Genomic DNA, 143,682 nt, shown 5'->3' on the forward strand with positions numbered 1-143,682 from the left:
GATTTCTGCTTGTTTGGTTTGGCAGTAATAAGATCAACAGTAGGATCATGTTTCAATGGCATACTACCTTGAACCCCAGGCAAATGATTTGTCCAAACTTAATAATGGAAATACTTAGGATGTATTGGGAGATGTAAACAGTAGTTGTAATAAAAAAGTGCCGGAAGGTAAGGGCTCCTTTAAGTTGCAAAGCCCTTCCACTTATGTTGGCCGTACACACCTCGGGCTCTCCCCAAACACCGCGAATAAAATGTATCCCCATTTAGCCTGGCGAAAAGTCACCCAATAAAAGCTATTTAACTAGAGTGCGGTCTGGAGCGTGGCATGTTTAGCCCACTGCAAAGTTTGACCGCCAATGACAAAGCTGTCAGCAGAACAGGAAACAGCTAATGCTTCACTACACAGACAATTAGTTTAAGCCACAGCTCAAGTCGCACACACATAGACACTGGTTAAGTCCCACTTTACACTTTCATAACGTTACATACAACACTGTTTGTCCGCTGCAAACACGGATAAACAAGAAATCCCCAAAGAAAATCACATATGCCTAAACTGTTTGCAATCAGGGTTGAGTTTTTTTCTTTTGAAAGTTTCAAAGGGGATTTTTCCCTTCCTACTAACACAGGGTGCTACTCTCAAGCCAGCTTTTGTCCTTCTCCACATTGTAAACCCTCACGACTACATACAAGTACAGACATTTCTGAAGCAATTTAACACAGTGCATTTAAGGGGACTTGTTTGGGATTTGGGGATATATTGTCTTCTTAAAACCTGTCTACACAGACATTACAATAAAACCTCAGCAATTTGCTAAAGTCACAGAAGTACCAATTTTAGGTTATATTTAGGCCTTCAAAAGCTATATTGTCTGCGTGTCAGTTTCTAATTAAAGCCTTCAAGAGTTTTGTTTACAGGCTGCTGCCTCACACCTTGTATGCATTGGCCCACGTACATTCCTCAAAGTGAATTAGATTAGTTTCACTTCATGCAGGATGGCAGAGTTGCTCTCTGTCTTGCGCCATAATGTGAAAATGTATCCATTCAGGAAATGCTTCACATCCTCCCTCCTTCTTTCCCACAGAATTAAAAAAATAGATACTTTACCAAAGCTTCTACACCTAATAGTACATAACAAGGTTCAGGATGCTGGGATTTCTCTAGCGTATTTTCTATAAACTTACATTTGTTCTTCTCATCCTCTGCTTCATTCGGTCACTGGATAAGATATAAATCTTGAAAACATTTCTGCAGCTGCACTCTGTGGAGCTATTGCCCCAAAATAGACAGATTCACGGCGTATTTAGTTCTGTATCACACCCAGTGTTGTCTGCCTCATGCAGTCCTTGTGACCAAGCCACAGAATCAAGATTTAAAAAAAAAAAAAAAACCTTTATGACTGAAAGACAAAAGCTTGCACTTTGTAAGGCAGATGTTTCAGTATAGATACTTTAAATATCTATAAAGCAACTGCTAAATGCTATATTAATGCATTTATGAACACAGACTCAAAGCAAATGCAAGCCAGGAAAAAAAAAAGACATAGGAGTTCAAATGCTTGCTCATGCTCAGCTAAAAGTGTATTACCCCAAAAGTTCTTCTTTGACCGCTGTCCCTGCACAAAGACTCCATTGAACCAACAGCAACATGTCTCTCCTGCCTATAAAAAATTGAAGCATGTTAAACAAATTGAATTTCATTTTGTCCAGATTCAATTTGTTATTGCGATGCATTTATTTCTTTCTCCAACACAAATGATAAGATAACAGAAAAAGCCCTCTTGGACATTGGGCGGCTTTGTTGCTGGTGAAACTGGGGAACTGATCATTCTTACTCTGACATGTTTACACATAAATCAGTTTGCAGTGTTACAAGTGAGTCAGTGTTAAACCTCCACTGCTGCTCTTGCAGGCTAATTCTTAGGTTCTCTCCTTACCATGGAAAGAAACCACTAAAAAGAGGCTTAGCTGGTGATCGGTCATAATACAGAAAATGTTCACCAATTAACTGCCAAGGGCCCAGTGTTTCTCCTCAGGACTTGCTTTTTCTGGAACACAGGCAAATATAAAACCAAACAGGAAAATAAAGTATAAACGATGTGATTTGATGCTGTCATCTACTGCGTGGTTTCATTTTTTTAACCCTTAGCCGAGGGTAGAAATGGAAACCCTGGAAGTTGGTCGAAATAAACAGCGGTGTCAGCGTGGGGGGCGGATTCGTAAAACACCTGTTTGCAGTATGGGGCCTGAAAGCAGAAGTTGTTAATAGCTGGCCATAAATCGCTCACTCCATTGTTCTGTCACCAACTCGCAGGCCTGGATTTCTCAGCGGGATTCATGAGGTAAAACTTTGTTGAGAGCGCAACACCGGCCGCCGCCCACCTCCTCTGCTATGGCATCAAACATTTAAAGCATCAATCGCCAGGCACTCCTTGTGAACCTGTGAAACTGGAAAATGAACTTCTGAGCCGTAACCATGCACCGTGGTGCAAACTGGCCTTTGAATTTCGACTTCTCTCCAAGTCACTCGGCTCCCTTCTAATAATCTGCGTAAAAAACATTTCACAAATTTGAATAAAAAATGAACGTCTCCTTTTGTGGCATATGATTTAACTACATTGTAAATTAGTCGCGGCCCTTTAGCAGACGCTTTTTGGTGGGATGCTGATATTAAGATTAATGTTTGCAGAAAAACACACTAATTTATCATAATTTAGCTGCTGTTGACCTTTTCAGGAGGGCTCGGGAGAGCCAGCTGAGAGGGGTCTTTTTCCTAATCGGTCTTTTGACAACAAACACAAGCTGTTTGGACCACAGAAAACATTGAAGTTGTATGAAAATTCCATTCATGTCTGCGCTTACGTCACCTGGACAGCCCTCTTTTCTAAAATAGAGCTGCCAGACAAAAAAAGGAAAGAAAAGAAAAAGAAAAAAGGAGGCAGAGAAATTGCTCTTGGGGAGGGGAACCAAAAAAAAAAAAAAAGAGCAGTTGCTGCAGACAAGTCTGTGCGGGACAGGAAGGTGACCTCTGGCCTTCTACCAGCCGTCCCTCAGAGTCGCCTCAGAGTAAGGGATCAGCTCACTGTAACAAGCTGCACAAAGACAGAAGGAAGAGCAGAGGGAGGAGGGCTGAACACCTGAGATCAGATCTGCTGATCACTTGACTGCATTAAAGAGTCATCTCAACATTCCTCCTTTAAAGAGCCAAGTCTCTGATATGAGACAAGGATACGCTGTTTCACTCATTTAAAACATGAATTATGTTTGTTTTTTTTACTACATTGTTGCCAGTTCTAAACTGCAGAAGTTTCTGTTTTCCATGAACAGCTTCAACTTAATTTAAATGTTAATTTTAGTGATTATAGATTGTTATTTTAAAGAGTTTAAGTGCACTATAAGTCTTTCAAAATGTGGAATTCTAAGTATGGAAGCCTGTGTGCTCTTGTTGTAAATAGAAGGAGTTAAAAAAAAGATAAGGGTTACACCAGCTTTTCTACATTCTCTGTCTAGTTAATGTTGGGAGGCTCTAATAAAAAGCCACCATGTGCCAATTGAGCGCCTACAATTAACAGATTAGAGTGATAAAGAGGTTGCATGGCTGTGAGGCAAGGGGGCCGCCTCCCCGGGCCCTCAGGGCTCCACCATGGGCAGGACCGTGAGGGGGAGGTGGAGGAGGAGGGAGGCTGAACCACTGATGAAGGGCCCAGATAATCTCCTCCTCCCTCCTTCTATCCCTTTCCCTCCACCCTTCCCTCTCACTTCACCTCCCCTCTCCCAGCCACCCCACCCAATCCCTTGCACTCTGTGCCCTGGAGCACCTTTTTGCAAATACCTGCTCAATATTCTAGTTGGGGGTGCAGCGGCGGCGGCGGTGGTGGTGGGGCATGTGGTGTGTCTGCAAAGGGGAGATACAACACACAGAAAAGCTGCTTGAAACAAAAAGCGGAACATCTGCTAAAGCGATTGTGGGGTAAATATGTTTGACAATTATTGTTTACAGTGACAGTGGTAACAGTTTCAACAGCAAAATCAAAACCCCACCATTTCTCTATTTGGAGTGAAACAGATGGGCCTAAAGCGATCCATTAGCAACCTGTCAAAGGCTTCATTCTCAACTTACTTTTATGTCTTTGCTTCTTTTGCTGTGTGACTGAGGAGAGGCGCTATTTGGGCGTGATGATTATTATCAGCCCGGCATAAATCAGATACCTACTGCTCATTGTGTATATGTTTTTCTTTTTTCTCCTTGTCTCTCTGTTTCTTTACTTTCTTCTCATGCCAGTGTTTGCTGTTCAAGGAGAGCTGCTTGAATCCACATTTGTTTCTCCCTCTTCTTATATTATTGTATTATTGACGGCGAAACGCTCCACATTGCGCTTGAAAGAACCTGCGAAAGAGATAACGATTTTTCACTTTCTCTTGTTTTGTTTTTTGTTGTTGTTTGTTTGCTTCGGCACCGAGCTCCGTCTAATACTTTGGGGGCATTTCTGATTTTGTGCGAGCAGGATTATTCAACAATAGAAATTATTAACAAGCCGCTTCTTTTATCAGGCACTCTCAATATTCTCACATTACCTTGAGAGATCAACAAATGTAGTTGTGAGTGAGTATTCAAAGCAAGGACTTTTACTATGATGTTTGGACCTCAATCAAATCAGCTGGCCAAAAGTTAGGAAACAAGGAAGCCTTGACAGATTAAAATTAAGAATGCTGTCTTATAAATTTCATTAGCTAAGGCTACGTCTAGGTCTAGATGAAGATCAGGGTTAAATGGGTTAGGGTAAGTCTCTAGGAAAGCCAATGCATGAAAACAGTGCTGTGTCTGCATCTCTTTGTGTGTATGTGTGTGCACATCGGCATGCACGTGTCTGTCACTCTCTTCCTGTGACTGTGGAGTGCTCATCAATAAAGACTAAGGTGCTATCCACCACCACCACTGTCCCCGTTCTTCCCACCACTGTGTTGTGCTCTAAATATGCTCAATCAAATAATGTGTTGGGAATAATTAACCCCAGAGCCCCCATTGGTTCTAATTGGCACCTATTAGAGGGCTGTATGATTTCTTGATAAACAGAGGAGGGAGAGAGCAAATGGCAGCAGTGGTGGGCGGAGATTTGATTGGTAAGCAAAGTGCGGGAGCGATGCATACCAGGGGTAACCAACATTTAATTATCAATGAGGTTTTCGCAACACTTTAGAGAGGCCCCGGGCACCGTTTCCTTCAGTAGTAGTAATGGGCTCTTTTTAATGGAACTTGTGTTAAACACGGTGCTGCCACTGCAAAGCTTTGGCGCTCAGCACCAGCCCCCTTAGTTGTGGCTGCTTTAATTTAGGTGAAAGAAGACAGAGCTCATTTGGGTTACACGCTCACTGAAAGCGTGCGGCAGAGCCATGGAGGGGAGATAAAGGGGGATGCCCACAGTGAGTTCACATAGTCTGCTTTAACATTTTCTCATTTGCATCCGATTTGCCACTTCTTTAGGAAATGATTCATTCATTCAGGTTGCATCTAAGAGGTTAGGACTAATCTACACTTAACTAAACTGTTTTTTTTATCAAAGGAAGTAAAAGTACCTCCGAATTGACTTTTAACTATATGCACATTTTAATCTGTTGAGCCACCGCAGTGGAGCCCCAGTGTTTTAAATGACTTGTGGTTGAATGTCACTCTAATGTCAAACTCCACCAGCTGTCACCACAGTCATTAAAGTGGTTTGCCAGTAAGACCAGTGTGAACTTTATACATGTCATATGATTTCTTCACCAAACAAACTGGTCTCTGTATTCTGTATTTGAAGCATTTGTTTATCCTAAAGCATTAAAATATGTTTTTAGTCCTTTCTGCTTTACATGTGCTGTCTAATAATACTCTGGCAGGTCAAAAACAAGTTACCATGAGGCCTTAATATGTTCCACTATGTATGAATATTGGATTCAAAGCAGTTGAACATCTGTTATTATTTCTGTCTCTTTTCCTTTTATATTTACCATTCGCAATCAATTTAATTTGTGTTCTGTCACCAGATTGGAGCCATGGCTGCCAAACCAATAAACATAAAGGCTTCTTAGTCTGCTTGTTAGAAAAAAAGGATAAACACTTAAAAATATATATCTTTGAAAAGGCCGAGGAAAGATGTGAAGTCGGTCCGTGCTGGACATGACAAAAACAAAGTGTTTTTAGTGATCATTTAAGCATAAATATATAAATGTATTTTTAGTTACAAATAAGAAGAAAGAATGGTTCTGATTTTAAATCTATGTTGGGAGAGGGCTTGAGCTTTGGCCTTCATCCGAGGCCTGGGGCTTGATCCTTCTCTTCCACTCTTTCATTGGGACCGGCGTTGGGGCAAAGGGGCTCGAGGCAGAGCCAAGCCCAAGAATGACCCAGTTTTCAGGGGTTCCTGATAGCAGGCGACCGGGAGTCTCAGGGTAACCCTCCATCAGCACCAGCTCCTGTAATCTGGCCTAGCATGTGCCAATCAAGCCGACCACGATGACAAGCTCATGATGACACGGCCATCGTCCACTCTCCTCTCCTTTGGTGCCTGGACATCTCAAAAGCACGAAAGCATCCCAGTGATTATGGCATTTCAGTGTCAACTGGCATGTTGAGTTTGGCCAGAACCTTGAGATTGACAGTGTGGAGACAACATGTTTGTGAGCTTTGCAAAGTTTATTGGGAAAGGTTGAGGTTTTTGGCACACAAGTGTTCAACAGTATTACATAAAACTTGTTTGTGAAAGCAAACTATCAGTTCACATTTAAATCTGTAAATCTGTGAAGATAAAAAAAAACTTGAAAAATAACTTTTAAAAAAACATTTTTTCAACCATATTTTCTTTATATGCTTCTTCCATTTGGTTCGTACATTTAACAGCTGTCAGGGGGGGAATCCTTTTTCTGGACACTGACATATAAGCATAATGGAGGAGAGTAGGGGAGAGAGAGCGAGAGAGAGAGATACTTAGTGGGAGAAAGGGAGAGAGAGCAGCACATCTGACAATCCACTGGCATGAAAGTGAGCCCCTCAAGCTAACAAATTCAGAGAGAAAATTACAGTTTTGTGCGTTTGTGTCAATATGCATGTCAAAAGGTAATTGGGAAATTGTTCTGCAATGTCAAGTCCTGTTGGCAGTGTTTAGCCTGTGGTGAGATCAAAACCATTTCTTCACAGGCTCTGAGAGGCCAGACCAAGCTCTCTTACTCTCACAGCCACACAAGGCTCTCCTTTAAGCTAATAACGTGGCTGTTTATCTCTAAGTTATTACATTACTATCAGCTGCTCTACTGAAAATGACAGAGAAATGTAATTGCGCTTCTGACGTGCCACGTGCTATTTTTATGTAAATCTATTTTTGTGTCCATGAGATCACTAACATTGAGACAATCAGCGAAGATGAACTCGGTGCGAGAAATAAAAAGCATTTGTCCTTCAAAACCATTAGAAAGGAGGAGATCGTAAAGTAAGTCAGCAAACCAATTTTTTGCACACAAGTTTTTAAAGATTGTTAAAAATACAGTCGCATCTAAATTTCAGAGTATTTAATGTTCACTTCCCGGTGTCGTCTAGGAAAATCAAAACAAAATGAAACTGTAACTGCATGAAAAGCTACTCACACAGTGATGATAAATGATCACAAATTCCCTGAGATGACTTGAAGTGTAGTGTTTTAGTAAGGAATTATATTTTGTTAGATGCTACATCAAAAATCTTTTCCCCTACAAAACAACTGTGATTTTAGCAAATACTCAAACAAAGAATACACTGTAACAGAACTCTATAAAGCATACCCTCGTCACGTCTGTGTGAATTCATTTGATTTTCTTTAAATCCTAATTTGTTGTAAATAATTTAAATGGTGTCCTCTGAGACTAAATACTGTATACCCACAAGGACCAGCATGCCTTAAGGTGCTGTCAAGGCAGTAGTTTCACACTTTTACTCTAACATGTTCTATTATGCCCGGTCGTTCTCAGCTATGTGCGGTATTCTGAACTAAACAGTGAAACTTTGCAGTATTAAAAACACCTAAGTCATGTTTAATAAGGGCAATGAGCAGAAAAATTGTCAAAATGAAAAAAATGGCTACCTCAAAGTGGCTTTTTTTCTTCTTATTCTCCTTTATACTGCTTTTTACAGATAGTGGCTATTCTGTTAGGGCAAGAGTAATAATTTAAGCATATTTAAGCCTGGTTCAAAAATATTTGCTACTTCTTGTCATAAAAATAAATAACGCTATAGAAAACACCCACAAGACTCTCGTGAGACATTCAAACTCCCACATCTCACTGCTGGAAGGAGTCTTGGCTTGGAACTGGCTCATGACCTTTGTCACGTGTCACAGACATTTTTTTTTCTCCATCTCTTTATTCCTTCCCCTTGATACTTTTTGTTAATGTATCAGTGATTAAAACACACAAAAAAAATTAAAACGATGATGATGTTGGTGGTTGAGGTAACGAAACAACACCAAAAAATACAAAATAATAATAGTAGCATTATTTGAGTTTCTCCCACGCTTTCTCATATCAAGAAACACTGTAGTCAGTGCATCAGAATTTATTTGTTTGTTTGCAACCCCATTTGAGGAAAATAGACCCATTTACCTAGCATCACCTACTTTTAAGTCAGTACCATTCAAAGAAAGGAAACTATATTGTGCCTCATTCATGTAACGGGTTCAGGCAAATTTCAGAAGCAAACTGTGTGGTTGTTGAACAGGTGTAAACAAATTATATAAAAACTATAAAAGAAATATACTTTGGCTTTATCTTATAGAGCATATAACTGTCTGTATTATTATTATTATTATTATTATTATTATTATTATTATTATTATTATTATTATTATTATTATTATTATTATTATTATTATTATTATCTAAATGCAGTTAATATATGTTCATGAATACGTGCAGAACACACAGAAGGAAACAGAGAGAAAATGGGAAAAAGAGAGATTGAGGGTGTGTGGGGGCGGGGGCGGGGGCGGGGGGTATACCAATCGTTAAAGGGCCAAGCCAGTGAGTTGATTAGGTTCGGGAGAGAGAGAAGCTGCTGCAGCTTTCTTTGCGCACAGACACAGTATAAGTCCTTTATCATGGGGAGGCACCGGCGTGGCCTCGAGCTATTGCTGGCCTGAAGCGAAGTACCAGGGAGAAGGAAAAAAGAGAGAGAGCGAAAAAAAGAAAAAAGAGGGGAGGGGGGGGGGGGTCTATCATCAAACTTCATAATAACGCTTGGGGTTTGCCACAGCTGCGCAGTGACCCTTTTATTTTGCTGTGATGGAACAGATAGCTCACTATGAAATAGTGTGAAATTATCATGTCTATTAATTCAGTCAGACATCCACGGCTCTCCGTCGCTACCCATCCCACCCCACCTCTCCCTCTGTCTTATTTCATTTCTTATCCGTGGAAATATGTGATTTCCTAGCAAATGTTCCATTTTACTAGAGTGATTTTTCATCGTCGATTCACTGGGGGGAAAACAGAAAAGGCAAACGATGACATGGGGTGTTTAAACTCTGCGTGTTTGTATACAAGGCATAACAGAGGTCCGTGTGCATTTTGATTTACTTTCTCCACTCACAGGGGTAAAAAAAAAAAAAAAAAAGTGCATGTCTGTGATTTCAGCACAGGAAATAATGAATTTCAGTGTCCTTATCGAATCATATTTTGCTGTTAATCCCACAATAAAGTCAGAACGAAAAACTTGGCACACTGGGATGGTTTGCTGCTGCCCTGGATAGTATTTTTAGATTTATTTTGAAATAATATCAAATTATTATTATTATTATTATTATTATTATTATTATTATTATTATTATTATTATTATTATTATTATTATTATTATTATTTCTACGCTAAGCTTTTTTTTATTGGTTTCAGTCATCCACAAATCACATTAACTTATAATCAGCCTTGTCAACTTTCTGGTTGAAAGGCCGAGATGATTTCCTCTAGTTGACTGGATAATGCTTGTTGCTTAGAAACTGTAAAAAATAATAATAATTATAATAAATGACTAAAATCATGTGAGATGCTGACAGAATTCACCAAAACGTCATTTGTAGTCATGCGACCGTTTTTGCCAATAAAGCCTGCCAACAGGGTGCACTGTCAATATTAATGAAGACGATGCTCCAAATATGATGACCTGACAGCAACAACAACATGAAGGCAAGGCAACAAGGCGTTTTAAAGGATGTGGCTCTGTGCTTGAGAAGCGTGAGGGTCTGGTTTGATAAAAGATCTGGAGGTTGATGCAGAGAGAAAGAGAGAGAGAGAGAGAGAGAGAGAGAGAGAGAGAGAGGGAGCGGGAAAGAGAGAGAGGGCGAGAGAGAGTTGATTGAAATGGCGTGTGCCTGGCTGACGGGAGCCAGTGAGGGACAAAGCCCCTGCGAAGCCACGGCCACTCGAGCAATTATTCCTCCACGCTGCATTTGGATTAGTGCAATGGAAAGAAGCATATGTTTGGCCCGGGGCGACACTCCCCCCCGGCTGACTGCAGAGGATTCAGGGAGAGACACGGAGAGAGGCAGAGGGAGAGAAGGAGAATGACTAAAACTAGAAAATAAACTGCGTTAACCGAATGGGGAAATATTAATACAATTTTAATCCGCTCATCTTCCATATATTTGGAGATATACAAGCTCGGTTTCATCTCAATGTTTTGATAGAAGAAGACTATATATATATATATTCCAGAAAAAAACTGTGGGCGCTGTTTATGTTCACACACCTCTCATTTTCATTTTTGTGAATGAGCCATATTGAGGTGGATCTATTGAGCTCTAATGCCTATCAGGAGTGCCTCTGTTTATTCAAAGTCACTTAATGTTTTCTAATCGATTACCTAATGTCTCAAGTAATCAAGGGCGATTTGGTGAAGTCATTGACCTTTCTTGGCTTCTGAGCCCTGGCTTGCTGAATGGGCAAGGGGGCCCAAAGGGGGTCAGAGCCAGGCGGTGGGGGGGATAAGCTGCAAATGACGGCTGATGTCAGAGTTGACGACAATTAGCCATTTTGCGCTTCATTGCAAACTTCGAAAATCACATAATTCAATTGCGCCAATAGCCGTATCAAATGTCTTTTAGGGGAACCTTTTGCGCCTTGTCCGCTCTACTTATTATTAAGTCGGCAGTTTGAAATGCGCCGATAGTAAAAATAAGATACAAGTCGTTCTACATAGCAGACTCCAGTGGATAAAATGACCATCTGTTTGCTATTATTTGAGACTTTGCCCTCTCTTACTACTTCTAAAACATCAACATGTTTAGTCCATCAAAAGCCTTTATCAAAACACCTCTGCTCCATCAATCAACAAAAACTTTCCCGCATTGTGTGGGTACTAAAAGAAATTTGGGTGAGGAGGACCCGTGTCTTATATATATATATATATATATATATATATATATATATATATATATATATATATATATATATATATATATATATATAAAGTAGTGCGAAATAATAAATTAATGAATTAATAAAAACATTAAACTATGTATTCCAACTCCATCAATACTCAGATCCCCCTGTTTAAATGTCAGGAACACAGCTGGACTTGAATCAAATTCCAGTCATACCTATATAATATTTCTGTCAGTGCAGAGAGAAAATCTGGGCCTCATAGACTGTTGCCCTATATCTTCCCATGCAGGCAAGCAAGCTCCAAAGCATTGCCTCCAAGCGTTACAGTGCAGACTGCTGTAGTGATGCCGCTACGGGGTAATTAGGCCATAGACAGTCCCTTCATCCAGCAATGATCTCAGCAGTATCAACTAAATACTTTCTGACCACAAAATAATAACAATAATAATAATAATAAAGAATGCTCCCAGCGTGCAGAGTGGATGGGACACATTTATACAGGAGTGATGAGCGCAGCAGTGATGTGCAGCTGGTTGGAGATGAAAAGTTATAACACCGAAAGACGGCGATCAATCGAAGGCGACTAGCGTGGAAAAAAAAATATGTTTGGAGTATCAGCGCACAAGCATTAATTTCTCCTCTAAATGAAACCTCCGTATAAGTGTCATTTGCTTAAATTTTGCTGCTTTGCCTTTAAACTTAGATTTGAGTGGCTAAAGTGCGCGCGCACACACACAGAGGCGGTTTGACTGGCTGTCTGTGTTTGTCCTTCATTACATCTCTGCTGCAAACTATAAATACCAGCCCTGCACTGAGCCACATAGACACATACTGTATGATTTTTTGTTGTTGTTGTTTCTCGCCCCTGAACGCCATCACGCTCAGGGGCGCACAAATTTATCAGTGTAACCCCTGGAATATATTTTTTTTTCACATATTCTCCCAGAATATATTTGATAACAACAGGCCTCACACTTATTAATTACTATACGGGAATCAGCTGTAATTGGTTTAGTTGAGACAACCAGCAGTTAGGGATTGAATTATCCAAATTCAGCTGCTGACTGGCTCTTCAAATTTCACCCCCCCTTTATTTTGTGTGTGTGTGTTGTAAATGACTTTTGCTGTGAGGCATTTGAGAAACTAGTTCTACCTGTTTAAGATCAAATTAGGGTAAAATTCCAATTTTGTATTTTTAAGGTATCCATGCAAATTGCAGGCCCGGTATCGGTGTAAACAAAGGCAAACAATGGGATTTCGAGTTTCTTTAACACCCCGATTCTATTTAAAACACGCTCTAATTACGGGCCTTTCGATCCTCCTCATCTCCTGCTAATAACGAGCACAAATTTCCACCATTGTCACCGATATGACTATTTCTAATGCGTTTGTCTCACCGTCAAAAAACCTGTTTTCATTCAGCCCGGCCCCGATAAATTTATTAAATAACATTAGCATTAATGACACACGCGAGGGGCTTCCTTTTCGCTAATGCCAATGAATGCCGTTTTAATACGATTGTTTTCCCCTTAAAGTGACTATTTATGCTAGTCCCCCCCCCCCCCTCACCACCACCACCTCACATCCACCATAGCAGGAGCAGCCGGGTAGTCTCTCTCCTTTATGAGTGAGCTATTGTGCCTGAGGACAGGATCCCACACACAATCTGAGGACTGAGCCAACAAAAACAGGGCCTGACAGACAATGCCTCGCTTCACCTGCTCCAGCACTGTGCATCGCAATTATGCCAAGGACATGTACAGTTAGGCTTCATTCACCCTCCTGCAAAACAACTGCCTCAGAATTAAACTGAGGCCCGAAAATCATGCAGATAATAAATACGACTGCCGAGGAGACCGGGGAGAAGAGAAAGAGGGGAAGGAGGGGAAGGGTGGGGTGGGCGGGAGAACGGTGGGGTGTGGGGTGCCATATCTCCCAGTGTTACAATATTTTAAACTGCATGGTTACCAGACAGTGAAATGGGGAAACGCAAGAAACAATACGAGAATGCATATATCACCAGACTGATTCACGCCGCAGACGAGATTGATTCGGAACTATAGGTGCCAGGCCATCAGCACACAATCAAACGCAGCTTAAATGTTATGCAATGGGCCGCTCTGCGCAGCTCATGCAACAACAACACAAAAAAAAGAAAGAAAAGGGGGGGGGGGGGGGAAGCCTAGCGCCAGATTTGCCATCACAAAGTACGAAAATAAATACATAAATAAATAAATACAAATTTAAAAATGGCCACATTTTCAGAACCACAGTCACAAAATCAGGCGAAATTGTAGTTTAGAGCTGGACACTCGTTGTTAAAAAGTGAAAAAAGTGTTACGGTTATGCCACGGAATAGACACATGTGAAAAAAAATAAATACAAATCCACCACACTGAGCTCTCTGATTGTTCATTGATTACACTGAGAGGCGAAACAACATAACAAATATTTGATGCGTGTCTTTGAATAAAGATCCGGCACAGAATCAACGAAGAAGAGCCAAATATAGCCTATAACAACAAAACATTGCACACCAGGCCTATATACATCTCAGAGGGTTTTAGCTGGAGGGGTGGCGCTGCACACTTCAAACGCGAATATATCCATTGTTGTGAGCCATTTGGCCTGCATAAGATCCTGTGCTCTGAACTAGGGCGTTTAAAGTAAGAATTTTTTTTATTATACTTGAGGGAAACAGTGAGTTCAGCTGCTTATTGCAAGGAGCAATCGTCAGGGGAGACTTAAACTCAATTACTGTAGCCGTTCAGAATAGGGGGGAAAATACCAAGACAAAAAAATCGTGAAGAGGAAAAAAAAACACCCGGGTATATCAAGCAGTGAATAAAAAATTAAAAGATATTAATAAAATCGAGATGAAGCGTATCAAATATTTATTTTTTTCTGGGCAACAAAGGACTATAATACATTGACAGGCATAGGAACTATTGCCAGCACAGGTCTATACAATACAGCTAAAACCGCCTCCAATTTTCGGACATTATCGGACATAACAAGATATCAGGTGGTCCCCAAAAAAAATGTTTTTGAATGTCTTCGAACATTGAAAAAAAGACAATATTCCATTTATTGCTTTTATGCTGCTTCAAGGAGAGAACAAGAGGTGGGAACGTATTTCTGATTGGCACAACACATAAAAGCTCGTATAAAAACGAAAAATAGAAACACACACGCACACACACACAAGAACATTTCTCCTCGGGGGGTGGGGTGGGGGCTCACTTATGCTCTGTCTGAAATAAAATTTAAAGAAAAAAACTGAATAAGGATGATATATAGAGAGAAAATTGGAAGTTTATTTCTATTAAATTTGTTCACTTGCTTCAATGTCGCCTCAACATGCTACAAGAGGGCTGAGTTGAAATATCCCAGAGAAATGAAAAATTACCCCAAACTTCTGTTTTTCTAAGAACCATAAAATCACATGAAGAACTAACCGAATATTCAAACCCACTAAAACAGGAGGCACCAGATAAATAAAAAAAAAAGAAGTTTCAACAGACGCACCATATTTACAATTCCCATTAAATTACACATAAATAAATATATACATACATGAACACTGATTCCCTTATATAACCGTGAATCGTGTTGAAATTCAAAAAAGTTCAAGTTGGTCGCTTGGACAGAGAGAGAGAGAGAGTGAGAGAGAGAGAGACAGAGTCTACAACTGAAGTCATGGCATGGAGATCTGTGGGATTTCTCGTTGTTTTTCAAGTTTACTATTCACAATACTGATAAGAATTCGTCCTCTTTTAGCTTCTTCTTCTTTTTTTCTTTGTCACAATCGTAAAATTGAGATATAGAGGGGTCGCTGGATTTCAGTCCATCCGTTGCAGCTCATAAAAAATAAGGGGAGTACATAAAAAGTCCTCTGGGTGAGGCAATACAGCTTTTCCTCGCCCTGGAGCTGTTCCTCTGCAGCTTTTTTCTCCTCTTTTCTTTCTTTTTTTATTTTTTAAATAACATTTCATATGGTTCAGGTGATGGAAGAAGATTCTTGCGACTTTTCTTTTTTTTTCCCTCCCCCTGCTCCTGAATCCAAAGTGGGATGTAAAAACAAAACAAAACAAAAACAAAAAACATGTAAAACCGCGCAAGATCAGGAAGTGGCACGTTTAACTTTATCAATAATATTTATAAGGTATTTATAATATTTATATTGGATGGTTGGGGGCAGAGGGGCGCCGGGGCGGAAGGGTGTGGGGTCGGTGCAGAAGAAGGGCCCCTGCGTGGGGGGGCCGGTTTGGCCCTCGGTGAAGATGGGATGGAGAGAGAGAGAGAAAAAAGATCACTTTCTGTGCTTCTCGTCTTTGTCTCCGCCTTTAGTGCCGTTATCTGAGTGACTGTTGGGGTTGTTGTTGAGGTACATTTTGTCCATGGCTTTGATAGCCTCGGTCAAATAGTTCTGCAGGGCCGTGATGGCCGCGCACAGTGCAGGGGTTCCGAAACCGTGCGAAATTAGACTGAAGTGGGTCAAACAGCTTTGAATTCCCGGTTCAAGAATGGGCTGTGGCCGCGAGTTTCCCAACGGCGAGCGGTCCTGGGACAGCAGGTCTGTGAACTCTTTGCAGACTTGCCTAAAATCAGAGAGACAGGAGGTGTTAATAACCGAGACAGAAAATCCCTGCATGCAAATTTAATGTTTCAATAATACAAGAAAAAGAGGCTAAATTCAAATGGACACAGTGCAAAACGAAATGCCCCCGCGGGAGTGCTGGGTTGTAAATCCTAAACTTGCTTAAAGCGAGTCAAAAGTATCCGGCTGGAGCTTAAAAGAGAAACTTATTTCATCACATTCTCATATCTGCGTGGAAAAATTTGTTGTGTGAGCCCGTGTTTCCTTCGCTTCGTTTCCAAAAATAACATTTGGAGAAAGAAAATGTCCTGGAGCTACAAACAGGTGACAGTTAATCTCTTAGCTGCAATATTTTACTTTAAAATATAAATAATCATTTTTAAAAATCATAATACACGAGCCAACTACACAAGGAAAGATCTGCTAATATAATGAACTTCTTCTTTTTTTCTTTTTTCTTTTTTTGCAGCGTCAACTCTGAACTTTAGTCGCTGATTATCAAACAGGAAAGACAAAGAAAGAAGAAATGAAAAAAAAAATTCCTGCTTTCCTCCTTTTATTTTCATCATTTAAAACCAACGATTTAGCAATATATGACATTAAAGTATTAAATACATATATTCCTTTTAGGGGGGCACCAGCATTAAGGGTGGATTAACACAGATACACACACCATATCATGCCACTTGTATATTAACATTAAAAAAAAAAAGCCTATAATAAGCAGTTATGGCTAACAGCTGTTTGATTATAGCAGCCTATCATCAATATTAAATGCTGCCTCTGCTTTTCTTTGCCCTGTAAGGACTTCCCATGTTTTAGTTAATGCATAAACACCAACAGTGTGCTGGATGAAAACCAGCTATGTGTCAGTGTCACTGAAATCTCACAGTAAACAAAATGCTGCTGCGCGAGTGGATGAGGCGAAAGGCCCATATTGAACAGCGGTATATTTAGCAAGCCTTGTAATTATAATTTATGATATCATATAGAGGCACCTGCTTAAATAATAATAATAAAGGAAAACAAGGAAGTGAATTAAGTCTATAATTAAAACAGGTGAGAAGCGTGAGAAGTTTATTAATTAATTAATTATTAATTAATTGTTACTCGGTAACACTAGCCCGATATGTATGAGGCAAACGCGTTGTTTATTTATTTTATTTTTTTTATCATGGTCACGTGTCTGACGTAGCGTACTCTAATTAAAAAATAGAAAATAAAATAATGCAAAATAAATTATTCAGCCTGTGAAAACTGCGTAAAAAAGCAGCACTTTGATCAAATTCTGTGCTGGCACAGAGCGGCATGCATTTGGTGTGACATGGTGAAATGTGATAATAGCACTTACTTCGTGGCCAACAGCATGTTTTTTCTTTGGACTTGTTCGTTTGGGTCGGAATGCTGACGGTTTACATATTCAGCTACTGCCTTGGCTGGAAACTCGGTCTCGCATACATAACCGAAATCCCTGGCAAGATGCACCGCTTCGCCTGAGAACGAAAAGAAATGAGGTTGAATATGTTTGCCCATAAAGCATGGTTACATCAAGCATAGACAAGTTCACACTCTCTGCCCGAACACAGCGTCCAGTCTGTGCGTTCAGACGGCAGGGTTAAGGCACCTGTGCGTTCCCAACAGCGTCAGTGATGATGATGATGCTGATGACGACATAATAATAATAATAATAATAATATTCATAATGATAATGAAGCTGGCCCTGCGAGCAGTCAGTGCACCCCGTCTTTCCGTCACACCGTGGGAACACTTAAGAGATGGAGGAGAACCTTTAAGTGGAGGTGAAGTATAGACGGAGCGTCATGCTCGACACCATGTCATTGATTACCAATGCCTGCGCATTATTGAAAGTCCAGCACATCACAGCAATTTTAAAAGGCTACACCTAAATCTCACTTTGCCTTTGCAAACTTCACTTATGAGACTTTCTGCTTTAATTCCGTCCCAAGCTCGCCTCTCTTGTTGGTGGATTTTTTTTCCAAGTCTTTGGTTTTAATTTCCTGAAGCAGTTGAGTTTTTACTGCGGGGCTTCCTGCCCATAAGCCTCTGCTCCGGAAGAACGCATGCGCCAATTAGCATCAAAGCTCAAGTCCGGTAAGCTATTTTCCATAAAATGGAGCGGATCGTAAACAATGACAGCACAGAAAACCCACTGTCCCTTCAATAAATAACCGGCTGTCTCAGTCCCCCCCACCCTTCTCTGTCATCCACCACCCCAACCCCCCACGTGCCACCACCCTCTTATTACCCACAATCAAACATTTCTCCAGGCTCATTACAATACAGCACCAAATTTCTACGAAACACAATGAATATTGCATTCGGTGCTCCTCTGCAATAATGATTAACGGGGACCAATGAAGCATCGCAGGCTTTCACCTTTGGAAACCAGCAGCACACCAAATACCACTGCACTGAATAATAAGGTTCAACTCTGCTAGCAGAATGGATTTATCCAGTCGCGCAAAAGGCATCTTTTCTGCGCACAATAATTGACTAATTTATTTTGTAATAGGCCCAAAACATATAGCTCCCAATAGGTCAGCGCCACGCCATTTGCATGCAATAAAAATCCCACCGAAAGCCAAAGCATGGCAAGCTATTAACGAAAGAATTAAGTCACCATTAAAAATCAGCTCTGTACTGTTATATCCAGACTATATTAACGTTTGAAACAATGCAGGGTTAATAAATCAATCGACTTCTCATCCATGAGGTGAAACAGCTCAGCGGTGCCCAATAAACAAGCAGCACTCAATAATTAACTGGACTTCAACACAAATTAATCCAGTGTATAAACTAGGCCAGCCGTGGACCTGCAAGTGTGCTCCTGAAAGCGAAGGCCAACGCTGCAAAGCCACTAGAATTACCAGCACCATTCTCACTATATATACATATGTGTGTGTGTGTGTGTGTGTGTGTGTGTGTGTGTGTGTGTGTGTGTGTGTGTGTGTGTGTGTGTGTGTGTGTGTGTGTGTGTGTTTCTCTTCTCACACACACTCGCAGACATACACACACACATCCTTCATGCTTTATTACTTGCGAGGCAAAGTCGGTCCACATTACACGGATGAGCGCATATGCTGATCTCCAACACAGAGAAAGAAAGAAAGAGAGAAAGGAGAGAAAAAACCTAGTTTGCAAGCACCTGGTATCGCGGGAGCAACAAGAGTGGGAACGTAATTTACGGTATCCGACTTACCTTCGACTAGTGACGTCAACAAGGTTACGTTGGCTGCCTTGCGTCTGCCCGCAGGTAGATTCAAACCGATTTTATCCAGCTTCTCCCTTAAGCTTCTTCCTCCGTTCTTAGACTTGGCCCTGTGACAGTAACACAAAGCAGAAAAACTCATTGTAGTGTTGCTCATGTGAAGGAATTTGTATAAGGGAGGCTAATATATGAGCAAGAATATTTTCTTTGAATATATATATATATATATATATATATATATATATATATATATATATATATATATATATATATATATATATATATATATATATATATAATTAACAGTGGTTGTGATTTAAAGTCGGACGTGAACTTCCCCCTCCTCCACATATCATAGTCGGAGAGGCGGATGCTGTCCAAGATAAAGACAATGTTGGATAACACCTCCCACCCACTCCATGACATGTTGGTCAGTCACAGGAGCTCGTTCAGTGAGAGACTGAGATTACCGAAAAGCACCACTGAACGACACAGGAAATCATTCCTGCCTGTGGCCATCTCCCTGTACAACGCATCCACTTAACACACTGTTTGCTGCTACAACTACACATGTTTCTTTTCCAAATATTTATTTATAAGTGACTTATGTATGTATGTATGTATATATATGTATATATTGTACTATTCTTAGTTAGCGTATTGTCTGTCTTGTCTTAATGTTGGTTTAAAATGGAGCACTGTAACAAAAAATAATTTCCCCCAGGGATCAATAAAGTATTCTGATTCTGATTCTGATTCTGATTCTGATATCTGATAGCTACAAACAATAAATAATACTAAAGGAGCCCCCTCCGCCTTTTTTTCTACCAGCAAATACTGTACAAACTGAATAAATAAAGTCCTACTTAATAGGCAGCGCTATTACTGGCTGTGTGTCTGCAGCACTTCTGTAGACAGTTCACTGGAGACCAATGTTTTCATGTGTAATGCCTTCAGTGGGCCTATAGAGCGGAGCTTGAAACAGACTAGGCCTACATTAATTTGGGAGAGAGAGAAAGAGAGAGAGATACCCAGTACGCTTGGGAAGTTGATATGGAATTTAACAGACCCCCCTGCTTTAAATGCAGGAGCTAGGTGTCATGGTTGGTCGATTTTAATTATTCTTGGTACAGAGGAGAGAGAGAGAGAGAGAATGGGAAAGCAAGAGCGAAAGGGAGAGATGCACGCTCGCTGAAAGAAATGATTGGAGTAGAGCGAGTTTCATACGCACGCGCACAAACCCACAGGTAAAGAGGGAGTAGAGAGAGGAGATTTTTTTTCAGCCTCCCAGTCAAACTCACCTCCTCAGCACCCCGCCCAGCAGAGAGGCGTTGAGGCACTCGGGCGGCGAGAGGCGTCTCTGCACCTCTGCCACCGTGACCTTGTACTTTGATGTGGAGCTGAGAAGGGACAGGCGACCCGGAACTGAGCAGAACACCTCGTTGGGGTTAACCACCCCTCCGAAAAGACCGTCCTTATTTACTGGGATTGCGGAGACGTTGTTGTTCTTGGATAAAGACACTGGACCTATAGCCAGGGAGGAAGAGAGGGAGAGAGAGGGGGATGGCGGGATGGAGAGAAGGAAGGAGGGAGGGATTGCGGGGTGAGAGAGAAAGAGAGAGAGAGACCGTGCTCAGTGAATTTCATGCAATGCAGAGCCTTAACTAAATGAGAAGGGGGGTGGAGGTTAGGCCCCGGAATTGGAGTTTAGCACAACATGTGTACATGTTCGGTAAGACTGGCAAATGATAATAATAATAATAATAATAATAATAATAATAATAATAATAATAATAATAATAATAATAATAATAATAATAATATATTGCAGAATCAGTAAAATCAGCACTATGAGACCTGATTTCCGTTCAAATATACCTGCCTGAAAGCCAGAATACTTCCGCTCGTCTGTGCTCTTTTGTTTTTTTTATTTTTTTTATTATTATTATCACTTAAAAAAAACCACTCAATGACATTATGTAGACAACTATGCAGCAGACAATGAGAAATAAAAGGATGTGTGCGCCCTACACAGCATCTCCGCACAAAGCAACCATACCAACCGAGAGATTCTGTAAAGTCTACCTATTTTGACATATCCTGGGTATCCAGCAAAACACCGTACCCCGTGTGTGATTTCACACTGGGTGGGGGGGATAGTGGGGTAGGGGTGTGTGTGTGTATGTGGAGGGGGGGCTCAGCAGTGCTGGGCTTTACACCGTTTTGGTGTGCAGTAACCGGAGACAAAGGGGACTGTGCGCCTTTGGATAGATCACTTGTGACATTAATGGCTCAAGGGAGCCTAATAGAGACAATAGGAGTTAAACGAACTCTTGAGATTACTAATATAAGAAGCCAATTATCATGTTGATGTGCAGATAGACAGACTAAAAAAGAAAGAATGGTTAAAAAGATTTTAAAAAAAGAAAGAAAGAAAGAAAGAAGTAAAAAACGAAAAAAGGAAGGGAAGAAATGGGGAAGCAAAATCACTCCATATCTTATCCAGCGAGTTCTAATTTGACCTGACAAAACCTTTTTTAACATGGCCACGAAAAGAATGGGACTTCCTCGTGTTGTGTCAAGTAATACAATTCACTGAATTTTAACAGCAAATAAACACGACGGACTGAAGCAGCAGCAGCACAATCCAACAACCTTCACCAAAGTAGCCTAAATATATATTTAAACAATTGCATTTCACCATATTAAACATCCAGCCAAGTGATTTTATTTTTTTCCCAAGCCTAGTTTTGATTCCCCTCACTGAATGACAGACTATCATCCTACACACAGCAGGCCTGTGCTCCATCCAGCGGTACCAACTCCCATTTTAGATTTGACCACGCTACGTGATTGCAGCTATTGGCTTCCTGAAGTGCCAGGATCGTCTATGAGGCCTGTATCTTTGACCATCAATAGCACGCGGGCCTACAAAGCCCACCAGCTCTACTCATCTCCCCGCTGCGCTGAAACGCTGACAGTAAATTCCATCAGCGAGGAAAAAAAAAAGGTGCAGCCAGTTTGACGCACTTGGAAACCATGTAATGAAAAATAGGCTACTGCGTATTAGGATCAGTCAGGCATTACCGCATTGCATCGAGCTCTCTCGAGCAGAATAGTGAATGGCGTTTGTGCGTGTATGCGAGTGTGTGTGTGTTGCTTAGTGGTGTGCAGCTTGAAGAAACATGCATGGTACTGTATCTCGGAGGAAATTGCTTACCTTTTTTAATTACAGTCTGGTCGGGGATGTGAATTCCTTGATCCTCAACAGGCTATGACACAAATGCAAAAAAAAGTATACGTTTAAGCACAAAGGCAGGAAAGAGAAGGAAAAACCTAATCATGTCAGCCTCGGTCCTGCGTACGTAAACGCACCTCAGGATGCGGTGCAGGAACAAAGCCTGACACAATTAGCAGCCAGAATCACCCAACATGGAGGCTCCCGAGGCCCCATACCTGTTATTATTGTCCATGGTGTTTTCGACCGGTTACACTGATTAGATGAAAAACGCAGACTTAAATAACGAAGCTGTGTCGCCCCATAATCCTGACCTAATTTCGCCTTCAGATTGGCTGTACTCACAAGGAAACTTCTAATCTAGATTGGATAGTAATTACGGCGGCGCTGCCTATTAAAGGCCTATGAACTAATTAGCGAATTATTGGTGTTTGTTTCTGATTTTTTTTTTTGTGTAATGTTCTTATTATAAATGGAGTTTATTGACAAATGTAAAAGCTCGTCCATCACAGACCTTCAGTAAAACGTCTGTCTGAGCTCCGTGCAGCAAAGTAAAATTCTCCTTAATGTGCATGCAGTACACTCTCATGTCATTGTTCTCAAATAAGCGTCGGCTTCGTTTTTTTTATTTTGTTTTAAACAGAGAAATTAAATAAAAAGCAAACGACACGAAAGAAAATGAATCGTGAAAATAGAGATATCTATTATTTTCATGTATTTCATGCCTTTTTACTTTCAGATGTCGAACAAAAGCCATGTGTCGACGAGCAGCATTATGAATGGTTTTTAAAATATATTTCATAACAGAAATAAATTGCAAATCAGTGCTGCTTTGTCTTAAAACACCTTGACGATACTGAAAAAAAATCCACGCATTTATTTGTTTTGTATATTTTAAGAGCTATAATGAGCTCCCCGAACCTAATTTACTGCGTGTCAGTCGTGTTTGTATCAGCGAATATTAATACGATAAACATGATACAGTCACAGCACTGCTATGACTAGTACCTGATTTCTTAAAGGCGGGGTGACAGAACAAATTTCATTATTTATTTAAATAAAAAATACACACACACCCTCACTCTTACAGATAATAGCGGGTTGGCACCCGTGGTGCTCGAACTCTTAATGACAGCATTATTCCTTTTCTTTCTTTCATTTTTTTTCTTTCTATTTTCATTTCTTAAATGGAGTAATTCCACAGAAAGAGAAAGCCAGGTAAACGCTGCCTCACCTGCACGTCTTCTAAAGATTGGTGTATTCCATGGATAGGGATAGAGTCCGACAATCCCGTATCGATGCCGTGGCCGGATGGCAGGAGCACTTCCCTGCGATACTCCCGGCACAACTGGTGGGGCAGGCTGCGGTGCTGATGCAGCAGGCCGCTCTCCTGACCCTGCCTCTGGCCCGGCCAGCCCGGGTGCTGTGGCTGCGGTTGGGCGTGCAGGGAGTTGAGGGAGTATGGGTCGTTGACGTGCGAGTAAGGGTCCTGAGACTGCGGGTAGATGGGCTGGTAGGGTGGGGGAAAGTACGGAGGCTGGAAGTCCGAGTTCGGTGTGTGGGAGAGCGGAGGGGCGCTCGTGTAGGGACTCTGGCCCACGCTGCCCAGCTGAGGTAGCCTGGCTGTCCCATTGCTGGTGCCGTCGTGACGATCCTGGCAGGTAAGGAAAGAAGGAAAAGAGCGTTTTAGCCTGAATACGTTCAAAATAAAAATAAAAAGAAAGGACGCGGTCATAAATTAGCGAAACGTCCGTCTATATTTTTACACGTGAATGCTCTGCGGGCATTATCAAATATGCCCCTGAGTGGATGACACGATTAGCTCAAGTGTGGAATCTGTGTTGAATTATTCCAGTTAATTGAGGGAAAGGGATTTTTTAAACAACAAAAAAACAACAACACCCACAACACATCCGCAAAGTTTTGGGAATTGAAAATAACCTGACAGCACATGAGCAAAATAAATAATAATTTTTAAAAAATCCAGAAAATGAAACGGCATTAAATAGGAAAGTCCTGACATTTTTTTAAATTGTTATTTGCAGGACGCTCAGCTGATTTTTCAAGCATGCACGCTTTGGAAAAAAAACTTAAAGTATAAAAAAAAAGAAGAAGAAAATCTCGTAGGCAAACAAGCAAAGAAAGAAAGTATCTGATAGTGGGAGACTCCAGCAACTTACCATCGGGGAAAAACTGTGCACTAACATCTGTAAGGATTTATGGTGCGACTCAATAATAATAAAAAATGATTATTATAGTAATCAGTTCACAAAAACACGGAGTCTTTGGGGGGCGGGGGGAAGAGCAAAAGGAATTAACCAGCAAAACCCAAAAAAGAAAAAAGAAAAAAAAAGAACAAGGCCCCCGAAAAAACTCTTCTCTCCTGCAAAGATCACGATGGCCCCGGCGATCAGATATGTGCCTCGGTAGCAGGACGATAATCCATCAGAAATAAACGGTTAGATCCCAGCTGCCCTTCATTTGCTTCTAACAATGCAGATATTCGGCGGTGCTGGCCGATCGAGGTTGAAAAGTTTCTCTTGGTAAACCCTCTTTTCCCCCCTGTTCTCCGGGCTTCTATCACAGTGCTACCGTCCCTTCGCTCGAGCTCATATTAGCCCCAAAAAAGAGCCGCTTCTTCGTCTCCCTCTCGGACTCCTACCAGAACGCATTCATTACAATTAATACCACAGGAATACTTAATAACAAGGAAAGAATAGACGGAAATCTGGCGTGAAGCGGAGGACGCAACTCAAGGCAGGAGTCTGCGCTTAAATGACGTCCATTGAAAGGAGGAATCAGTATATCTAATCAGAGATGGGGAGAGAGAGAGGGGGAGTGAGAGAGAAAGAGGGAGTGAGAGAGTGTGCGGAGAGAGGCACACACAAAAAGAGGGACATTCACCTCGTCTGACGAATCAGAGAGAGAGGGAGGAGGAGGAGGGGGGCATTTTAAAAGAGTCCCAGGCCAAAGCGCAAAAGTGAAAGAAAGACAGGAATGGGAAGGGAGGTGGACCACAGACAGGAATGAAGAAGCCAGGGAAGGAAACAATGTGCACCTCTGAACTGGGTGAAAATCCAGCAGACGACGCTATGGGCATTCCAGCCGGCTCATTTCTACCGCTTGTCCCTTTGTTTTCCACCTCAGACTCCGACAGCGAGCTGTCCTCCATGGTTCTCTCTCACTCTCTCTCTCTCTCTCTCTGCCTCTCCCGTTTCCGTCGAATTAATCCACCGATCCGTCCTCGACTCCAAAAAACCCAGAGTCACGCCGACTTTAACTTTAACGTTGACCCGGAAAGATGGAGCAAAATAAAATTCCCACAGTGTGAGACAGGGCCGCTGGATCCTGCGCTCTGTAACTTTTGCGCGCGGCTTGAAATAGCTCCACTCCCCTTCCTGCCTAATCATGCACTTTAAAATTACGAAACAGCACTTACTGGGGCCTCGGCTGGACCGCGACTGCAAATGTTATTTATCTGTTTATGTATTTCTTGTTTTTGCCTCGATACCAGCGGAGGAAACGAACCGTTTGTCTGTAAATTAAAAGAATCCATTTAACACGACCGCGGAGGTGCCACTTTCTTTCTTTCTGCTTTTTTGCTTTCTTGCTCCCGTCCTTCTCTATCCTCACAGGACGCGGGCGAAAACACGTCCGACTGGCTTCTCCACTCCTTAAACAAGCCACCGGTATTACTGCCAAACTTCGTCTGTGTCCACAACAACAACAATCACTCAGTGTATGCACTTCACACATACACGCACACGCAGAATTTAACGGCTTCTGCAGTGATAGAAAAACCTGAAGAGTCCAAGAGCTTGTAACTGAAGCGCAAAATGAACCAGGCAGTGCCAGCACTCACACTGCTTTAAAATACTATTTTTTTTATTTAATGCATGGTAAGTGTATATTAATGCTTTAATGTTTTCACGTGCAATATAATTTTTTTGTCATATTTATTTTATTTTTAATGTAAGTTTTAAATTGGAAAATGTTGTGATTTTTATGCAGCCAGACGATATTAAAAGCAGCTTTCTATTATTATTATTATTATTATTATTATTATTATTATTATTATTACATTACTTAACAAAAGCCATAAGATGCAGTCTATTCATCTTGCAGTTAAATATGTTCTCTAACAGCTGTCAAAAGAATCTCACAGCTGGATCAAAACAATTTTAAAAAGCAGCCATAAAATAATTACTGAATGTTTAAAAATAATAATAATATAACAACAACAAATTTAGTAAATTAAAAACGAGCCTCTTACCTCGCAGTCTTCATATTTAATGTTATCAGTTAATTTCCAGAGCATTTTCATGGGTTGTTGAGGTGGATATTGAGTATAGGTATCGCCTTAGCCTTGTTTTCACTCAGTGAATTGTGCTCCCCGCTCAGAAAAACTACTTTTATTGAAGCTGTGGGTTGGTTGTCTGTCTTGCGCTCTGAGGTCTCCCTCTAATGGTGGAAGTGAAGGGCTGGATCAGCTCTGTAATAACACTGGCACCGGGCCTCATTAGCATATCAACAGCCGTTTGATTCCCCCCATCTGCTCACACAACACCAATGGACAGCATTACAGGTGAAGACTAAAAAAGCAACAAGATGCTACACACGGTTATTATTTCTACTGTTCAATGAGGTATGTGTGTGTGTGTGTGTGTGTTTTTTTTTTTTATTGAGAGGAAGGGAGGGTACGGTCATGCATGGGGACCTGCTTGCACCTGGGACACTTTCTACAATCATTTTGATTTCATATTTGGGAGGATGGAAAAGTGCACATCCTAAAGAATCCTTCAGAAATTGTGTATTTTTAACAAATTGTCAAATATATTTTTCTGTGACTTTTTTTTGTCTAAACTGAACTCCCTTCTATCCACCTCTTGATAACTTTAAATTTGATGTAAAAACAGCCCATCACACACACCGTGGGGCCAACCCTGATTTTTTTTTGTCTGCAAAAAAAACCAAACCAAAAAAAAAAACCCTCCCAAAGTGTTATTTTAATCCTATTGAGACCTCGAGAGGCCATTCTTTCAGTGTGATGTTAAAAAGGGTGAGTTATTCAAAGCCGCTCTACAGGTCCACTGGCTACCTGTAAGGTTGGCAGGGCTTGTGAGGGAGTTGAGGAAGGGGGAGGGAGGTGGGGTTGGTGTCAATAATTAACACAACAACGTGGCCTTGTTTCATTTGAATGAGCGGCTGGGGGAGCCTGGCTCTGTCCTGTCGCCGGTTGAGCCTTCACCTCACCAGGTCGTGGGTCAGCAGACAGGTCCACGGCGCTTCAAGGCGTTGTCCCCCTTTTAAAAGCCTGTTTGGTATTTTTGGTGGGACGGAGACCCCTCCACCCCACCCCCCACTTCTTTTTTTTTTTTTTGTAACAAACAGTTGTTATTAATGAACGTGGAGCGGCTGTCAACGACAGCAATGCATCCGTGTAAAAGAGACCTGGCCTGCTCGCCTGAAACTGGAGTGTTTCTCTTCCACCAAACATCTCAGGTCTTCTCTTAAATCCCCAACGCATCCACAAGTCGAGGCCATACTTTTGAGTCAAGCCCAGATCGTTTTTTTAAAATGAGACTGTACAGAAAGTCCACTGTGACATGCTCACGCCATGCAAAATTGGAACAGCTGCAAAGCACATGAAAAGTTTATCATTGTTATTCTTTGTTTTTGTTTTTTCTACTTGAAAGCCTAACTACATCGAGCACGGGCTGTGTTTTCTAATCGCTCCACCTCTAACAAAGCACCTCAAGTCTGTTTCCATACATGTCTAACTTATGATGAAACAAATGTGGATTTCACAGTGTGTCTGAAACGCGCACGATGTCCTTGAAACAAACGATCCATACCTTCAGACATTCAGAATAAAAACAACAACAAAAAAATATGGTTAATTCCACATTTCAGGCTATAGCTCCCCGCAAAAGACTCCAAAATATCTCCAGTGTGATCAAATCCAGGAGCCTCTACAGAACTGTGCTGCCTCTCTTTACTACAGGATTTCATAGCGTCCGTGCAGCCTCATCCAACAAGTCGATACTTTGACTGTTTTTATGTATTTTCCCACCCTTTTTGCAGCCGTTTTCTTTTTCTTAAGGTAAACAATACATACCTGCCATTCCATCATTTTGCCCATAATTGACATTCTTTATCCTCTGCTTCCTTTGGCGGTTTGTTTTGGTCCGATCCGACGGCGCGTCTATTTCATTAAGCCTTCGTTCGCAAAAGTAAACCTTTACCTGGGCCGGAATCGCTTCACCTGGCCATATGTGGAGCCACCTGGCGACGCATGCGCACTGCTCCGGGTGTGGACCGGAGAGTGGCGAGCACCTGGGAAGAAAAAAGAAACAGCTTGTCTGTGTCTGTGTGTCGAATAGGTCTGAGCTGTCACAGTTAATTAGTTTTTAAAACAACAGCGTTCACAAGTGACGAGCTGAAAGTATGGATATTATTTAGGCTATTTAACGTGATTGATGCAGACACAACACACCCCAACAAATACATACATCTGTAATAATATATTTTTAAAGATCAAGACCATTTCATGTTTTGACAACAAAAAGAGGATTTTATATGATTTTTCATCAAATAATAATTTGGTTTATTGTGCGTGCAAACAGTGTGATTAACTAAGATGTGCTTTTTAAAATAATAATAGTAATAAAGGTTCCATATGAGAAAATATGGGAAACTGCTTGGGACAAAGCGAATGTAAATATATATATATATATAATTATAAAGGTTATATTTGTCTTCACCTGGCATAAAACTAAAAAGGACATATCTGTTAACCTTTCCGTTCCTTTTCTTCTCTGATTTGTCTTGCTTGGTAGAAAACATGAATTGTCAGTGCAAATGAAACTGTGTCAAGTTAAAAAAAACTTGAAGGTTAACTGCCAACATCATTACACAGAAAGCTACCATACTATTGTGAGAGTCATTATTTATTTATCCACTGTTTATTTCTAATACATACTTATGTAGACCCCTCGGGCCAAGAGCGAATGAGCAACCCCCCTCCCCCTCCCCGTGGTACACACGCACACATGAGAAACGCGCACACACGCACACAGAAAGCAGAGCAACACGTGCGCTGACGTGGGTGACAATGGCCAAATCTTTTGTCCAAAACCCCTTTCTCCTCTTTGAAGTAATACGCATCACACACACATACACACACACGTAGGCAAACTGGCTGCTATGGACGTAGTCGCGGGGGCACTTCGCTGGCAGATAGCGTCATTGATCTACCTTTCACTATATCATATCACACATATAAAGACAGCGTGTTATAAGCGTTAAGTGTAACACTGGTGCTGGTGGACAAACTTTTAACGGGGGAAGAAAAATACAATTAATTTTGCTTTAACCCCATTTTTGTTTTTTGTTTTTTGTATTTTTCTAAATTGCAAAATTCCACACGGAGACTATAGATTTTTGTGGCGTTAATATTTTAAACGAGCCTTCATGTTTGACTTCAAAGGCGAACACATTTTAACTGCACACACAATACCTGCAGCTATATAGACCTTACCAGGCCTGGACAAAGGAGAGGAAGGTGGGGAGGGGGAATCAGAAATATTGTTTGGGGCTCTGCGCAAGGGAGGAGTGAAGTTTTAAAGCAGAGCTGTCTGAGAGTAGGTTACTCTTGTTCTGCAGCGGGGTCCCTTTTGAATATCTAGCCGGTCTAGGGCTTAGTTTCAACCAGCAGCACACAGCACCGGGCCTCCGGCAATGTTCCCCAACCGCCAGCTGTGTTTAAAAGGCGATAGCCACGACTGCGCCTCAGGCATCTTGTACATTTTATTATTATCATTATTGTTATTACTATTATTATTAGTTGTAGTAGTAGTAGTGGTGGTAGTAGTATTGCTATAATCATTATTGTTATTATCAAGTGTACCTAAATACACAGACAGATCTTGGTGCGTATTTTACGCGTCCTTCTCTCATTGCTAGAAATGGCAGAAAGACTTCCTCCTTCTTCTTCTTCTTCTCCGTCTTCTTCTTCTTTAAAAAAGGCTGATCAAAGACAGGAGCACTTTTTCCTATCCCCCAAACGTTATGAAGTTATGAAGTTGGTAAATAATTTCGTAGAAATGCTGAGTTTGCAACAAATATTCTTTTCCCACAGCCACGCTCTAGCTCCTGCTGGATGTGTCCTACTGGCGAAGATCTCCAAGCTTGGTTATATTCATAAAAATTCGTGATTTATTTATCTATTTATATTTTTCAATTGAGACGGTTTCGGGCCCAACGTTAGAAAGGCTGCTCTCTAAACAAGATAACTTGTGTTATAGCGCCACCTTGCTTTTGGATAAGAGCGAGGAAGCGCGGCTGGTGGATTGAAGTCAATATGCAGGTAATTGAAACCAAATGAGAATGTGTGAGCAGGGAGCATTCCAGGAAGTAAATCTGCAGAGCCGATGCCAGTCAGAAACACAGGTGCTTTAAAGGAAAGGCTACATGAAATTGCACGAATTGTGAGGAATACAAACGTTTGCAAATATTACAAATGCATTTCTAACAAGCAATACGCTGAGTGCCTGTGTTCACCTGTGTTTCTTCTTTTAATTTCGTTGTACCTGTGACAATGACAATAAAGTTTCTGATTCTGATTCCGATTAACCTTAATCAGTCTGTCAAGCTTAAACTTGATCATTTTAGTCACCCAACAGAAGACACCATTTTTTTTCTGGATGCATGCAAATCAAAGTACATGCCTATTTGAAAAAAAAGCTCTTGTTGTGAGGGGTGTAGTTTGAACTTGAAACACAACCTAATATAATCCTGTGGCGCCATCTAGTGGCCGTCAATTATCATAAAATAGCTCCGAGTGGCGTTGGGGTTACTCAATTGAGCGCATTCAGTGGTTGACATGATACGACGACGTTAATTAAGCAGGACTCGGTTTATTATGGAGAGTACAGGACAATAAATCGTCAGTAGTGATTCCGCAGAGAAAATAGTTAAATAGCTTTTAAGTGTCATCGGTCGTGTTTGTTTGCAACGATAAACGATAAAAAAAAAAACAGAATAATAATAATAATAATAATAATAATAATAATTATTATTATTATTATTATTATTATTATTATTATTATTATTATTATTATGCGCAGCCGTATGTGTTTCACAACATAAAGAGATCTGCTCAGAACTGTAAGCCTACGTATGCGGCATCCGCCAGCGCATAACGTACAGTGCAGCAATAAATTGTGCTCGGTGGAGAACAAGCTGCAGTTGGTAGGTACCACACTGTTTATGTCAGTGGCAGACAGAGGACAAACTGAACGACTAAGGTTGTAAGTCGGATTGTTATTTTAATTCAGCTTCCACAGTCGACAGTGTCAGTGTTTTAGAGTGCTGCTTAAGATTTAATCTACTTTCAAAGTTTACGGGGTGACTGTTAACAGTGGTTTCGGCGATATTGTGTAACTTCTGAGTGTGTGGTGCAGCAGTGATGCTAGTTTGTGCTAAGGCTCAGTACAGCAGTCTGGCTTATCTACTAAGCCAGACACACACACGCCCCTTTTTTCTTTAACGACTTCTGATCAAAAGCTGACAAACTACGGCTGCGGTGTGTGACAGCGGGAACATTCCTACAATGTTTTCACTTTTTCTGTTGGTTCCGTTAATGCTCAGTGACAGCTCTGTGTTGCAGGACTCGGACAGCTCCTTAAGTATTTTTACACCAGTAGGTCAAATTAGATTCACACCAGGAGGAGGTTTTAATTGAATAATCGATGTGCAACGCCAATAATGTGTTTGTTGACTCTCATAACTTCACGCTGTGGTCCTGACAGGTGTCCAACATGACTGTGGATTGGGTAGGATATGGATACGCCACGCTTGTAGCATCTGGAGGAGTCATTGGTTACGTGAAAGCAGGTATGTGTTACCTAAAATACTTAAGTTAAATAATCACATTTCTGTAACAGCAAGTGTTACTATTGGTGCTGTTGTCTCGTTGGTTTATATTTTCCTAGGTTCTGACCTCCTGTATGTTTGTTCTGTCAGGCAGTGTTCCCTCCCTAGCTGCTGGGCTGCTGTTTGGGGGCTTTGCAGGTTTTGGAGCTTACCAGGTCTCAAATGATCCTAAAAATGTTTGGGTGTCACTAGGTTAGTAAACTTTTTTTTTTTCTTTCTTCAGCTTATGAAAAACATCATGTCAGAAAAAGCTGTAAAGTTTGAACACTGCTGTGCCATTTAAGCCGCAGTCTTGAATGTTAATTGAATAACTCTATTATGCCTTATGACCAAAAAAATACACTCAAAATGTTTAGTATGTGGACCCACATACTAAACTGCACACAGCAGCTGTATGTTCTGCATGTAAGTAAATGGTTTCTGAATATCTAATGTCTTCATTGCAAGTGCCTTCACTAACCTTTTCCGTCTCCTGCTGTCTGCCAGCTGCATCAGGAGCACTGACTGGTATCATGGGGAAGCGGTTTTATGGATCGAGGAAGTTCATGCCAGCTGGTCTGATGGCTGTAGCAAGGTCTGGTACAAGTCCAATCAGCCATTACTTGTTATCAAGTACCACAGATGAGGACAGTATTATTCCAAATATCTTAGTTTGATTTTGGGATATTATTTTACTTACTTTGCACACAGAAACAAAATTATTTCACAAAAAACAAAAACTACCATGGCCAAACGATTATTATTTCTATTTTTATATTATTATTTATAATATTTTGATTATTATAAATATTTCTTAGTCCGAAACCAGGGTTCTACCGATTGTCCTCTTTAAGACCATAATTTCAGACTTGTTTGAGTCATTCACTTGTGTCTCAGCAGTTGTTCTGGGGGTCTTTAGATACAGCTTGCTAGTTTTCTTCCCAGAGTCTTTGAAATCGTTCGCTTCCTACCTCTGCCAGGCTTGTTCTGCCTTGTGTGGCTCTTTCTGAATTTCTTGATGAGATTTCTCATGCCAGTTCTTGACATTTGATAACTTTGTGTATCCGTCGCCTACTTTTTGAGCATTAACAACTTTTTTTTTTTCTTTTCTTTTTTTTTTTTTGCAAGTTTAAACTGATTTCTTTTGTTTTTGGTACGATGCTCTCTCAAGTGACAGCTCAAACCGTTGGAAGTTTTTATACTGTGTAAATAAAAAGACAACCTTCAGTTTTAACTTGATATTTTTCCAGTCTTTGAGCATTACAGAGTTAAAGCATGTCATTGCACATGTCAGTTGTCAGGGGGAGCATTAATATTGACCTGGTAACTTTTATTTTTTTCTGAAATAATTCTGTTATTGTGTGCTAATAGAAATAATTTATGGTTTCTAAAGAAGGCTAGTATATTTAGAAATGCTATGTTAATAAATCCCTTGCTCCATTTACAAAAAAAATTATCACAAAAACGTTTAATATCATCGAGGCACTAATAATTTTGTCCTCACTTCTATTTATATATTACATTGTAGCCAAGAAAGCCACATTTTACAGAGGATTTTATTCCCCCCCTTCCAGTAATCTGTATTCTTTTTTACTGTATACTTTGGCTCTTTGAATGAGGTCTAATGTAATCCTTTTGTTTCAGTGCTCTGATGGTGGGGAAGCTTAGCTTGGCGTTGCTCCAGAAACCTGTACAGTCCTGATGAAGTTAATATGTTGAAATATCAGTTCCCATCAGCTCCTGTGGCTCTTTTCAGAAGCACCCTCTCAGCATTTGCCATTTATGCCCAGAATCATGTCCTTTTGTTTAAAAAAAAAAAAAGTGTAGATTTATGCAATAAATGTACCCTCTTGTTTATATAGTAAATAGTTGTCTTTTTTCAGTGAATGCACCTTTGAACTTGTTTATTTGTTAAAAAAAAAGTTTAAAAAAAAATTCAGCTTACTCATTGATATATTACAAAGAGGTTTGCAGTTCCCTTACAGTTTTCAGAGTCTGCTGTGTTTTTATGACACTCTGGATTTTTTGTGTCACCTACTACATGCTGAATAAAAGAAGAGAGGATACAACATTACAGGAACCATTCATTAAAGACATTTTGTAATATGAAACTAGAGAAAAATAAATCTAAAGTTAAATAAAAGTTGAATTGCTGTGCTGGAGTCCTACTTTAAAAAAAGAAAGAAGGAAAAAATCCAAACAATGAAATTGGCTCCCACTGTATCTGAAGGATGCAGTGGGATTGTCTTGAGGACAATACCGGTCCTGGTTAAGCATCATGGCAACCATCATCTCCAGAACACAGAGATTCAATGCACATACAGTTCGGTGCTACTTGTATAAACATAACAAAGAACGTGGGATGTCGACCTTGATATCTGAGCCTAAGCATAGTTAAGCAGCCTGCTCAGGATTCAATTGCTCGCCAAAGACTAACAAGCGGTAGTAGTTTGTAGCATGTGCTCCCCCAAACTACCGGTTTCCGCCATATTTGGATGTCCAGTCGACCCTCCCATGGACGGGCTGCACAGCAGGAGCTCTGGTCAGGAGGTTTCCGGAGTTTTTTCCCAGTGCTGATGAATAACTGCTGCCCTTCATCTGAGAGCTGTCTGTCCTCCTCTTCCAGGCTTCATATTCTAGAGAAAACAAATGTCTCTCTTAATCACCAGCGTCTTTATAGGTGATGCTTTAAAAAAAAAAAAAACACAGCAACTATTTGAAAATGGCAATACCTTCACCAGTTTCTTTTAATGATGAGTTGGATATGGGCTTGAGTTTTGCAGATTTTGGGTTGTCTTTTATGTTATCAGGAGAAGAAGAAAGATTTACTAAAAGTGAAGAAAAGGGAGAAAGAAAGGAAACATACTCCCAGTAAATGTGATGCAGGTTTAAACAGAGGAAATTAGAAAAGAGTACAGGACGATCATACAACAGAATAGTTCAACTATAATACCAGAATTAATGTTTATGATTAGAGAAACAGAGCAACCTCTCAGACACGTGGGAAAGAGTGATTTTTTGTTCTCTCAGAGCAACATAAATGATTAAAAGTACCTGGCTAAAGGTCTCACAAGTTATTTTGTTGGGTTTATATAGAAAAAAAAGAGTTATTTACTTGCATGCTGGCCAGCCAAGGGGGCAAGCTGGATTCTCTGTCCCACTGAGCCAACCTCTTTCTTTTGAAATGAAGAGATGTAACCACCAGAGAGGTTGTACTTGGTGCTCACAAAGTTCCCTTTAAGAAAATAAATACAGAATTCAACCAAAGGTCTGAAATTTCTTATTATTGCACACCCTAGATGTCCAACCAGCATTTATTAAACCAGTATTTATTTGCTAAAATGCAACATTTTTAAAAAAAACACAAAAAACTGATCTTGAAAACACAGATCTTCTCACAGGTGGCTTTACGACCACTAACTTTATGTGTGAACACCCGTGACATACTGGAACCACCGCATACCCACGAGGGGCACAAGCGGAGGAATAGGGTCGATTGATTGTCATTCAACATTTCAAAGAACACCATCGAGTCTCTCCACCACCAGTCAGAGATTTTTATCTCCATAATTACTCAAAAGCTTCATTGTTCCCTTAAGATGTTGTGGTTGTAGTATCATTTATCTTCTGTTAAGCAACTGGAGTTCTTCGTTCTCATGTTAACCTGCATGTTTACACCCTAGTTTCACGCAGAGCTTTAAGAGGCCGGTTTCTTTCACATGCAAAGTGGCTGTTTGAATATCTGAAACTTGCTACAGCATCAGCCACCACCCTGGTTGTTGGTTTATTTGATTTTATCCTCAAGCTATTCTATATACCGCCTTCAGAAAGGTTGCACTCCAAATAACTAATAAAGCTGCGAAATACAGCAAAAAAAAAAATCAAATGAAAACAAAACAACAACAAAAAACCCAGTCTCACTTAAATACCTTTGGAGAGATCAATTTTCTGCAGTATTCTTTCTTTGACCACAGTTTTGTCTGGTGGGCTATCCAAACACTTTGCAGCAGTATCTTCTAATCACATGGCCCAAAAAAAGTAGAGTTGGAGGAGATGCATGGGATCAGAGAGAAAGGAGAAAAGACAAACAATAAAGTAAAGGCGAAGAAGGGAAACTGAAAGCATTTTTGCTTTTTCAAAAGAAAAAAAAAGAAAAAAAACTTTTCATGCTAAATAACACATTTTCATGCAGAACAGGCGAGCAGCACTAAAACAAACAGTGCTGGGAGAATGGATGAGGGAGGGGTCTACAGCTGCAGGCCATTTAGGGAACACTTGATCTTATACCTACAGTCTTAATCTCATGAATAAGCAATGGAGAGGTAGAGACGAGGTAACAGGAAGAGACAGCAGCAGAGAGAGAAGACGAGGGACGCATACTGTGTGCCTGCCTACATGACAATTGATTTATGGTGTCCTAGGTCTCCAAAGTCGCACATGCCTAGGCTCACTAACTCTTTATCATAACTAATGACCAGGTGATATTAGCTTCATCAGCAGCACTTAGAACCTTAGTATAAGAAAGAGGACACCGTCGTATTATGTAACACAAGGTGAATTTGACAGCCGCCAGGTTTCCAGAGCAAGTCATGGTGTAGTCATTATTTAATCCACTGAGTGAGCAGGTTTGTTGTCTGTTGTCAAACCCAATGCTTGAATATTATATTTTTTGTATGTGTTTGTATTTTTCTGCCTTCGTACATTACAAAAAAATTTACACGCTGTCGGGCTGCTTCAATGTGTTACTGAAATCTGGAAACTTGAGTCCCGTCCACTGTGCACTATGCCAAACCTCTTAACACTGCTGCATTAGACATCATCAGTCTTTACCTGCATTGGCTCTGGTGACAGATAATCCTCCCCCAATAGGACCAAGTGGTTTATTTACAGTGTTTGAGGAGTTCTCCCACAGGTCCCGCAGTGTCATGCCAGTCAGCTCCTTTTCTCCAGAGGAGGTCTGATTCTTGCTGATCAAGCCTTAAAGCCAACAAAATTACAAGATTAAAAATTTAGCCCTCAGAAAGTGCTATTTTCACAAAACTGATTAAAATGCAAGCAATTGGATTTTATAATAATAATTCAAACCACGATAAAAAAAATGAAAACTTTTATTTATTTATTTGTAACCAGAGAAGCAATGACCTATTTTAAACAATACAGATAAGACTACATATTAGTCTTACCAGGCAAGTATCTAGACTGGCTGAGATAGTGTTGGCGGGCCGCAGATCCTGGAAGATTAGAGTCCATTTGGCCAGTCTTTACATTGTTTGGTAGCTTGGTAACGGTACTGAAGGAGTATAGAGGTTTCTGCTCCTGGTGTCTGAAAACAAGGCATTACAGTAAGTTCTGAATATAAATGTGGATGTTGTGGAATGTATGATAAATATGAAATGTATTCAATATTGCATATTTATTTACATATATACTGTAATTTATAAACTGAAGCACATAGTATAGCAGCACATAGCATAGCAAATGCTTCACCAAGCAAAGTTTCCACTCTTCTTAAGCTTACGGTGGACATTGGTCCTTGGGGCTCTTCTCCTCCTCTGTATTCACCAGGCTGGGTTTCTTGGAGTTGGAGGCGGATGTTTCTGAACGATCAGATTCCTCCCAGCTGTCTGAGGTCTTGGCCACTGTCTGGCCCCAGCGACGGCGACCGCTCTTCAGCACACCCATCCCGACGCCACCAGCATTGTTCTCACTGCCCAGCGCCTTCTGCACAACATAGTAATGTCACGTTTGGGCAATGAGTCTTGCTGAATTAAGTTCTACTTTCAACCTCTGCATCTGCACCAGAACTTCTGCTCTTTCAGAGTACTCACTTATTCCAAACTGACTACTTTATTTTAAAAACTTTTTTTTGCAAGTATTTAATCTGACTTAATAAAGCTACTCACTGCATGGCTGAGGCCTCCAGGTTTACTCTCAGCCTGGGGTAAGGGGATCTGCTGCAGAGGCTGTTGATGGTTTCTGGAGGAGGTTGTGGAGGCTTTAGACTCAGAGGAAGACTGCTGCAGTTCAACTTTGTACTCAGAGGCCTGTTTTTGAGCAAGCGGCCTGTTCTGGACTTTCTTGACCTCCTGGCTCTGAGGGCGTGGCCCCAAGACCTGACCCACCTGGAAGTAAGGATAGCGCAAGGCCTAGCAAAGGAGAGGAAGGAACACAGATTATTATTCTGAATAATCTGAGGATATTCAATTACACTGAAAGAATATCCCTAGAAACAAGAATAATACACAGTCTGTACTTAAAAAAACAACAAAATAAAGCACATCATTGTGTAACTTGAGTCATTTAAACTTGCAGGGATGGTTTTCATGCACAATACAGAAAACATGCACACCAAACCTAAATCCCAGGGCATTTTAGAAACACCCCTGTGTACCATAGGGTGTATTTTATTCAGCAATTACAGTTTTCCACCATCTGAATCAGACAAGAGCTGAATGAGCTAAAATTAGATGTGCATCTGTGCATCTGAACAGAACCACCCACCTGGGAGCTGTTTAGGTAGAAATGGAAAAGCTTTGTCACTCCCTCTAACGGTGTTAGGCCTAACTTTCTCTCTGGAGTGTAAATTACAGTCAACAATATGATGGGCATATAATGTTCATAATGTGTATGCACATATGCAGAGAGGAAAAATGTTTTGCAGCAGAACTGAGAATGAAGTATGGCTTAGAGACTATTTAAAATGTTTAGGATTAACAGTGAAATCCCTGCAGTGAAAATACAGATAATCTGCATGAAGTGATGAGTGTTGACTGCAATGGAAACTGCTTCTTTGAGAACAGGTTACAGATTAATTTTAAACAACAGGCTAAAAAGGGTCTTTGTTAAAGAGAACAAATTAAGCCTGGAGTAAGACTTTACATGCCTACCTGTGCAGCAGTGGGCCTTTTTTTGGGGTCCCAGTGCAGCAGGTCCTTCATCAGGGTAATAGCCTCATTGCTGGCATTTGGAATAAGGGTCTTCAGGTGGGTCGGCACACATTGAGGAAATCGAAAGTTCATGGCAGTTGCTAGCTGGTGACCTTCTGGCCAGTCGGTCTAATGGAGGACACAATCAGTTGATTACATATTATCATTATTCAGCTGTGTAAAGGTTGTTCTGGACATTTTTATTTTGTCTTTTTAAATGTTAATAGTTTAAAATAGCAAAAGTCTGAGGCAAGGTTTTTACCTCGTCAGATACCTAGAGGTGGCGGCTGTTATGAGCCAACACCACGTAAATAAAACTGAACCGTATTGTGAATTGTGGCTGATGTCACAGACTAATCTCCTGGCCAGGTTATAGCAGGTTGCAAACAGAGTTAATAGTGATGGTGTTGGAAAGCCTTTTTAATCAAGTGTCAATTTGTTCAGCATGAACCACACTTAAAACTCTTTAGACCTTAGAGAACTAAGTAGGCTTGCATATTATTTATTCTAATGTGATTTAACTACACTAAGTATAGATATTTCATCTTTAGGAATAATGTTTCAGTTAAATTCAGCACTTGATAAGTTTAGAGTATTAATGATTGAACACATGAAATAAGCTCACCGACTGAGCTCAAGCATTCTCACCTCTCTCCTTTCACCTTGGTCTCACCTTTTTGACGGTGCCCAGGACTTGGCAGATCTTAAATATCTCGTCTACTTCACTGTTCCCAGGGAAAAGAGGTCTGAGTGTGTACAATTCGGCCATGATGCAGCCCACAGCCCACAAGTCAATGGGAGAGCTGTAGGTAGATGACCTGAGCAGGACCTCCGGAGCTCGGTACCTTGACAGACAGTCAAGAGCAGTTAGATAAACAGCTTGTAAAAGTCAGTGTAAAAATACATGGCCATATGGTCCAATGAAAAAAGCATAAAAACCATCATGTTAACTTTAGCTTAGCTCACTCTAACCAGTGCTTTCTTTTCTATCTTAAAAGTGTACCACTGTGTGGAAATTCCTCTCACCATCTCGTTGATACATAGTCTGTGTAGGGAGGTTTGGAGCGGATCTCTCTGGCCAGTCCAAAATCTGCTATTTTGACCAGTTCTGGACCCATGCACAACAAATTCTCTGGCTTCATGTCTCGATGGAAGAAACCTGTACAAAGGTTTATATCAAACTTTTAGCTACATTAATAGACTCCACTCAAATCATGACAACAGACTGGCACTATTTCCTGGTATTCTAAATCTAATACATAAAAATGTTATTCATAATTCAGACAGAACTACTTGTGAATGGGTGAATGTTTGCCTCACCTGTAACATTAACAGGCATTTGTATTCAGAGCTCAATGTATTTCAACATCATCATTTTAAATATACAAGTACCAGGGCTACAGTGCTTCAGTACGGCAGCTGTCACACAATAACAGTGTAATTTGGAGTAACATTAAATATTAAAATTACTCGTGCAGATGTTGAAAAAAAAGGCAGTCCATGTCATGTTACTAAAAATGTACTCCGCTGATGCAAAATATTTTCCTATGATGGAAGATTTTAAATGCAGTAGCAACAATGGCATATAATCCAAATGTGATTTACACTGACACCCATTTAAGTAAAACAAAACCAAATGACTCTTGATTAATCGAGTGTAGCTGAAGGAGTTATAAAGTTTGATGTCATAATAAAATACATTTTGGACTGCGCTGCTACAGAAAACAACTAAGAAAATACAAGGACATACCTTTTAGCAATAGAGAACATAGCACACACACATGCATGTGCAATATAATACTTTTGGTCTACCCAAGGGCCACAAGACTTTTTAAATATCACATACACCCAAACTGACAAACTACAGGTTAATCTACTGTTGAATGAGTAAAAGGATGACCAAGGAAAGCTTCTTACCATGTTTATGTACAAAAGCCAACCCAGACAGCACTTGAAACATGATGTTTCTAATTTCATTCTCTGAGAACATTTTATTCTCTCTAACAGCAAACAGATAGAAAAGGAAGGAAAGATGGAAGAGAAGAGAAATCAAAGTGTTAAGAGAAAGAAAAGTGGAAAAGTCTGCATTTTGGATATATGGAAGCACATGTGCACATTAAAACATGCAAAGGTTTGTATGACCAGGGTCTTTTTCTTTTGTTTAGCTGATCACACCATGCCTGATTAAAAAAAATCAGAGTCAAATGTTTAGAGTGCTTTTTAGTGTGCATGCATAGAATAAGTCATCCATACATCCATTCTTTACACAGCAGTGATACAGACCAGTAAGTAAAACAAGTGTTGAAGCAAGGCATTTATGGAGGGTTCACATACTACAAGAGTTTTTGATCGTTGATTGAAATAATTTAATGTATGATGGCCTTGTTTGCTTGCGAGATTCTTAAATATTGACATGCCTTTGACAGTTGAAATGGTCAGTGAATCTTGCAGTATGAACCCACACTCTCGTACGCTTTCAGGTCATGAAGAAAACACAGTACACCTACCATGTTTGTGAATAAACGACAGGCCTTGCAAAATCTGAAAGCTTATGTTTCTTATCACTGACTCAGGGAACAATTTTTTTCTGTAAACATAAAATCGATATACCTCCCATGAGCCAGTTAATGAAAGCAACATAACATTAACACCATTCTTTCTTACATTATACAGTAATCGGTAAAATAAATATATTTGACCACAAATCTGAGCAGCTTTAAAACATTAAATGTCTTTTTGACTTATTTGCTTTTGCAAATAAAAAACCTCAAGTTTGCACTGTAGGAGGTTTTCACACTAGCAAAAACATCAGGGCATCTCCCAGAGAAGGTGGCAGCTGTTTGCAAGAGAGAGCCTGATATAGAGGACTTACAAAGCTTTTAGAGGATGATATTGACAGACTTAAATAACAACCATTAGAGCCTATCAGATCAATCTGGTGTTAATCAGTGTGTGGGCCAATTGGCAATGACACTACACAACTGTGTTAAACAAATTCTTCAAACATTTGTATTGTGAAACATGATTTTTCTTTTCTTACCTGTCCTTCATAAGCTGGTACAAGTTCTCCTTCATGTACTCAAAGACAAAGTAGAGATGGTCATTCTCTCTAATAACCTCTTTTAGTTTCACCACGTTCGCGTGGTTCAGCTTCTTCAGCGACTGGGGTGACGCATGTTTGGAAAGATAAGAAAAACTGTCTCATGTAATGCGAAAATTTTCGTATATAACAAGAACACTTTTAATACAGATATCAAAATAATTAATGTACTAATTGATGAAGTGTAGCAACTTCCACTGGTGCATGGTTATAACAAGAATTGCTCTTCCTTGGCTTCATTTAAGTGTGTAAACCCTGGCTTCTATTAGCTGTTGATTTATACTCAACACAGCTCACTTTATAAGGTAAACTTGTTCAGCCTATAGTTAACACAAATACCTAATCAGCCAGTCCCATAGCAGGAACTCAATGCTGAAGTTCAGACTGAGCATCAGAATGGGGAAGAAAGGTGATTTAAGTGACTTTGAACGTGGCATGGTTGTTGGTGCCAGATGGATTGATCTGAGTATTTCAGAAAGTGTTCATCTCCGGGGGGTTTCCCATATAGCCATCTACAGAGTTTACAGAGAAAGGTCAGAAAGAGGAAATATTTGGCAGTTCTCTGGGAATTATTGGTCATATGTGAAAAGCCAGACTGCATGATCTGTGACACTATCATGTCAATATGGACCAAAATCTCTGAGGAATGCTTCTAGCACTTTTTTGAAGGCGCTATACCTCAAGTGGCCAGTGAGTGCATTCAATCAATGATTTTCTTAATGCATTAACAATGTAGTAGTGGAATGCCACCTTTTAATTTTCCATTGTACTCTTATACATTTTGACAATTTACATTTGCGTGAACATATCTATCTATTGGTCAATCTATGCAACAGTGGTCTGCGAGTAATGCTGTTATAAGGTGCTTCAAACAGGTGTATTAATATTACCATGCTTACCTTTACTTCTCTTAGGTTCATACATTCCTCCCATGAATAAAACTTCCTCTTCATTCTATGGAAGACCATTAAGGAATGTATACATCTTATTATCAGATCATCATATATGTAATCTTTTAAGGCCATATCTATTAATAAACATTATTATTACGATCGTGGCTCAAGAGTTAGGAGTTCGCCTTGTAATCGGAAGGTTGCCGGTTTGAGCCCCGGCTCGGACAGTCTCGGTCGTTGTGTCCTTGGGCAAGACACTTCACCTGTTGCCTACTGGTGGTGGTCAGAGGGCCCGGTGGCGCCAGTGTCCGGCAGCCTCGCCTCTGTCAGTGCGCCCCAGGGTGGCTGTGGCTACAATGTAGCTTGCCATCACCAGTGTGCGAATGGGTGGATGACTGGATGTGTAAAGCGCTTTGGGGTCCTTAGGGACTAGTAAAGCGCTATATAAATACAGGCCATTTACCATTTTATTACAGCATTTACAAGACTCCTCTGTGCATCTCCATCAGTAACTTGGAAAAGTGATGAATGTAATGTGATAAATATTCTAATCAAGATTTTTCTGTACTTAAATTAAAATGAAAACATATTCTGATTCTGATGACCTACTCTGCTTTTTCACTGTTATCCAATGTGTGTTTGTTTAAAACAACACACCTCCTGTTATACGCTTGGGTTCTCTGATCAACATTACTTGTCCTTTCTTCTGGAATTACATAAGAGTTACAGAATGAGCCGATATCTATCCACAATGTCAGCAACCTGACACACCCCTCTACTTTCACTCTCTTTCACCGTCACCACATGTATTGTCTTGCATGGTAACCAAATGATCAACCAGTGGACGCACGTCCCCAGTTTCGCATCTATTATTGAACACTGCTGCTATGTTGCTGAAACAAAGCAATGTAGTTTGTTTGTCCTGGTGATGGCAGGTCAGGGGTTTCTAACTTTACAGCACATCTGTTTCGTAGTGTCACAACAAACATTAAAGAGAACAACAAAGAAAAAGGCTGTGATGTAAAATGAAAACAGTCATATTTTGATTTCAAAGGGAACAATTTCTTTCTGCATCACAAATTTGAAAAAAAATGTAATAAAAAATCAACATCTACATGTAAAAACTTTAACAGATACACAAACACTTGATAGAAATGTGATTTTTCACTATGTTTTGTGAGTATAAAGGCTCTTTGGTAGCAATAGGGGATCTACGTTAGCATTAGTTATATATCTACTATAGTGCAAACAAGATTGTGATTTTATTTTGACATTATTAAGACTCATTGCTGATCAAATATGTACATAATATAGGGCTGCATGACACCACAACAATAAATCTCATAATATTAATATGTTATAAAGGCTGAATAGGGAGAGACAACCAAAAAATTAAAGAATGAGCAACATCCTCACCTTTTGATGGCTACAAGCTCTCCAGACTCATTGCTTCTTCCCATCATCACACTGCCATAGGTGCCATCACCCAGCTGCTTCAGGGTGGCGTAGCGATTCATCATTACTCAAAACAGTTTCATCAGCCTCTTTATCAGCTAACTTTATTATTGTGTGAGATGGGCTGTAGAAAAACACAGCCGATTCATCAATCAAATATCCTCCTTCTTCCTTCAAGTATTGTTCAGTCTTTGTTTCATCAGCCAGAATTCACTTCTTTTTTCCCAAAAGAAAAGATCGTAGTTTGGCCAATGTTTGTCTTTGTCAGCCAATCCTGGGAGTTTAATAAAGCTCATTTTGCAGTAACTGATCCATGTAAAAAGGTAGGGATCTCGGTCACGCAGTTGAACTAACAGCCAAGAGACAGAAAAACATGAAAAATTGTCAGCAATAAATACAACCGCAAACACAAAAGATCACATAAATCCAATAGCATGCCAAAAAACTCTTGTCGGCCAGGATTTTTAAACAATGCGAAAACAAAGACATGCTAAGACCACTTCTTGTTTTTCCCTCAGTGGTAGGATTAGGTGTGTGTCACACTAGAGGCTTCAACATGACCACCCAAGGGAGATGACAAAGCCAACCCTAGTCAGATTAGGCCAACAGGGATGTAAATAGGATGTTACATCACCATCATGCTTATCGGTATCCACTACCTTGCCCAAGCACCCTGCCTGGCAAGAGGATTTGAATGACGCCACAGGCCATCGTAATCACTGGCCTGATGTACATTCAGCCATATAGACCTCCCATAAAACTTACAATTACAACTAATATACAGTGCCTAACAAATTTATTAGACGACCTGTCATTTCATCAAGAAAACAAAGTAAACACAAAAATATTTTAGAAATCTGTCCAAAACCTAAAAATAAAATTGTTATTTATTAGGCAAATAACATATAACATATTTTAGCTGCATACTGGACTTCTCTGAGAAGTCAGAGATTAATCATACATAACACAAAAGCTAAAAACAAATTTTTCTCTTCATGAATGCAAGTAAATAACTGTAATTGTAAATGGCATCTTACTCAAAAAATAATAATGTGCTTTGCTATTTCACCCTGTTTTTCTGTAAAACAGTAAATTGAAAATGAATGAATAATGACAATCATTATAATTTAGAATTAAAATGATCATTTTAATTAAAGTGTGTGTGCTTTAATGATGTTTCTGTAATAGTGGATTAACCATTATAGAAACATAAAAAACCATTTTAGAAATTAGCAGGTGGTGGTCTAATAGGTGTGCTAAGCAGCGTACTTTAATGAAACTAACAAACTGCGTGTTCTTCTCGGAAATAACGCACAGCTATCTTCTTTTGTAGGTTGCAAGTTTGCGCAGCTGGATCATAATCACACATGTTTTCTGTAGAATGTGGCTTGAATGTTTAAAATAAGCTGTGAGATAAGCACACAGAGTTTTATATAGCTAGTGCGATAGGGACTCCCTAATTAATTACACTGGAAAACAATTGCTCTGGCCATTTGACTTTTCCTCAAGGAGTCATTATGCAACCAGTGTAACATATTAATCATTACAAAAAATATTAATATATGATACAACTAAGACCTTCAAAATGTGACACTGTAATGTCACATTTTGTCACTGAGTAAAAATAAGCAACAAAACAAGGGGAGGGTTCAGTCGCATATGGCGATCTGTTGTGAAGGGATTTAAAGGGAATTAAGATGTATCCAGGCCACGTGACATTAGAAAGCTAATCAAGGTCGACGATATTAAAAACTCACGTCTACAGGCAGTGTTAAAGAAACCAATACTTCTACTCACATAATTCTTAACTTTTGGTTAACTAACAGCTATCACACGCATTCAACCCCAGCAGTCTTTCCATGAAACGAATCAACTACCTTTACTCTAAAGCTAAAGCTATAAGCTAAGACTGCTTAATGTAAAAATATTAAGCAGGCTATTTTATCGGGAAAAGAAGGTGAGTTGGCATTTGTTGCTGACATATCAGACTTAACAGTACAGTTCCTCGACCATTTAGTGCAGACTCTTTCTTGTGTGTCCCTTCTTCTTTTTTCCCCTCACTTTTAAACTCACCATGTAGGGTCGTTAGTCCCTTCCTCGGCTGCTGTCCTGCTGATAGCTTCAGATAAAACGAACGAAGCTCTTACAAGGTGAGCGCGTGCGTGTGAGCGTGATTTCTCCCCATGGAAACGTACACACAACCGCGACGCTTCTTGTAGCTACCAAGTGTGGAGACGGCGCCCGCAATGCTTTATGGTCTTTGTTGTCCTTTGAGAGGTATGGCGTTAATAGCCTGTATTCAAATAGGCTAACATTTCTAGCGTAACTTAGGGATGTCTGTTCAATGTGGACTCTTTTTAATGTAAAATATTTTGAATTACAAATAGATAACTAAAGTGAGAGCTATACGCAAGATTTTTATTATTTATTTCTTTATTTTATTCTACTTTTTCAAAACACGAATGTTCTTTCGAATAAGGAGAAAAAAAACACGACTTGGTCGCAATTCGAGGACTGCACCAGTAGATGACGCTGTATGATTGTAGAGTGACATAGATACATAGTGTACATAGATAGTACAAATCTACTTCGTATGGCATGTACATAGCCTACAGCTCACATTAGCGGAACAAAAATGTCACCGGTTGTTTAAAAATGTTTATTCAGTGTTTATTGTGTAGGAAATAATATTCTAATAATAAAAAACAAATTACATAACTAACAAGTTCATCCGTACAAAAAAATTAATAAAATGGTTTTTAATATTGAAGTAGACTACAAGTGTTACTTATGTAATTTGTCACCTGGTCAGTCACGTGATCAGTGAGCTAATTAGTGCCTTAGTGGCATTCTACCCGTCCTAAATGTCATGGTTTGCCTAGTGCGGTAGTGTGTTCAACCTGCCGGGAGGGGAGGAGGGATTTCACCCTAAGAGGATTGCGGCGATCGTTAGCTGCCCGCTGGCTTTGTCAAGGCATGCCGGTTTGCCGGTTGGAGTCCAACCGACAACAACGAGGTACAGTTTTCCTCCCAGATACTTGGCAACGAAACCGGTTGGACTTGAAATCATGCGTATCGAAGCAGCGCAAAATCGATCGTGACAGTCCAAGATGACCTATGGTAGATTTTACATGGTGGGAGCGCATGGAAATCCTTCACCAGGAGTGCATCAGTACCAGAGAGCAGTCTCTTGAGGGAGTTATTGCTGACAGGCGGCTCCCGATATGAAGACCAGACCTGCGGGGATCGGCAATGTCCATGCCGACTGGATGGGTTCGCTCCCCTCCAAGCTCAGTGCCATGCCCCTCAAACATCTAGCGGTGCCAGGTGAGTCCACAAAGCGTAAAGATATTTAGTCAACGGAAGAAGGAAAATGTACTGTGGTAATGTTGACTAAAAATAGACCTAACCCCACCCTCACGCCCAGCATAACAGGGGGGAAAACACTGCTGATTCCTTCATCACCTACTGATGCAGACGGAATCCTCTCTTTTTTCACCTTGATTTCTTGTTTGATTTCGATTTCAATTTTTAATTTTCCATCACCAGCAGCAGCTCTCCCTCTTTTTTCCAGGCTCTCACGACTCTTTCACTTTTTGGGTGGATGTGCATGCTCCCGTGGGCCCCGATCAAAAGGTTTATGTTAAGTATCTGGCTACCATGTTCAGTGTCTTAGCCAAGAAAGTCATGGTGAGGTGGTCCATGACACAGGTACTGGACTCAAAATCACTGCAATACACACACACACACACACACACACACACACACACACACACACACACACACACAAATTAGCCTAAATGGTACATTTTTCAGATCTGTGTTTTACAGTCTAGTGTCTGTGTTTCTCAGCTTCTTATTATGTATAATGTGATGTGGTCTGTGTCGCCAGAACCTGACTTTTAAGGAGCAGCTGGATGCAGGAATTCGCTACTTTGACCTCAGGGTGTCTGCAAAACCAGGCGAGCCTGGAAATGAAATCTACTTCATTCATGGCCTCTTTGGACACAAGGTGAGCGGAGGAGTAAACTTTTACTGCCGTTTTGGGTTGTTATTGTGACTGTTGAGCTGGTCTCCCTCATTTACTTTTATGTGTTACATTTTTCATTTTAATCTGTCACAATCTGATATTTTCCTTCTGTGCTGAATGCTTTTGTGCCAGCTCCAGTCCTAGAATGCTAAAATGACATTTGAATACAAGCTTTCATTTTCTCCCAGTATGAACAGTAACTGTTTTCTTCTAGTACTGTGTTGCAGTTGATGTTGCTAATAGTGGGCAGAGATGACCTTAAGCAAGGATCAGAGGGTAACGTTTAGCTATAAAGATGGGTGATTCTTTTCCCTACACGAGGAACTCTTTGATTACAAAGATTCTGTCATAACTTGACCATGTGACTGAAGAATATTTAATAAAGAAATGCATATTCAAGATTTTCTGATGTCAGTGGCATTAGCAGCTGTAACTGTATACAGGTTGATATTTGACTCTATTAACCTTTATTTTGTGAAATATTTTGGTGGAGTTTTGCAGTGCCGCACTCACTAAAATATTTAAGCTGCTCTTTGGCGTTCTAATATGCTGACTTTTAAAAAAACCAGTAGCCTTTCTGCATCAGTTCATGACTGAGAGACTTTAAGATTTGTAAATTTGTATCCTGATCTCTGGCTCTTCACCCTGTTTTCTCACAAAGGTGAGGGATGGCCTGTTAGAAATCAGCTCCTTCCTGGGCAGACACAGGAAAGAGGTGAGAAGCACATTTTAAAAATTTCTAAACATAAAACATGTAAATAAATGAGCTACATTTACACTACTAACTGATTATGTTTGATGTTTAATTTATGTAGGTGGTGTTCCTGGACTTTAACCATTACTATGCAATGGAGGCAGAGCACCACGTTTACCTCATCAGTATGCTCCAAGAAGTATTTGGCAGCAAACTGTGCAATAACTGTGCGGTGGAGAACGTCACTCTGGACTATCTCTGGGAGAAGAAATACCAGGTGCGATCAGACTGCATCAGTACTGACGGCCTTTATTGCAAAAATGTTTGTGTGCTTGTTGTATGTAGCAACAGGTAAATGTACAGTGGGGCAAAAAAGTATTTAGTCAGCCACCGATTGTGCAAGTTCCCCCACTTAAAATGATGACAGAGGTCAGTAATTTGCACCAGAGGTACACTTCAACTGTGAGAGACAGAATGTGAAAAAAAAATCCATGAATCCACATGGTAGGATTTGTAAAGAATTTATTCGTAAATTAGGGTGGAAAATAAGTATTTGGTCACCTCAAACAAGGAAAATCTCTGGCTCTCACAGACCTGTAACGTCTTCTGTAAGACGCTTTTCTGTCCCCCACTCGTTACCTGTATGAATGGCACCTGTTTGAACTCATCATCTGTATAAAAGACACCTGTCCACAGCCTCAAACAGTCAGACTCCAAACGCCGCCATGGCCAAGACCAAAGAGCTTTCGAAGGACACCAGGAAAAGTATTGTAGACCTGCACCAGACTGGGAAGAGTGAATCTACAATAGGCAAGCAGCTTGGTGTGAAAAAATCAACTGTGGGAGCAATCATCAGAAAATGGAAGACATACAAGACCACTGATAATCTCCCTCGATCTGGGGCTCCACGCAAGATCTCATCCCGTGGGGTCACAATGATCATGAGAACGGTGAGCAAAGATCCCAGAACCACACGGGGGGACCTGGTGAATGACCTGCAGAGAGCTGGGACCAAAGTAACAAAGGTCACCATCAGTAACACACTACAACGGCAGGGAATCAAATCCCGCAGTGCCAGACGTGTTCCGCTGCTGAAGCCAGTGCATGTCCAGGCCCGTCTGAAGTTTGCCAGAGAGCACATGGATGATACAGCAGAGGATTGGGAGAATGTCATGTGGTCAGATGAAACCAAAGTAGAACTTTTTGGTATAAACTCAACTCGTCGTGTTTGGAGGAAGAAGAATACTGAGTTGCATCCCAAGAACACCATACCTACTGTGAAGCATGGGGGTGGAAACATCATGCTATGGGGCTGTTTTTCTGCCAAGGGGACAGGACGACTGATCCGTGTTAAGGACAGAATGAATGGGGCCATGTATGGTGAGATTTTGAGCCAAAACCTCCTTCCATCAGTGAGAACTTTGAAGATGAAACGAGGCTGGGTCTTCCAACATGACAATGATCCAAAACACACCGCCCGGGCAACAAAGGAGTGGCTCCGTAAGAAGCATTTGAAAGTCCTGGAGTGGCCTAGCCAGTCTCCAGACCTCAACCCCATAGAAAATCTGTGGCGGGAGTTGAAAGTCCGTGTTGCTCGGCGACAGCCCCAAAACATCACTGCTCTCGAGAAGATCTGCATGGAGGAATGGGCCAAAATACCAGCTACTGTGTGTGCAAACCTGGTAAAGACCTATAGTAAACGTTTGACCTCTGTTATTGCCAACAAAGGTTATGTTACAAAGTATTGACTTGTATTTTTGTTATTGACCAAATACTTATTTTCCACCCTGATTTACGAATAAATTCTTTACAAATCCTACCATGTGAATTCATGGATTTTTTTTTTCACATTCTGTCTCTCACAGTTGAAGTGTACCTCTGGTGCAAATTACTGACCTCTGTCATCATTTTAGGTGGGGGAACTTGCACAATCGGTGGCTGACTAAATACTTTTTTGCCCCACTGTATCTGTCAAATGTTTTCATGAAATATCATACTTGTATTCATTATATGAGTGGCAGAGTGAACAGAAATAAGTCACAACAATTTAAAAAACAAAAAACTCAGCTTTGCTTTTTCCAATAATCTCCCATCTTTAGAAATCATAGCCTTGCAGGCTTTTGGCCTTCACAGAAGTCATCTGGGAACATTTCAGCCTACACCTTATTAGGGCGCTGCCACTAGTGGGACTGATTTCATGTACTTTTCTTTTGGCTATAGTGTTAAGCTGCACCCATGACAGCTCAGCAGGGCTGAGATTCATTCACTGTGCAGACAGTCAGCTAACTTATTCCTTAAATAGTTCTTGCAATTTGGAGTTATGTCTGGGTCATTGGCCTTTTGGAGGAGGAAAGTGGTTCCAAGTACGTGGTGTCACAGGCTATGGCAAGGTATTGCAAAATGGAGTGATAGTTTTTCTTTTTTCATGATCTCCTTAAGTCACGTGACTCCAAGCAGTCCTCCAGCACCTTCACTTTTACCACATTTCACAGATTTTCATCTTTTTGATCCATTTCCTCAAAACTTGGACTCATGGTGAGATGCTCCAAGTAATAAGCACACATGTTGTTCTGACTCCAACAGGGGTACACCCTGGTTGGAACTGTTGCATAACTATCACAGAGAGGTGGGTATGTGTAATTTAGAGTTACCAATTAACCTAAACCCACTAACTGGAGAGAACCCACTCAGACATGGTGAGAGCATAAAAACTCCAAAGTTTGTGACCAGATGCTGGATTTGAACAGGAGCTTCTTGGTGTGAGGCAACAGTGCTAACCACCAGGGTCCCCTATCTCTAATCAGTTTGATATTTATAAAAAGCACATATTAAGTGACTTCCACAAACCTTTGAAATGTGGTGTACACCTACAAGTAAAAGGAGTAGACAGGTGTTCGTGTAGCGGTGTGTTAGCGTGACCTCTGTGCACAGGTAATCCCTTCCAACTGTGATTTTCCAGGGCAAGAATTAGTGGCAAGTATCATCCTATTAGCACTTGTTTCATAAACTAACCTACATTTATCCTTCCAGATTTTTGTAGCTAAAAACGTTTCAATTTTTCTTTGTCTTTTGGTGTCTCCGATATTACTCTTTCATATTCTTACCTCCAGCTAAGGTGTGAGTACTTCTGCGTCTGCATTACATTACTACAGTCAGTGCATGTTTATGTTCAGATACTATCATTCCTGTTCCCATGACCCTAATCTGTAACTGGCTTAGTTGGCAAAGAACAAGGAGATGAAGTGCAGGGCAGACAGTGAGAGTAGAGCACAAAGTGCACAGTTTGTAGGTGAAAAGGGCAGCTTTCCTCCTCACTCTTTTTTGGCATTATGAGAAACCCACAACTCAAACTTCTTCTGACTTTTCTTCTGTCACTGTGGATGAAGACTGTTCTGGTCAGATATTTTTCCAGTTACACATAAGCCCAGATTTAGACTTCTGCGAGGACTCTTTGTAGACACATCAGTGGCGCACATCGTTGCTGGTGTTTGTGCTTGTGTTTGGTGAATTGTGTTACCTTGTGGTCCTGTCCCAGTGTTTTGAATACGGCTGATAGAAACAAAACCCCCAAAATGCTGGGACTTTTTTACCTGCTCACTCCCAGCTCATTGTTGTGGTCGTAGTTGTGGACTGTGTTGACCCAACGTGTACTTATGTTTCTAGGGAGGTGCAGAGGTTACCTCGTAGGCCATGGCATAGGGCTTCAGAGGGGTTTGTGGTTATGACGTAGCTACAACATAGATTTCCTGCTGAATATTAAATCTCCAGTAAGGGTGAAACATGCAGATACCACCATGAATGCTCAGTTATCTGTAATCATTCACTAACTTTGAGGTCAGGTGTTTCACCATGCTAGGGTCATTGGTTTGGGGGGGGGGGGTATATTTTTGGGTACTTTATGTTTTGCACTGCAAAATGGATCACAGAACTCGCCTGAAGTCTTTTTGTCTGCAGACATCTGATCACCAACTTTTATTTATTTTTTCTCTTGACAGGTGATTGTGTTCTACCATCATCCTTCAGCCCAAGGCGTTCCTGTCATGTGGCCTGGCAACAAGATCCCTGCTCCCTGGGCAAACACCACTGAGCCCATCAAGCTCATAGAGGTTAGAAAATAATAATCATGTTTTATCTCTTGCGGTCTCCATTTTGTTCTTTTTCTAACTAAAGATATTTAAATGCATTCTCTTCACATGAGATTTATTCATTCAAATTTCTGCCTTCTAGTTCCTGGAAACTACGCTGAAGGAAAGAGACAAGCAGGGTTCCTTCCATGTATCCCAGGCCATCCTCACTCCCACTGTCAACACTGTGGCTAAGGGGTTGCTCTGGGGCCTGCGCAGCTACCTGGTGGAGAGGTCCGTGACTGCGATTGGATGGTGTAGAGGGAATCATGGATCATATTTGTATGACAGTTTTAACCTAACAACTCTGAAAAAAATCTCAAGAATAACTGCTTCCTCTACTGCTCATCTTCATTCATTTATTATAGTTTGTGGCCAGTAGAGGTCAGTAGATAGATAGATAGATAGATAGATAGATAGAACTTTATTAATCCCTCGGGTGGGTTCCTCTGGGAAATTCGATTTCCAAAAAAGCACAGCACCGACAGAAATTACAGAGTTACAGAATAATATATATATATATATATATATATATATATATATATATATATATATATATATATACACACACAGAGACAATATAAATAAAATATACGAAGGGGATAAATAGAATAAATAGGAATAAAAATAAAAATACAAGTGAATTGCACATTTCAAGTATTGAGTCTATTGCACCGTTGACTATTTACAAAAGTATTGCACAAAAGGTATTGCACAGTAAGGTGAAGAGGCACTACAGCTTAGTTGTTCCCCCCTCCTTTGTCCTCCTGTTTCCCCTCCCTCTCCCCTCCAGGGAGGAGTTAAACAGTCTGATGGCGTGTGGGACAAAGGAGTTTTTAAGTCTGTTAGTTCTTGTCTTTGGGAGAAGCAACCTGTCACTGAACAGACTCTTCTGGTTGTTAATGGCCGTGTGCAGAGGATGTCTGGCATTGTCCATAATGTCCATCAGTTTCTTTAATGTCCTTTTCTCTGCCACTGTCACCAGAGTGTCCAGCTTCATGCCGACCACAGAGCTAGCCCTCCTGATCAGTTTCTCCAGCCTGCATGAGTCCTTCTTTGCTGTGCTGCTCCCCCAGCACACCACAGCATAGAGTTAATGGTGCTAATGAAATGCATGGAACAAAGTCAAACGCTGGCTTTGCACATGCCTTAAAAGGCCAGAAAAAGAAGAAATTCTAAAAATATTGAAAAACTACATTGCAAGAAACACTGCAGATCTTAGAGCACATCCTGTAACACAGTAAGTTATAAGAACATGTTTTGCATCTATCATTATATTGACTGAATCGGGGGGAAAAAACAGTGCACAAAGCATAAATCAAAACTTTTCATAACTCTTAAGAGATTGTATTCTTCGTAAGCAAAGGCATATGATTTTCACTATTTGTTTGCTGTCATCTGGCTTTTTTATCATCAGTGGAAGTCTTGACTTGATGTACGGGTATTATACTCTCTATGCCCTTACATCTGCCACTGGGCACCAATATCAGGGTATAAAACTTCTGAACAGACACTACGGCGAGACAGGAGGTAGCCTAATTTTGCACTTCCGAGGAAATGGGATTGTTTATCACTGCTGGATAAACAATGTGACTTCCTGGTTTTGTTCTGCTGGTGACTGAAACATAGTGAAGAATCAGAGGGTGTTAGAAGTGATACGGTTACAGCATCGCTGTGTATGTGTCTATGCCAGGAACTAAAATATATAAAGCATTGATTCTGAATGGGGGCAAAGCACTGTCTCCCTGACAGATGGACAAAAATGTCCGTCCCTTTAATTTTCTTTCTCCAATATGTCCACTTTCTCCCACATTGTGACATATCTCAAAAGTCAGTCAACAGCTCTTAATGAAATCTGGCAGAAAGAGAAACAGTTAAGTAAGGAACTACTGATTAGATTTTTGACAGTGATGTAGACATAACTATAAAACTAAAAGACAAAACCTTGGCAGTGGATATTTTTTGTGTGTATTTGCAAGGTCATGATTTTGGTTTTGATTCAAATTTAAATAGCAGGATGTTCGGTGCAACAATAATTGCCGTAATGCTTTGCTTGCTGATACAGACTTTCTTCCTTTTTGGCTCTAGAAACCTGCCAACCATCATGTCCTGGGTTGAGGCTCAGAAGCCAGGGGTGGACGGAGTCAACATCATCACCTCGGACTTTGTGGACCTCACTGATTTTGCCAACATTGTAATCAAGCTAAATAACCTGCTGTTGTCTGAACAGAACCGCAAACCAAGATGACACACGTTTTCATACCAGGAAGACTGACATGGTGGCTTTGAGTCTAGTGGCAAATTTTCCCTGCCTCTCTTTTTATATTGTTCACAAACGGCTCTGGTGCTGCTGGTAGAGCTTCAGTGTATTTGCTAAGGACACTCAGCATTAAGCTGTGCAGGGATGGACTCTGTATGAGCTTGGGTCCTTTAAAGTAAAGCCTTTCCATTTTTAAGGAGCTCGTCAGCTAACTTTCAGTCTGATTTTAAGTTGTAGATGACTTTCTTAGCCTCAGTTCTATGAAGACAGTCCAAAAGAGGGAAAGAAGTGAGAGCTCAGATGAGAGAAAACCAGGCATGCCCAGCTGCATTTTTTTACCATCTTCATAAGGCAGACTGAGTTGTGTCATGCTGGAGTTCTGGCTGCATCTGCAGATTCCTTTTTCTGCTTTCCCTTTTGAGGGAAAGCTAGAAATACATCTCATATTTGCTACTAAATGGGACTGCCAGGCAGGTCACCAGATTGGTAGCTGCTGTACATTTTCCCTTGCATGATTATATGACTTTTAACCTCTCAGGTGCTTATGTGGAAGTTCATTTGGATGGTTTATCAATATTACAGATGTGAATTTGGTTTATTTGTATTTTTAAATGGTCTTATGAAATTACTGACTTTGTAAGTTAAGATAAGAGACAGAATTGCATGTTAAAATGCTGTCTGTAGGCATTTTAGCCACTATTGTATGAACTGCACGCAAGGGATTAGGATAGCTTCTTTGTTTGTTTACAAGATAAACTCTGTGTGAAAAGAAATTCTTGATATGATTGCAATGGAACTCATTTGTATTTCCAACATACTAATGATTGTTGAAACTGGACCAGTGAGTTAGGGTTGGCTTGTTAAATGTAGACTTGGTCTTTTTCCAGTAATTAAATGAACTTGAGGGAAAAAAAGACATACTTAAATTTTTTTCTTGGTATTTTTATTTATATGTTAAGCAATGCCTTTTTTTTTTCTTTTTTTTTTAATGAAAGAGAAGCCAGCTGCTCTCTCATTACTTACTGAATTTAACAAGCAATGCAGACTATGGCACCTTTAGGAGGACTGCATAGGAAAAGCCCAGTTATGGGTGGAAATTGCGCCGCAGTTCCCACAAAACACATACAAATACACACAAATAGCTATATATATCTTTATGTTTATCGTATTTTTCCCCCTTGGTCTGTTTCCTCTTACAGTGCTTAAATGTGCAGAAATAGAACTAGTCTCCCAATAAATGTATGTTGGAAAGGAAGTGAAGAGTATATGGTTGTGTACAGTATATGCAAACATGTGGATGAGGGTTCATTTAAAAACTGTTATGCTTAAAATGAAACCAAATGCCAACTGTTGAGGTCTTAAATGTTTTTGCTTGTTTGATAGTGTGCATGTGCATCAGTGTGATTTACAGTCTGTGTGTGTGCCTGTCAGGGCCAGTGATTATTATGCATGCGTGGACTAGAGCAACGACAGTCACCCTGCATTCTTGTGGTCAAACTAGAGTAAGCGAAGAAAATGAGACAGCACAGGAAATGTCATATAAAGAGAAAGGAAGGAGTAACAAAAATAGACTTTTAAATGAAGGTAGATGACATGAAAGATCTGAAACAAAAGGGAAGAATTTAGTTCAAATAGAGCTGAAGTTGTAAAATTGTAGCAGGTGGACCTGTTGCAAGAGAGCGATCAGAACAGCTGCCTTTTCCTGCAGCGGCATCATCATCTAAAAGGGAAATGTTGTTTTACTTTTTAACCCTGTCCTCATTTTGTCACTCACCGACTCACTTATGTCAAATAGCCTGGTGTGTCCAGGCCACATTGTTGACAAGGTTGAGTGTGGTCACCAGGCACTGCGAGGTCCACACACAGACGAGCAAAGGCACTTTAATTGTGGAGTAATTACACATACCATTGTAGACAAGTGGGAGAGCAGGGAGCAGCAGTTCGAGCAGCAGCTCGAGCTGAGAGCATTCCTCTGTTGTTTAGATTGGTTCTGTCTTTTGCTCTCCCCTTAGTCTCTCACTTAACTGTATCCCTGTTGGCTTCCCAGGTTTCAAAGGAGAAGACAATCTAAGCGTAATCACTCAGATGTTAATAAAATCCTGCAGTATTAACTTTTTCTGTCCAGCCGTTTATAAAGACTGCTGTTCTGAAGCTGCTCTCTACCCAGTAAGGTGACAATACTGACACAGAGCTCCCCTAAACTGGTTGGGCACCATAGCTGAGATAGTTCTACAACTGTGCCACTTTAAGCAGTGGTATTTCTGCCACTTCACATGTTCTCATGTCATTTCTCTCTTACCAGGTTCAGAACTTCCTTCATCTACCTCAGTTGCCAAAATATTTTCTCTGGTTACAAGGCACGTGTGTTAAACTGGTGCAAGGCAGTGGTTTCACATATGAGTAATCAGGGTTTCCATTCATTAAATCTCTGGTACATCTGTGGTGTGAAGTGTTTTAACCAAAACCAGCCTTATACACTCCTGTTTGCTAATTTTCTCCTTAAAACCGCTATGACTAGTGCAGGGATGTCAAACTAATTTCACATCGTAGGACACTTACAGCCAACTTTGATCTCCAGTGGGCCAGACCAGTGAAACACCCCCTTTCTGTCAGTGCACAGAGGTTCAACTACAAATTTAATCTCTGACATATCTTAATATAACATAAATTGCTTCAATTAAGACAGCTAAAGATAAAGAAATCTGTCAGCATCACTCTTTGGGCTTAACTGTGAGAAATATTACCAAAGAAATTCTGGTATTTCATTGCCCATCCTGTCCTGTAATTATAACAAAGAAAGTTCTTATTAATTCACAGATTGTTTTTTTTGTTTTTTTTGTTTTTTTAATTGTGAAACCACTGTTAAAAACCAAATCCCCAAACTGACATTTCTATAGTAAATGGTGAAAAACCTGGTACTTTTCTGTCATTTAATTGCTTATCTTTTACCTTGGTGTTACTCCTAAATATACAGTTACAAATCCAAAAGTTTAGGCCCTCTTTTGCGTTTTCCAAAGACATCCAGTAAGCCGGATCAGAGTCTTTGCCAGGTGGATTCAGGCCTCTGGACACCCCTGGACTAGAGTGCTAAAACACACGTAAAATGCATCTGACACTGTATCTAATGCCTATAGAAGTTCGGGTTGAATGACAGCTGACAGCTCGGACTTTTAAAAAAAAAAAAAGTCAGATTCAGGTTTTGTCAAAATTTGGAGAGTGTGATCACTTTCCAAAGAGCTCCAGTGCTCCTGGTACACCTCCTGGGGTCACATGAGAATTGTGGAATCCATTCGGGAATGCCGTCTAACATTTGGTGGCCTTCTGAAACCCACTGTCACGGAGGAGCAGGGAGGACTCGGCGCAGACTGAAATCTCAGAAAAACAGGTTTATTTACACACTCCAGGTGCACTATATACAGGTGAAGGAGAAGGGGGCCAGGGTTCCCAGGGGTGCAGAGCGGGGTCGGGAAAAGCGTCCAGAGTCTCCAAACCAAACACGAGAAATCTGCATACAGAGAACAAGGGTTAGCACGGAACTTTCACGGACAGAGCTCAAAACTGGCTGAGGCTAAAGTAGCACTGACGAGCGTTATTCAATAGTCCAGCGGCGAGGTGCTCTCAGTCACTGCCTTAAGTAGCGGGAGCAAACAAGGTGAGGAGCCACAGGTGATTGCCTACAGGTGGTGGAGGCCGGGAGCTCACAATGAGCTCCGCCCAGGCAGCGAGCAGAGAGAGGAGAGAGAGAAAAGACAAAACATAACATGTAGCCACACAGGGCCAGCCGAGCAGGCACGGGGACCATGACAGTACCCCCCCCCCCCCTCAACGGGAGCCTCCCGGCGACCCACCAGGCTTACCCGGATACCGACGATGGAAGTCCCGGATCAACTCCTTGGCCAGGACAGCCGACCGGGGCACCCAGGATCGTTCCTCCGGCCCGTAGCCCTCCCAATCCACCAGGTACTGGAAACCCCGTCCCCGGCGCCGAGAGTCCATAATACGAGTGATGGCGTACACCTCCTGACCATCCACAAGCTGGGCGGGCGGAGGGGCCCTAAGAGGGGGGCACAGCGGGCTGGAGAGCACGGGCTTGACCTGAGAGACGTGGAAGACGTTGTGTATGCGCATATTGCGCGGCAGCTTCAGGCGAACAGACACCGGGTTGACAACAGAGTCAATTTCAAAAGGCCCAAGGAAGGTGCGAATAGGCACAAAGCGAGTGGACAGCCATACCTTCTGACCCGCGGCGTATGCAGGGGCAGGGGTCCGACGGCGATCAGCGAGGGCCTTGTTTCGCTCCTTAGTTCGGAGCAGGGCCGCTCTGGTAGTACGCCAGGCCCGACGGCACCTTCGGAGGTGGTGTTGCAGAGAGGGGACCGCATGCTCGCCTTCAAGAGCAGGAAACAGCGGCGGTTGGTACCCCAGAGAAGCCTCGAACGGCGACATCCCCGTGGCGGACAACGTGAGGCTGTTATGAGCGTACTCAATCCACGGTAACTGGTCGCTCCAGGTGCCTTGATTGTGGGAGACAACACAGCGAAGGGCAGCTTCCAGCTCCTGGTTGGCACGCTCCGTCTGTCCGTTGGTCTGAGGGTGAAAACCAGATGAAAGACTAACCTTTGCGCCCAGGGTCGTGCAGAACTCTTTCCAAACCCGCGAGGTGAACTGAGGGCCTCTGTCGGACACGATGTCGTCAGGGATGCCGTGCAGCCTAAACACATGTGCCGTGAGCAGTTGAGCAGTCTCCAGTGCGGTCGGGAGCTTTGTGAGGGCAACAAAATGTGCAGCCTTAGAAAAACGGTCCACAATGGTTAGTATTACTGTGTTACCTGAAGAGGACGGCAGCCCCGTGACGAAGTCCAGGGCGATGTGGGACCAGGGCCGGCCAGGAGTGGGGAGAGGCTGGAGCAACCCAGACGGCGGTTGGTTGGGACGCTTGTTTTGAGCGCACGTGGGACAGGCGGTCACATAGTCTCTAGTGTCTTTTATCAGGGAGGGCCACCAGAAGTAACGTTGCAAGAAGGAGATCGTGCGATGAAGTCCAGGGTGGCAGGAAAAGCGGGCGGTGTGACCCCACTGGAGAACACGTGACCTGACGGACGTGGGAACATAAAGCCGCCCTGGTGGGCCCGTCCCTGGGTCGGGTTCGGTGACTTGCGCCTCGAGGATTTGGGATTCAATCGCCCAAGTGACTGCTCCGAACACGCAGGAGGAGGGGAGGATGGGCTCAGGGTCAGGGTCTTTCTCCGTAACGGTGAACAGCCGGGAAAGGGCGTCAGGTTTTACGTTTCGTGACCCGGGCCTGTAGGTGAGAGAAAAGTCAAACCGTGAGAAAAACAGAGCCCACCTGGCCTGCCGGGAGTTGAGACGCGTCGCTGACCGGATGTACTCCAGGTTTTTGTGGTCTGTCCATACAATAAAGGGATGCTCAGCGCCCTCTAGCCAGTGCCTCCATTCCTCTAGTGAGAGTTTCACAGCCAGCAGCTCTCGGTCCCCGATGTCGTAATTCCGCTCCGCTGGTGTGAGGCGGCGAGAGAAGAAGGCACACGGGTGGAGTTTACCTTTAAAGCGCTGAGACAGGACTGCCCCAACCCCCGTCTCCGACGCATCCACCTCCACCACGAACTGTTGGTTGAGGTCAGGCTGTTGAAGGATAGGAGCGGTGGCAAACCTTTCCTTTAGGCAGGCGAACGCCTCCTGGGCTGGCGGGTCCCACTGAAACGACACCTTCGGGGAAGTAAGTCTTGTGAGAGGCAATGCGATCTTACTATAATCTTTAATGAAGCGCCTGTAGAAATTGGCAAAGCCCAAAAAACGCTGGAGCTGCAGGCGATTTGGGGGCTTGGGCCAGTCTAGGACTGTTTGGACCTTTGCCGGGTCAGGCTTCAGATTACCTTGAGCGATGATGTACCCCAAGAACGCCACTGAGTCTACGTGGAAGTCACATTTCTCCGCCTTCACAAAGAGTCTGTTCTCCAACAGGCGCTGGAGAATCTGTCTCACATGGACTTCGTGCTCCTTCACAGTCTTTGAAAAACAAGAATGTCATCAAGGTAGACAAAAGCACAGCGGTTAATAAAATCCCTGAGGACATCATTGACTAGCGCTTGGAAAACAGCAGGGGCGTTCGTCAGACCGAAGGGCATTACCAAATACTCAAAATGACCAAGATGTGTATTGAATGCCGTCTTCCACTCGTCTCCCTTTCGAATCCTCACTAGGTGGTAAGCGTTTCTCAGATAGAGTTTGGTGAACACTGTAGCCCCTTGAAGTAGTTCAAAGGCAGAGGAGAGAAGGGGCAGCGGGTATTTGTTTTTGATCGTGATTCTGTTGAGGCCACGATAGTCTATACACGGCCGGAGGGTTTTGTCTTTCTTGCTGACAAAAAAAAAAAAAAAAAAAACCCGCACCCACAGGAGAAGAAGAGGACCGCATAATGCCCGCAGCCAGCGAGTCGGTGATGTATTTCTCCATTGTCTCTCTCTCAGGTTGGGTGAGACTATACAAGCGGCCAGAGGGAAGCGGCGCCCCCGGGAGGAGGTCAATGGCACAGTCGTAGGGCCTGTGGGGGGGGGGAGCATTTTTGCTTTGTCCCTGCTGAATACTGCTGCCAGGTCGTGATAGACAAAGGGAACAGCGGACAAATCGCACTCCTCTGTGGGCTCAACTGTGGTTAGCCGAGTGACCGGGGGGGTGGCAGTTTTAAGACAGTTCATGTGGCATTCCACACTCCACCCCGTAACACGCTCTTTCTTCCAGTCTATCTGGGGGTTATGTTGCACCAACCAGGGGTAACCTAACACAAGTGGTGCAAACGGTGTCTTGAACACGAAGCTAATCCTTTCAGTATGGTTACCGGAGAGTGTGAGAGACAAGGGTTCAGTAATATGAGTGATGTCTGGCAAACGTTGGCCTGATAAGGCAGACACACGGAGCGGATTAGGCAAAGCTGTGGTAGCAACGTTCAGCTTTGTGGCTAGTGAGATATCAATGAAGCTCTGCTCAGCACCAGAGTCTATTAATGCAGAAAGAGGGTGAATCGCTGTCTGTATCATGAGCTTTGCGGGCAATGTTAAACGTGGATGGGAGTGTTTACCAGACAGGTCGCCCACCAGTACCCTCTCCATTACTGGTGGGCGCGCTCTTTTGCCAGAGCCGGGCAGGTGGAGATAAAGTGACCCTTACGACCGCAATACAGGCACTCACCAGCGGAGAACCGACGCTGACGTTCCGCGGGTGAAAGGCGGGAGCGTCCTATCTGCATCGGCTGCTCTCCTTCTTCGCCCCCGCTGTACTCACGGGCTCCTCGTGACTCGGGGGAAGGGTCTCTTGTTGCCCGCGGCTCCCGCGGTGCGTGCCTCCGCACGCTCCGGCGCGCACGCAGCCGATCATCCACCTGAATACACAGCGACATAACAGCCTCCAGAGATTGAGGGAGTTCACGCATCATTAATTCGTCCTTTAGGTCGTTGTTGATGTTGTTTAGTAACGTGGTCCTTAATGCCTCCTGCCCCCACTTTGTTTGCGCTGCCAGGGTCCAAAAATCAACAGAATAATCAGCCATGCTGCGCTTACCTTGTTTAAGGTTGAGTAAGCGGTGACCGGCGGCTTCTGTGCTGGAGCCCTTATCAAACACAGCCTTAAACTTGGAAAGGAAGTCAGCATACGTAATTACAGGGTTTGCTTGAAGTTGAGCCTGCGCCCAGGTCAAAGCACGGTCACGTAACAGCTGAACGAAATAGGCGATCTTGACCTCATCGCTAGAAAAGACATGTGGCAATTGGCGAAAATGCATAGCGCACTGCATCAAAAACCCCGCGCACTTCCCCAGCTCCCCCGTGAATGCCTCAGGTGTGGGCAACAGCTTATCCAAAGACACAGAGGAGAGAGGTGGTGCAGCAGCGCTTGCAGCAAAGCCTGATGTTACCTGAGGAGATGAGGCAGAGGCTGGGCGCTCCGGGGGGCTCGCCTCTAGTGGTGTTCGTTGGGCGACGGCCAGAGCCAAGGCGGCCACCTCTCCACTGAGCCGGACTAACATCTGCTCGTGCCGGTGTAGTAGCTCCTCCAAGGTAATCGGGGCCGGGGCCGAGGAAGCAGAGTCCGCTGAGTCCATGGTTGGCTGGACTATTCTGTCACGGAGGAGCAGGGAGGACTCGGCGCAGACTGAAATCTCAGAAAAACAGGTTTATTTACACACTCCAGGTGCACTATATACAGGTGAAGGAGAAGGGGGCCAGGGTTCCCAGGGGTGCAGAGCGGGGTCGGGAAAAGCGTCCAGAGTCTCCAAACCAAACACGAGAAATCTGCATACAGAGAACAAGGGTTAGCACGGAACTTTCACGGACAGAGCTCAAAACTGGCTGAGGCTAAAGTAGCACTGACGAGCGTTATTCAATAGTCCAGCGGCGAGGTGCTCTCAGTCACTGCCTTAAGTAGCGGGAGCAAACAAGGTGAGGAGCCACAGGTGATTGCCTACAGGTGGTGGAGGCCGGGAGCTCACAATGAGCTCCGCCCAGGCAGCGAGCAGAGAGAGAGGAGAGAGAGAAAAGACAAAACATAACATGTAGCCACACAGGGCCAGCCGAGCAGGCACGGGGACCATGACACCCACATGCTCTGGGATGATATCACTGGGAAAGCTTAGAAGCTTTCATTGCTTCTAGGCAACCATGCAAACATAATCACTTAAGAGCTTCTGGAAATACTTGAGAAGAAAGAAAGCTAAAAGGAATAGCAATTTTCAGGCAGTATTACCCAGATAAGGTCTTAGCTGTTCCCTTTTTAAATTCTTTCTCATTCAGGACTGATGGATGCATTAGCTGGTACCAACAAAAGTTTTAAAAAGTCCATGAACTTAATTTAATGTAAAGTAAACCTGATATTTTAGATTCTTTAGTGTGCTTTTGGCCAGTTAGAGTGTCATACATACCAGGTGTTGTGGAATGCTAGGAAGCAGTGGAGAAAGTGGAGCACGCTGGGTGCACAAGTTCTCTTCCTGTTTATCCATTAAGGGGTCCACTCAGTGCCTGAGAGATAAGATAATCTAGGATCCATGAATGTCCTATGTCAGCATGGACTTTTTGTGTGTGCGTGCGTGTGTGTGTCAGAAAACTTTCCTTGACCTTAGTCTAAACCAGAGGACCATTTTCACTTCTATATTTATCATTTTCTAACCAAAAGAATACCTCGTGCATTCTGTCCTCAGCAAAATTCTGCATGACTTAGGTTTTATTATGGCTCTGGATCATTCCTGTTGTTGCTTCATGCAATCATTGTTATGAACTGTAACGAATGCAGAGAATCCTGCCAAGTAAAACTGTTTTTGTGTGATCGAGAACTGATGGCATCTTCTTGTGCCTCGTGATGTCTTCAGAGAGCTGCATGACTGGACATGTAGCTGAAGTTTACAAGTGGTGCACACAGCTTATGCAAACAGCAGCCTATAAGACATTTGCAGTTCCAGATATGTAGATCAAATAATAAAGATTATCTAGAAGTGGATTTACACAGAGAACTACGAGCAATATTTTGTCAGAGAGGAAAGAAGGACTCTTTGCCATTAAGCGCACACAAGAGGCGTTCACATTTCTTTCTTTACTACACCTGCATCCATGAGGTATGCCATGGGCTTTTTTATGGTTATGCAACTATATTGTTGCAATTAATAATGGAAATAAAAGCCACAATAGCTTTACTTCGCTGAGAAATATGCCTCAACAGGAATTTAACCTCCAGAAAACCTTCAGTGTTCTTTATCACTTTTCTATGCAAGATGGATCTGCTTGTGTAGTGGATTTGAGTGTGGATATTTACAGTGTCACACTATATGAGTGACAGGTATTCATGGTCAACCCTAACATAAATCCCTATATCTATATGACTTTATATAATAAGCTTGTTATTCACTAAACATCATTATATTCCTTTATTGTTCGGCCTAAATGTTTTTTAATATATGAACCATTTACCACGTTTAACATCCCCCCAAGTTTTTTTTTCTTTATAGAGACAAACTCTCAGTATTAGGAGTGAATGAGACTGCATGCATGCATGTTGTAAAATCATTAGATATCCTTATCAGCTGCCAAGGCTGAAATAATGCGCTCTCTCTTTTTCTTTTTATCCTTCACTCCCCTCTCTTTGTCAGAGGCTTGAACCATTTGATGAAAGGTCAAGTGTACTTTTCTGTAGTCTGTTAACACCTGCACATTAAACTCAGCTTGTGTGAGTGAGTGAGTGAATGAGAGAGAGAGAGAGAGAGAGAGAGAGAGAGAGAGAGAGAGAGAGAGAGAGAGAGAGAGAGACTCCCTCCCCTTGTTCCTTATCCACTTCTGCTTCCAGCTGTTGCTGCATTCCTATGCCCGTCGGAAAGCCGTCGGCCTTTTTTACGCGTGTGTGTGTGTGTGTGTGTGTTTGGAGTGTGTGCTTGTGTTTGTGATTGTGACAACCGGGATCAAAAGTCTTTCCTAGAGATCTGCACGTTGCCTGTGCTGTGCATGGAATGTATCTCCCGTCAAGACAGAAGCTGCGGCTACAGCAAAGGCAGAAATAAGCTAAAAACTCTATTTGGGGGAGTTTTGTGCAAACAGCATACCTCTCGATCTTGGATCAGTTTCGCAATTGCGTCCTTTCCTGCACAATGACAGAAGTGGCCATTCCCGCTTCAGTAATGGTGAGTGAGTTTTTGTACCTATAGGCTGTGGATTTAAAAAGTGGAAGAATGTATGTTAATTATCAAAATGTGTTCTTGTAAATTAGGTTTATTTTTGCTTTGCTTCACAGCGCTGCAATACTTTCAAAGTAAGCTGTAACGTTATCTGACTTCAATTGAGGATTTTGTTCGGCAAAATCAAACGCAGATTACCTTTTGGTTTGTTAGCGGGCAGGTACAACGTGAAAATGTAGGTGTACTTTTCGTGATTCCACCGACGATCCAACGTTGCTGCTGATGGCAGCTCTAACTGGAACATTGTAGAAATTTGAAATGATAAGATATCGTTTTGTAAGATTTTTTGCAAATATCAGTCCGCAGAGTACGCAGTGATATTGAAGCCCAACACGGGCTCTGAAGCCCTATGGCTACATAATGGCAAGGCCACAAATCTATCTATCTATCTATCTATCTATCTATCTATCTATCTATCTATCTATCTATCTATCTATCTATCTATCTATCTATCTATCTATCTATCTATCTATCTATCTATCTATCTATCTATCGTGATGCAAAAAAACCGGTGGATACAATTCTTCTGACATACTGTTGCCAACCGTAACGCTGAAAACATATTTTATATGATTGCTTTTTATTTCACTGGGTATCTGCCAGGTGGAAAAAGGAAAAGCAGAAGTCAGTGTGGAGAGCATAGAAGTGACCAATAGCTTAAGAAAAACAAAGATTTTTGGAAACTGTATGTAATGCTGATTTATGAAGGTAACTGCTTGAATTATATGTGCTGTATAGGCTCATATTATGTTTGGAGGCCACTGGTGGAACTTGGGGATTTTTCACCATTAATCTTTTTTCCTCATATCTGAATTCTTTAGTCTGCATTTTAATCTGTGTCTACCTGCCCCCCCCCCCCCCCCCATACCCCAATACACAAGCACACACACAGACACACACACACACACACACATAGTTTGTTTCTTTTGTTATCTCGAACTCCATCTCCTCTTTTCTTTCCTTTTCCAGCAGTCACAGCTCATTTCACCATACAAGAAGATATGTGTGCTTTAGTAAACCCGTCCACTAGCTCACTGTCTCCCCTTGTCTCGCTGTCATATCCGGCCCTGTGGAAACCAAACATGAGTTGATCCCCTGCATGTGGCAGTTAAAGTAATCTGGGCTTTTCCACAGACACACACACCCTCACTAGAAATTCAACTTACATTTCCTCCAGCTTTGAGTCAGCTGCAAAAACAATGGACTTTTTTTCCTGTCATCTAGCACTTTGCTAAAAGACTGCAAAACTGCCAGTAGGGATGTGAGAGAGTTTGAGCGTGACAGATATTTGTGCTGTTTAACAAGCGGCTCACAGACACGTTTTAATCGGCTTTCAGCGGTTTTAACCAAAACAAATGCAAACACACAACAGCAATGCAAACCAAGGACAAGGGATGCACATTATTAAGCATACAGTATTTTGAAAAGCCATGTATATATGAATGCATGAGGGACATTTTAATCTGATTTAAAATGTTATTGAAGACATTACTGCAAACATACTGTTTACCAAGGACAAGGGAGGACGATAACCCTGAATTGCCCCATATGAAGGACACTGAGAGAGGGACTCCATATTAAATAGCATCTGTGATACAATGCTGGCTTTGTCAGGTGGGAGGAGGAGAGGGTCATGCTGGAATGTAAGGGGAGGGGATGGAGAAAGACAGAAGAGAGAAATATAACTAGGCAAAGCACTGAAAGCATTTTTAGACAAATACAACATAGCTGATGTTAAGTTGTGTAAGACTGAGACCACCCTCAGCTCCACTTTTTGGTCAAGTTTGTACCACAGATTGTAGTCATCACAAGCTGCCTATCTTTAAGGCCAACACTACCACAGAAGAAAAAGATGGCAAAAACAAATATATGCATTAAAATGATGAAAGAACCATCCTGATGGCGCACTTCTCCCACCATTTTTGAAGTTTTCAGCTAGAAAGCAAAAGCCTGTGAATTATCCCAAACTGCTTATTCATAGATGCAAATAATAATTTTTTTTAATATCCCAACTGCCATTCATCAACTGAGCCAGAGGACCTGAGAAAAAAATGTAATGTTATGGTTCTCCCTATCTAAATTGCCCAAGCCAGTTCATGATGGCAATATGCTCACAATACTATGAAAACCATAACATTTGATTTGGCCTTTTCAAACAGACATATTGTGCACTAGCTTTTCCAACTAGTGCACTAAAGAGTTGTTCTAACATTGGAACATTTTTGAGAGCAGGACCTTTCCTGTGAATGTGGGTTTGAGAATGCTGTCTGCAGTAACATACAGCAGCTGTGATGAGGAAAGTAACTGAAAGAGAAGGAAATGCAAAAACCGTTTAAAGCAAATACAAAAAGAGGAAGAAGTTGACAGAGGAAAGCAAGGATGGGATGGAGAAAATAAAAATGACCCAGCTGCAACAGTCTGAGAATGCTGAGTCTTTCCACTTGGTTTTATGAGTCCTCTCTCTCTTCTACCTTCCACTGCTATCTTCTTTTTCATTACCCCACACTACCCTCTCATCTCCTTTTCTGTTTCCAGATGCAGGGCAAACAAAGCATTTCGGGGAGACTCAGCTGTTTTACAGATGGGATCAAAGACAAATTGTGTGTGCTTGTGCCTTTCTTCCATTTTGTGCACGCTATATTGTGCATTTGTGAGGTCAGTTCAGTCACTTTCCAATAGAAGGTTTATTTTAAATCTGGGATTAAAATTTTTATTAAAAAAGTAAGTGGGAGGATGTGTGCTTGGAATGTTTTCCTATGGGCAATATTTTCTCAGTGTTTCATATCATTGTGTAGAAATCTTCGACTTATACATTTACTGTATTAGACTTTCTTTGAGTCAGCTTGGTATGTATTTCTGTATTTCCCACATTAGATTCTGGCAGAAGACCTCCTATGCTTGAATCTGGTTTCAAGCATAGTACATCCCATTACTGAGTAGAGAACTTTATATCCATCCTTACGTGACTTTTTTTGTAGTTTGATAAACATGATAAACATTTATTTTTTTAAGTTATATTTGAAATGAGCAAGTCTTTGCCTTGACACCAAACATTATACAAATATGGGTGAAAATGTGATGTACTGTTAAGACAATCTAGGAGCAGAGACATGTATGCAACAAAGAATTAGGAAACAAACAAGGACACTTAAACACTGAGTGCTTGTTTAGTTTGAGTACAGTTTGGGAAATGTTGGTTAAGATTGTTTAACTAAGGATAAAGAACCATCATGCTTTTTTTTTTGCACGGCATTAGTTTTCATCCTCCATGCTCAGTTTTTACGGGACTCTGTCTCTGTACATATACGTATATCATTCAGTAATCCCATACTTTAGCTTTCACATCTTAATTCCCTGATAGCAAAGTGACTGCTGTTGGAATCAAACACCATGAAGATGAAAGCGCTGGAGTCTGGATACTCAGAATGGGGGTTGACACACTTCACTGCTCTGCTTTAACTAGAGTAAACATGGCCACAGACATGTCTTGACCCGCCTAAGCCAGAGCTCACCTGGTAAAAGAAGGTGAAGGCGGAAGGGGGCTTTGAAAACAAAAAGAACCACAGAAAGACAAAGAAGAGGAATGATGGGATAGAGTGAGCCATTTCTGAAAGAACAAGTCAAGGGAGAGTCAAGAAGGTGGGAATAGACTTCAAGGAGCGTGTGTAGGAATGCAAGGTACTGAGGCCTTCACACATAAAAGGGTCTTTGAAATGCACTTCTGCCTAATTTTCAGCAAGCTTCTGTGACCTTTATTCAGCTGATGTTGCCATCACACACTGAGTATTTGCTTTGTCTACAGCAAGGACAAAAATCGGTAGAATGTGGGCCGATACCTTGGTGCGATTGCAAAAAGAACTGGTGTGTGACTTTATTTGTAGATTTTTGTGTGTGGATAGGGGATGTAAGGGTGGCTGAACTGCTAGAATGTATGTGTGTGTGTGTGTGTGTGTGTGTGTGTGTGTGTGTGTGTGTGTGTGTGTGTGTGAGCAATGATGGTGTCCAAGCAGTAAAGGAAGTGATCTCAGGGCGGAAACTTAGCGCTGAATTAGAGGAAGTGCAGAGCTGACTTTGATTTGTGTTTCCCTTCATGGTGATTGGAGGAAAAGGCGAAAAGACAGGAGGAAAGAAGAAGGACAGGCAGGAAGAGGAGAAGCCAAGAAGGCCGCCTAGTATGGAAAACAGATTAAATGCAAAAGAGGCCTCGAGAGAAAGGAAGGAATCACTGAAATCATTAAAGCAATGACACATTAGGATTTGAAAGAGGAAGGGAGAAAAGGAAATGACAGGAGCAGGAAAATGACATGTGGTTGTGATAGTTTCTTATATGCTGTAATCATCTCTGCATGGTGAGAAGCATTTAAGTCATCCACTGGTGTGTGTGTGCGTGCATGTTTGTGTTTTTGATTGTGTGTGTGGACACAAATACAGTAGTAGCAAGACTGTTTTCTTCTTCTTCTCCTCTGTTAAATTACAGAGTACTCCGTGGGCTGTTTTTGGCACACAATCTGAGTGTGTTTCCTCAAACATACACATTCACATATTTTGGGCATTTTTTGATTTAGTTTTCTTTTATCTCCACTTCACAGTTTGTCATAGCGTTCCTTTATTTTTCTTGTACTTTACCTCGTTTTTTTTCCATTGCATCACACATATTCCCACCATTAGGGAATGCTTGGACTTCAACATTGAGTCCATACAAAATAAGAACAGTCAAAATTAAACCACTCTCACAGTCACTGCAGTTTTGCTGTGAGATAGATGCTTGAGGAAATATGCCCAAATACAAAGTTTATCACCCTGGGAGCATAGCTGAGCTCAATCTGCCTGTTAGATTAGGAGATGCCTTGCTTATGACATAATTTGAACTGTGCCATACTGTTTGATAAATGCTGAACAGGACTTAGAAAATGGTAAGAAGTGGGTTTTGTGTGCAGGAAGACATTGCAGCTTCAATTACATATATATTATATTTTAATGGAGCACATTCTGAATATTTCTCATCAGCATGCTTATTTGCATGTTAACATTTTTTGGTGACAATAAAAATTTCAGGTGATATAAAATTAAGAAGAATTATTCACTGGCCACCATGAATATCCACCCAAGTCATGGTCAGGATTTAAAGTCATGCAACCTGGGTAAATGATGTGCACTTGCTTTGTCACTGCTATGGCCGTGCACAAGCACAAGCTTTGCTGTGTATTTACTTTAAGTAGTATACTGCTCATAGCATGCACAGAGAAACTCAGTTACCTTATTAGTTACTCTGTATCTCTCTTTATCCAGACACATTAATTGCAGCAGAGTGATGGCAGACTTTAACAGTTTGTGGGAAGTCTGCTTTCATGAAACATTTCTCTCATTTCTCCCCACTGCGGAAAAAAAAATCTATTTTCCTCTCATTTTCTACTTGGAACATTTTCAGAATCAGAGTTCATTTCACGTGGCAGCTGGGTAAGCTGTGGGCAGTTTTTTCCCCTTCTTTTCATTTTTTTCTTTTCTTTTTTTGTGTGGTTTCTTTATTTGAGTGTTTCTATGTTTGATCATTCCACGCAGGTCATTCCCAAGTTTTGTCATAATTGTGTACACTGCTACATGTCTGGATTGTTTTTGTTTACATTTATGTGTCTGCCTGAATGTGTACACAGGAATCGGAGATGATGTTTCAACCAGAGTCCGATCAGATCTCTCCAGGTGAACCTAAGGTCAGAATACACACAGACACAGGAAAACACATATGCACACATTCACAAGTTTTATGTGGTTTTTGAACAAATCCAGCATGAACACAGTCGCACAATGGCACATTCATTTTAGTCTTATGACTATAAAGTGTGTTTTTAAAATGACCTTTGCACTGACTCTTGCTTGTAGTCTCCGCCCCTGGACCTGATCGACACAGGGAAAGGACTAAAAGTCCAGACAGCAACTCCTCATCTGGTTAGCCTGGGCAGTGGGAGACTGAGTGTGGCTATTACTGTTCTGCCACTGAAAGAGGGTAACGCACACAAAAAACCCCAGACACAATTTACAGTAAATACACAAACTCAGCATGGGCAGGTTATTAAGTCAGTAGCCACAATTTTTCACATTCATTCCTAATGTAGCACATCCTCACAGCTTCAAATGTTAATTCAACTTAATTTTATTTATATAGCTTTGAATCAAAGCAACAGATATCTCAAGGTGTTTTGTATCAGATGTCCCTATAAGCAAGCACGTGGTGGACAGTGGGAAAGAAAAAAATCCCTTTTAACAGGAAGAAACCTCCAGCAGAACCACCTTCAGGGAGGGCTGTCTGTCCGTCATGACCGGTTGAGGATGAGGGCATGGAGACAGGACAAAGGACACACAAGGACACACTGTGGAAGACAGCCAGAGATTAATATTGACTAATGATTACGTAGAAGAATAAAATGGAAAGGGGGTTACTCCCACTAGGTTTATATCTGGGACTCTCCACCATTTGACCTTAGAACTGAAGAAGCTTCTCGGATGAGAGGTGAAACGTCTTCAAGCAACTTAAAGAAGTCCAGACGCTTTTCTTTGCAAGCTCCTTTGACTACGATGACCTGGATGACTGAGAACCTTCACAGACAAAATGGAAAGCCCTTTATTGTCATTATACATGTACAACAAAATTGTGGGTGCTCCACATCAACTGTGCCAGAAAAAAAATATAAATAAAATATAAGTAGTAGACAGCAGGAATCAACAGCAAAAAGAAGAAATATATACAAACCAAGAGAAATATATACAAAAATAAGAGAAAGGCACACATTAGAGAAGTAAAAGAGAGTTTAAAAAAAGGTGAGTGAAGAAGAAACACTCAATACAATTATGGGAAGCCCCTAGCAGCTTAGACCTATTGCAGCACTAAGGAGAGGTTTGGGATCACCTGATCCAGCCTATATGCTAAGCTTTACAAAGAAAAGTTTTAAGCCTAATCTTAAAAGTAGACCGGGTGTCTGTCTCCTTAATCCAAACTGGGACCTGGTCCCATCGAAGAGGGGCCTGTTCGGGTTGCTGTAGCCCTGTTTTTTCCGGTCTGCATGTCAAGTATCCTTGGGCAAGATACTAACCCCAAGTTGCTCTCCGATGCGTCCATTGCAGTGTGAATGTAGTTAGACAGCACAAAGTATCGAGAAAGGGCTTGTGTGACTGGGTGAATGTGGCATGTTGTATAGAGCGCTTTGAGTACTCTGGGAGAGTAGAAAAGCGCTATATTTGAAAGCTGAAGGGTCTGCCTCCCTTCTAGGAACAGCATGTAAACCTGCAGTCTGAGAGCAAAATGCTCTGTTATGAGGGTCAATATGGCACATTCAGATCTTTAAGATGAGATGGGTCGTGATTATTCAAGACCCTGCTTGTGAGAGAAAGGATTTTGAATTTGATTCTGAATTTAGCAGAGAGCTAATGAAGAGAAGCCGCTATGGGAGAAATATGCCCTCTCTTTGCCCTACCTTTGCCCACCTTTTCCCACTCTTTTTCTCCCAAATATTGGCCCTTTTCCCAGGACAAGTCACTTCATTTCTGTGGTTACTGCAGAAGTGAGTTGGGGGGTGATGCTGTGGAAAAGTGATACTGTGTCAAACATTGAGCCAGTGCATATTTATACAAGTTATTCAATCCAATTCCATGGTTACTGTTGCTTATTAACATTCATTCATTGTCATGTGTTGGTTAAGGCACAGCCTGAACCCACAGTTAGCCATGAAAAAATGAAGAGAATGCTTTGGCAACAGAGTACAACCCAAACAACAGTAACACAAATGACACACATCGCGTGGTTTCATGACTCTGTTTCATGCAGCAGAGCAAGCGCACTTGCTTTATTAAATCCAGACATTTTATTTGGAATGTTCACTGCTATTTATATCAGGCCAGTATACAGTTTTTTCCATAACAAACAACTGACTACAATTAATAAAACACACTATATTAGTTCCTGTACTGTAAGGGTGGAGTATTATAGTTATTTATACTTCCTCTACTATCAGCTATCCGCAGGTTTCTAGAATTTCTCACCGTCTAACACACACACACACACACACACACACACACACACACACACACACACACACACACACACACACACACACACACACACACACACACACACACACACACATCAATTCAGCAAGCCACAGGTTTCACAGCTTCATTACTCATTCAGGTAGTATTATAAATCAAAGTGAAGTGAGAGGCACACTTGTACTAGTGATTATTATTTATTAGCCCGAAGACAGGACACTGAATACTAATACAAACTGACAGGCATTATATTAAAAGCTTTAAAAGACAGCAAATATCTGCCCTTACAAGCATTACAGTGATAACTCTCATTCATAAACTTCTTCCATAGATCACAAGGCTCTGATTATACCCCAGTGAGCCAGAGAAGTCTTTTTACTTGTCTTGTCTTCTCTTTGCAATGAGAACAGTGCACACTGCATTTTATATGAATGGATTTGACACTTAACCCTTAGTCGGGGTTAATGCAGAAATAAACTTACAAACAGTACAAGGGCAGACCTTGACGTCAGAGTCAGCTTTGTGACATTTCCACTTCATCATCGCTGCCCACTGCTTTGACACACACTTTGAAGAATGCTAAGAATGTGAATAAGACCTTTTAGGAAAACTGAGTTTGTACTCCACAATGTGTCTGCATGATAACAGCATTAGATATAAGACCCTTTAATTATGACTCACACCACCTATATAGACATGATAAATCTAATTCTATCCCCTATATTTATATATTCTACTGATTGCAAAAAAATGTGTTTCTTTATGTTTCAGGGGTAACACGCATAGGCACAGAAGATGCTCCAATTCCTCAGGATATTACCATTCAAGGACCTGGCATCGAGGCAGAGCATTGTCTAATCATCAATGAAGGTCTGTGTTGGTTCACTTTCTCTGAAATGACGTCATAATTTTGGCAGGCCCCAGAATAAACACAGCTCTATTGTCTTTTCCACACTGGCAAGAGTGCTTACATCTTTACAGCATGTCGTGGGAAAGGGGAAATGACTCCTCCTTTCATTAGCAAGCTTTTAATCTTTGTTTTTGAATCCTAAAATATTACTTCAAGTAAAATCCACTGAAAGCAAATCTGTGATTATATTTGGCATTTAGAAGATCTGCTCAATACCATCCCAAGTGCAATCATTGTTATTTTGTTTTTAGAAGATTATTCTGACAAAACAGCAGCGGAAGAATAATAAACTTTCTCAATCCTCTAAAGCCTAAAATTCTAATAATGTAAGAAAAGAAATATACTGTTTAAAATGAATATAAGACTGAGAAAGCCATCGAGCTGGATACCTGTTGGGCTTTTTATAGAATAGCTGTGAGGAGAAGGGAGGAACTGGATTATTAATTACGCTGTTGTTTTTGTTCTTGTGTGAAGCTTTGTTTTAATTACAGTAAATCTGAATAGTGAGTACCTTTTATTAACAGGGGATATTGCATGCTTTCAGAGGATGCCGTGTAGGAGCGGGATGATTAAGGCAGTTATCTCATGTCGGAGTGTAATGTTGGAGTGAATGGTAGTTCACTGTTACTCATTTCCCCTGACTATCTCCTCATTATCAACAGGAGGGGTGGTGACCCTGGACCCCTGTGGCCACCTCTGCAGTCTTGATGGAGTCCAGGTCACTGTACCAACACCACTCACTCAGGGTAAACTCTACACGCACACATGCGCACAGTGTAGGTCAGCCTGCTCTCAGGAAAAGCCTGTATACTGCACATTGGTATCAGCATACATGAGGATACAGGCCTTTTCACATACACACACTTTGAGATATTGCCATCTACTGGTCCTTATTAGTACTGGAGTTAATTGAAAGTTGACTTCATTGCTGACTGTAGATACTTAGTATTTCATAACTGGTGTGCAACAGAGAGACAGTGGTTAGTTTTCTGGGGGGGGGGTTTCTTTTATGGATTGGTTAACTCACATTCCAGTCTATCTGTGTGACTCATATGGGGACAGTTGAGTTTCTTCATGCAAACAACAGGTTGTGCAATATGTTTGTGTCCATGTACATCTACACACATGTAGTCATGTGAGTGTATTGATGCATTTCGGTATGTTTGTGTGTGTGTCTGTGTGTGTATTTTTGGGTAATTCGTAGTGGTTTGGAACAGCTAGCTCCTACAATGAGTCACAGCTTCCAGCATCTGCAGAGCATGCAAACCCTTTGGATTGTTATTGGAGACTGCAGAATGTTCTCAAAAAAAGAAAAGAAAAAAAGAAAGTGTAGTCACCCAAAGTTAAATGGATCTCTCTTCTTATCTTGTTCTTCATGCCCGCCTACGTAGACGTGTCTATATTTTGTCTGCGAGTATCTTAATCTGTCTATCTCTGGCCTTTCTTCCCTCTATTCTTTTCACTTCTCTGAATTGCTCCGTCATTTATTCAGTCACAGTATGCTCTCCCATTTTCTCCACAGCTTTGTCCTTCTTTCACCTTTCCCTGTCCTACTTAAAATGACAAGCAGCACACTCACTTGTCTGTCCTTTCTGTTTACAGTTTTCTCCTTTTTCTTGTGCCCTGGAAAAGGCCTGGACGGTTTAAGTTAAACATTGACAGGCCTATTTAACTTCCCGCTGTGCCTGGCTGACTCAAATATTGACATCATCTTGGTGGGTCCACACACAAGGCTGAGGCACAGCAAAATAGCAGGGGTGGGGAAAAGAGACTAAAAGAGCGCTTTGGGGTCCTTAGGGACTAGTAAAGCGCTATATAAATACAGGCCATTTACCATTTACCATTTAAAAAAACAAGACAGGGTTAAAAAGTCAGAAGAGTACGCGTAGGAAAACGATAGTAAAAAAGGAAAAAGATTGAGAGCATCTTTTATCCACTGGCCTCAGTTGCTCTGGGTTGAGTTGGTCGAACCACATACACAGACACTCATGCACACTAGTCTGGAGATGATTAGCTGTGTTTAGGAAATGATCTGTTCTGTATTTTGGAATTCAGAGCTTGATCTGGAATCACATCAGCTGGAGGACACTTGTAGAGTAGCAATATGTTTATTCAACAGAGGTGGAAACGACAAAGGAAATCATTGTTGAGGAAGAAAGCCGCTGACAAACAAACTCCACAAGTACATTGTTAGTTTATTAATAAGATCTGTTAACTGGAACATTACTGCTTTAGATCTGCTCCGTGTTTTTTTATTTTCCATTTGTCCAAGATTTCCACGTTGTTATTTTTTCAGTTCACGTTTCAGTGGATTTGTAGTCATAAAACTAAGTCTCTCAACATTTACACTGGAAGGGAGCAGATGCAAATCTATGCTGCTGCACAAAACACAGGATGCTCTAATATCTGCTCTCTTGTTTTATCTTATTTTACTGTGTGCACAGGATGATCGCAGGATAAAGGGCAAAGTAGCTGTCCACGGGTTCGTGTCATGGTAGAAATGCTTGCAAATGAAGCATCTAAGCAAAACAGACTAACAACCTTTAACCCAGACAGGAAAGCACAGTCCTCCCTCTTATTTTATTTTTTTCTTATTTACTTTTTGACGTTATCTTTCTCAGTCAATACCTTCCACTTGCATACTGCATACCGTTTCTATGCTGTTTTATCATGAAGTCTAAGCAGTCACTTCTTCATTTTAGACTCAGTAAGTCCGACTCTACACACTATACCTGCTTTAAGGATAAACCAGCGGAGTGATTTTCATAGCAAAGAGCTGTTGAAGAGGTAGGTAGACAAAGAAAGCTTTAGAGGTGGGGGTGGAGGGGGGTGTCTACTAAAGACCTCATTGCCGAATTGTCTTTGAACTAACCGACTACACACAGGGGTCGTGGCGGGTAATGCTGTTACATTAAGCTGGTCTTTAGTCACGTGCACTCATCAGTTTGCTCTTTACAGTGTCACTTCGGTGTAAGAAACCATCACTCGTTATATTTACCGTGTTATAACTTATTCCCTGTGGTTATTTATTGACCTGTCCTTATCCTCCTCCCCCTTTTTTACCGACATTTGGTACAGTCCCGGGTTCTCGTGGATGGTAAATCAGTGAACCAACTTTCTTCCACACTGAGTCAAGAGGAGGCGGAACATCACGGAGGAGGGAGGCAGCACAGAGGCGGACAGTGGTGCTGATATATAATCTGTCTGTATCTGTTTTGCCCGTGAGGGAGAAGTTTTTGTAGTTCTTGTCATGATAAGACGCTGAAGGAAAACAAATAGCTCGAAAAGGTTTGTAACGGATTTTATTTGCTTTAGAAGTAAAGTAACGTTGTAATTTACTCAGCCTTTGTGTTAGCAAACCTCTGCTTTACTGAACTTTATCCATCTGAAGCACTTTGTGTTACACAATGTTTCAGAAACTGTTGTAAGAGTTGGGAAATATTTTAGAATGAAAAACACACGTCGAGCTTTAAACTATGACGTAGGCTGTTTCTCTGTATATCTAGCCTATTTAATGTGAGGATGAGAAACGCAATTCATAGCTTATATTCCACTTTCACTTATAATATCATCATACTGCTTGGTCATCTGTTTGTTTATGTATGTGCTAAGGGAAATACCTCTTTACTCTGAAGCATATACAGCATGCTCTTTGGACTGAATGACCAGTGATCCCGGCGTTAAAGTTATCAATCGATTTGTGTACTGGCTTATTTACAGAAAGCACACTAGTGAGCACTTGTGCCAGCCAGGGTAAACAGCATTTGCTCAGCAGCTTGATATAAAGGTAAAAAGTCCTTCTGATTGGTTAAAATGATTCAATTCAATTTGATTTTTTTAGTCTAAAGGTCAATAGTATTCACACTGTTACTGAACTGTTACCTGATGTGCTGATCTTTGCTTGTTGCTTGCTGGAAATGGCGAAACACTGTAATTATTGCACGGGTCAGTAAATCACGTGCATCATTATTACAGCAGGTTAGAGGTGTGATTCACCCGTGTTGCTCACTTGGTGGTTCGTTTTCTTATTTTTAGCCAGATTCTGGCAGTGTTCCATCACAGCTTCTTGTCTGCATCTTTTTAATGTAAATGAACTTTGTGTGCCTGTCTCGTGGTTATAAGTTAGCTGGTGAGTTCACGTGCATGTGCCAGTGCAGATGTAATGTAGCTCATGGATAGAAAGGCAGACTCAGTGGTCAGGATACCTGACACCTGAAAATAAAACCTCCCTCTTTGTCACGGATGTTATTATCCTCACAAATCTTTCTGCCTGCCCACCCCCAGAACATTTGGATTTTGCTTTTTCCAGTTTTACACCGTAAAATGGATGAAATGTATCTTTTTTTGTTCGCTTTATTCTTTTCTTTAAATACTTGGTGAGAAATACAGTTAAGTAGAGGGCTGTTAAGAGGTTATTCACAGGTCTGCATTCTTTGCTTGAGGGAAGTTGATTATTTGTTAATAAGATTTGAGATAGAGCAGACAGAAGGCAATCCTGAGTTTGTGAGGAGACAAATTAGGCCTGTGAGTGTGAGCATGTGAGAGACGGAATGACTAATCTGCTCTGACTCTCCTGAGAAACACCAGTCTGTCTTTTCATGGTGTTACCACTATGCCCTTGTGCCTGGGAGAGGGTTAATTTGTGGTTTTGAGGACAATTTCCTCTCCCACTGGGACCTGTTTGTGTGTGTATTCATTTCATGAGTGAATACATTCAGCCTGAGATTTAATGTCAACACCGTGCATATTCTAGGGATCATAGCCAAGATAGCATTTGTCTAATATCTTTCAAATTTGGGGATAGTTTTAGTTGACCTTGCATCACCATTGTTGGGTATGATTGCCATGGATGTCACACCTGATCAAGTAGCAGGTAGCTGGGTTTCATGTGTTTGCACCTTTGAAATTGGTTTATTTTTCCTTGTAGCCTAATGGTCTCAAATTGGCAATTCCGCCTCTGATGTTAACCAACCAGAGAAGCAGATTTAAGTTTCTCCTCCCATAACATTGTGGCGAGAGAGCGCAGATCTACATGGGGACAGAAATTGGCTCCAGGCGTACAGCTCAGGCTCCATCTGCGTCCTCAAAGACTCTGAGGTCTGACTTTGTAGATTGCAAACTTTAAATTATCCCATAAATGTATATACAGGCTAATTTCAGCTTTTGTTGTTGCTGGAAAGGGTCTGCTCATATGTGTGTGTGCGGGGAAGAGTGCATGCATTGGGGGGAAGGGGGGGGGGCAAACTTAATTTGCTGGTAAGCAAGTGAACACGTGAATGAGATTAGAGCAGTTTTTGTTGTGGATGGTGTCTCTGTCGATAGTGCACCCCCCCCCCCCCCCCCCCCCCCCCCCCCACCGAAGTTATTAAAGACAGCAGACTTGTATCACAGATAAATTTAGATGTGAAATTTTTTTTCACATGGAGTTTGTTTGCCCTTGTTGTGTAGACTCGTATCTTCATAGCTATTTGTTTATGCTGGGGGTCGAAATGAGGAGAGAATAATTAAGAGTTACTTGCTAGCTAAGGACATGAGAGGAAATTAGAAAGACAGGAGGGTCGGGGCTTGTTAACAAATCAAGACGTCACACGTTACCATACACTTTAAAAGTGGCTATTGAGGGTAGGAAATTAGATTTTTACAAGCGCTGACTGCTGTGTGTGTGTGTGTGTTTGTTTGTGAGCCCATGTCTGTGTTTGCCGTTACGCTAAATACTGAGAGGTACTGGGATTCATTAGGCAGACCCTGTTACAAGGCATGTTCCAACACACACAGATAGATAGACGTTTTGAAGATTTACACCTTTACTCACGTCTGGCAAGGAGAAGCGCTTATTATTAGCTCTTACTCATACTCGCTGACACAGTGTGTGTGTGTTGCTCTCAGTCTCTTCACGGAGGCCCTACATCTTTTATCGGTCATGATCCCACTTCCTCACAGGTTGTGGCCAAACCTGCAAGCTCATGTTTATATAAGTATGGATTTGAGAGCTTCACAGTCCAGCTGTGCAGACTAAACATTTATTACACTGTTTTCGGGTGTGTGTGTGTGCCTGTGTTGCCCACTTCACATCACAGCCGCAATCGGATCTCCCCACTATGCTGAGAACTGGGTGTATTGGGGGGGGGGGGGGGGGGGGGGGGGGGGACTGCTTGTGAAATGCTCTAAGGTAATATCTAGACTGGCTCGACCTCTTTCATTTCAACTGTAATGCTCAATTCGGCTATTAATGCAGCTTTTCTGCCTGAGATGTTTATGAGACTTGACATAAGTGTGAGAAAGAAAAGGCAACAAAAAATGAAATGAGAACGAGAGAAAAAGAGAGGATGAAAACAATCTGGATTTTTTCCATTCAGCCTTTTTCCACACCCCCCTCCTCTTGCCTCAGTGGTTACGTCTGACTTCAGGTCCAAAGAATCTGATGTAACTGAAATGGAGCTATTAAGGAGGTGCTTTTTTAGCCTCTTACACATAACGTTATGGGGGTTTTACTGTAACAGGGCTTTTCGACAATGGAAGTAGAAGAAAGACCCGCATTGACCTGTTGATTTAAGAAAGCTGGCCCTCAGCATTTCTTTCCTCCTTGGCTCAAAAAGTGCGTCAGTTCAGTGTTTTTATTCTTTTATCATTTTCCTCTGTTTTTCCCACACAAGACCTCCTGTATCTGTGTCAGCGCCGCTCTTCCTCTCTGTTGCCATCTCAAGTATTTGGACAGCTGTGGCTGCCTGTGTGTATTACAGAGGTTGTGACCCTGAGATCTTGTTTAATACCCGGCCCTCTCAGGCTAATTGATGGCCAGGGCAAACACAGTCGTCTGCTGCGCGTGCGCAAGTGTGTCTAGCTGTGAATAAACACCCAGGCTCACATGAATCTACTTAAGACTTACCTCTTCACATATGCGCTGTAATGTGGATGTTGTAATGGTGTATTCTGTATCACACTAGCTTCACATGTTACCTGGTTACCTGCAGATTTTGCATCATTTGTCTCAGTAATTTGAGACGTCTGTTTGTGTTTTCCCTTTCAGGTTATTCTTTGTGTCTGGGAAAATCCTATTTGTTCCGGTTCAACCATCCTGAGGAAGCCAGCAGAATGAAGAGCATGCTTCCCCAAAAGAGTCCTGTATCAGCTTTAGCCTACAACACAGGTACATCACACAAGGGGCTGACCCTGAGCTGTGCTTGATCCCTCTTTGGTTTGTCTCCTCTGTGTCTTAATTTTGCCATTCCAGAATATACATGTAGGCCTTTTTGATTATTACTTTACTGGCTTTTCACTTCTTTGCCATCTTCAGTGCTCCATTAGATCCAGCTGCTGATGTAACATCTGCTGCTCTTCTCACTAGTCACTTCACTGTTATGTCAGTATGGAGTTACAGATAGTCACACTCCAGATGGGTTACATCCAATTGGAGGACCACACTGACCCAATTTAACGACCTGGTTGAACCATAAAGAATGTAAATAAATTCAGATTTCAAAGATTGGATGTCATCTAACTGACTGGCAGGGGGGGGAAAGCGGAGAATGCATGTGAGCTCAACTTTTCTGTGCACATTAACCATGGCTGCTGCCTGAAAGTGGTGGGAGGAAAGAGTCAGTGTTAGGGTGGGGGCAGGTGTTTCTGTCAGTCTTCTCATATGTCTTTCCCAAATGCACTTTCACGCACATTCCAAAACCTAAAATTCAAAGCATATTGGAATGTTTTGGTTGTATGGTGTCTGTCCATTGCCACGGTGATACATCTGGACTCTGCTATCTCTTAGGCGATTTATCGAGTGCTCGAGGCTGCTGTATTCAGTGGAAATCCCGCTCTTTAAACAGGCAGAAGGTGCTTATTTCTTCCACAGCTTCACGCACGTGTGTTAGGAAAGATTATTATTATGGGCAGAGATATTCTTCACCGTCACCAACCCTTATTTTAAAGACATCCAACTAAAGACAAGGCTCCCACACAAACACAACTGAATATGTTGGAGCAGAACAATCATGAAAGGAGAGAGTTGATGCACACCAGCCCTCCGGTGTAAATCTGCCCATGTATGGACACAAACACCCTGTGTGTGTGTGTGTGTGTGTGTGTGAGCATGCCTGCATTTTTCTAGATCTTATGATGTCTTTCACCTTCTGCCTCAGCTCACTCCACCATGTAAGGGTTTGACATTTTCTCACACAGGCTTATATTCATCTATAATCTGTCTATGCACTTTTAGGTGCTCCAGGTTCTCGCTTTCTTTTACACATGGAACATACAGGCGGAGCCACAGTTGCAGGAAAGTGTATATATGTGTATGTGGGTGTATGTGGTTGTTAAACACTGGGTGGTCTAAGTTTGAACATTGTAATAGCTCCTTTTCCACATAAAGCCACAGATAATTTTGAAAACTGGGCAAGGTTTGAGCACATTACTTTACCCTAAGTGTTTTCACCTGCTTGGCCTTTTTCAGAAGATATTTACTGTTTTCTTTTTGGAATTTTGCACCAAAATAGTACCGGAGCTATCAGGCAGACTTACTTATACTTAGCATTGCTGCCAATCTTAGCTATGCTATTGAAAGAAAATGATAGTTTATTTGTAAATCCAGCAGGAAGGAAGTAAAAATTGACTCAGCTGAGGTTTTGAGAAAAAAGACCTCCTCACTGCTGAAGCTACTTTAAATAAAAGACTTAAGGAAGGGCGGGGGGAGCCTCATGAGGGTATTCCAGAATATTTTGTGGTTTATCTCATCTACAAAATCCTATACTGAGGAACTGAACTCGAGTTAAACTGTTTGTCTTGGATCTAATGGATGGTTTTGTGTGAATGTGTATTTGCATGCAGTTTGTGTGTGTGTGTGTGGGACAGGATTGTTTCCTATTCTCAGGGATAGGGTTAGTTGTGGATTGTTTGGTTTGAGTTTGTTCTGCCAAGGGTCCCATTTATGAATAGCTGCAGGTTTAACTATACATAAATCTCTCCCTCTCTCTCGCTCTCTATTTTCATTCGCCACTCCCTCTTTCCTTCCTCTGTCTTCACCTGGCTCTTCACACATAATTTCCATATTTGTTCTCCCTGTTTCTCTTTCCTCTTTCTGTATCTACTTTTCTATCTAGTCGTTCGATAGCTTATGTTTATGTTTAACCTAGCTTTCCCATGTTATAGATTCATTTTCTTTTCCATTTAATCTCTCTCCCCGTCCAGACTACCTGAAGTTTAGCAGTGACTATAGCCATGCAGTTGTGGGTGGCACCAGTAGTGCTAGGGGCATGCGATCAGCATCTGAGCTTCGGGACTTGATGGACACCCTGCAGCGTAAGAAAATTGCCCTTGAAAACAGCCTGAGAGCCAACGGGAATGCCAACCCCTCCTACTTCAGTGTGACACAGGTTGGTCATCCTTTAGCTCCAACATTACCTCTCAGGGCACTTTAACAGGGGTTGTGAATGATTCTAGCTGATATTCACTCATTACATGAACCAGTTGTTACATCGTTGCATTCTGCATTGTGTTCTCCAAACACAATTCTGCACATATTCATCAACACATACATCAATATCAGTGTTTCTGTAATTTATATTACACGGTAAACACTTGAATCTAATAAAGCCTGAAAATGATCATATTTGTGTATTTCCATTTCTTCATTTGTTTCTGTCTATAGCTTCCACAGGAGAACTGAATTCTTATATATTTCTAATCATACATTTTTTTCTTTTCTGTCTCCCAGTCTCCCCCCACCACACCTGTCTCCAGTCCTGCCACATCTTCATCAGCCTATCAGGAACAGGCAAGGCGTTTCTATAGCTCCGATCGTCCTTCTTTGTCCTTAAAATCTGCTCCCCCTCTTTCCCCCGGGCGACGTTCCGACCCTTCTTCTTCTTTGGCCTCGCGCTCTTCAGTTGGCCGCAGTCAGGACAATTTTAGCACCAGCGATAGCCGACGACTGCACAGTCAGAGCTCCTCTCCTTTACTCTCCACCTGGAATGGTGGGGGATCTTCCACTTCTGTTGCCAGTAGTGAGAACTATCTCCTCTCTCTTCCTCCATCTTCTTCCTCATCCCGCACTCCATCTTCTGGGGGCGCTGCCAGCATGCCCTCTAGCCCCCGTCTAGGACGTCGCACCTATGGGAACCAGGGGAACCAGGGGAACCAGGAGCCGACGCCCACTAGTCGAACCAGGAAATACTCAGCAGGTTCGTTGAGTGGGATGACAGCAGGAGGACACAGCCGCTCACTGCCACGCCTCTGTCCCTCCCCGTCCCCCCGTGACAATAATAATGGAGTGCTAACTTTGTCAACGCTGCCTCCACGGAGGTCTGATACTGCTGGGGATTACAAATTTAGCAAAGAGCATTACAGCAACGGCCAAAACGCTGACCTCAACCACAAGTCTAGTCACTCCAGTCAGCAAGCTGCAAACAGGATTAAAGGCCAGACCACAGCTCAAGGGGAAGGTGTCGTGTCGATCTCCCTCTCTTCCCCTAGGACCTCCTCCTGCTCCACCTCCCACTCCATCTCTTCCACATCCACATCCACTCCACCAGATGTAACAATCCCATCCAGGGCAGGGGGCTCCTCTTCTCCTCGTGTTGCCAAAAAACTCAGCCTAACCTCCACCAGCTCAATAGGCTCCATCAGCTCTATAGCTTCGAGCCCTCCAGAACAAGAACGGCTAAGCAGCAATGACGCCTCCTCAGGAGCAGAAATGTCTGTGGCGGAGAAAGAAACAACAGGAGTGGGCCTTGAACTCACCGTTGCACCGGGACTAGGACTTAGAGAGAGGAGTTCTTCATTTGGGAAGGCCGGCCTGGAAACTGGAATTTGTCTGGGGGAGAGGAGGCAGTCATTTGGCAAAGCAGGGGTGACCCCGCCAGGGGGGTTCAGGGAAAGAAGGGGGAGTATCAGCTCCCTAAGTGGGAAGGAAGAACTGACAGACTACCACCAACGCCAAAAAGAGGAGAGACTCCGTGAGCAGGAGGTGGAGAGACTGGTGAGTTTAATTGCTTTTAGCTTCTGTATTTAAAGCATTGTAGCTGCTGTTTGTACTGTGCCATTTAGTATTTGCTTTTTTTTTGACTTATCATCATAGAGTGCATCCTCCAGCTAAGCTTATTCAGATAGACTGAATATAGGCAGGAGAGCAGGGTGTTTAAGGTTTAATGTTATTTTGTGCACGCATACAAAGACACCAAACATGGAACGAGTGTAGGAATGCTTCCCTGCTCCTTGCGCTCTCAAACATACTCTCCCAGGGAGCTTAACACAGGCGCACAGTGAGGTTCACCACTTGACAGGTGCTCATGGCAGTTAGCCCATACTAACAGCACTATTCTTAACCCTGTACTTGGATTGTGTGTGTGTGTATATGTGTTCATATGAGGTTCATGTTTATGTCAGTCATCTGGAGGTCCACCCAGTGTGGTTTGCTGTGCTAAGGAGCCACAGAACACATCAGTCAGATGTGGGTAAGAGAAACCAAGAAGATTACAGAGTTATAGTGTAGCAGGTGGATAAATACATATTATCAACATATAATGACAACCGATCTCGTGATCCCTCTCTTTCTATTTCTCTGTTTCTCTCAGCCATGTTCTCACAATTAAAGTGTCTCAGTATCTCTGATTTAAAGAACACTTTGACGGTGGCTTTTGACAAGCCTCCACATTCTTATGAGCGTGGTTTTGAGCTTTCATGATGTGAAGATTTTCTCTTTTGCCGGTTTGAAGATGGGGGAATGAATTGTGTTGCAGTGTTGCACTTAATTGGGTTGAAACTATTTCGACTGCCTGTTTTAGTGCGTGCCCTGGTGTTAAATATCATCGATGATCCACATTATACAGGGAGTTATAATCACGTGCATCTCTACTTTAATCAGATGACTAAAGGTGAGATGTAGCAGCAATTGTAGTGTTTCAGTCTACCCTTATTGTCTTGTATTTGTCTGCCCCCTAGTGGTATCTTTAGAAAATAGAATTCTGAAACAAGAGACCGCTAAAAAAGAAAGCTGAAATTAATGTCTGTGTTAATTAAAGGCACACAAACCTTTTAAAAATGAATTTAAAGCAAGGCGTGTTGTCCAAAAATTTCCCAGCTCGTTTCCTGTCTTTCGCTTCTTTCACCGTCTTTCATTTTCGTGCTTTCTCCAGCTTTCCTCTCATATGTCCGTGTCTTTGTCCTCTCTTCTTCTTTCTGTCTCTTGCTCTAGTTGACAGCTGATTACTATAGAGGCTCCACAGAAGCTTATGCCCATTAGAATAGCGCAAGGTGACAAACTGACACGGACACGTTTTGTGCCAGCTCCTGGTTCATGTTACGTGTTATAATTGGGGTTTGTATGTGTGCATGGTAAAATGTGTTCGATGCTTTGTTATATGTGGATTCTGACATAACTGTTTAACTAAGAAGCACTATAAAGTGAGTGTTTCGTGCTTTTCCTAAACACACAGTTAACTATTTCATGATTTTCACAATCCAAATGTCACCTGGATCCGATTCTCTCCTTGTGAAGAATTCCCTGGAAAGCATCTTGTTTCCACGGTGACATTCATAGACACATTCCTACTTTGGAGTCAAAGCCGGTTCTTGTGCACACTTATGACCATGGTTGACAGCTGACCACCTTCTCATTAGCTCACTCTTTCTCTCTATCACTCACACACACACACCTCTGTCCATTTCCCCCCCTCTCTGTATCTAATATTACTAACACAGGCTGGCTGTGGGGCTCATATACGTAACCCTTGAGAGAAGTAACTGCTGAACCTGCAAGAGGGCATTTTTGACTCTCTGCAGCCTCCGTAGTGCCCCACATATAGCTATGCACTGGCAGGGAGAAGTGCTCACTCCAGGGATTCTCAGTGAGAAGAAATGTTTCTTCTAAAATCTGCAAATATTAGACCAAATTAGATCCACATACAGGAGAGGGTCATGCTGAATACTAAGTAAACGCTACTTTTCTTTATTTTGGACTAAACGGAAAAAGTTTTAGAAGGACTGACTTCTGTGATGCTTCCCGAGGTAATACTATTATTTAAAACTTGACTAAGCTCAATACTATAGGGTTGCATTGTATTTGTGTAAAACTTCAGCAACATGTCAACATTAAAAACGTGATCTTAAATAGTACTTGCCATTGCATGCACATAACCCATACACGCGTGTGCTTTTATGTTTGCCATCATCTCAGGAGCGACAGCGGCTAGAGACCATCTTGTCTCTTTGCTCTGAGCTGGGCCGAGCTGAAAGGGACGGAGGCGCCGCAGCCACAAGCTCCACTTCAGCTGTTGCAGACCTGCAGAAGATCAACCAGGAGCTTGAGAAGCTGCAGCTGACCGACGAAGATGATGACACGCCTTCTGTCTTTTCCGACTCTTCAGCTGTTAGTGGAATAGTCGGAAACGGGCACACGACCTCCCCTGGATCGGAGAACGGTTACTATGATGATGACCTGCAGGTACGACGGAGGCGTAGCAGCGGTCACCGAGACAACAGGGCCGAATCGCCTGCTATCAGTCTGCGAAGCTTTGCCCCCACACCTTCACCACGTGCACATAGGACAAATGAGGTATAAGACACAGGACACTTATTTTGTGACTGTTAGAACTTTATGCTAACACAGAAATGCCCTCCATGTGTGAGTGCAGTATCACTGAGGTGCTATCAAGAGCAAAAACAAATGTTATTTGGTGTATAAGATGAACTAGTCTACAGAACCGTGTTTGTTCAGTAGAATCATATAACTTTTGACCCTCATTCAAAAAAGTAGGAGAAAACATAAATTTAAAAAAATATTCCGGTAGTATAAAATAAATACAGTGAAATATGCAATGCCTTGATGGTCTACAGACTTTAGTCACTCTGAAGACTTCATGCAAGAGAATATTCTGTAACATTAGTCTCTGTTGATTTGGTAAAATGATAGATGTATGTTTTTTCTTCTTCGTGCACCTTTGACCTTGGTCATCTTACTAAAATATTAATCAAGATTTATGCAGGAAGTGTTTAGCCCCCCATTCATCCTGGAAAACATAACAGTGACAAGGATCCCTCCTCCTAATACTTAGAAAGTATTGACACAAACATCCTACTCAACACAGATGGGACATATTTACAGTCCATTTATTAGATTAGAGCATGCTAAGTGTTAGCATGAACTGACAGCAGGCATTTGTGTGTATGTATGGAGCCCATACGCTTTCCTTTCCATTTGTGGCATCAGTGATTATTATTACAGGTCTCACAGATATGTCAATGTAAGTGCATGTTAGCAGGAGTTAAATCAGCGACTACATTGATGATGATGTTACCAGGCTCTAGAGGATGCAGCTCGCCATCGTGGACAGGACACGATCCCTTCAGAGGAGGAAGTGAGGCGCGTGGAAGAGGAGAGAATCCAGGTCCTGAACAACATGGAGGAGCTTGAACAAAAGATCAAAGAGCTGGACAATCAAATTGAGGAATCTGCCCGAGAGGTATATAGACGATGATGATATTTACTTTATTTATTGATTGATTTATTGTCAAGATTAACAAAAGATGAATGAGAATGTTTTGATAAAAGCACAGATATAAAGTATTGGTTTAAAACTGAGCGGTGTGTGCGCGTGTTTTTTTTTTTTGTTTTTTTTTTTAAAGGTCGAGGTTGAGCGAGCTCTAGTTGAAGCTGAGCAGGAGTCCGAGATAGCAGCTCTTCAACACGAAAAAGATGCTTTAGAAGCGCTTCACAACAAGATAGCTGACCTAGAGACCCAATCCCAGCAGGAAAAAGAAAAGGTATTCAAGTTGATACACTCAGAATGGGATGCTTACAGACCTCTTTATCATCTGTAATCCAGCTGGGTTAAAAGTTAGAGGTCCCTTTGAATATGCTTAACTTTGCCTTTGAATACATATGGTCATCAAAAGGGGAGAGAAATACACATTAACATATGGAAAAATTCTTTTAGGTGTTTGAAAAGCCATCTCCATTTTTACTAGCAACATGCATTGAATGGCATTAAAAATACATAGGCAACTGAGAGACCCGGGCGGTAGGTGTTAATCCTTCTCATGCTCTCTCTGGTCCAAATATATATCTGCTAAGACTGTCCGGGGAGTAGCGGTCATCAAGTGATCCTGTTTGGCAAGTGTAGGGAAGCAAGTGTGCCTATATTTTTTCTACATTTATAACACCATATGATATTATTGACAGAGTGGGAGGTGTAAGCGGATAAATGGACGGTATTTCTGGTGTGTATCCGTGTGTGTGCGCGTGCTTTGGTTTGGCCTGTGTTCGACTGAGTCCTGGACTCACTCTGAAATTTCCATGCACCGGCATCTGCCAGCGGAAGAAGTTAGGGAAAGAAAAGCGAGCGATCGGGTAGATGCGTGTAGCCCCGGGTGTTAAAAACTGGTTGAAGAGCAGATGAAGTTGAGTGCTTGCACATATTCTAGGTGAATGTGTGTTTTGTGTATTTTATAGAAAGAGCCATCAGTGTGATAGTTAACCTCTGCTGCGCCATTCCATACATGCCCGTTCTCTCTTCTTACTTAATCATTTCAATCATTTGCATTCATAAAAAAACGAATAAAACGGCAGAAGTGAAGTCTCATAACATCATTAATCAGTTTTCCATTGCGCTCCCTCCAGCTTTCCCTCCCTCCCCACCCACTAGGCTATCCGTACTGACCTGGTCGCTGTAGTAACTAACTGTTGCTCCCCAATCCCCACTAACTCTGCCATCCTCTCTGTCCTTTGTGTGTGTATGTGTGTGTGTTCGTCTTTTTGTGTCTATATGTACACATAAACAAACGTGTACATGGTGTACGTCCTCGTGTGGGAATGCGTGTGTGCATCTGTGTGTACGTACGTTTGCCTGCCAGGCGTGCAAGCTGCTGCAGGCAGAAAAGGGCAGAGTAGAGAGGTTGGCTCAGATTGTGTGTGAGCAGCGCTCCCAGCTGGACAGCTGTCCTGAAGCCACCAAGGAGCCCCTGCAGGAGCAGCTAGCCAGGGTCAGTACACACAAACACACACACATATGCACACAAACACACGCACATACATATATTTAGAAAAATATAGTGGAAGAGCCAATGGAAATCATGCATATTCGAGAAAGTATTCAACATAAATGTGACCGCTATATCGGCAAATACTAGCACTGACTCTAAACATTTGTTCACATGACAGACTCGTTTATATAATGTTTGCTTACTTGCATGAGAGCATGGCACACTTTCAGAGCTAACGTTCATTCTCAATCATTCCCTCTTTATGTTTTATATCATCTCTAAAGTGTCAGGCTTTGGTACCTGTTTGGTTCTTACAGACTCACTCTGTTGGGTGTAATGTCTAAAGGCTTCACCTTTTGTGTTTGATGAGCGACTGTTCTTTGAAACGACTTATCAAAGAGGCGGCACATTTAAATCATCTTCACTTTGGGGCGAATGCTTATGGTGTGTGAAAGGCTGCATGTTTAGCCAAACGGTAGTGATGTGTTGTTGCATGTTTAGTGTTGATGACACACACATTAGAGATTTCACAGTCTGGTTTGCACCCGTGTCTACGTATGTTATGGAATGAGACGTATTTGATAAACGATTATTTGTCGTATTTGAGTATGTTGGCATTTATTTGCTAATATTAGTAGATGCAGGTTTTTATGTGAGAAGGTTTCTTTTATGGACACTTGCACGTATACTTGATGTTCTTTCTCTAATGTGGTGGCTACAAAAGCATGCAAAGTTTTGGATTAGTGGAATTTTTCTTGTTTTTTATTGCAATTTACGGAGTTCAAGTTTAGTGAAAGGGTTTGTTTTAAGTTTAGGAGAGCGCAGCATCAGCTTTGGAAGTAAGTTTAGCCATGAAAGACAACCCATATTACTACATTTATGCAGATTACCACCTATTATGCCTGTGTTACTTTCAGGTCATTATTAGGGCAATGCCAGACTGCAGGATGTGCTACAGTACATTGCTGTACTCAAAAAATAAATAAAAAAGAATAAAAACATCAGTAGCAAAGGAAGACTGACTGCTTGGTCATGTGATCCTAAGGTACCAGCCCTAGATCTTCAGATAATTAAAGCTCGCCACAGCGGTCTGTATCAAGCAGGTTTAAGCTGTACTGCACAGGGTACTGTGCTGCTTTGACTTCAGAAATCATACAGTTACTCCCAGTGACAACTAAAAATTTGTGAGCAGTAGTGTACACTTGTATTATCTATTTCATTGTGTGTATCAGGACTGCGAAGTGCTTGAGGCAGAGACAAAGCGTTTTGAGGACCTGGAGTTTCAGCAGCTCGAGAGAGAGAGCAGGCAGGACGAGGAGAAGGAGACCCACACCCAGCAGCTTCTCCGGGAGATCGCAGACTACCAACGCAGCACCGTCACCCGCAAGGTATCAGCTCTCTTCTCGGTTGTTTTTGATTTAAAAATCCAGCCTGTTTAATCTGCTGTTTGAAGCTGAATTTGCTCTTTAAATGTCAATTTGTTTAGATTTGCAGGGTTAACAGGAATGTTTGATTCATACTTTCTAAGCAGGCTAGAGGCGCTTGATAAGTTTGTTCCGCTCTCCCTCTCGCAGGAGCGTCTGTTAACTCTGAAGAAGCAGTCGGCGCAGATTACGCAGCAGGTTCAACGAGAGAAGGAGAGCTTCTTGAAGGAGAGGAGCAACCTTGAGTCCATGCTGCAGAGAGTATGGCAGATTTTATGTTCGCATGTGCGTGCTGTGCTCTGTATTAATGATGGGAAAAGTTCATTTTTGTGTCTGTATCTGTCTGCCAGGAGAAAGAAAGCCTGGCTGTGCTGGAAAGAAAATACGCTGGCCTCACCGGTGGACGGAGTTTCACCCTGAGAGAGGTTGGTGTGATTGGCGGATGCTGTGGTTACTTACGAGTCCTGGAACGGGCGATATCCTGATTTTAATGGCTATGATTTCCTTTTCCGCTTGCTAGGATTCAGCCTCTTTGGCTGATGTGTGTCGCTCCCTCCTTTCTTCTATTTTTCTCAAGAACGCAGAGGTACTTTGCCTTTCTGAGCTAATATTTCCCCTTTTGTGTTCCACTTTATTTTTGGTTTCCATTTTTTCTCTTTATTCCCAGTCGTCTTCTTTGTTTTGCCACTGTAGCCTCTTGTTCTAACTGCTAGCTCTTGTAAAGCACTACTAGAAGTTCCAGAAATTTGAGATGAAGCTTATTTTTATACGTCCACGTACTGTATATTAATGCTGACATAATCTTGTTAGTGTGTCCTTTGTCTCATGTTAACAGTGTTGTGTGTAAATAACTTATTTCTGAAATTGCCACTAAATTTTTGCATTGTTCTAACAACTAATTTCCACGGCTAACTCACTTCCCGCTATGCCTCACCCCTTCTCTCTCCACATGACACCTTGCAGGGCTATGTCACAGTCAGTGAAATCAATGAGCTTTACTCACAGCTTGGGCAAGACCCTAAAGCTGCTCCTGCCCCCACTCTGACCAAAGCCTCTCCTGAGCCCGAGGCAACCCTTTCCCCTGATGAGGACACCCCCAAACCAGCGGAGGATGAGGTGTGTGTAGTGGTGTGACGGGTTTATCGTGTGTAGATAAGTACGCCGAGGCGGATGGTGCAAAGTGTGCGGCTGGTTCTCTCCCCCAGCTTGTCTTCCTGTTTCTGCGCTCATTTCAGCTTTCTGACAATGTTCCTTTCTTTTTCCGAAGCTCTGTCATTCTTCCTCACCTGCCGACTGTCACTCCTCTTCCTCCTCTCCTTCTTCTTCCTCCCGTCTAAATCCCCGCCCCCTCCCAAAAACACCCTCTGTGCACTGGCCAGAGAACATGGTGACATATCGAGACCCTTCCCCTCTCCCAGACTCCCCCCCACCTCCCCTTCCTGTCAAAAAGCGCCATCAGCAACACAGGCAGGTAATGTGTGTGTGTGTATATGTATACCATATTTATATATCTTTGTGGGGACCAAAAATTGGCATTCTCCTATACTTGTGGGGACTCCCAGCCATTATGGGGACAAAATGCCTGTCCTCACCCAAAATGTGTTTTTAGTGTCAAGGTTACAATTAGGTTACGTTTCAGTTTAGGGTAAGAGTTAAGGTTAGGCATTCATTTTTGATGGTTAAGGTTAGGGTAAGCGGCAAGGGAAAACATAATGTCAATTAGATGTCCCCACAAACATGAAAACACGACTGTGTGTGTGTGTTGGTGTGTAAACAACTGTGTGTTTATTTTTATATCACAAGCATATTACATTGAAACTAGATCCATCTGTCTAAAGAATAAAATTATTGAATGTGGGTTAAGAAAGGGAGAATGCACTTCTGCCACTGTGACTTATTGATCCTCCAGCAGATGGCGCCAGAGTAAGACATTTTAAATCCTGCACACCAAGACTTTACGTTACACTTAAAGTATGGGGACATTGATATATGACTGAAAGTGAAATGAATAATTTAAATTTTTGGTAATTGTGTTCATGTTTTCTGTGTGTGTGTGTCTCATCAGCATTTCCGTCTTCTGGAGGAGAGGAAGAGGTCTGAGAAAGAAAGTGGCTCACATCTAAGTGATACATTACCCTGGAAGAAAACTGCGACTGCCATGAATCCCCAGTTTATGTGTGCAACACTCGGGCGCAGCTTCCCCACAAAGGTACAAACAGAGATGATTGTGCATGTAAAAAAAAAAAAAAAAAAAGTGACAGCAACTTCCGACTAAATATGATTAGATTATATTAGATTAAATCTAAAGTTGATTTAGTGTGAAACTTTGTGGTGTTTTTACAGATGGGAGTTCACAGAGCATCTTATTTTCCTTGACCTCAAATGCGAGATGTGTTCATATGTCTGCTCTTCTCTTCCTCCAAAGCGCTGACATTTTGTCACGTTTTCATGAGAAACAGGGAGCATGGGAGCTATTTGTGATGTGCATGTCTAACCTGGATCCCTTCCAAACTCGTCCCGCCTTTCTGCGCAGCTTAATTAGTTCTGATTGGATCTCATTTTATTCATTGACAAATGTGTCAGTATGTTTCATCATAGTTTTTGTCCTTGTGCATTAGTTTTTGTTTAGTTATCGTCTCGATCTTCATCAGAAAACAACGTTTTTTTACGAAAACTATGGTGGAAATGATTGGTTTACAAATTTACCACTAAATGTCAGACTTGGTCTGTGTATCACTTTTCGGCTTCACCACTTGGTCTTTGAGTTATAGTGTTTATTATAAATAGAATATGAAGCACCCATTTCTTCTCCGTCTTCTTGATTCTTTATAGTCCCATCAGCCTCTGGTACAGACTACAAGTTGTGGCAGTATTCTTCCAAGAATCCTCAGTTTATCCAATAAGGAAAGTGAATCTCGACGTCTGCATAAAGGTAAAACACACACACACAAATACACTTAACTTCACTTGATCTTACTCTCTTTTTTTTCTCTCGTGTATCACACAAACACACAAAACCACACTCATCGCTGAGCTGGGATTTGAAAATGCACCTTATATGGAGACAATATCCCAGCAAGAGGCTTTGTTTGTGGGTGTGCACCTCATTGTGTTTTGATAAATTCCACATTTGCTTATCTGTCAGTGGAGGAATGTGAGCGTTCCATCACTTCGTGGGGATTTACACGAGCTGTTGTAACGTCTTCACTGTTAAGAAAATATGACACACAAGAGTGTAAAGCGTTTGCAGTCTGTGTGGATGTTTGCTGTTTGGCCCAGAAAGATACAGGATGCCACCTGAAGGACACCATGCCTCCTCTCCATAGCAACCTTTTGCATAGGCATCGCTATTATAAATTAAATTTAGATTTGCACCTACTTAGACATAAGAATAAGTAGTTTAGTCTTTCATAAAATAATTTTTTCATTGCCCTTCAGACAACAAATCAGTATTTTGGGGGATCATTTTGAAGTACTGTGTGTCTCATGTTATAAGTGTACTGTCGTTGCTTTCTGGGAACTGGCACATGTATCTGATGCCTTGGCCCCTTTAGTCCCCTGATCTGGCTCATCTGATGGGTGGGTCTAGTAAACAGAGCTGATGGTATCAGTTTTTGTGTGTGTGTTTCTTCCTGTACCAGGAGGTTTAGTTAGTCTCTCTTTAAAGTGTCCGCACTGTAGATCTGTCATCATTCATCCGTCAGCTTCATGAGAATATCTTTTTGTCTTTCCAGAAGTTTTTGGGACAGTTTCAGGCTGCTGTTTTTATTCATTTTTAAATCTCAAAACCTGTTTCTGTGCTTGTTTTACAGAAAATATTTTTTCCTCTTTATTTTCCATTTATTTTGTGTGCTTGAGTGTCTTACTGTTAGGCCGCAGTTTCACCTAATCGTAGCATTAAGGCCTGGATATATTTTTTCCCGGGACGTGTGAGTACACAGTGTAACGGTGGCGGGGCATTGTAATCAAAATTTGAACCCGTCCGGGCAGTCTGTCCCAGAAGAAGTTACACCGACAGGTAGAAGACTTGGGTTAATGCGTGGGCAGGAGGAGTAAGTAACCTTGGTTGCTACTGGAGAATTCATCCTTTTTCGTCTTCATTGCGTTTGTGTGTATCCAGGTCAGCCGAGCTCCCGAGCTGCTTCTCAGACCAACGTCTACCTCGATGCCTTTGGGTACCGTGAAAACCAGGCCTTTGACACAATGAGTGTGGATAGTAGTGACTCTATTGAAACCAGCATCTCTGCTTGCTCACCTGACAACATCTCCAGGTAGGTGACACAAAGGCCTGTCAGCAGTGTGTATGCGCTGATGAAAATAACTGTTAAAGACGTCTTTAGAATAAGTTGAAATGGGACAGAAAGTTGGATGAAGTGGGGAGGGCTTGCTAGCAAAAAATTAAATAAAAAAAGAGTTTCCTGCCTTTCATGTTCCCTCCTTGGAGAATAGGATGTGTAGAACTGAGTGTGTAGCATGAGTTAAGGGGGGAGGACTCTGTTGATTAGAGTTGTAGGGATCAGCTTACGGAAGACAGAAAACATAAAGGGGTGTGTGCGCGGGTGCCTTTCCAGTCAGCCCCCTCAGGTTCAGATTAACTGAGCAAACCAGCATGAGTGTGGAGGTCCATTTAGGGGTTCAGCCCCCCGACTGGAGTAAAACCATGTGTGCCTGCTTTCCCTCAATCCTTTTTACATCTTTTGTCTCCCCTCCTCTTGTTTCTCTGAATGGTATGGTCTCGTTCCAGCAGATTTGAAACCATTTGCAGAGTTACATCTCTGTTTTGCGCGTTTTTATTCTCAGTGTGCTTTGGCTCAGATTAGGCTGCATGAGGTTATATTGCACTGGAAGTCACGTTGGGGAATGTGGATCAGTTTTATGACAGAGCTGGAGTTTTTTTGTTAATTTGCAGTGATGAGTCCTGTTTCGGGAGATAGAAGTGTTAGAACAATTTTTTTCCCAAGTAGTCCAGAACTCGAATAAATACATTTGGAACTGCATGGGTGTGTATTGACAATGAATGCAGTTACCTCTCGTCGATTGAGGTAAGAAAAATGCCATCGGTGGTACTGTTTAATTCATATTTGACTTTGGTGATATGTTGATATTCATTCATAATTAAGTACTTTTTCATTTAATAGTAACAAGTGCTCTAATTTCTTTCAAAATGATTCGACTTGTTACTGTTTTTGGATTCTTTGCTGGTGTTTTGTTGAGAAAAAGCATCTGGAAACTGATGAAGAAGACAATGAAAAAATAGCAGAGTGGGGAAAAAAAGAGGGTTTTTTTCCCTTTTGCAAATGTTCTAGTTTTTTTGTTGGTTTTTTTTCATGCCCTCCCTCCCGTTTCTTTTTTGTCCTCTCTGCACTCGGGCTGCTCCAAATTTCTCCACCCTGTCTCGCTTCCTGATTTGTTTATAGTTCAGTCTGATGTGCACCATTCTTCTTAGCACTGTTGTGACATCAACACCGGGTATTCATTTCCTCCTGGATCCAGATAAGAAGAGGTGTGTGTGTGTGTGTGTACATTGCTTATGTTGCTTAAATCTGGTTACACGGTCTTATTTTGGGAATTGGCCTTCCCCTGAGTATAAAAAGGCAAATTCCAATAACAGAAATATTTAAAAGGTAGTGCTCAGACTTGGATTAAGGTTAGGGTAAAGCAGGTTATGTTCAGGGCTTGGGTAAGGTTTCATAAAATGAATGTAAGTCAGCACGGCGGTGGTACCAGAAGTGCATTTGTGAGAGTAAATAGACTTGGCAAGAAAATTAGTGTGAGAAAAAGAATTACTGCTTGACGTGACAGAGAAATACATACATAGATCCTTTCGCTGTGATGTCAGGAGTGAGTGTCATGTGTAGACCATATGCAGTTTGGGAGACTCTAAATCAGACAAGGCCTCAAAGACCTAAAGAGATAACATAGATGGTTTGCCTTGGCAACGCGGCCTCTTTTCTTAATGGATTTCCTCTTTGATTTAGCGCGCGCGCGCACACACACACACACACGCACACGCACACGCACACACACACACGCACACACAACCAGTGAATAATCAGTATTCTCAGGACAGTTTAGCGTTTACTTTGGAATGTTAAACAGAGTTCTTCTTTTTGGCTGTAGATCTACATGTGTTGTATGCATGTATGTACACACACTGCAACCATTCATCGACCAACTCGAAAAACTCCATTATGAAAAAATCCTCGATGCAAGTTTTTCACTTTGATGTTTTTTTTAATCTGCAACTCTTTAGGGCTCAGTTGTCACCATGACTATGTGAGCGTTTCACCCACACTAGAGACTACAAATACAGCTGCAATAGAAGATGTAGATGAACTGTTTAAATTAGGCAGCTTACTAAAGCCGTCCCACTTTTTATCACAATGTTAACTGCAGGGGTGAGTCTAAAGGGGGGCATGGGGTGTTCTAGGCCATATTTATTTGAAGACTTTAGTACCATGACTTTGCAGATTTATAGTAATTAAAGTGTTTTATTTATTAAATGGTATTGTATATAATATTTAAAAATATAAAAAATAAAAGTGCTAAGTTGCACACTGAATCATTACTAGCATTAATTGTTATTATTAATTATTAACAGTTATACCAATAAGAATGTCACTTTTATGCTGACATGCTAGCTTCTCTTCACTGACTGAATATTTACTATTGCTCAGTGATAAGACATAAGTATTTCTAATCCGATTACTTGATTAACTCGAGTACTAAAACAATATCGATAGCTGGAGCCCTATATTGGATTATAGTAATGCCGACATTCATCAAACAATTTCAAAGAAAAGTCCAAGTTCATTGATTTTCTCATGTCGCGTGTTGGTGTACCCACTGTTTTTTTTTATTAACTCGCGAGCTGCTCCCTTGCATTTTTGGAAAATCCCAAAGTGGGTTTTTTGTTTGTTTTTCTATAAGTGTCAAGTGTTTGATGTAAAGCAAAAGGTACATTATTTTCTATAATTGTTGCTGTATGTGCTTTTTGCGCTGTAGTGCCAGTACGTCAAATGTAGCCAAGCTGGAGGAGATGGAGCGCCTGCTGAGAGAGGCGCAGGCCGAGAAGAACCGCCTCCTCGAACACAAGGTCACTATTTGATTTATTCATATTTTCACATTTTATTTAATGTTAGAGAGATATGTAGCGTTAAAGCCAACATGCAGATCAGTCGAGTATCTTTGTAATAATTCCAAACCTTAAAGATAGAGGTGCTACTTCATTTGCCCAAACTGCAAAATTGTTGTGTTTTTTATGTGTGTGTCATTAAATAACCTGTGACTGCATCTGAATCGTTCTTAAGGAGCGGGAAATGGAATTTCGAAAGCAGGCCTTGGAAGAGGAGAGGAGGAGACGGGAGGATCTGGAGAAAAGGTTACAAGAGGAGACCAACAGACGCCAGAAACTGATTGACCGCGAGGTGAAGCTTCGAGAAAAGCAGAGGGTGCAGGTAAGAGGTCTGGGAAGAGCTGTGGATAATAGAGGTTCTTTATCCAAAACATACGTATGAACTTCAAGGGAACTAACCTTTTACCTTCTTTTGACAGTGCATTCTGTCTTGTTTCTGTAGCTTACTTTTATACATTTCAGACTAGGGCTGGGCGATATGACCCAAAATTCATATTTCGATATTTTTAGCTGGATGGCGATATACGATATATGTCTCGATATATATTTTTTTAAAGCCATAAGGTAAGAACAAAAAGAGAGTTCTTAGTCAAAGCTGTGTCCCAGATGTCACACAGGCACTTTTATTAACATACAGCATAGATGTACATGAAGCAATTACTCAAAAAGAAATTATCAGCATTTATTAAATAATCATGCTCCATAAATAAAAGAAAACAATGTTGTTTTTGTGCATAACAAAAGCTCAAAATTGTGCAGTCAAAATGTAAACTAAAAGACGATGAGCATAATAACAAAGACAGATTTCACAGCTGCTCTGTTCCCAAGTTCTACTGCGTGACTGACAGCCTGGAGTTTGAAATCCTCTTTGTAACTGTGTCTTTTAACAGGTGCCATTTATGGTGCTTATACACACACAATACGGTAATATTACGTTGAAGCACAATACGTATCACTCCGCGAGGCTCCAGACTACGGTAGCCGTAATGCTCCGACAATCCATCAAGCGGTGCAACTTCGTAGCTTACCAAAGTCGTACTAAAACATTTTTTGACAGATTGCTGAGCGCCGTGTACCACATAAAATCGGTTCGCGGTCAGATTTTAGGCCATGCAGCTCCTGTGGGCTGCATGTCGTTAGCGCGGTTAGCTCGCTAACACATTGACGCCGACCAGCCCCACGCACGGGGCGATCCGCGGTAACTCGTTAACGGAGATTTGCCGTGTTCACCTTGTCGTTGCCTGCAGGTGAAGCTATGGGGGAGGGGGAGTTGTTCAGTGAAGGAGAGGCGAGGCTGTGTGAGTTTGCGTAGAGACAAAAGTGGACGAAAGAGAGGCAAACTTGCGGCTCCACAAGTATAATTATAATGTAACATATCAATATAAACGATATTGTCACATCTTACATCTCGTATGAAGATATATTGATATTTTTAAAAAACTCGATATATCGCCCAGCCCTATTTCAGACATACTTACAGCACCTCCTTCTGCATGGTTTTAATCATGTCTGTGTTGACAGTTCTCATAGTAAGCTTCATTTATCATCTTTAGTTCTTTTTCCCGGACCATCAAATGTTGGCAGCAGAACAAAGAGAGAGAAATACTCTGATGTTTCCTAATGTATGACTTTCTGTAAATCTTTGTGTTTTATAGGAATTTGGTAAAAACAAAAGAATTCATAAGAAATTATAAATACATCTTTGTCATTACATTCTCAAATGATTCCTCTCCCTCAAGTCCCGGCCTCTTACTCGGTATCTGCCTGTGAGGAAGGACGATTTTGACTTGCGGGCTCACATTGAGTCGGCGGGCCACAGCCTAGACACGTGCTTCCACCTGTCCATCTCTGAAAAGACCTGCCGAGGCTACTTGGTCAAGATGGGAGGCAAAATCAAAACGTGGAAGAAACGCTGGTTCGTCTTTGACCGCAACAGACGCACACTATCCTACTACGCAGGTAAGGACAGCACACACTTGCAACCACACTCAGCAAAGTCTGATTAAAAACAATTAAAAAAACTCTCTGTGTAGATAGAATCACACACATAAATGTTAAAGTTGTGTATTTCTTCTAATTTGGCATGTACTCGTATGTTCTCTCCAGACAAGCACGAAGTCAAGTTGAAAGGAGTCATTTACTTCCAAGCTATTGAAGAAGTATACTACGATCACTTGAAGAATGCACACAAGGTATGCATTCTCCAACGCTGATACAAAAAGTGCATCATAACTCTTTCTTCTTCATTCACAATTCATTCTCTCTCCCTCCTTCAGAGCCCAAACCCCTCCCTGACCTTCAGCGTGAAGACTCACGATAGGGTCTACTACATGGTTGCTCCCTCTCCCGAGGCCATGAGGATCTGGATGGATGTGATCGTCACAGGCGCTGAGGGATACACTCAGTTCATGGTGTAGTGAAGCAGATGTATGGGCCTCATGTTTTTTTTTATGCTGCAGTCCTTTGTGGGTTTTGAAGACAAAAGTATCAGCTCCTTATTTTCCTCCTGGATGAAGCTTATGTGCATTTGTGTTACACAGATAACACTTCATGTTGTGTTACAGAGCTCTCATGTGAAATTGCGGGCAGATATTGGACAGTTTAACAGTTTAAGCGTCTTCAGAGAAGAATGACGTTTTTTTGTTCTGATTTTTTTATGTAAGTTAGAAACATTAGTTAAACCAGAGCTGACTTTGGCCTCTATATTATGCCCTACAGTGTTCAACATTTTATACAAACTATACATATTTCCAATATTTCCAAAGAAACGGGGGGAAAGGCATTTAAAAGCATTTGTACATTATGAAATGCCTCATAATCTAGTAAAGGTGTATTTTTTATTAAATGAATTCATTTCATGTATGATTAATGGGGCATTCTCAGGTCTTAAATCTGTGCGTGGATGTGCATGCATGCATCATATGATCATGTGTGAGTATATACACATGTGATGAATTGCCTGCTCTGTGTGCGCGCGCAGGCACTCTGTGCACATTGCCTATTTACTATGGGCTTTTCCTGTAGCTCCAAGGTGCTGTACTTACACGGTAAATGACACTAATATTCCAAACCACACTCGCACAAACCAAACTAATCAGCACTTCTCTGAATGGATGCAGATGCCGGGTTTACAACAGTGTCAGCATAGGTAACGTGTTAATAAAACGCCAACGTATTTGTACATTTTGCCTGCTAATTTCTTAAATGTTATGACATGTATGGTCCATTATCAACTAAAGATGTGTGTTTGTGCCTTTTAATCACATTTTAAATATTTTTTTAGCACTACATGCATCTACATACAAAACGCCAAAGTGGTGAGAAAGTACGCTAGTGTGGAATTGCGGTCCTGGATGCTTTTTTAAGGAAGAACTTCAGCAGGATGAAGTTTTATTGTTAGAAGTCAAGCAGACGAAATCTATGGTACACACATTTATTTGTCCTAAGGTGGCTGATTACTGTGCTGCTGCTTTAGTCCACTACATTTCATTACATTGCATTTATTACCACTAATTTAATGTGTTTTATTTTTTTAATGACTATTCCACTATGATCACTAATGCTGCTTTATGCATTATACTCCACACTGCATTGGCATATTTCTGTCCGCTGATAACTGCATTTATAATCTTGCCTCCTGTGTTTTTGCGTGCTGACCAAGCTTTATACATATGTGATACAATGTATATTTGGTTTCTTTGCTTTGAAATATCTTTTAAGTGGAATATTGTCTGTTTCGACATGACGTGCCGAGCATATTTTTACCAAACTAATGGAGTTGTCACAGAGGAAGCTTTCATGTGTTTTAATTCATCCAGTATTTTTATATAATTAATTTTTATGTTGATTTTACTGTATTTATGCCAGTACCATTGCATGTATCTTAATTTTGTATTTTCATATGAATAATAAAAAAGAATATATAATAAATATAATCGTTTGTGTTGTTTTTGTCTTGAGGAATACCTTTCTATGAGAACAGTGGAGCTGGAGCATTTTACAGGTTTCCACCAGCAGTATTTCAAACTGTGCTGTAGTGCAACCTGCCACAGATCACTGGGATAAAAAAATCACAGACAGTAAAGACAAGAAGTCTATATTTAAGTTCAGCTGAAATGTATTATTACCTGTGTGAAACTCCTGGAATAAACATCATATGTGTCTGCACTCTCATTTGTCCTATGTTACAGTTACAGTACAGACAGGTGAAATCCACACAGCCAGCCCAGAATCAGGGATGCACCTACCTTACTCCACCAGCCTAAACTAAGCTCAGGACATCTGTTCCAGTTCATAGATACAAGGCCTTACTAAGTAAAGCACACTCCCCTAATCCGCCTGACACAATATTAATAATAAATATTTTGATATACCGGTAATGACACAAAAGAAAATAGTCAAGTATCATGCAGCAGAAAGACGTGTCTGAGATTTGTAAGAAACTACTTAAAAATTTATTTTTTGTGTGTGGATACACCTGCCTACATACCTGGCTGAAGGGGGCGTGGCTCCACCTCAGCTCCTCACTGAGCCATATTACAATGTGTATAAAATATCTGTGGCCTACAAACTATTACACACACACTGAGCTCACATGTTTTTGCTTTCACATTAGCTCGTCCAGGTACTCTCGGCACAGAAATATAAGTGGAGGAAAGGGTGTAGTCGATTTGGATCGGTTACCCATGATTCAATGCGGACATTAAATAAGTCAGACAGATAGCAAGGTTTGTATAAGTGCTTGGCGGAAAGTTCTCTGTGATTTTAGTATCCGTGATTTATTCAACTTCCGTATTAAAATGCAACTCCTCTGCCCTCACTTTTTTTCACACACCCGTATGTAACTGTATGTGACAACAGCGCCCTATTTATAAGTCTGACTCTCATAACGAACGTGGTTGGTCCGAAGACAGTGGGATGTGGCACTTCCGCCCGAAGACCCACAAAGAGCACAGTCATCATTCGCTCCGTGGATCACCATGTGGCGCCAAATGTGAATCGCGATCTTGTTTACGCGTTTGAGGTTCTCCTTGTGGATTTCTATGATGTTCAGAAGGTGAAGCTCAACCACGTCAACGTGTTTGCGACTCACATCTGGGTCATCTTGTGCTTCACGGAGCGGCTGATGCCTGTGCTCCTTGTGGGTCTCTCCACTGTCAGTATTGATCAGCCTTTTACTAGCGACAGGCTAAAATGATAATATTACCGGACAGTGAACAGTTACGTTTATTACATGACAGCTACAATGAAAAAAAATTGTCTCACAAATGTAACAATATTTTCTACTAAGGTAACTTTATTTTATTGTAGTCAGCTGTCTATTTATCTTCATTGACCCACTGTATGTGACTGAAAGCTGATTTGAATTCCCAAATGGATCCAGGTTTAGGGGCATGGAGTTTGAGTGCCGCCATGTGGCAGCCATCGGTACTGTCACAGAGTCTGCTGAGATGCAGTACTGGCATGGTCAAATCTAAAAGACGGCGGCTAATCTAGGTTGATTATTTATTAAACTGTCCGTGTATCTGCAGTTTGAGTTGCCTGTACCACCCCCGACAACTGAGGAAGCGATCCTCAGGACTTTCTATGCAGGCGCTGTGGAAAGCATCCTGGTATGGGAACAGCTGCGTTGAGGATCAAAAAGCTCTTCAGAGACTGATCCGTACGGCAGAACGCTGCTGCAGGACTGCTCTCCCCTCCCTACAGGACATCTACACCAGGAGATGTTGGTCTAGAGCAGCTCAGATACTGAAGGACCCCTCCCTTCCCGGTGTTGTCCGGCAACAAACTGTCCAACTTCTACAATCAGGCAGAAGGTTCCGCATCATTCGGGCAAGAACAGACAGACTCAAGAGGAGCTTCAGCCATATTCCATATAAATCAGGTAACATACAAAAATAAAAATAGCTTCAAATACAGTCATGACAATAAAAGAATATGACTTTAAGTACTTAACAACATTACTTCAGTTATAGTGCACCAACATCTCTTACACATTAGCACTAAGGGAACACTGAATGACCTGGTGGTTTTTGTCCATAAAACTACTCGTCTAAGATTACCACAAAGTAAAAGATCTCTCAGCAAAATTCTGCAACATTTTAGGCACAATATTGCCCCGATCAAATCAGTGAGCTGGGACTTTTTATTCTAAACATGAACTACTGTTACAGCAACAGACATGAACTACTGGTGTCCCACACAACAACTCAATGTCCACTATGTGAAGGAGCCAAACACATGTTTTCTCCTCTCATTAACTGAGATGAACTGCTGGCATATTTGTTTTACATCTATACTGTCCAGTCTCTCCTGGTGGACATGGCAAAACGTTATTCATGCTTACATACAATTTTAGACAGATGTGGGCCAAAGCCTGGCACATACTTGCCATACTTGAGACCTCAGATTTAGGGAGACATTCAAAAGGGCTGTTTGGGGGGGGATATATACAAAAAACTTGAATTTTACAATGTTTATTTATCGGATAAAATAAGTTAAATGTCACCGTTATTAGAAACAGAAACAGGCCGGGGGTGTCCAAATTCAGAGGCTGCGTCCACCTGAGGACCAGGTGTTGTGACAAAAAGTGATTGTCTGCCAAAAACTGATTGCTTGTATTTAAACTGCTATAAATAACTTGTTGGTCTATAATATGTGAAACATGTGTCAAATATATCCCTCATAAGATAAGATAAGAGATAAGATAAGACTTTATTGATTCCACAACGGGGAAATTTTTGCATCACCTCAGCTCAGGTACAGATATCAGAAGGAAATACAAAAACACAATAAGTACAATCAATGAAAAAAAGTAAGATAATACACTATATACAATGGTAGCATACACAGTATGTGATTATGGATATGGTTGAAAATATGGAAGACATAAACTATATAGCTTGACATAACTATTGTACCACTACTATTCCTATTTATAGACATGTACACACACACATGTATACACTAAATATACATATACATACATATATACCTGCACATGTCCATACACATGGAAGGTCCATTATGCATGAAGTGGTGACCGTGGATGTTCACAGTGTCCAGTGAGTCATGACATCGTGATTGAGGAGTTATAGAGTCTAACTGCTGTTGGGATGAATGATCTGCGAAAGCGCTCCTTCCTGCAGCGAGGGTGTTTCAGTCTCTGACTAAAGGAGCTGCTCAGCCCACTCACATACTCATGCAGTGGGTGATGTGGATTGTTCATGATGGATGTCAGCTTTACTAACATCCTCCTCTCGCCAACCACCTCCACAGACTCCAGGGGACATCCCAGCACAGAGCTAGACCTCCGCACCAGTTTGTCAGTCCTGCTCCTGTCCCAATCCGTGCATCCACTCCCCCAGCAGGCCACTGCATAGAAAAGGGCAGATGCTACCACAGTGTCATAGAATGTCCTTAACAGAGTCCTGCAGACTCCGAAGGACCTCAGTCTCCTCAGCAGGTGGAGTCGACTCTGGCCCTTCTTATACAGGATGTCTGTATTTGTAGTCCAGTCCAGTTTATTGTTGAGGTGAACACCCAGGTACTTATAAGAGTCCACTATCTCAATGTCTTTCCCTTGGATGTTCACCGGTGTTGTAGGGGGTGACTTCCTCCTGAAGTCTATGATCATCTCCTTTGTCTTGCCGGCGTTGATTTGGAGTAAGTTGGTCTCACACCAGCCAACAAAGTCACTGACGACCCCCCTGTATTCCTGATCATTCCCATCTTATACGCATCCAATGATGGCTGTATCATCTGAGAACTTCTGTAGATGGCAATCGTCCGAATTATAACAGAAGTCTGAAGTGTAAAGGCTGAACAGGAAGGGTGAGAGAACCGTGCCCTGTGGTGCCCCTGTGCTGCAGATTACCACCTCGGACACACAGTCATGGAGCCTCACATACTGTGGTCTGTTAGTAAGGTAGTCGAATGATATCAAGTCATCTTGAGCAACAAACAACATTCCTGTAACAAGGTAGAAGCCGCAATCAGTTTTTGGCAGTGACTCTTATGTATCCTTTATTTATGCAGTTTAAAAAAATCTTGTTTACTTTAAAAATGTCTCTCTTAAGAGTAATCTGGCCAGGAGGACAGCTGAAATTGCATATATTAAACATATTTTAAGTGGACAAAAGGGAGCTGATTGATTATAATGTAAGTACAATAACACAGTTACAAAGATACTTGAGAAACAGGTAATTTTTTAATTTTATATATAACCCCTTTGTACTACCTGTTCACAGAAGTCTATTTAGTATCATACGTAACGATATTACACATAAAAAGCACACGGAAACATTGGAAATCACTTTTTTGGCACAACACCAGCTCAGATATTTGAAGTTTACACAGCTACATTCTCGTCTTCACGAGACAGGTGAAATCCACACAGCCAGCCCAGAATCAGGTATGCACCTATACCTTCCTCCACCAGCTTAAACTAAGCTCAGGACATCTGTTCCAGTTCATAGATACAAGGCCTTACTAAGTAAAGCACACTCCCCCAATCCACCTGACACAATATTAATAATAAATATTTTGATATAATGACACAACTACTTAAAAATGACATTTTTTGTGGATACACCTGCCTACATATCTGCCTGAAGGGGGCGTGGCTCCACCTCAGCTCCTCACTGAGCCATATTACACTACACCGTCCAATGTGTATAAAATATTTGTGGCCTACAAACTATTACACACACACTGAGCTCACATGTTTGGCTTTCACGTTAGCGCATCCAGGTAGTCTCGGCACAGAAATATAAATGGAGGCAAGGCTCTCGCTGATTTGGATAGGTTACCCATGATTCATTGCGGAAATGAAATGAACCAGACAGATAGCAAGGCTTGTAAGAGTGCCTGGCGGAAAGTTCTCTGTGATACAGTATACGTGATTTATTCAACCTCCGTATTAAAACTCCTCTGCCCTCGCTTTTTGCACACACCCGTATGTAACTGTATGTGACAACAGCGCCCTATTTATAAGTCTGACGCTAGCGAAGCACGTGGTTGGTCCGAAGACAGTGGGACGTGGCACCTCCGCCCGAAGACTCTCAAAGAGGTCAGCTATCGTTCGCTCCGTGGATCACCTTGTGGCGCCAAATGTGAATCGCGGTCTCGTTTACGCGTTTGAGGTTCTCCTTGTGGATTTCCATGATGTTCAGAAGGTGAAGCTCAACCACGTCAACAAGTTTGCGACTCACATCCGGGCCACCTTGTGCTTCACGGAGCGACTGATGGCTGTGCTCCCTGTTTGTCTCGCCACTGTCAGTATTGATCAGCCTTTTACTAGCGACAGGCTAAAATGATAATATACCGGCCAGTGAACAGTTACGTTTATGACATGACAGCTACAATCAAACATTTTATACGCTGGTAGTCTTATTTTATTGTAGTCAGCTGTCTATTTATCTTCATTGACCCACTGTATGTGACTGAAAGCTGATTTGAATTCCCAAATGGATCCAGGTTTAGGGGCATGGAGTTTGAGTGCCGCCATGTGGCAGCCATCGGTACTGTCACAGAGTCTGCTGGGATGCAGTACTGGCATGGTCAAATCTAAAAGACGGCGGCTAATCTAGGTTGATTATTTATTAAACTGTCCGTGTATCTGCAGTTTGAGTTGCCTGTACCACCCCCGACAACTGAGGAAGCGATCCTCAGGACTTTCTATGCAGGCGCTGTGGAAAGCATCCTGGTATGGGAACAGCTGCGTTAAGGATCAAAAAGCTCTTCAGAGACTGATCCGTACGGCAGAACGCTGCTGCAGGACTGCTCTCCCCTCCCTACAGGACATCTACACCAGGAGATGTTGGTCTAGAGCAGCTCAGATACTGAAGGACCCCTCCCTTCCCGGTGTTGTCCGGCAACAAACTGTCCAACTTCTACAATCAGGCAGAAGGTTCCGCATCATTCGGGCAAGAACGGACAGACTCAAGAGGAGCTTCTATCACAGGCCACCCTGGTCCTAAACCAGATGCCCCGCCACCTCCCGCATCCATAAATGGCTGAGACAGGATTTATTCTTAACACATCCAGCCTGATTCTTCTCGGCTTCACTACAGTACTGGACACTTTAACACCCACTCGCACATTGTACATTTTTAGATTTTCAAGTTAAAACTTTCCAGATTTTTATTTTAAATTTAACATTCACTTAATGTACACAATTCACTTACTTTCTGCATATAATGCTACTTACTGCATATTACTCCATATAATGTGGTCTTTTGTATAATTCGCTTAATGTAGTGTCCCCTCTTTTTGCAGAGTCAAAGAGCGTTTGATTTCATTGCGTGTTGTACTCGTATAACTATGCATGTGACAAATAAAGGATCTTGAATCTCTTGACTCTCGATATACTCATCAAGATTGCTTTTCTATCTTAGTAAAATCAAATGAAAAAACCCGTGAGTTATATAGTCCACGGGATCCAAATTTTAAACATGGGGGGATATAACTTATAGAAAACCGAGACGACACATATTTGGTGGACAGTTTACACTGGCTCTGACCTGCCGGTGTAAGTAACGCATGTGATCGTCACAGCCTATCAAGAGCGTCTATTCTGCATAGATTACCCGTGGTTCATTGCGAGTGGGAAATGGCTCTCGGAAACTCTAAAGTTTGTGTAACTGTTTGACCCAATGGTCTCATCGATACCACGCTACGCAAATCACTTAACGATAGGTTTAAAAGTCAAAGAAGAATTACGTTTAAAAACCATCATGTAACCAGGTTTGTGCAGCGTGAGCTATTTATACTGTTTACAGCCACTACTTGCATGGCTGGTCCGAAGGTGGTACACTCTAACAAACAAATCCTTTCACACAAAGCTCTTCAGTTCAGTTAATACCGCCAGATATTGACCAGCTTTTTTTTTCTCAGGTCACACGATTAACAATTTCGTGCATTGAACGTTTTATACCGCGTTTCTAACGATATAATGTGTGAACCCAGATGGTCAAACAAAGAGTGTAATAACTTCACCAGTGTTTTGTCAAACAAATGTTGCTATAAAGATAAAAACAAAAATTCAGTTCACAATTCTTTCTCACAGTTTTATTTAGTAATGACGTATTGAGGTTGATTTCCGTGTCAAAGACAAGACAGTGCACAGTCAGGTTTCCCATGAGTCATTGCGGGTGTAAAATTACTTCAAGTAAACTGTAAACTGTTTCATACATTTTTATTTTTCATGATAGTATATGACAAGTGTTTCAGTCTAGCATTAACAGCCAAAAACAGCATTGACGAAAAATTAACTAGTTTTTACTTAATTTAGTCTGGAAATGTTTAAACGAGTTTTTAAAAATGTTCAGGCTAAGTAAGCAAACTTTTATAGCTGGACCTTGGTTTTAAGGTAGCAGTGCATTGTATCACTTTATAACCAAGGTTCACCTGACACACTTTGACAAACCTGACAAACTTTTGGTCTGATGATTCTGTTTGATCCACATAAAAGCAACAAAACAAACAAACAAATAAACAAACGGTATTTATATGTCGAAGAGGCGCTATTTTTAACAGGTCTGTGCCATTGTTCAAGATGGTTGGTCCGATGAAAGTGAGGAAAACTGCCAAGACTTCTTAACTTACCCTCACTTTTGGTATTGACCAACTTTTTAGATTTGCTTATAATTGCTTTAAAATCAAAATCAAAACGTGGAAGAAACACTGGTTCATCTTTGATCGCAACAGACGCACACTATCCTACTACGCAGGTAAGGACAGCACACACTTGCAACCACACACAGCAAAGTCTGATTAAAAACAATTTAAAAAACTCTCTGTGTAGATAGAATCACACACATAAATGTTAAAGTTGTGTATTTCTTCTAATTTGGCATGTACTCGTATGTTCTCTCCAGACAAGCACGAAGTCAAGTTGACAGGAAACATTTACTTCCAAGCTATTGAAGTAGTATACTATGATTACTTGAAGAATGCACACAAGGTATGCATTTCACCAACAATGATACAAAAAGTGCATTATAACTCTTTCTTCTTCATTCACAATTCATTCTCTCTCCCTCCTTCAGAGCCCAAACCCCTCCCTGACCTTCAGCGTGAAGACTCACGATAGGGTCTACTACATGGTTGCTCCCTCTCCCGAGGCCATGAGGATCTGGATGGATGTGATCGTCACAGGCGCTGAGGGATACACTCAGTTCATGGTGTAGTGAAGCAGATGTACGGGCCTCATGTTTTTTTTAATGCTGCAGTCCTTTGTGGGTTTTGAAGACAAAAGTATCAGCAGTGTTAGGCAAGTTACTTTGAAAAAGTAATTAATTATAGTTACTAGTTACTTCTTCAAAAAGTAAGAGAGTTAGTAACTGAGTTACAAGATTCTAAAAGTAATTAATTACTTGAAAAATAACTATTGCATTACTTTAAAAACAGAATATGTTTAACCCTCTGGGGTCCAGGGTATAATTGGCCACTAAGCTCAGGACATCTGTTCCAGTTCATAGATACAAGGCCTTACTAAGTAAAGCACACTCCCCTAATCCGCCTGACACAATATTAATAATAAATATTTTGATATAATGACACAAAAATAGTCAAGTATCATGCAGCAGAAAGACGTGTCTGAGATTTGTAACAAACCAAACTGCTTAAAAACAAAGAAAATGTCGTGGATACACCTGCCTACATATCTGGCTGAAGGGGGCGTGGCTCCACCTCAGCTCCTCACTGAGCCATATTACAATGTGTATAAAATATCTGTGGCCTACAAACTATTACACACACACTGAGCTCACACGTTTGTGCTTTCACGTTAGCGCATCCAGGTAGTCTCGGCACAGAAATATAAATGGAGGCAAGGCTGTAGCTGATTTGGATAGGTTACCCATGATTCAATGCGGACATGAAATGAGTCAGACAGATAGCAAGGTTTGTTAAAGTGCTTTGCGGAAAGTTCTCTGTGATACAGTATACGTGATTTATTCAACCTCCGTATTAAAACTCCTCTGCCCTCGCTTTTTGCACACACCCGTATGTAACTGTATGTGACAACAGCGCCCTATTTATAGGTCCTATTGTGGTGCTCGACTTGTTGGTCCGAAGGCAGTGGACTTGGGCAAAAGCTCCTGAGACTCGCAAGATTATCAGTTACCGTTCGCTCCGTGTCTCACAATATGGCACCAAGTATGAAACACAACTATGAGAGAATACTTGTAATTCACACAAGGTGCTGCGTTGTGGGTCATGGAGTAGACGGTGTCTGGGCTCCTTGCCTTTCCGTCACTGCCAGTATTGATCAGCATTTTACTGGCAATGCTAACCTGGAAACATACTCCAAAAAAAGCACACACTTTTAATTGCGATCAAGAAACTGTGACCTACACATCACTGAGACTTTTGTGCAGCAGATAGAGAAACGAGAGCTCAGGAATATCTCTAAAGAAGGTTCCTCTTTTGTTTACCGTTTATCCCCTGCAACCATCATTACTTCCCTTCTCCTCTTTTGTTCCACTGATTGGCTCTTATGTTTTTTTGTTGCTTAACTGTACTCATCCGTTGCACATTACAGTACTGTGCAAAAGTTTTGAGCGCCCCCCTCCCCACTAATATTTCAAGGAGCCAGAATTTCTTATTATTTTTTAAAGTAGTCTGGAGCAATATCTCTCCAGACTTTGTAGAGGGCTTTCAAAGTTTGTTTGTTTGGGGGTTTTTTTTCGTGCTTGTCATTCATTTTAAGTCCAGATCTTGTTCCTGACCATTTTCGGAGGAATACTTTTTATTTGTTAAGCCACTTAACACTGACCTATAAATCGTTCATGCATAACAGAAATAATAAACTTAGAAAAGAATCAATTCAAATGACATCTTTAGGTACTTGGTTATTTGCAGCATGTTTTAAAAAGCACATTTGCTTCCAATTCTAAAGCTGAATATGAAAAAGTGCCAAAGATAACACTTAAAATTGTATTTTTGCACTAAGGTGATTCCAAAAGAGCTATTATCCAAAATGTTGACATATCTTGTCATGGTGTGAATGAATGGATAAATGGAGAAGTAATAAATACGAAGGAAGAAGTAGCAGGCTTAAATGTCAATATCTGAGAGTCACATCCTTAAAAAAATTCCTGACATGGAACAGCGAGATGCATCTGACCATGCAGCTGATACCCCTACTATTCCCTAAAGTCTCATCAGAAATCAGTTTTCATGAATGCTGGCTGTCAATAAGCCATTCTTAAGGAAGGGAAACAGAGAGAGAAAGCTCAAGCCAGATTACACAATTGAATATCAATAGACTGGGGCTGTGTCTCAGTCAGTGGTGTTGGGGACCTTTCACAAAATTGATGGAATTATGAACACATAAAAGTACTTTCAATCTGGGAAGCATGTGATTAGTAACACCTTCATTTTTTAGAATTATGATAATCCCAAATACACTGCCAATGCAGTAAAAGGATAGCTGGATAAAAAAAAAGAACACACACACACACACACAATGGAACCTCCCCAGAGCCCAGACCTCAACATTATTCAAAGCAGCGTGGGGTCATCTTGACAGAAAACAGAAGGAAAGGCAGCCAACATCCACAGAAGAGCTTTGGATGTCCTTTTTCAAGAAACCTGGAGAAGTATTTCTAAAGGTCATCACACCCAATATTGACTGTTATGTTCAGCTGTACAATGTTTGCATTATATTCTGTATTTCCAGTGATGTTTGCACATGTTTCAATAGATTTTTCCAACTATTTCCTATTTTCCAAGCAAACCATAAAGAAATGAGGGTAACAAGACTTGCGTTTGAACACCATCATGTAAGCGGATATGTGGCACGCCACGTATATATACTGGTAACAGGCTCTCTGTGAACGGCTGGTCCGAAGGTGGTACTATGACAAACAAACAAATAAACAGGGAGAGAAACAAACAAACAAAGCTTCAAGAAATTAGTGTCTGTACATGCAGTCATTGGTTTCGGCCAATACCGCCAGATATTGATCAGCTTATTTTTTAATCAGGTCACAAGATTAACCTTTTCGTGCATTGGAAGTTTAAACCGCGTTTCCAACGATATAATGTGTGAACCCAAACGGACAGACTTTGAAACACTGGTGAAGTTTCACCAGTGGTGAAGTGGCGAAGTAAAAACTTCACCAGTGTTTTGTCAATAAATTGTTGCTAAAGATAAAAGCAAGTTCAATTCACAACTCTTTCTCTGAGTTTGATTTAATAATGACGTATTGAGGTTTATTTCCGTGTCACAGACAGGACAGTGCACAGTCCAGTTTCCCATGAGTCATTGCGAGTGTAAATTACTACAAGTAAACTGTAAACTTTGTTTCATACATTATTATTTTCCATGTTAGTATATGAGAAGTGTTTCAGTCTAGCATTAACAGCCAGAAACAGCATGGGAAAAAAATTAACTACCGATATATAGATTTATACGTCGAAGAGGCGCTATATAAGAGGTCTGCGTCAGTGTTTAAGCTGGTTGGGGACTCCACAAAACGCCAGAAACTTCTAAACTTACCCTCACTTTCGGTATTGACCAACTTTTTCTAACAGTAGTAATACAACAGCTTCTCTGAACGTTATCTTTATAGCACCAATTGACCCCTAATAATTTTAGAATTGCTTTAAAAATTCAAAATTGTAAACATTTAGCGACATTAACTTATAGAATTTTTTTTTTGTATGTTGCTCCATGCATAAATTGTGTGAAAGTCATGATCGAGTTGGGAAAACCTGCCACCACTAGAGGGAGCAGTGCGGTGGAATTTAAAAAGCAGGTACTTAAGAGTTTCACCTGACACAGTTCAAGAAACCTGCCCAACATTTCATCTGATGGACATTAACCAGAAATAACAGAAGACTTGTTCACCTGACTGATCACCACTACCAAGTGCATAGTAGTCTGTAGTCTGAATCTCCTGCCTACACCCCTGTGTTAGGTAGGCGTGTCTTGACCTGACCAGTGTCGCAGCTTCCTTGGTTTATCGTCCTATAGCAGCAGCCAGTGCAATTTGATTGGCTCTATGGAGTGCATATTTACCCATGATTCATTGCGTGCTCTGAAATTCGTCAGGTAAATTGGGATTTTTGTAAGATTGTTTCACACAGTGTTCTTTTTGATGTTGCGGCTTGTAACTTATTCGAGTTTAATATAAAAACCCAGGGAACTCTAGTTCGTGAACACCCGTATGTAACCTGAAATGTTTACAGAGACTTATTAATAACCGGTGATCGCCAATGTTTTGAGGTTGGTCCGAATACAGTGATGAACACGTCGTGTCTCACGTTGAATGCAGCTTGAATATTCTCGTTGAAACGTGTTCAGTCACACAGCCGTTACCTCTGAAACTCTGCCAATGAAATGAACGAACGAAATGAACGAAACGAAACTTTACTTGTGTATCTCTGACTCACGTTCAACGCTGTTGGTATTGATCAGCCTTTTCTTAATAATAGACTAGACTTCGCTGGTTTCAAAGGATGTCTTTAGCTCTCACTAAGCCACACTTCGTGCTTTTTGTTTTAGTCATTTTTAGTCATTTTAATTAAGATGGCGCGAGCAGTCGCAGCGGCCCGTGTGACGGCGCTCTCCACAAGTTAGCGGCTTTCTTTTTTATTTTGTGTATTTTTAATTTCTCCTCCGATTAGCAAGAGCACATGTGCAGTACAGTAAAACTGAAGTGCTCACGGTTCTAAACCACATAAACCTGCAGCACACTTTTGCCTGTAATGACTGCGCTTCTATCCCCCCTGAGATCCGAAGGAACACGGACTCCAACTTCACCATACAACTGCTGAAGTGGCGCAGGCGAAGGACAAACAAACTCCGTCCCCTGCGCCACTTCAAATTCAAATTCAAATAATTCAAATTTTATTTGTCACGTACACAGTCATACACAGTACGATATGTAGTGAAATGCTTGGACAACTGCTCGTGACCTAAAGAAAACAGAAAAGGAAAAGGCTATGAATAAGATAGGAAATAAATATGAAAAATTAAAAAGGGTAAATTTAACTAAGAAGGAATAAAATATAAATTAAGGTTAAAAATGAAATAACTGTACAAGACAAATTAGAATGAAGGGTAAATTTAACTGGGAAGAATAAGATAAAATATATAAATTAAAGTTGAAAATAAAATAACTGTACAACAAAATACACAATATAGAACTATATAAGAATGTATGAAGAAATATAAATAAATATACACACAATAACAGCAGCTGTACAAGTATTAACTGGAAATGAAGAATGTAGTGTCCAGTGTTGTGCAATCCACATTATGTCTTGTGCAGTGCAAATATGCTTAAAGTGATTTAAGTGATGAAGTGAAAACAATGTCCAGAATGTCCAGTGTGTGTGTAAGAACTGTATGTGTGGGTCAGTACTGTGTGGTGGTGTGATTGAGAGACCGTATCGCCTGCGGGAAGAAGCTCCTCCTCAGTCTCTCTGTGTTGGTCTTTAGGGAGCAGAATCGCTTTCCTGACCTCAACAGAGAGAACAGTCTGTTGTTGGGATGGCTGAGGTCCTTCACGATCTTCCTGGCCTTGGTCCAGCACCGCCTGCTGTAGATTGAGTGCAGGTCAGGGAGCTCGGAGCGGATGGTGCGCTCAGCTGATCGCACAACCCTCTGTAGAGCTCGTCTGTCCTGCATGGTGCTGTTCCCGAACCAGGTTAAGATGTTTCCCGTCAGGATGCTCTCTATGATGCACGAGTAAAAGTTCCTGAGCACCTTGGAGGGCAGTTGGAAGTCTCTCAAGCGTCTGAGGTGGTAGAGACGCTGACGGGCCTTTTTCACCATGGTGTTGATGTGACAGGACCATGACAGGTCCTGCGTGATGTGAACTCCGAGGTATTTGAAGCTGTCCACTCTCTCCACTGGGCACTCGTTGATGACGGGGGTCTGGTAGTTCCTCTCCTGCTTAGTGCTGAAGTCCACTATCAGCTCCTTTGTCTTACTGACGTTTAGAAGGAGGTTGTTCCTCTGGCACCAGTTCTCCAGATTCCTAATCTCCTTCAGGTAGGCCGTCTCGTTGTTATCAGAGATCAGGCCCACCACGACGGTGTCGTCAGCAAACTTGAAGATGGTGGTGGAGCTGGTAGTGGCCAGCAGTAACACTTATGTGAGAATGCTGTTTGTGGACTTCAGCTCTGCCTTCAACACTTCAACCTAATAAACTGGTTAAAAAACTAAGCAACTTGGGACTCAGCAGCTCACTGTGCACCTGGATATTGGACTTCCTGAGCGCTAGACCCCAGAACGTCAGGATGGGAGAGCACACCTTCTCCAGCCTCATTCTGAACATAGGCGTCCCACAGGGGTGTGTCCTCAGTCCCCTCTTATACTCACTTTTCATCCATGACTGTTCTCCAATTCACACCAGTAACACTGTTATAAAATTTGGTGATGACACCACCATCATAGGACTGATTAACAACAACAATATTCAGCCCACAGAAAGGAGGTTCAGCATATGAAGCAATGGTGTGATGACAACAACAACCTGCACCTGAACACAGCCAAGACCAAGGAGATGGTAATCGACTTCAGGAGAACAAAGCAACCGGAGCACTCCACCCGCTACATTGATGGAGAGGAAGTAGAAAGGATAGAAAGGTTTAAGTTCCTTAGGGTCCACATCATTCACCATTATGCACTCCATACTGTACATTAATGCCACTTGTTTTTCACAATATCCAACTACCAACCGCTGTATATTTTATATATTTTATTTCATTGTTTACTCTATTTAATTTGTAAAATATGTACACACACACACACACACACACACACACACACATAACAGCAAATGAACTGTACAGCAGAAAATACAAATGCTATTTATGGTCTCCTCACAACAATGATAAGAAAAATAAACTGGGCCAATATGACATGTTTGTTAATACAGGGATACACATGTTAATGTGATCTGTGGTCTCCCACTCAGAGACACAGGTCTCTGAGTGTCCAGCATTCAGACGGCTACCTGAGGACACTCATGTGAGAAACAAATCTGCTCACACAGATATGTAGAGCCAAATACTGTCAATAAGACTACTTCTGCAATGTTCTGAAGACAGTCAAACTTGTCAGGTAATGATGTCCAGCAGGTAAAATGCAGCTCCATGAACACGCACAGCTGTGGATTCCAGCTGCTTCGATGTTATATGTATGATTTCTATACATTTTATGTCAGATAAAAACTTTGGTTGTAAGCTTCAGATAATTATTTAATAAAAGCGAGACATTTTAAATGAGAATAAGAAAGTATTTCTTTGTGCCCCCCTCTCCCTGTTAATGCCCTACCTGGCCCCCTGGCAAAACTTTGCTAGACCCGCCCCTGCACAGTTATCAGCAGTCAGTTACATTAAAAAAGGATCCTGGTGTTATTTGTCTCTCAGAAACAGTTCATAACTTCCCTTCAACTCATTCATGTCACCTAAAAGGTAAACCTGTTTCTCCATCACCTGTTCAGCTCTGATGATTCAGTAAGGACATCTCCTGGTTTCATCTTCATGTTTCCCTCTCACCACATATCCAAACCGACATCATGACCAGCAGCTTTTACAGCTGTAGCGCCAGCAAACATCAACTACTAGAAAGTAATATTAAATAAATTCTAACAACTGCTGATGAAGCTTAAACCTGCTGCTGTTGTTTAGCGCGACATCCGCTGGTTTCCTCTTTCTGGCGCAAAGTGAGCGATAAACAAACAAGAAAGAAAAGCCGATCAGCTGATCATTGATCAGTTTCATGATTGAAGTAGAAACAGGAGAGGGGGGGAGAGAGAATGAGAGAAGAAGAGGCAGCTGTGCAGCATAAAGACAGAATAAATCCAGCTTTGTGTCTTTTTCCATCCTAGCTGAAGTCCGGGACAAACTGTTCCTTTTCACTTCAACACGAAACGCATAATAATTTCTCTGAATGCTGGACGATTCCGTCTTTTTACGGGACGGTTGGCAACTCTACTAACTAACCTTGTGAATTAAATAAAGTTCACTATCAGTAACATCATAGCACCCACCCAGCTGTATAGAAACTCCGTCATGCTAGCTAGTACACAGTACGAGTTATTGTAACTGACTGTAAAAAGTCAGCACAACGAAAATGAACTCCACCTAAACTTGGTTTATATCTGACCCAGATGGACTGCAGGTCATAACTTCTTACCTGAAGTTCAGTTCACCTGACACTCAGACTGCCTCGGGGCTCTCCTCCTGCCTCCCCTTTCTCTCATCCACCTGCTGGCCTCCACCACTTGCTAATGTTACTGAATCTGAGGAAGCACCGTCATAGCCATCACCAAACAACTGAGTTATTTTTACACACCGACCAGCATCTGGCCAATCCACCACCTTCCATTGTTTGTACCGTTACAAAAAAAAAAAAGTCAAATGCCCGGTATGCCCGATGGCCAGTCCAGCTATGGTCGTGCCATCAGTTAACCCTCCGTGTGCCAACTGTGGCACGTGTGCCTAGGGTTCCCGACCCCTGCCTTAACTAATCGTAACTACGTTTCCCTGTGCACCTGCAGGAAGAGGCGAGGCTTTACCAGACTGCATTATTGAAATGCCATTCATTGCAACAACAACCTGTAATATCTATTGATCGCAAAACTGTTACACATATAGACTATCATCATATCTTTGTGATTTCAGATCAGGCAGCCCATGAAATCTGGATGCAGTGTGTACTTTTATCTATTTATTGACCATGGGCCCATTTTACAGGTAAATTTGAAGGGCCGGTCAATAAAGGGTTAGGGGTTAAGGTGTACTGCACAGCCTACCCGTGAGCCATTGCGGCTGTGAAAGGAGTCACTTTGTAGATGGTAAAAATGTGTCAGTCTGTCTCACACTTCTTTGAGTCCTGCACTAAAATCTTAAAATACTTTTAACTAGCAGTAGCTGTAGACAGTGCCCTACAGCGACTGATGGCTGTGCTCCCTGTTTGTCTCGCCACTGTCAGTATTGATCAGCCTTTTACTGGTGACAGGCTAAAATGATAATATACCGGCCAGTGAACAGTTACGTTTATGACATGACAGCTACAATTAAAAAATTTGTCTCGCAAATTTAACAATTTTTTTTTACTAAAGCAACTTTATTTTATTTTAGTCAGCTTTCAGTTTACCTCACTGACTCACTGTAAGTGACTTCAAGCTGATTTGAATTCCCAAACGTTCCGGGTTTAGGAGCAAGGAGTTCGAGTGCCGCCACGTGGCAGCCATCTGTACTGTTACACAGTCTGAGTAACAGTTTGAATTGATATACCCATCAGGATTGCTTTTCTATCTTAGTAAAGCCAAATGAAAAAGACCTATGAGTTATACAGTCCACAGGAACGATATTTTAAACGGGGGGTGGGGGGTGGTAGAATTTATACAAAACCGAGACGACACTTACACTGGCTCAGACCTGCCAGTGTAAGTAATGCATGTGATCGTCACAACCTATCAAGAGCGTCTATTCTGCATAGATTACCCTTAGTTCATTGCGAGTGAGAAATGGCTCTCAGAAATTGCAAAGTTTGTGAAACTTTTTAACCCAATGGTGTCATCGATATCACGCTACTCAAATCACTTAACTGTAGATTTAAAGTCAAAGAAGACTTGCATTTGAACACCGTCATGTAACCAGGTATGTGGCACGCGACGTATTTATACTCTTTACTGGCAGAGTGTGTGTGGTTGGTCCGAAGGCGGTACTATATCTACCTACCTACCTATCAATCTATCAAACAAACAAACAAACGAACGAATGCATCTTCTCTTCACCAAAATTGGTGGCTGTGCAGTTGTGTGCAGTCATTGGTTTCGGCCAATACCGCCAGATATTGATCAGCTTTTGTTTATGTATTTATATATATATATATATATGTGTGTGTGTGTGTGTGTCAGGTCACACAATTAGCCCCTTCGTTCATTGGAAGTTTCCAACGATATAATGTGTGAACCCATATGGACAGACTTTAAAAGAGTGTAAAAACGTCAATCATGGTCTGTCAATCAAATGTTGCTGTAAAGATAAAAACAAGTTCAGTTCACAATTCTTTCTCAGAGTTTTATTTAATAATTGCGCATTGAGGCTGACTTCCGTGTCATAGACAGGACGGTGTCAGGTTTTCCATGAGCCATTGCGGGTGTAAAATTACCATAAGTAACTGTAAACTTTGATTCATACGTTATTATTTTTCACGTTAGTATATGGGAAGTGTTCGAGTCTAGCTTTAACAGCTAGAAACAGCATGGACCAAAAATTAACTACCGGTATATAGATTTATACGTGGAAGAGGCGCGATATAACAGGTCTGCACTACTGGTCAAAATGGTTCATCCGATGAAAGTGAGGAACACATCCAAGACTTCTTAACTTACCCTTACCTTACTTTCGGTATTGACTAACTTTTTCTATTGTATTAACAGTAGCAATACAACAGCTTCTCTGAACATCACAATAATGTATCATTATATCACCAATTGACGCCTAAGAATTTTTATTTGCTTTAAAAATTCAAAGCTGTAAACATTTAGTGACATTAACTTATAGAAACATTTTTGTATGCTGCTCGTGCTCGATGGTCCTATTTGCATGAATTATGTGAAAGTCATATTGTATGATCTAGTTGGGGAAACCCGCCACCGCTAGAGGGAGCAGTGCTGTTGAATTTAGAAAGCAGGTATTTAAGAGTTTCACCTGACACAGTCCAACAAACCTCCCCAACATTTCATCTGATGGACATTAACCAGAAATAACAGAAGACTTTTTCACCTGACAGCTCATCACTAACAAGTGTATAGCAGACAATCTACTATATATATGGTACTTCATTTGTAATGTCAGATTGTGTAATCCAGGTTTTCTTCTTATATATTAGGTTCAATGCTTCATGCAGCTTTCCCATTCCATGTGATTCAATGTGGATATAAAAGAAGTCAGCAAAATTTGTAGGTCAGTTTAGCACGCTGTTCACTTTGGTACAAAGATACCAGAGGTGGTAGCTGTGCATTGTATCATTGAGTAACAAAGACTACAGAGGTTCACCTGGCACAGCACAACAAATAGTTGATCCGATTCTGTTTGATGCACATAAACCAAAAATAAAAGATTTCTTTGTTCACCCGCTAGACCACCGGTAACAAGTCTCCTGAATCTCCTTCCTGCACACCTGTACTGGGTAGGCGTGGTTTGACCTGACCAGCATCGCAGCTTCCTTGGTTTATCGTCCTATAGCAGCGGCCAGTGCAACAGCTCTATGTACCCATGATTCAGTGCGGGTCCTGAAACGCTCCAGGCAAATTGTGATATTTGTAAAACTGTTTCACGCAGTGCTATTTTTGCTGTACCTGACAATGAAATGAACGAAACCTTGCTCGCGTATGTCTGACTCACGTTCAACGCTGTTGGTATAGACCAGCCTTTTCTTAATAATAGACTAGACTTCGCTGGTTTCAGAGAACAAATGCTGTCTTTAGCTGTCACTGTGCCACACTTAGATGCTTTGTGTTTTAGTCATTTGACCAGGTGAACTCATAAGCAGGTGTTGGAGGCGGAGATGTTACACATCACAACATAATAGACATGGAGGCAAAATTTATTGCAAAATATCAGTTTGTTGCCAAATTTTTACAAACATTAAAAACGAAGATGCAAATCAGTCTTTTATCCCCGATGTTTAGGCCCAACTCACCTTGATAGGCAAACAACTGCAAGTCAAGATTGTAAAACTGACAGAATAGGAAAATAATAACAATCACGAGTAAGGCTTTGTGATCGGATTCGGACGGTTAATTTGGTTTCAAGGTTAGGTGGGTGCAGGTATTTATGAAAGACTCTTTAAACATTTTTAGGCTAAGTAGGCAAACTTTTATAGCAGGATAAGCCTGACTAACTTTTCGTCTGATGATTCTGTTTTGTACCCCCCAGAAACAAACAAACAAACAGACAGACAAACAGAAAAAAACAAAAAACAAAAACATCTTATGTTTTCCTGCTCGTCCAGCGCTACCAAGCGCACAAGTACCGTGGCCAACACTGTCATTGTCATTGTGAATCTTTTGTTACCGAGCTATCGGTGATCAGTCGCTGATTTAATTTCACATGTTGTTATGAAAATGGGAATTTAAATCACCTTTATCAAAAAGAAACCTGTATCATTTTACAGACAGCATAACAAAAATAAAGAAGATACATCTGTGGCTGGATCTCCTGCCTACACACACCTGAGGGTGGGCGTGGCGTGACCAGCAGCGGCCAGTGTAACGTCATTATATTTACCCATGATTCAGTCCGTGCTCTGAAATGCGTCAGGTAAATTGTGATATTTGTAAGGTTGTTTCACACAGTGTTCTTTTAAATATTGGGATATGTAACCTATTCGAGTTTGATATGAAAATCCAGAGGAAGCTAGTTCGCAAGCACCGGTATGCAACCTGACATGTTGACAGAGACCTATTTATAACCCGCGACTCGTAGAGGAGAAACTGGTTGGTCCGACGACAGTGAGGAACACGCCGTGTCTCACTAAAGCCCAGTAGGAAAAGTCTAATATATAGAGTGTCTTAAGTCTAACCTACGCAGTATGCGTACAATTCTCCCATCCTCACCCCTTCCCTGTTGATACTGACCAGCCTTTTCATAGAGGTATGTGATGTATTTATCTGTCACAGGCCAAATGCTAAGATGTTTCAGCATTAGCTTTGTTCACAAATTATACAGACAAGAAATAATAAAACGGGCTTGCTTTAAAAGGGGGTGGGCCCCAAATCCAGCAGTGAAGTGTCCACCTGCGTTACTCCACCAGCCTGAACCGAACTCAAGATATATGTTGCAGAGAAACAGAAAATGATATAAGACTGTTTTACACAATGTTCTCTCTGATGGCAGTTTGTGCAAGTGGCTTGAATCCAGTATTAAAAGCCAAATAAATGTCATTATTAAACACCAGCATATAAACTTAGATGTCAGCAGGGCACTTTTTTATAAATCGTGTTACACAGTTAAGAGCAAGGCTGGTCCGAGGAAAGTGAACGTTAGTAGACTGAAAGCCCCAGCCACAAAGTTGACGGGACACTTTCTGTCTATGTTCACATTCGGTATTGACAAGCCTTTTTTTCTTCCTTTCTTTTTTTAACAACACAGGGGGAAAAGACAATAACAAAAACAAAGAAAAAAAAATTGTGCACATGATTGCAGAAACTTTATAGAATAATCAGGATGTGAATAATTTTTATTCAGCCAAGTTTGTGCAGACAAACAAAGAATCTAACTTTAATTCATTGTACTCTTTACATGCAAGTTTTTTCTTAAGAAAAAGCAAGTTACAGAAAGTCTTGATAAACTCTACAACATACACAGTACAAACTATAAATGCTAAATTGAGTGTAATATCCATATGTGCATATGGATATATGGCTGATGTGACAGTGGGTTATTTCACAGTGTTCATCAGAGTGACAGCCTGTGGAAAGAAACTGTCTCTGTGGCAGCTGGTTTTAGTAAACAGTGGTTTGCAGCATCTGCCTGAAGGCAGCCGTGTAAACGGTTTATATCCAGCATGTGTGGCATCAGCAGAGGTGTTTTCTGCCCAAAATCCACCGTCATCTTCACAGTCTTGATTGGGTTCAGCTCTAGGTTGCTCTGACTGCAGCAGCTGGTCCGCCTCTCGTCTGTACGCGGACTCGTCATTGTTCAGGACCAACCAATATGTCATCTGTAAACTTTGGGAGTTTCTCAAATAACTCTCCTGTCATTGGTGTGTGGGCTGTGATGCTCCTCCGCTTGCTGCTGCTTGTCCATCAGGAAGCTTCCACTCAAAGGTGGAGGTGGGCACAGTAAGCTGAGTGTGCTTCTGGTGGAAGATGTCTGGGATTACGGCATTGAAGGGCAAGCTGAAGTTGACAAACAGTGTCCTGGAATTTGTCCCAGGTCAGAGGGAAGGGGTGAGGGCTGCAGGTAGTCTTTTAATGTGGGTGAGCGGATGGGAGGTGTGAATGGTTGTCTTTCAAATCTGCAGTAGAAAGTGTTAAGGTTGTCAGCCAGCTGTAACTTCCCTTCAACTTTTTACCCTTTAGGTGACATTCATGTCGGATGAACCATTTTGACCAGTAGTGCAGACCTGTTATATCGCGCCTCTTCGACGTATAAATCTACATACCGGTAGTTAATTTTTGGTCCATGCTGTTTCTAGCTGTTAAAGCTAGACTCGATCACTTCCCATATACTAACATGAAAAATAATAACGTATGAATCAAAGTTTACAGTTACTTATGGTAATTTTACACCCGCAATGGCTCATGGAAAACCTGACACCGTCCTGTCTATGACACGGAAGTCAGCCTCAATGCGCAATTATTAAATAAAACTCTGAGAAAGAATTGTGAACTGAACTTGTTTTTATCTTTACAGCAACATTTGATTGACAGACCATGATTGACGTTTTTACACTCTTTTAAAGTCTGTCCATATGGGTTCACACATTATATCGTTGGAAACTTCCAATGAACGAATGGGTTAATTGTGTGACCTGTAAATATATATATATATATATATATATATATATATATATATATATATATGTAAACAAAAGCTGGTCAATATCTGGCGGTATTGGCCGAAACCAATGACTGCACACAACTGCACAGCCACCAATTTTGGTGAAGAGAAGGGAAGTTTTGTTTGTTTCATTTGTACCGCCTTCGGACCAACCACACACACTCTGCCAGTAAAGAGTATAAATACGTCGCGTGCCACATACCCGGTTACATGATGGTGTTCAAATGCAAGTCTTCTTTGACTTTAAATCTACAGTTAAGTGATTTGAGTAGCGTGATATCGATGACACCATTGGGTTAAAAAGTTTCACAAACTTTGCAATTTCTGAGAGCCATTTCTCACTCGCAATGAACTAAGGGTAATCTATGCAGAATAGACGCTCTTGATAGGTTGTGACGATCACATGCATTACTTACACTGGCAGGTCTGAGCCAGTGTAAGTGTCGTCTCGGACATTTATTGAAGGACTTTCTCTGCACAAAGCATGAACTGTTTTTATAGGAAAATTACAAGAAAAAAGTGTACATATATATATATATATATATATATATATATATATATATATATATATATATATATATATATATATGGTAGATGTAGGTGCACCACACAAAGCCCGGTCATCGGCTCCTTCTCGACAAGGCTTCCGCTGTCGGTACAGACCAAACTTTTTACGAGCTAAACTCGGCAGGTTAATCATTGTACAATGTGTCTTTTAATAACTGTTCCTGATCAGGTTATTAAAATGGGGGTTTATCATAGCCCGGAGATCCAACATGGCAGCCCTTGACAAACAAGAGCCAAGAAATACCTTTACATTAGCGATGGATTTGTACTCTGCCCACACAGAGATGCTTGACGATCCTGTTAAACGTGCTGTAACCGGAAACCTCTGTAAACCTTCGCTTAATCGGCTTTTAAATGCCTTTCGGTATGACTGATGACTTTAAGAGGTGTATGTTCAAATCGATGAAATGTGGAAAGCCCAATTCTTATCTGGTGTAATGTTGCAGTGCATATAACAGTGACACCTTAGACCAGGGGTCTCCAACTCCAGTACTCGAGAGGAGAGCTACTGTCCTGCAGCTTTTAGATGCGTCCTTGTTTCGAAACACCTGAATCAAATGAATGGCGTGTAACCTGGCCTTTGCCAAACTTGATGGCACCCTGAAGAGATCATTCAACCACTTGATTCAGCTGTGTTGGACTGGGGATGCATCTAAAATCTGCAGGACAGTAGCTCTCGGGATCTCTGCCTTAGACCATTTGATCTGCAAATCAGCTCGCAGCGATCTAGATTCTAGGCTGCAGACAGCCAGACTTCCTCGTTCAGCTTACCCTTGCAATCACGGGCCATTTTAGCTGTCATCGGCCCCTCTGTTTATGGGCGTATAGCTGGCATCTGCAGGCACGAGTGACTTGAGTAAGATGGTGAATTGCAGTTGTGCATTATCTAATTATCTGCTGTGATTTTAATCTGCAGTAATTTGTGACAAATACTCCCATGGCACGCTCAGATTATTCGATACGGAAGCTCTGCAGCCAGTAAAGACCAGGAGGCCATGCCTGCAGTTTCGCTTTGCTGGTTATCTTGTCTGTATCAGTTCAACGAACCCGGGCTATAAATAGATCCAGTGAGTGTTTCTGGACAGACTACTGTGGTGGTTAGTGAGCATGTGTGTTTCTTTAAGAATTCAGCTGCAATTTGAGCCCTATAGGAACGAGGGAGAGATATAGAGAGAGAGCTGGTTAGAGAAGTCGCTCACCAACACCGCCCCCTCCATCATTTCTGTAATCGAGCGTCGAGCTGCACGATCTGCACCTCTGCATTATGCGCGTTTGGTGTCGGTGGGAATTCTCGGTAAACACAGCACAGGCACAGAGCTCCAGCCCCTTCGCATCCCCCACAAATAGCTAGTGTGTGCGCGGAGCAGGAGGCGGTCTGTCCTGTTTATCAAGAAAATGATTCGACACGGCTGTGCCGTTTGCTCAGCGCTTATGGAGGCGAGTCCAGAAACCATAACGAGCTGAGAGAGGGGGAGACGCCAGATATCTTAATGAACGTCATAAGGTAGGTCCGTTTGGGATGATTTTGTCTGCTGTCAAATACGAGGCTACAATACGATGACACGGCTAGGCCACTGCCATTTCTTTTCCATACGCTACAGCAGCTGGCCAGGCAAGCAGGCATGCAGTCAGTGCGGCGTAAACTGGCCTTGTGAGTGGTGTTATTTATACCCGCGTCTTTGTTTGAAAGGAAATGAAGATCTGGTCAAAATCATCTTTGCTTCGGGCATTTGATCATGCACTGTATGTTTAGCAGACGATCCTGCGGCGATGCAGCACTACCCAGGTTATTTTCGTGGTGCCATTGGTTCGTCGCTTTCCTTTTTTTTTTTTTTCCTCTTTTAAAAAAAAAAAAGAGGTTCAGCCGTGTTACGCAAGCGCATACGCTAGTCTTTATAGGAACGTATGGACTGTCATAGCTGTGTTCCAGGAAGAAACCTGCTCCGGTTTTGTGTCTTTCATTTCCCAGAAATTCTAGGCAAGACTCAGTTTGAAGGCGGGGCCCGATTTGGTGTTTTCTGTCCAAGCTGCTGACAGCACAGAACATTAAATAAGGAATAAATAGCCCTGGAGCTGCAGAAGGCTTAATTTGCTTAAGTGATTCAAGCCACATTTCCAGAGGTTCCCGTAGTGAAGCGAGATCAGTGGGTTATCGGGCTATGTCGAGCTTAAAGTCAGAGTTTTCTCTGTTACGAAAGTGGCTGTCATTTTACTTGGCTAAGTCACCATGGTAACTTATGATAACCACCATGGTAACTAATCTGTTTAAAATCCGCCGGGAGCGCCACGTTTTCACTGCTTCTTCTTTTTGAAGCGTATTATAGATTCTCTGCTGGAGGAATGCATTTTATATGTGTAACTAAAACCACCAATCCGTAAACATCCAGTGTTTTAATCTGGTGGTGCAGGAAGTGTATAGATGTCTATACTTGTTGCCAATTTGCTGCTGAGTCTCTTTCACACTTCTGGGATTGCAGCTACTAGAAAACAGAAAACATGCCAAGAATCTCACTGAGTAAAATCATTTTCACTTTTGATTTCCCAACAAACTAAAGCCATCTCCACGTCTCCTGTCAGGCTGTGGGACAGTAACACTTAATGTTTATATGTATCCAGTTTAAAGTTTCAGAGCTTTAATGTGTATCAGTCATGTTAGAAATACACAGCAGCATTGAGAGCGCACTCGGCATTAAAATAATGAACTCAAATTAAAATATTTATTTTACTGCCCTGTGGGTAAAGCACCAGATTAATGAATTTCTGCAGCACTAATCTCTCATCTTATTTTCAACAGTGTTGCATATCTGTTATATTTTCAACACTCGGTGTAGATCTTTTATCACCATTTTATCAACAGCGCATTAATGGCAGCATCGCCAGTTTCAGCTGGAGACACAGATCACCTTCCAGGTTCCTTCAGAAAGGGCAGCCGGCTTAAAAAAATGCCATATCACAACAAAGCCACCCCCTTTGTGACTCCTTGTGGCAAGGGAACAACCAAAAGTAGCTTTTCCATCATCATTATCAGCTGATACAATTTTTGATTGGCTAAACCCATAAGAATCAGTCAAATGAGGTGTGAAACTCATGAAGGCGCTTCTCTAAGTGTGCAGAGCCTGAAGCAGAAAACCTGGTTTAACAGAGAAAGTTGATAAGCGCTACTGTGATACCTGTTATCTCTGGGCTTTTGTCGGTTAAGCTAATGCAATAAAATGCTGGTTGTGATGAACATGAATATGCACCTCAAGTTGACATAATCTATACACCAGTGTTTCTGTTGTGCTGTAATTGCAAAGGAAACATTTGTTGCTTAAAAAATAGTAGCTTTATTCGTGCTTTGTGCGGTCCTTAATTTGCACAGCATTCTTTTTGCTTCACTCTCATTTATATGTGTAACTGTTTGCCTTGGCAGCAAGACCCTGTGTGACATGGGTAGGGCACAAACATGCATGTGTATACCAAAAACAATCCTCACTCCCTGTAGGAAGTACAGGGATTAGCTTTACTTAAATATCTCTGGGGCCATCATCACTATGTTGGCTCTTCAAGCGTCCCTTTAGCAACAAAAGTCTTTCTACCTTCTACCTAAAGGAGAGAATTCTGGTTTTGGCCTTTAAGTTCCCTTGTGATTATTTTTTTCCACTTTTACTATCGTGCTTTAGTGAAGCACACCGTTTGCCCTCAAACATTTCTTTGACGTGACGCAGAAACAAATGCAGGTATGTAATCACCAAGGCCAGAGCTCCTGGGACTGAGATATGTGTTTTGCGTGCTTGTACTGGGAGATGCTCTGTTTTGTTGCTTGGGGGATGCAAATATGCCTTTCAAATGTAACTGACTTTGCTTCTTACCAACGACTGGCACTGGCCTTATGCAAATATCTTAAATCTAACATAAAGCAGTTCAGTGGTCTGGACTCGCTGACATTTATTTCATTTTTCTGTGAAGTTCTTGTTTTTGAATTCCCTGACCTCCTTTCCAAAATAAGGGAGTAAACTTCCCCTTTAAAAAGTTGTAGGTGAGTTGTAATGTTTCATTGGCACTATGTGGGTCAAAGTAGCATTGATTCCAGGAAGCCCTTCTGATTGGCCCCATAAAGCAGGTTACATGATGTCAGAGGTTTTTGAAGAAAGCAGACATGTTGACGTGGGTTTCAGTTTTCATGGAGAAAGAGATGGCCAGAATACACAGAGCCTGTGTGGGGTTTGATAAGATCACAAGAGCATGCTGGTGGAGGGGCGTAAGAGTTGGCTGCTTGGGTAGTTACCTATGTGAGCTGAAGGGGCCTTGAAGCGTATGCTGAAGTGGGGAAGTAGCAGTTGGACTTGCAAAGTGGTAGGTTGCAGCATACTGATCCCGTGAGGAAAATTGCATCATATGCTGTAGAGCTGTGCCATGGTCAGTGTAGAATAAGTGAGCTGCTGAAACGAAGACTTATTGTCAAGTTTGGCCTTGCTTTAAGTCTGATTTGAAATGTCTTGGAACTAAATATAGTATTTTAATGTTTTCTTGTGTTTTATTTGTGTGTTTAAAAAGAACAGAAGGTATTTTAAACATGGATATATATGGGTGTCATAGGATTTAATTAGAGTGTGACCCTTCAGTTTTCTTTCTTTACAGTTTTCTTCTGCACAGCGCAGGGAAATTATATTGATGTGAAGCGCTGGTGATATAATTGTCTGACAACTATAGAATCACTTGCATCATGTGTTGTCACTCTTGCTCGAACAGTTCATGGATACATTTTATTGGTCATTCTTTGAATTTCCCTTTGGTCCTACAAGCAGGTCAAAGTTTGCACGTATCCAGTGGCGTGACACACAATCTGCCCAATACACTGACCTTTGTGAGCTGCTAGGCTTTACATTGCTAAGAAATATTTCATCGACAGTGTCCCCTTGTGGATGAATTGTGAGCATGCTGATAATCTCTTTTATAATTTCAAAAAATATTATCAATCAGTATCCTAGTTTTCTGGCTACATAAGTATATGGTGCAACATTTCATTGCTTGTTGAAACACTTCCATAGAGCTGTAACGTTTAAGCCACGTACTGTTATTGCTGGAGAATGAATATGCTGTATTTGAAAGTGCTTCTGAGACCTACATCCCACACAAAGCACTTGCCTCTGGACATGTCCTGCTTCCTCCCTGTGTAGAGGTGATTATTCATAATGTGAGTGTGAGTGATTCAGTGACATTCACAGATTCATCTCCCAGAGAATGAGGCCAGCTTTAGGGAAAGAATATTCAGCAGCAACTATATCTATCAGAGCGTTTTGAATACTTGATTTCAAGCTTGTCATTTATTCGCCAATCTGTGAATAAACAACGGGCTGTGTCTGTTTTTCGTCAGTGCGCACAGTCCTTTCCCTTTCACATCAGGCCATCTGTAGTCACTGTTATACTTTTGTTGCAGCCATTACCACGTTCTATTATGAAATCCTTAATGGGTTCATAGATCCAGTTGCAGAAATTGTGCTACTGTTGTTGATGCTGGTGGAGAGACATTTGTCAAGGCTGGGGGGTTAAATTAAAATACAAAAAACATCCAAGGATAATTTTCAATCCAACCTACAGAGTTCAAACTGGACAAACAGGTCCAGAAAAGGAAGTTCTAGATACTCATCATAAACGTCTTAGCTAGAAACGACTACTGATAGGATTTTAATTCAAACAGCGTTGTTGATTCTGCAAATATATCAGGTACTTGATTGATCCGTTGTAATGTGAAAAATGAAAGCAAATCCAGGTAGTGTAGATGAAAATGCATGCATGTCATGCAATTGTGCAAATGCTTCAGTGTAACTGCTTTGCAATGTGCAGCTCGCGGAAAAAGATGCTAGAAATAATGAGGGGAATTTTGATGGAATGGATTGTGTCGGGTATGGCACTTTGCATGTCATCTATATTGCAGCATAAAGTTGGATAGTATGTAAATGGCTTTTATGACTCCTTATCCCTGCCCTCCAAATAGGGGCGATTTAAGTCAGGGGTCGGTTAAAAGCCAATTAAATTGTGTATTTCCAATTCTCTGTCACTGCTTATTTTAAAAGCCTTACAATAGATACACATCTGTAATGTAGAACTTGAGGGAAAAGAAAGTGTGTTGGGCTTTATACGGATGTGCTGAAACCACAAAGTCTGATGTCAGCGCGCACACAGGAAGTCTTTATATTTTTGCCTTCTACCCAAAGTTTCTGCTTCTGCCTGAAGCGGTTCCTGTGTCGTTACACATTGGGCTGCCATTCAGAAATTCACATTAATCATTCAGATTTCAGTGCAAGCTCTGAAGATTTGAAAAGGTAGATGAAACGGATTTGATGACTACTTATACTTAAGAGGTTTGCAGTTGAGAATTAGTAAGTAGATGGAGTCAAAAACGTGGCTACATGGTCATTTCTCTCTTGTTCCTCAAGGTTTAAGACACCTTTTCTGTTTAAGACCTGTGAGCCTTACTGACAGGTTTGATTTGATGTATTTAGTTGTGGATTTTCAGGTAGGCATGTTTTCGGTGCTTCAAGTGATGGTGTATTTACATGGTCGATACTGGTGCAACATTTCATTGCATACTCTCTCTCCTTTTTTTTTTTTTTTTTTTTTTTTTTTTTCCTCAGGTTAATGTTGTTTAAAAAAATAACTTTGCTAACTGTTCATATTGTCTAACCATTACCCTTCACTCTCTCTTGCAGTAAGGTTGGGTGGCCATGGACCCTTTCAACCAGCTTATTCTCGTCATCTCGGTGACCAGCTTCTTCACCTTCCAGTGGCTCTTCCACAGAGTCAGCCCCTGGTTGTCTGTACGCATCAGTCCTGGCTTCCTTGGCCTCAGCGACAAGCAGAAGGTGGAATGGAACTCGAGGTGACCGAAGTCTTACTCTCACTTGGTCATGAGTATTTACTTCCACTGGGCTGCATGGAGTGTGACACTGTTCTATGTTTAACAGAGGATGATTTGTTTTAGCTCTGTCCAAACATGTCTACTAACATTAAACCCACATATTTACAGTGGCACTCAGAGAAGACTCACATGTAGGATTCATTGCGGTATTTTCTCTACAGCTATTGTGTAAGGTTCCAGCAACATGGGGGAGATTAACTAGATTGGTATTCCGAATGATCAGACTAAACTAGCCTGGTACAGCTTCCATGAATCTTGCTCTTACATGTCCTGTTTTTGCTGAGTTCATTATCCGTGAGAGCACTTGTGAAAGCAGAATGGCTACGTGATTTTAAAGTGGAAATCAAAATGAATTATTACTGGAAAGGGATACAAGCTGGGAATTCAGGGATCCCTCTTAAATTCCATGACTTCACAGTATTGTATTTATACAGTGGGGCTGTCAGGGTCTGTCTGACTGCTGAGGGCTGTGGACTGTCTCACTGTTTGAGTGATTGAATGGGACTGTGCGCCGCTCTGTCTGACCCTTCAGCAGTGTTTAATCTCTTAGTTTAATTGGTCTGAATCTGTGTGCAGTCGTGACAGGCAATCAGTTGATCCACGGTGAGTACTAAAAATTCCTCTGTCTGAAGTACAGACCAGCTTCATGGGACTTTTAATGAATAGAAAGTATATTATCCATTACTGTGTCATCATCTGCCCTTTTCAGGGATGAGCAGATAATCAAGGCTGTATGTTTTTTTTCTCTCTTTTTATTTCAGGACAGTATCAACGTTTCACGCCTTGTTGGTGGGAATATTCTGTCTTTACATTCTGTTTTTTGATGATGCTGTCAATGAAGATCCAGTTTGGTAAGAGTTTTGGCTTGGAAGTTAATTTTTTTTTTCTCAAAAGTTTTGGTTTATTTCATAATGAAGGTTATGTTTTTCTGCATTAATGTCCCCTTTGCATAGTTAAAGATGCCTAATACTGAAGAGGTGTGCAAGGGAGACAGCTTCTGGTTTGTGTCAATATCAAATAGTGAGCATAATTGTTTTAAGTTATAATGGTTACAATATTTGGCTAATCAGGCGATTACCTACCTACTACAGTCTTTGTGCTAAATGTGTAAAACTTATTTATCTGAGTTTTTATCTGTATCAGTTATACTATTAGTAACCCTGCCCTGCTCTTTATTGGACTGGAATTACTCTTTAGTGTTGGAAGCCAAGTCTGTGTATAGCTTAAGCTAGTGTTAGGTTTGTAAAAGGACAGTCTTCTTTTCCTTTGTAAAAGTGAAACATTGGTAGCTGTAGTATATTGAGATAACTTGTAACTATAACTGTACATTCACCTGGAACTCTTTTAAATTTCTTGCAGTTTTTGTTTTTATAGAAGTTACTGGTAGCATTAACTTGCTAGCTAGCTTGAGTTGCTAACATCTGCTTGTTCTTTTTTGTTCTCTTTTTTTAATACCATAAATTAGTTAGAAATTCTGAATCTCCATGTGTTTGTAAAGTCAATTATACCATTTAAAAAATTACAAAGAATTATTAGCGTTATGTATTACAATGTACTATGCTAAAATCAACAGCTAGACAAGTAGCCTAAACCAGAGCTAACCTCAGTCCAAATTTGGAGACAGGTTGCTATCATGCAACCTGTGCAGTTGCCTTGCAATCACGTGTTGTTGCTCAGTGGTTTCGAAGGTATTGTACATTTAACCTCTGGACATGTTGGGGTTTTTTTTGTTTGTTTGTTTGTTTGGTTTTTTTCCCCCTCTCTCCTTTTTTTCAATGTGACTGAGGCTAAAGTGTGAATTCTGCCTCACAATACTGCACCCAACATGTGTACACACACACACACACACTTTAATGTAGACTCATTCTTTTGCGCATCTTGTGTCAGAATCTATTTTATCAAGCGTAAGTCACACACAGTACAAATTAATTTCTTATTTTTTCAATAGGGGAGATCCTACACTGGTCAAGACGAACGTCGCAATTACAACAGGCTACCTCATATCGGGTAAGAGAAAGCTTTCAGTTTGTCAGCATAATTTTGTTAAAGTGAGTGAAAAAGAACATGCACATAATAAATTTGCGATAAACTTTGATGCTTGATGACACATTTGTGGTTCAGCCGTACTGTGCCAGCTGCTGTTTCCAAATAGTTCTGTATGCACTTAGATTGCCTTGATTACACCAATGACATGCTGTCCCTCTTTGCCCTCTTCTTCTGTTTTCCAGATTTGCTGCTGATATTTTATTATTGGAAGGCAATAGGCGACAAGTTTTTTGTAGTTCATCATCTGGCAGCGTTGTATGCTTACTACTATGTACTGGTGAGTGCCCTATTGCCCAATAGCAGAACGTGCAGGCAAGATGGGAAAGAGACAACCAAGGGTGAACAGCTATGTCCTTTTTCAGCTGGGTGTGATACATAGCCATGTATAGTCATAGGTGAGCTTAATATTTACGAGGGAGAGCCAGTTTGGTCTGTGTAAGAGATACATCAATCCCATGCAAACACATCAGATAAGTTCTCAGATAGTTAAAGCTTCAGCTCTGTCTTTATTTATTTTATTGCAAGGGGAAAGGTGCTAGAGAAAGTAAAGCATTCTTATCAGTTAATAAGTAGCAGTATTAGTTTCTTTATTTTTCCATAGCAGAACATTCAGTTTTGGCATTATTCAAGTGTGCGAGTAATAAGATAACTGTTCTTTGGTGGTTGATGCCTTTCCTGAAAATGGCTGATTGGCACATTAACACCTTGAATAGCGTTGTGAAAATTGTAGGAAAAACAGTAATAGTCTTGATGGGATTTAGTTCAGTTTGACGTTTCCGTTTGGCCATGATGTACCTTATAAAACAATAAATCAGCTGTTTGTTGTGCAAGCTGGATCTTGTATCAGTGGTGCTCATTGTATTTAAAAAAAAAAATTCAATTAAAGATAAAAACTTGTGTATGCTGCATTGCTGCCATACACTTTGGTGTGCCAATGGCGACTCTATCCAGCATTTGTAGGTGGCACTGTTCACTCTTGGTTCAATCTGAAACCCTCTAGGTTGCCAGGATCTGTCGCATAATTACGGGAAATGAATGACTATGGTATTTTTTGCATGGAATGCTCAGTGACAGTACTGGCTGATGACCCTCTCCCTGCCCCCCTCCCCCCTCACCTTGCCCTTACAGTTTCTGTGCTTTTTGTTTTACTGACCCCCCCTTTAAATGTTGTGTGACTCTGGTGTAAGCTAAACTTTTCTGAGCTTAGCACAACTGAATGCTCAACTGTAACCACTGTGTGCATGCTCATAGCTTTGACGCGCTCTACACAGGCAGAGATTTCTGTCCTGTTACTGTGCATGAAAACAAAAAGTATTTACCATTCTTAATTACTTACCTGCCTATCTACAGTACCTTGGCTTCTGCTTGTCTGTCTTTTGTGCCAGAGCCTAGTCCTGGCTCCTCTCTTACACTCCATGCCAAGATGATAAAGTCCATTGCATAATATATAGGCCCGTTTTTCAAATACCATGCTGAATGTATTCTCAAGGGTCTACTCTAGGAGTCTGGGGGATAAAAATGAACTAGTGCTCCAAAAAGTCTTACATGAACTTTATTTTACAGTTACAGTAAATAAATGCTCTCAGTTCTCTATATTGAGCAAAAACGCAGAAAGGCATGGAATTTGCATCACTCTGATAGTAGCCCCCAATTAATCAAGCTGCTTTTTTTTTTTTTTTTTTTTTTTTTTTTTTTTTTTTTTTAAATCTAAAAAGATGTTTTTAATTACTTGGCACTAATAGATGTAGTGTAAAGCTTACACTCTACATATTTACGTCTCACTCCCTGCTCTTGTCTATTTTAGTCGCGGCTGGATTTACGGATTATGTTTTCTCTTTTTAATCTGACAGACATTTTATTTACTTTTTCCATCTTTTAGCATTGCTAATGAGAAATATTACCTTTCCGTGTTTCTGTATCTGAACAATAATTGTGTTAGTAATGGCAGTAAAATGGTGTCATATGGTTGGTTTAAGATTCTGACTTAACACTGACTGTAAATCTAGTCGTATCTGTAGAAACGGAACGACTGTATCTAAAACAGTTCGGTAAATGAGATGAAGTAGGCCATACTGTTACTGGACACTCATGACTTTGTTTCTCAGACTAGATCTGAAATGCACATGGAACAGCAGCATGAATGTAGCCGTAATAAATTAGTTGTAATCACCCCCAAAAAGTTGGCTAACCTTTGATGTCATTTTCATTTTATTTAGTTTTGTTCCCACCCAGATTTGTCATATGTTGTCAAAGTCTTATTAGTTAAATGTGTTGAATGTGTTTATGTGGAACTGTTTATGTCAAAACTCTAAATCCACTGTTCCACAGTTCATACTTTGTAGGATGACTGAGAGATAACTGCTGCACATGCTAACTAGCTTATGCAACATGAGCACATGGCTAATTAGCATATCATTGCACATACACATTACCGAAACACATGCATTTTACACTAAATAAGCACTCTAAAAATGCTTTTACAGTTGAGCTATTTCACCACAAAGCTTTGCTAACACACCCGAAATGTCCCCAAAGTTAGATGAAGCTAGTGTAGCAATGCCTTCAGATCTGCCATGGCTGTCACGTAATCTTAATAATATCATTGCATTAACTTTCTCTGTTGCTACTTGAACCTTACCTTTATTAAAATATCCTATCACTGTCTCCATTTGTAACATAATGAAGTTCAACAGTGGGGGCAATGGATAGGGCATCATGGGCCAACAAGGTTGTGGATTGTTTTCAGAACCATTGCACTCCAATGAAACAAAAACATTACACAAGGCACATAGCTCTAGCTAAACTGACTCCTATTGAGAAATATTAGTAAAAAAAAATGCAAAATGTAATTTTTTTTTTGTTATGCTTTTCTATTAAGTAGCCAATCACAAATATTGCTCAAGTAATTTAATTATTTTGTGTGGCAGCCTTTTGTGCTTATTTAAAAGTTAAGCGTAGCTTCTCAAAAATATTGGATGCATGCTTTCGTTTTTCTCAGTGTTGTAAGTGTTGCTTCTTCTTTGCTTTGTGTTGTGGCATTGTATTTTTTTGTTTCCTTCTAATATATCTGTCTGTCTGTCCTTTGCTGACTTTAACATAAATGGCCCCTCTTCAAACCTTACATGCAAAAACTACCAAGGTGAAGTTGGGTTGTGTCATCTCCGTTCATGCAAAAACTACCAAAAAGTTGTCATTTAGAAACCCAGAGCAGGTCTTGATCTAGATGGGGACTTTTTTTTTATTCCTGTCTTGTCTGCTGTTATTGCTCTTGTGTTGTACTGAGCAGCTATGATGCCCAGTCACAGTATGGACTTACCAGTTCCTAGAGGTACTAGCATGCTAATGCTAGATGGGAATATACAGTTACAAGAAAAGGTTTATGAATCTGTGAAGGATTTCTAGGAATTTTACATTGATTTCTCATAAATGTGGTGTGATATTCATCCAAGTCACAATTGCAGGCAAACACAATATGACTAAACTAATAAAGAAACAGCTATGCTTTTCACAGCTTTATTGAACAGTAACTCATTGGATATGGTGATAAAAGTGCTTATCCGAAAGCTCTAGTTTTGAGTTGTGGCTTCTTTACCATGTGACTGGACATTGCAGTCATTGTTCATTATGTTCAAGCTTTGGAATGACCAAGTCAGACAGACTTTTAACAGGAAGGCGGCGCTGGGTTCATAACCACTGTACTGCAGAGACCTTTCGGTTTGGAGTTTGCATGTTCTCCCTGTGCCTTCCTGAGTTCTCTCTGGGTATTCCGACCTCTCCCCAGGCCTAAGACATGCTTGTTAGGTTAATTGGCAACTGGTCATTGATGTGAATGGTTGCCTCTCTCTGTTTATTCTTGTGGTAGACTGGCAACCTGTACAGGTTGTACTCCACCTCTCACCTTTTGACACCAGGAATAGGCTCCAGGCCCCATGACCCTAAATTGGATAAATGGAAGAAAATTGGTAATCGATTAGAAAGCTTCATTATCATGCTACAGGAAACATTTGATAAAGATGGCTGCTGCCAACGGAGGTTCTAGGAGACACTAAATTTAGTTACTTTTGGACTGGACTTGAGTTATTATTCAGAATCAGTTTATAGGTTGTGTTATTAGTTTAGTCAAACTGTTTTTGTTAAGTGTGACTTGGATTAAGATCAAACCACATTTTTATGAGTAATTGTTGAATTCCTAAGGGTTTACAAACCTTTTCTTGTAATTGTAAACTGTTTGTATCACACAGTAAGTATGTTTCTTTGACCAACTTTTGTTACAGCCCTGACGGTAAGTCTTTTCTGTAAAAGTTAGGCTGCTGGCTAAATAACTTTGAATTCTGCATCCTTAATTTGAGCTGTGTTCTGTGCTGAGTTTGTAGCCAGCAGTCGGGAACAAAAAAAATAGTTTTCAAACTGCTGAGTCAAACAGTCTTATTGCAGCAGAAATCGAGATTGAGATCATTACACTTCATTCTAATTAATGCACTTTCTCAATCATGAATCATATTTATTTGAATCTTTCCCTTATTATTGCCTCTAACTTTCCCAATGATTATATTGATGCAGCAGGTTTCAACTACTGTAGCAGCTGAAACCTGCTGCAGATCATCCGTTTCACAAAATAGTAGAATTCAGCACCTAATCCTGTAATGACATGTTTGGCAGTCAAATGTATTGCTTTATACTCTGCATGGCTTCTGATTGCTCCTTGAAATAGTGGCTGGCTGAATGTTTTTATAGTTGTACAGTGTATATATATATATCAAGTCCTGTTTCTGATATGTGCTCTTTTTAATTGTTGTTGTTGTTATTTAGATGAACGGCCTTTTATGCTACAATGCTTTTTTGTTTTGTTTTTTTAATGATTGTTGTGTTGGTGACTCAGATAATGCAAAAATGCTACATTTTGTGTGGGCATTTCTATATATCGCCTATTATTTTGGGTTTTAAGGATTACCTGATAATGAAGATATTGTTGCAAATTAAAATATTTTTGTCTTAACAGAAACTAAACTAATTTTTTGTGGATGATCTATATAATCTGATTTTGCTCAGAGTAACTGCCCAGATTGAGGGAGTCTTCTCTTTTTTTTTTTTTTTTTTTTTTTTTTTTTTTTTTTCTTCTTCTCAGTTTTAATTCCAAAGAAATAATTGACCACTGTAACTTTAATCCATTTGCACTGCAAAATAACAGAAGATTGTTATTTTGTATAATCATTCTTTATTATCTCTTTATGATGAGTTTCTTTTTACAATAAGGAAGGACTCCTCTGTGAAATAGACTCAGGTGACAGTGTAATTTTTGGACTGCAAAAATAAAGGAATACCCTTCTGCTCTGAAGGAGACGACTGTCTTTTTGGGACAACACCTTGAACTACTTAGGACAATATTAAACATAGTTGCACATGGTTAAGGCTGTGGTTTCTTTAAATCTTTGTTTTAATACATATAACTGCTGATGTCTCAGTCTTGGTAAGAAATGGTGTTTGTGTTGACCCGGTGGTGCACCAGCATCATGCCCATCATTCTTCAGTGGAATTGTTGTTGTTCCTCTCATGTCTTGTTGTCTTCCTGTCCTCATTTTGTTTTTCCAGGGCCAAGGAATGTTGCCTTATTTTGCTAACTTCCGCCTGCTAGCTGAGTTTTCTACACCGTGTGTAAACCAGCGGTATGTACTAGCTTGCTTATGACCTGTTTTTCAGGTATCTTTAGGTCTTTTTTTTATATATATATATTTACCTTGGTCATTAGCAAGTGGAATGCATCTCAGGTGAAGTAGAAAAGGTATACCTTTTCTACTTTTGCGTCTTCCTTCAGCCTATATTTAGGATTATCATATGGATGACTGTGTGTGTTTAGGCGCTCAAATCTCCACCTGTTGACAGAAAACTCAGTTTAAGGCCCCAGTCATGCAAGTCAACCACCAGTTGTCAAATAAAAATGCAGATTCCTCAAGTGGTTTCTGGAGGTTTCTAGCAGTCGCTAAAGTGTTATTGGTCACCAAGAGATGTGTGACGCTGCACTGAAAACCACCTTTCAATTGCTTTAGTTGCTAGAAGGTTGTCGTGGCTGCCAGTAGTTTGGATGGTAGATACCTACTTGTCTGCAAACACTTGGAAACTACTTGCTAAGCTGTAGTGAGAACTGAAAAAGAGCAACATAAGCTGTTGTGCTTTACCCCTGTAACTGGCACATTTGAAAGTTTTACCCTGAAGGTGAATGAGCTCCAGTTTGTGTTGCAGGTTTCACAGCTACACTACAGCTTGGAGAATAAATGGTGAGTGTTCACAGATGCGCTGGTGTCTTTTAGACAAATCACTGGCCCCCACAACAATCAACAAGGTTTTTCCCCAGTGACTGGAGATTCTGAGGGGAGTCTGTAGGCCATTCTGTAGGCCTGTGTAACTGAGGCCCTTTTAACCTGAGTTCTGGCACAAAGAAGATCACATATGGCTTAGACTTGACTAATATTGAAATTATACCCTGCTGGCCAAGGTATAGTTACCACGCACACACTTACTGATTGCTAAATATTTCCAAAAAGTTACTTAAGACGAGTTCTTTAAAGTCAGATATTTATCGTGCTAGAGCACAGGATAAAACATCTCTGGGTTTACCTAAGATCTTTGGTAAACCAAATGATTATTACTGGTTCTTAAACTTAATGGATTAGTTAATTTATTTTAAAAAAATTAAGTCTGGATTGCCTATCGTAAGGTCTTCTACTAGAAAGTTTAATGAACTCATGGTAATTTCCTGTCTACATGTTTTGTGTTCAGATGGTTCTTTGAGATTGAGGTTTTTTTTTGTTTTTAACTTTAATGTGGCAAGGTACTTACTGTCTTTTAAAATTGAATTGAATACTGTTATTGTTTTCTGAAAAAATGTGCTTTGTTTCAGCTGGTTCTTTGAGGTGTTGGGTTATCCCAAGTCCTCCCGGCCCAACATGGCAAATGGCGTTGCCATGGCAGTGGTGTTTTTCCTCGTCCGCATCGGTGTCATGCCAGTCTACTACAGTCGCATGTATGCGGTCTATGGCACTGAGGCCTTCTACCTGGTGCCATGGGGTGGTCGTGTAGCCTGGATCTGCTCCAGCATCTGCTTGGACATTATGAACATAATGTGGATGCATAAGATCGCCCGTGGATGTTACAAGGTCCTACGATCAGCACACCGGAGCAAAGCTGGCACACCTCAGGAAAACGGCAAGACGGATTAAGAGAACCAGGTGTCACTGGTGAGAACATGCCACAGCAGAAACACTGACAACACTATGTGCAGTGGCTCGTAGCAAGTTGGACCCTGGCATGCAAGGCTGCTTCATTAGCAGCCTACCTGGGACTTGAGATTACAAGACCACATGCAGTGAGGGAACTTGAAAGCAGGCACAGTGACCGAGATGTACCAATGGACCATTTAAAATGGCCATCCCAAAGCCATGAAATGACCTCTTAGCAATACTGTGTGCATGGCCAATTATTTTTCTTGTGAAGGATTTACCAGAAGAGGTCATCCCGGGACAAAGCGGCTGTTAGCCCAACGACAAATTGTCAAAAAGTTTACCATTCTTTACGAACTTCGTGAT

General features: G+C 41.3%; 6 protein-coding genes across 28 annotated transcripts in view; 4 read left to right on the forward strand and 2 right to left on the reverse strand.

Annotated features, from left to right (window-relative positions):
- Positions 1–14,258: 14,258 nt before the first annotated feature.
- On the reverse strand, positions 14,259–28,722 carry tfap2a (transcription factor AP-2 alpha). Of its 4 annotated transcripts, none has more exons than XM_085418439.1 (7): positions 28,565–28,722; positions 23,681–24,100; positions 22,429–22,480; positions 20,510–20,735; positions 19,200–19,318; positions 17,331–17,472; positions 14,259–15,980 (listed from the first exon to the last, which is right to left on the reverse strand). In XM_085418439.1, the coding sequence occupies exons 1-7, from the start codon at positions 28,595–28,597 to the stop codon at positions 15,692–15,694; spliced, it is 1,281 nt and encodes a 426-aa protein (XP_085274565.1). In that variant the 5' UTR covers positions 28,598–28,722; the 3' UTR covers positions 14,259–15,691. The 4 variants fall into 4 exon arrangements, with proteins under 4 accessions (XP_085274565.1, XP_085274564.1, XP_085274563.1 ...); XM_085418438.1 differs by lacking the exon at positions 28,565–28,722 and adding an exon at positions 26,720–26,905; XM_085418437.1 differs by lacking the exon at positions 28,565–28,722 and adding an exon at positions 25,505–25,796.
- A 2,962-nt stretch (positions 28,723–31,684) lies between these two features.
- tmem14ca (transmembrane protein 14Ca) lies at positions 31,685–34,248 on the forward strand. Of its 3 annotated transcripts, none has more exons than XM_085418452.1 (5): positions 31,685–31,757; positions 32,259–32,343; positions 32,473–32,574; positions 32,869–32,956; positions 34,006–34,248. In XM_085418452.1, the coding sequence occupies exons 2-5, from the start codon at positions 32,268–32,270 to the stop codon at positions 34,061–34,063; spliced, it is 324 nt and encodes a 107-aa protein (XP_085274578.1). In that variant the 5' UTR covers positions 31,685–31,757; positions 32,259–32,267; the 3' UTR covers positions 34,064–34,248. The 3 variants fall into 3 exon arrangements, with proteins under 3 accessions (XP_085274578.1, XP_085274579.1, XP_085274577.1); XM_085418453.1 differs by having other exon boundaries at positions 31,695–31,754; XM_085418451.1 differs by lacking the exon at positions 31,685–31,757 and adding an exon at positions 31,837–32,149.
- Positions 34,249–34,833: 585 nt separating this feature from the next.
- On the reverse strand, positions 34,834–47,013 carry mak (male germ cell-associated kinase). Of its 10 annotated transcripts, none has more exons than XM_085418443.1 (16): positions 46,809–47,013; positions 44,697–45,084; positions 43,287–43,341; positions 42,328–42,449; positions 41,205–41,287; positions 40,314–40,446; positions 39,961–40,132; positions 39,249–39,416; positions 38,265–38,507; positions 37,880–38,079; positions 37,545–37,684; positions 37,192–37,338; positions 36,291–36,377; positions 35,477–35,596; positions 35,094–35,189; positions 34,834–34,997 (listed from the first exon to the last, which is right to left on the reverse strand). In XM_085418443.1, the coding sequence occupies exons 2-16, from the start codon at positions 44,798–44,800 to the stop codon at positions 34,834–34,836; spliced, it is 2,034 nt and encodes a 677-aa protein (XP_085274569.1). In that variant the 5' UTR covers positions 44,801–45,084; positions 46,809–47,013. The 10 variants fall into 10 exon arrangements, with proteins under 10 accessions (XP_085274569.1, XP_085274567.1, XP_085274568.1 ...); XM_085418441.1 differs by having other exon boundaries at positions 37,880–38,082; positions 46,809–47,008; XM_085418442.1 differs by lacking the exon at positions 41,205–41,287 and adding an exon at positions 41,795–41,874 and having other exon boundaries at positions 37,880–38,082; positions 46,809–47,005.
- A 587-nt stretch (positions 47,014–47,600) lies between these two features.
- On the forward strand, positions 47,601–58,060 carry plcxd2 (phosphatidylinositol-specific phospholipase C, X domain containing 2). Of its 2 annotated transcripts, none has more exons than XM_085418454.1 (8): positions 47,601–48,062; positions 48,310–48,446; positions 48,628–48,747; positions 49,427–49,480; positions 49,581–49,736; positions 53,455–53,565; positions 53,687–53,865; positions 55,672–58,060. In XM_085418454.1, exons 1-8 carry the CDS (start codon positions 47,960–47,962, stop codon positions 55,829–55,831), a joined length of 1,020 nt encoding a protein of 339 aa, XP_085274580.1. In that variant the 5' UTR covers positions 47,601–47,959; the 3' UTR covers positions 55,832–58,060. The 2 variants fall into 2 exon arrangements, with proteins under 2 accessions (XP_085274580.1, XP_085274581.1); XM_085418455.1 differs by having other exon boundaries at positions 53,687–53,817.
- An 8,124-nt stretch (positions 58,061–66,184) lies between these two features.
- Positions 66,185–103,979, forward strand: phldb2b (pleckstrin homology-like domain, family B, member 2b). Of its 8 annotated transcripts, none has more exons than XM_085418456.1 (25): positions 66,185–66,515; positions 69,105–69,224; positions 72,221–72,277; positions 72,447–72,570; positions 75,378–75,476; positions 76,179–76,262; positions 82,544–82,663; positions 84,697–84,881; positions 85,223–86,485; positions 88,682–89,059; positions 89,805–89,966; positions 90,130–90,267; positions 91,357–91,485; positions 92,718–92,873; positions 93,060–93,170; positions 93,260–93,334; positions 93,873–94,025; positions 94,975–95,118; positions 95,742–95,841; positions 97,030–97,180; positions 99,915–100,005; positions 100,220–100,366; positions 101,784–102,003; positions 102,151–102,236; positions 102,321–103,979. In XM_085418456.1, exons 1-25 carry the CDS (start codon positions 66,483–66,485, stop codon positions 102,459–102,461), a joined length of 4,467 nt encoding a protein of 1,488 aa, XP_085274582.1. In that variant the 5' UTR covers positions 66,185–66,482; the 3' UTR covers positions 102,462–103,979. The 8 variants fall into 8 exon arrangements, with proteins under 8 accessions (XP_085274582.1, XP_085274591.1, XP_085274585.1 ...); XM_085418465.1 differs by lacking the exon at positions 69,105–69,224 and adding an exon at positions 94,177–94,380; XM_085418459.1 differs by lacking the exon at positions 93,873–94,025.
- Positions 103,980–128,099: 24,120 nt separating this feature from the next.
- LOC146662060 (TLC domain-containing protein 4-B-like) overlaps positions 128,100–143,682 on the forward strand; it is an 18,450-nt gene continuing 2,867 nt past the window's right edge. The window contains exons 1-7 of the mRNA XM_085418466.1: positions 128,100–128,659; positions 133,848–134,017; positions 134,818–134,907; positions 136,005–136,063; positions 136,285–136,379; positions 141,692–141,765; positions 142,998–143,682. The exon at positions 142,998–143,682 is cut by the window's right edge and continues 2,867 nt beyond it. Of these exons, the coding sequence (XP_085274592.1) occupies positions 133,863–134,017; positions 134,818–134,907; positions 136,005–136,063; positions 136,285–136,379; positions 141,692–141,765; positions 142,998–143,316 (792 nt within the window). The 5' untranslated portion in view covers positions 128,100–128,659; positions 133,848–133,862 and the 3' untranslated portion in view covers positions 143,317–143,682. The remainder of the gene's footprint in view (positions 128,660–133,847; positions 134,018–134,817; positions 134,908–136,004; positions 136,064–136,284; positions 136,380–141,691; positions 141,766–142,997) is intronic.

This window comes from Rhamphochromis longiceps, linkage group LG9 (assembly GCF_057381845.1).
Source record: "Rhamphochromis longiceps isolate RC_006_pf linkage group LG9, R_longiceps_female_GT1.1, whole genome shotgun sequence".
NCBI lineage: Eukaryota > Metazoa > Chordata > Actinopteri > Cichliformes > Cichlidae > Rhamphochromis > Rhamphochromis longiceps.

Coding starts and splice junctions, on each gene's coding strand:
- tfap2a (XM_085418437.1), bottom strand. CDS start 25,618: ATGGAGGACAGCTCGCTGTCGGAGTCTGAGGTGGAAAACAAAGGGACA. Junction 24,101..25,504: donor GATTTTCACCCAGTTCAGAG/GTGCACATTGTT, acceptor CTTACCTGCCAG/GATCGTCACGACGGCACCAG. Junction 20,736..22,428: donor CCAGACTGTAATTAAAAAAG/GTAAGCAATTTC, acceptor CCCTGGCTATAG/GTCCAGTGTCTTTATCCAAG.
- tmem14ca (XM_085418451.1), top strand. CDS start 32,060: ATGTTTTCACTTTTTCTGTTGGTTCCGTTAATGCTCAGTGACAGCTCT. Junction 32,150..32,258: donor CCTTAAGTATTTTTACACCA/GTAGGTCAAATT, acceptor TGGTCCTGACAG/GTGTCCAACATGACTGTGGA. Junction 32,344..32,472: donor CATTGGTTACGTGAAAGCAG/GTATGTGTTACC, acceptor TTGTTCTGTCAG/GCAGTGTTCCCTCCCTAGCT.
- mak (XM_085418441.1), bottom strand. CDS start 44,800: ATGATGAATCGCTACGCCACCCTGAAGCAGCTGGGTGATGGCACCTAT. Junction 42,450..43,286: donor TGAACCTAAGAGAAGTAAAG/GTAAGCATGGTA, acceptor GCGTCACCCCAG/TCGCTGAAGAAGCTGAACCA. Junction 39,417..39,960: donor TCCTGGGCACCGTCAAAAAG/GTGAGACCAAGG, acceptor GTCCTCCATTAG/ACCGACTGGCCAGAAGGTCA.
- plcxd2 (XM_085418454.1), top strand. CDS start 47,960: ATGAAGACCAGACCTGCGGGGATCGGCAATGTCCATGCCGACTGGATG. Junction 48,447..48,627: donor TGAGGTGGTCCATGACACAG/GTACTGGACTCA, acceptor CTGTGTCGCCAG/AACCTGACTTTTAAGGAGCA. Junction 53,866..55,671: donor GGGAATCATGGATCATATTT/GTATGACAGTTT, acceptor TTTTGGCTCTAG/AAACCTGCCAACCATCATGT.
- phldb2b (XM_085418465.1), top strand. CDS start 66,483: ATGACAGAAGTGGCCATTCCCGCTTCAGTAATG. Junction 93,171..93,259: donor TTGAGTCCATGCTGCAGAGA/GTATGGCAGATT, acceptor TCTGTCTGCCAG/GAGAAAGAAAGCCTGGCTGT. Junction 100,006..100,219: donor ACCGCCTCCTCGAACACAAG/GTCACTATTTGA, acceptor ATCGTTCTTAAG/GAGCGGGAAATGGAATTTCG.